Source organism: Gavia stellata, chromosome 3, assembly GCF_030936135.1.
Source record: "Gavia stellata isolate bGavSte3 chromosome 3, bGavSte3.hap2, whole genome shotgun sequence".
In the NCBI taxonomy this organism is placed as follows: Eukaryota; Metazoa; Chordata; class Aves; order Gaviiformes; family Gaviidae; genus Gavia; species Gavia stellata.
In genome coordinates, this window is record NC_082596.1 from 63,782,284 (window position 1) to 63,926,462 (window position 144,179).

The 144,179-nt window shown below is 37.7% G+C and overlaps 1 protein-coding gene across 1 annotated transcript; it reads right to left on the minus strand.

The window, feature by feature from the left end:
* Positions 1 to 20,566: 20,566 nt before the first annotated feature.
* On the minus strand, positions 20,567 to 83,172 carry NETO1 (neuropilin and tolloid like 1). Its single transcript, XM_059815491.1, has 10 exons — positions 83,145 to 83,172; positions 79,501 to 79,554; positions 77,745 to 77,882; positions 68,975 to 69,223; positions 48,818 to 48,859; positions 48,578 to 48,705; positions 36,991 to 37,219; positions 24,648 to 24,761; positions 21,791 to 22,349; positions 20,567 to 20,627 (listed from the first exon to the last, which is right to left on the minus strand). The coding sequence occupies exons 1-10, from the start codon at positions 83,170 to 83,172 to the stop codon at positions 20,567 to 20,569; spliced, it is 1,602 nt and encodes a 533-aa protein (XP_059671474.1).
* Between the last annotated feature and the right edge of the window lie 61,007 nt (positions 83,173 to 144,179).

Consider the following 144,179-nt stretch of genomic DNA (forward strand, 5'->3'; position numbering starts at 1 on the left):
TGTGGAAACTGCGATTGGCAGTGTCCAAGTCCTCTCACTATTACAATAAGGATTGCTGGAAGTCCAAACGCTTTCTCAGACACTTCACTCTTGAACCTCTAGCCTTGATTACAAGCTTTTTGTTGGTCCTGATCCCAAGGTTTTAAGGTTCTCAGTTTGTGTCAACTGAGGAGGGAGGCAAAAACAAATCATGTGTTCAAATATATACATGTATTTTTGAGTTGTCATATTTATTAAATTCATAATCAGTGGAGAGATAGAGGTAGTTTTGTGGCATAGTTCATCAGATCGACTTTAAACAACTGCATGAGCCTGATAAGATTTCTGCTAGAAGAGTGCTATCTGTAAAAGAAATCTTGACCAACTAGCTCAGACATAGAGACAGTCCTGCAGATGTCTAAGTCAGATATCACATAACTAATTGAGACTATGAAGCCAAAAGCCTTGAAGCCATTGCTCAGTCTGTGCTCTCAGGAATTCTGGATTTCAAACATTTACATGACTTGAAACAGAACTTTTTCTTTGGAAAGTACATCAAGAGGTAGGGGAGGATTTAAATTTTTTCTATTTGCTCTTCAATTTAGGAAAATTCTTTAAACTTATTCAGGAAAAACAACAACAACAACAAAACAGGAACTTTGTAACCCCCTACTATTCGTTCTTTTTAAATAAATCCTTTTGTTTCCTTCAATTTTGCAGCATATTTAGATCCCTTTTACAGAAATAAAAATTTTGAAAATGGTCACTCCCCATAGAAAAATTGATGATTTTTTGTTGTTACTATTAGTTTTCATTACAGTCATTATGACAGAAGGTGAAGTTTTTGGTGATATCATTGCTTTTTGTTTCTGAGTGTTAAGGATTCACATACTAGAGTTCTGGGGGTTTTAAAATTAATTTCTCCCCTTTCCCTTGGCAATTAAGAAATGCTCAGAAATTTATCTTCATTGTTTCTCATAATTTAGCAATTTATTATATGAACATAAATCCCTGCTTTCTAGGTCATGTATTCTGAATGTGACCAGCAACGCTTAGATTTTAAGGGTTTTCTTTACTTTTAAGGTACACTGGGTGGTCCCCATGAGTAGTGAGACATATATATTGCCATACTCATGAGGGAAGTATGAGTATACTATTGTCTTCAGCATCTTCTATGATCTCAGGAAAGGATGCCACTTGCTTACAGCAGACTTTCTCTGGGAGTCTATTCATTTTAGGAAGTAAAGGCCTGATCCAAACCCCGCTGAAGTCAATGGAAAAAGACTCCCATTGACTACAATGGGCTCTGGATCATGCCCTAAAGCCAGTCTCTTCAGGATTAATAACAAGATGTCTTTCCAGTAGCCTGGAGTACCTAAGGTCCCAGCAGTATCAGCTGAATGATTTCACTTTAGATCGACGTCCACTGGAATTTGAAAGGTGAAGCCGAGGTCTTTTTCAGTGACAAGAAAACCTTAACTGGGGGCATTTTCAGTTCCTAATTATGTTCAATCCCACCAGTTCAGCCAAAATCCTTAGGCATCCTAATGAGAAAACAGCAGGAACAATTGAAGCCAAAGAAATATATGTTGTTCGGCACACGCTTCAGAAATACAGTGTAGACTCTGATTTGGTCAATGAACAGATGCATGTTGATGCTTTTGGAGAGATCAGCATAGAGCCTGACTACACAGGACAAATTAAAAGATTATAGCACAGTTAACCATGTAAGGTTTTGGTTGTATTTCTTTTTAAACTAACAGACAAGGTGAGATACAAGGTTTCTCCAAGTGTTTTCTTGGTTTGCACAACAAAGCACAATCAGTTCATAAATAATGAAAACTGGCAGAAAGATACTAACATTACAAATAGTAATAACACCCTTAAGTTCTTGAAACTTGTAGATGTGAAGTGTGAATGTTATATTAGTACAAACTTTGACAGACAGACAGCGAATTAATAGAATTACTATAGTGTTATTAAATCAGATATAAAAATATATCTGTATTATGATCAGTTTTACATAAAATAAAAATCTGAAACAAACATAGTTTGTGCTTTTAATGTTTAAAATTTGTATTTCTGATAAACCACTGAACAGATTAGCCATTCCAAAAGATCTCTAGCATTATCCATTGCTCACATTTCATTAAATTGCCATTAGCAGTACTTGTTATTTTACCTTGGTTATTCATACTGACAAGAATGGCTCAAAAGTTGAAGCATTTTTGTTTTGTAATCAAGTACTAATTGTTCCACTAAAAATATCATCCAGGCTGCCACGAACTTTTTAATAAAGATCTTTCTAAAGTTATATTCTAGTGCATTAAAAAAAAATCAATGTAAGTTTACCATAATTTCAGTAGGGTTTACTATGAACAGATCAGTACATTCATTGATCTATAAATGCTTGCAGACATGTCACCATCCTCCCACTAAGCCAGTGAAATAGATAAATTTAAGCTAAGTTTTGAGCTGGAGCACAACTGGTTTTGCCTTCAACTTTACTTCAGGTATTTTACCAAAGCCATTTCTGCAATACTGTTTGACCACTCAGATTTAGCTTTAAGCAACTCAAAAACCTGTTGATAACTGATTAATCTTAGAGATAAAGGAAGCAGATCTTAAATATCTACATCAAAACATTCCAGTTTTCCAGAGGAATAGATTTATTTTGCGTATGCATAAGTACAAACTTGCTCATCCAAGGACTCTCCCAAAATACGGAAAAAACTCAGGTTTGGATCCATGGTATGAATCACATCAAACTCATGTATTTCTCTCCAAAACACCTGAATATTATAATAAAATGATGTGTTTTGGATTGCCTTCTTTTTCTTGTTGAATTAAAAAAAAAAAAGATCATGTGATAATTTTGCTGTAAAATAAACGAGTCATTTTACAAACCTTACCAATTTCTGGCAAAGGAAAATCTGCCTTGCTCTACAGCATAACTTCAATCACATCTAAAACTCACACAGTCATAAGTGACATTAAGGAACACCTGATCTGTGATAAATGTCTGTGACGTTTATTTCTCTTTCTTCTTCATCTAACAAGTTCTGGCCAGATACACTACTTCAGCTTAGAATCTAGTGTTTAGTAACATAAAAGTTAATCCAATTGCAAGCTTGTTGAACAAAAAGTTGCCAAGGGAGGGGAACCTCAATCCATCCTGCTGCTACCAGTTTGATCCCTGTGCCAGCAACAGATTCCCAAAGCCTGGAGAAGGATCACAGGTCAACAGGAGAGCACCTGAAGGGCAGCACAAAGGAATTCCAGCCACTCCAGCCAGTAAGTCAGCTTCCTCAGGAGCCCAACTTAAATGCCTCTGTGCAAATGCATGTAGCATAGGGAATAAACAACAGGAGTTAGAGATGTGTGCATGCCTGCAGGGCTATGATCTTATTGGCGTCATGGAGATGTGGTGGGATGGCTCCTATGACTGGAGTGTTGGAATGGAAAGATACAGGCTTTTTAGAAAGGACAGGCAGGGGAGAGGAGGAGGAGGTGTTGCCCTCTATGTCAATGACCAGCTGGAGTGCATGGAGCTCCGCCTGGGGATGAATGAGGAGCCAACTGAGAGCTTATATGTCAAGATTAAAGAGAGGGCAGGGACAGGTGACATTATAGTAGGGGTCTGCTACAGGCCACCTGAGCAGGAAGACTGAGCAGATGAGGCCCTCTACAGACAGATAGGAGCAGCCTCATGTGCAGAAGCCCTGCTCCTCATGGGGGATTTCAATCTCCTCGATACTTGTTGGAGGGACAACACAGCAGGGCATAAGCAATCTGGGAGGTTCCTGGAATACGTTGATGATAACTTCCTTCTCCAAGTGATAGAGGAGCCAACGAGGAGAGGTGCTATGCTGGACCTTGTTCTCACCAACAAGGATGGGCTGGTGAAATGAACGTGAAGCTCAAGGGCAGCCTTGGCTGCAATGACCATGAAATGGTGGAATTCAAGATCCTTAGGGCAGCGAGGAGGGCACATAGCAAGCTCACTGCCCTGGACTTCAGGAGAGCAGACTTTGGCCTCTTCAGGGATCTGCTTGGTAGAGTACCATGGGATAAAGCCCTGGAGGGAAGAGGGACCCAAGAAAGCTCAGCAGCTATGCATCCCAACAAAGAGGAAGTCAAACAAAAATGCCAAGAGGCCTGCATGGATGGACAAGGACTTCCTGGACAAACTCAAACACAAAAAGGAAGCCTACAGAGGGTGGAAGCAAGGACAGGTAGCCTGGGAGGAATACAGAGAAATTGTCCGTGGAGCCACGGAGCAGGTTAGGAAAGCTAAAGCCCTGATAGAATTGAATCTGGCCAGGGACATCAAGGACAACAAGAAAAGCTTCTATAGGTACATCAGTGATAAAAGAAAGACTAGGGAAAATGTGGACCCTCTCCAGAAGGAAACAGGAGACCTGGTTACCTGGGATATGGAGAAGGCTGAGGTACTCAACAACTTTTTTGCCTCAGTCTTCACTGGCAAGTGCTCAAGCCACACTGCCCAAGTCACAGAAGGCAAAGACAGGGACTGGGAGAATGAATAACCACCCACTGTAGGAGAAGATGAGGTTCGAGACCATCTAAGGAACCTGAAGTTGTACAAGTCCATGGGACCTGATGGATCCGCAGGTCCTGAGGGAACTGGCAGATGAAGTTGCTAAGCCACTATCCATCATATCTGAGAAGTCATGGCAGTCCAGTGAAGTTCCCACTGACTGGAAAAGGGGAAATATAACCCTCATTTTTAAAAAGGGAGAAAAGGAAGACCTGGGGAGCTACAAGCCACTCAGTCTCACTTCTTTGCCCGGCAAGATCATGGAGCAGATCCTCTTGGAAACTATGCTAAGGCACATGGAAAACAAGGAGGTGATTGGTGACAGCCAACATGGCTTCACTAAGGGCAAATCATGCCTGACAAATTTGATGGCCTTCTACAATGGGGTTGCAGCATTGGTGGATATGGGAAGAGCAACTGACATCATCTACCTGGACTTGTGCAAATCATTTGACACTGTCCCGCACAACAGCCTTGTCTCTAAATTGGAGAGACATGGATTTGATGGATGGACCACTCAGTAGATAAAGAATTGGCTGGATGGTTGCACTCAAAGAGTTGTGGTCAGTGGTTCAATGTCCAAGTGGCAACCAGTGATGAGTGGCGTTCCTCAGGGGTCAGTATTGGGACTGGTGCTGTTTAACATCTTTGTCGGTGACATGAACAGTGGGATTGAGTGCACCCTCAGCAAGTTTGCCAATGACACCAAGCTGTGTGGTGCGATTGACACGTTGGAGGGAAGGGATGCCATCCAGAGGAACCTTGACAGGCTTGAGAGGTGGGCCTGTGTGAACCTCATGAAGTTCAACAAGGCCAAGTGCAAGGTCCTGCAGATGGGTCGGGGCAATCCCAAGCACAAATACAGGCTGGGTGGAGAATGGATTGAGAGAAGCCCTGAGAAGAAGGACTTGGGGGTGTTGGTTGATGAGAAGCTCAACATGAGCCAGCAGTGTGTGGTCGCAGCCCAAAAAGCCAACCATATCCTGGGCTGCATCTAAGGAAGCATGACCAGCAGGTCGAGAGAGGTGATTCTCCCCCTCTACTCTGCTCTTGTGAGAACCCACCTGGAGTACTGCATCCAGCTCTGGGATCCCCGACATAAGAAGGACATGGACCTGTTGAAGCGAGTTTGGAGAAGGGCCACGAAGATAATCCAAGGGCTGGAGCACCTCTCCTGAGGACAGGCTGAGAGTTTTGGGGTTGTTCAGCCTGGAGAAGAGAAGGCTTTGGGGAGACCTTACAGCAGCCTTCCACTATCTGAAGGGGGCCTACAAGAAAGCTGGAGAGGGAATGTAGTGATAGGACAAGGGGTAATGGCTTTAAGCTGAAGAGGGTAGATTTAGATTAGATATAAGGAAGAAATTTTTCACCATGAGGGTGGTGAGGCACTGGAACAGGTTGCCTAGAGAAGTTGTGGTTGCCCCATCCCTGGAAGTGTTCAAGGCCAGGTTGGACGGGGCTTTGAGCAACCTGGTCTGTGGAAGGTGACCCTGCCCATGGCAGGGGGATTGGAACTAGATGACCTTTTAAGGTCCCTTCCAACCTAAACCATTCTATGATTCTATGATTCTATGAAATGAAGTACAAGGCCTGTTTTCAGTTAGACTCAATATCATTTTCCATCCCTTCATTCTTGTTTAAATTGATATCTAGTCAGTACTGTTTCATTCAAACCATAGTCTCTTAAACATGATGGAGAAAATGAAAGCCTGCCACCACCTGGATCAGGTGGAAAAAGAAAATTCATGCAGTATATATGCTGTTAGCTGAAGCCAGTATAGACAAAATAAAGTTTCACATCTATTTCTTTAAATAAAAGGCATTAATTTGCTTTGATGTGGTTTTCAATTTATCCAAGGATCTCCACCTATCACTTTCCTGATTAAAGGTATGGTTATAGACCAGATCAATAGACATCAAAGCTCTTTAAGCAAGGTTTAGCAACTGCTTGCTCAAGTTATATATAGGTTGGCTACTAAAATTAGCATGGGTTGTTGGATTATAAATAACATCTTGATCTATGGCTACCATTTCATTCAACTAAACAAATGTTAAATTCCTGCCCCTAGACTCTCACAGTGACACTGGCCAAAATTTAAACCCTGGAAGTTGTCCAGGATGTACAGTGCATAGAAAACATTCCCCATTGATTTTCAGACAGAAGGAAGAAGTATTAGTCAAGACAAAATAATTTTCTGGAGACAATTTCACAGCACAATGCTGTAATGAGAAAAATTCTTTCTTGCCCTTACTACATCTACAGCAAGGAATTTAAAACATCCAGGAGGATGCTCAAACACCCTCATCAGAGGAAAAAGTTAATACCATGATGACATCAATACATTGTTTAAGCTAGTTTTAAAGTCAACAATTAGACAAAGGTGTTTGTATATTAAATAGATGGTTTTCAGCAGTTCTAAGTCTTTCCATATACATCTGAGACAGAAATTTCAGATCAGTCTGTAATGTTCCCTAGAGACCCAGAGAAACTGATAAACAAGGCCATAATGAATTTACAAGACAGTTTTGTCATTAGAAATCCTTGTAAGCGGCCAACAGTTTAATTCTTACAAGGAGCGGGAATCACTATCATGCATCTAACACCCTAGACCGTATAATTCAGGGTTTTAGAGTTAAAAAAGTTAGTAGACTTAATTACATTGCATACCATTAGAAATAACTTCTTACTGACTTGGCACGTCAGTAGATTCTATGAGATTTTATTTTCTCCACTCCTATCCCCTAGCAGATATTAAACCCAAGAAAAATTTGATTTTTCATTAATTTCAGATGTCCTACAAAGGTCTTCAACTATCATCTTGCATATACCAATTTTCAGTGTGTACCTGCACAGAAAAGCGATAACTAATATCTTTTTGGCCTTGCACATAACGCCTAAGTCAGTAACTGTAGTGCAAAATCTTCACTTAGACCAAGGTTATGATTTTCAAAAATATACCTGAAAGGAGGGCAGTATTCATTCATTCAAGTATTAGCCAGGCAGTACTACTGGTACATACACTGCAACCCAACAAGTACACAGTCACTAGAACAAATCTGAACGAAAATCAAGCCAAATCATTCCCTTTCTCTTTCCCTTCTCTCCACCACTCAAGTAAATATCTTACTTCTTCATGGAAGAACATAACAGCATTCAAGTATGTTTTTAGAGGTGTTGCTTTGCCCACATCTCTTCCTTCACGCTCTTATCTGAATCTGTAGTTCCTGGTATCACATTCTTTTCACCTGTATTGTCAGTTATATCAACCAATGCTACAAATTGTATCAAAAGGCATTGCTTTTAGCTGTCACTGATGCAAAATAACAGGCACTGATCTGACAGGTTTAAAAAGAAGAATGGATGGATAAGAATGTAATAAGGCTTCAGAAATGAAACCAACTATCAGTAATATTAATCTTGTTTTCACAATGGACATTCTGTGAAATAGAAAAGAGGTTTATTTTTTCTGGGGAGCCTTGATGAGAACCAAGATCCTTATTAATCAAATGCATTCTTTTTTTTTTAATTAAAAGAGGAGAGAGAGTGCATGCTTATTCTCATATCCCTTATTTGACATCTCGTTTCCCAATTCATCCTCAGGCAAGCACATTTGGTAGATTAGGCCTCCACTAGAAAAAAAAAAAAAAATTCAAATATTTTCTCTCTTTAGAAACCATCAAAACTGAAGCATACCCTGAAAATTTTTAAAATAAACCAGCCCCCCTTTACCTACACACAAAGGAACTGTTAATTAAAACTTAATGAAAGACAGAAGAAAAAGCAGTAACACAGTATCAAGGGACAGGTAGACGAGAAGGAAGCATTCACCCTGAGATATTTAATATTTTAATTGGTTATCTGGAAGAAATAAGAAACTGAGTGTTATGAGTCTGATTCTAACCTTATTAAAGTCAGTGGCAAAAAGCCCGGTGAGTTCAATGGGGCCAAGATGAAGCTCTAATTGAATTAGGAACTGATTTCAGCTAAAATAAGTTACGTTCTTCCCTTCGTCTTCCCATTCTAGCAGACAGAAATAAGAAAGATTTATTGAAATCTGTCACAGAGGCAGGTAATTAAGTTTGTTTTGACCTGGATCAAACAAAATAAGTACTCATGAGGAAAGTAACTTTGACTATGAATTCATTCAAATAACAATGCTGGACACTGAGCTTTGCAATAGAAACTGACTGCCCTGCTGAAGTGTCTAAAACCTGTCCTGCACTAAAACGTGAGGTGTCTAAACACCTTGCTGATAGGGTAGCTCTATTTAAACACAATAAGTATTGAACCTTTCTCTGAAAAAAATATGCAGAATTAGTTGAGGGAAAACGGCACATCTGCTTGTGCTTACAGTCCCCTCTGCCAGTCAGCACTTGCTGTAAGTTCACATAAGGTGTAAGTTCACATAAGGAGGAGCTACCCGAAGAAATCTGCACTCCCTTTTACTGGATGCAAGATGACTTACCGGTTGTTACTGGTGAAAGAACAGTAATAATAAACCAGGAAAATACCTCCATTTCCCTTTGCCAACAACACCACCTCAGAGCCTCATTCGTCCAGCTGTTACTGGTTGCTGTCACCTCTTTGACCTTGTTCGTCTGTGAGAGTGACTGAGCTGGAAGGAAGGGAGACTCAGCTATCTAAGGCATATGTTGAGGAGCAGCCCCTCTTCTGTAGGGATTTTCTTCCAGCCCTCAGAAACAGGAGCTTCCAAATTCTACTGGAATAGCAGAACTGAAACATGGAAAGACAGATGCAGTATCAGAGCCTCTCTTCAACTGGAAGGTTTCAGATAGTGTTACCTAAAGCTGTGAATTTAAGTAACTTAATGGAAATAATTAATTATTCTAAAACTAATTGCCTGCAAGTGCAACACTCTAGCTGTTCTTGCATAGTTCTCTGTTAAATTACTCTCGTAAGAGCTATTCCTTTTCTGTTTAAAGACAGCCATTCATTAGAACAAGAGGGACAGTGAAGGGAGAGGAGTGAGGAAGAGTCCAACTCCTTGGCCCAGTGGTTAGAGGCCATTTTCTTTCATGTGGGAGACTAAGCTTGAAACTTCCCAGATCAGTTTCAGAAGGAGAGACGAGTTCTATTTCATGAAAACTATTACAGATGAACAATCACCTAGTAATAAATTAGAAGAATGTCAGACAGCTTGAATCTACCTCTCATATTCTTTTTGATGACAGCAAAAGAAGTACTTCTACAGAAGAGGGACTTTATTTACAGTGCTTTGGTTTCTGATGTACGATAGGGTTAAGGACTCCAACAAACCTCCAGAAGTTTTTCAGACAAGGCTGTTTCCTTCCCTACTCTCCCTGCAGTGGCACAGGCTTGGGGACATGCCAAGTACCCATTGTTCCCTTTGGCTCCTGATGTATTTATCCCAGTAAGGGTCCAACCCATCCAAAACCTTATTGAAGCAAGATCCAGTTTTGAGACGTTAGGTACCGTTCACTTTTAACAGCTTTTAACATTCATTAAGAGTGATTGAAGGACATAAAAACCAATACCAAAACACAAATAAAGTAAGTGTGGAGTTTCTCTTGTCATAATCTGATAGAACAGATGTTTTCTAAGTATCATGACATTTTAGTTACATCTTTTTTTCCCCCAGAATAAAACACTACCATCATCTTCAGAAAGCAAACTGATAGATCTTTTTAATTTATGTTCATCATCATAGCAATTGAAATACATTTTGTAATGCCAAGCATGAAATGTTCTGAAAATGGATGAAAGCCTTCCTTTGTATTTCTCTGTCCAACTTCTTTGTGCAATATCAGTCCAAATACTTGCAGCATTACCTTGGGCACATTTGCAGTTTTCAGCAATCTGATGACTGCTTATTGCTGTCTGGGGACATATAAGCTCTTGTGTTCATAATGGAGTATTCACGTACCTGGGACGTATGCATATTAAGTGATGGAAAGCATGCCATATTAGAAAATTGATTGCATATGTCAGCATATGCACCACATTTTTACAAATTAGTCTGCGTTAAATTCCACTATATGCGTGACTGGGGGTAGGGGAGGGATTCATGACTTTTGTTCAAACTTGAGCTTCATGCAAATTTTTAATCTAGAATGTATTTCCTGTTGAAAACAGCAAAGGCAAAATGCTGTAATATTCTCATATCATGTTTATTGTATTTATGAATTTTAGGAAACTTCAATAACAAGCTTGGGCGAAGCTTGCATAAGCATCAGCATTACATGTTATGATCAAAAGCCTGTATCAGCACACAATGCTCCCCCAAAAATACATCACTCAAGCAGTAGATGTAAAAATAAGCATTACTTTTATCATGAAAGAAAAAAAATCTGGATTATGCTTTTGTTCTCCCTTTCTCCTTCACAATGCTTGCTATCATTTTAGACGTCAGCATACAAAAAAGGACAAATTCAATATCCTCAGAAATAACTCTGCACTGCCTTTTCACTAAAAGGTCCTTTTCCAGGGTTCTGTGGATTGGGACCTTGAACACAACATCATTGCATTTTTCCCCTTCAAACAATGCATTATGATTACAGTACTGGCTAGATGCCATAGCTATGTAATGTTTTGCTAGGCCCAACAGGACTTCCATAGCATAATTCGTTTCTATATGATCTATAAAATACATAGAGCAGATGAAGGTGTGGGAACTGTCTGGCTAGCAGCTTTCAAAAATATTTAGGAATGTAGAAAGTTCATAATTCTTAGAACTAGATGAAGCAAACATAACTAAAAAGTTAGCAGACAATGCCTGATCCATGTCTAAAAACAAACCCATAAACTCATTAGAGGATTTGCAAGTTGTCTAAAAGGAACAGAAGTGGCTCCACTCCATGGTACGCTGTACATTAATTTTATGCATGAGTGTACAATGATTTATTTACTTACCACTGTTGGGGTTTTGGATGTTTTTTTTCTTAGCAGCCTCCTTTGCTTTCCACTTTCTCTTGTATGTACTTGGAAACTAAGGATAATAAGGACTGTTTTCACATGGTGAAAATACAACTATGGCATAAACCTAGCTAGTTGGAACTTTAGGATTTTTCCTCCCCTAACAGTAGAAGGATTCATGTGGCTATAGTACTCAGGTTGTTCTTCACATTGAGAAAATATGTTAGCAATCTTCAGATGCAAAGTTTTTCTTCTTTCTTCTGCCCCAGCTGGAACTGACAAAAGTCAGCTCCAAACTGGATAACAGTTCCTGAGAGGCTTAGAGAGCTTTAAAATGTTAATAAAGGGCAGGGGAGGTGGGGGGCAGATAAAAAAATTTAGATCTTCAGAGCTTCATGCTCAAGCTAAATGTTGTTTGAGCCATGGTGTTCAACAAGAAATACTTCAGATAGGTGTTTATCAATGAACATGTCTCAAGAATGCTAAAGAAAATCCAGAGTGATAGAATGTATTATAAATTAAATTAACTACCTGGTTATTTCTACTTTGACTGCTAAAATATAGAGACAGATACAGACGATATATAGTTAAGGCTTAACTAGACCAAGTTCTCCATCACCCACTAACTTCTGTTATTACCATCACAGCTGGAGGTGGGATTTGCAGTGCTAACAAAAATGACAACAGTTCTGTCACAAAGAGCACCACCTCTGAATAATGAACTCATTTATTATCATCAGCAACCAAGTGTGGTGAGCCCACCCTCACAGACTGGATGACAAGATCCTGATTCAGGAACTAGACAAGAGCCTCAGTAAGAAAGGAAGTTTCCTAGTGACTTCATTGGATATTATCCCCTTGGTATGTAGCAACTTGAAACTATATGCCTTATCTTAAGGAAACCATATGCCTTATTGTAAGGAAACCCAAGGGAGATGTTAAGTTTTGCAGTATTTCAGATTAGTATTTATTAGGTTCAGACTTGCACACCATAATTCTTTCACTACCATGATCTGCTTCTGTTGCTTCTTAAAGATTGCATTTTATACCTCCTATTTAAATGTTTCATTCATCATGATGCACAGATTCTACAGAAAGGAGCCTGTGCAAAGTCTGTTTAACTAATTCTGAGACAGAAGAATCACTCATTTTCTCAAACCATTAAAAAAGTTCCTAAATGTTTCTTTTCTTTTCTCCATTTACTCCAAACAGATGTGTGTTTAAAACTTTATGCTATATAAATTTTATGTCCCTGTTGAGATTTCCGTAAAAGTTTATGCCTGTTGAGTTTTCTGTCTTTTGATCAAAGCCAGCTGAATAATAAAATCTTAGAGAACTAAAATCATGCAGATCTTCCAGAATATTTTCCTATTTTTATTTTTATGCATCTTGGATCTAATAATTTTCCAGCAGCACAGTAAGTGATTCAGCTAAACTCTAGTGATATCTGACAGTCTTTTCTAAAAAAGCTGTATATTATATGTTATCACAGCAAAAATTTATTGCTTTTGAGTCCCCACCAAGATATGCTACTGAACTGCAAAAGAGATGTTCATCCAATAAACTTAAACAGAGTACAAAGTTTGCATTACTACAGGGGGAGGAGGAGTAAAACTAAGAATTCTAGTGGAATTTAAGGAGAAGAATCACAGACCTGAAAACCCTAGCATATATAATAATAATGACACATTATCTTTGCTCCCTTCTGCTATGAACTGAACGTTTTCCATGTTAATATCACTCTCTTTTCCAATCACCAATGCGATGGCGATATTAACAAATGGAGATGCCATGTTCATATTATTTCTAATAATTTAAGATTTAAGTTATTACTAGCTAACTAACACTCAATATTTGCCTAGATTGGTGTAGACTTTCCACCAACACACTGAAAGTTAACAAGGTCCTTTGTGTCACTAAAGTTACTCTCAAATGACAGCACAAGTCTCTGGGCCTGGATCTTTTCCATGAAACTTAGATAACAGTTAAAGGAATTTATAGATTTATAATTTTAAACTGGTATATAAATATAATATCTCTTGTGTTCCTCAGCTGAACTTCATTTCATGATAATATGAAATTTGTTACAAAAATGGGGGTTAGGATTGGATTTATACAGTAACCAAGTGTTTAGCTGTTAGTCTTGTAACTGTTAAAAATATTATTGCTGCATAGATCATTGAGAAAACATGCTTACTTTAGATTTCTGGCATTCTCTTTCATCGTTTTACTTCCTTTTCTAAGTTACATGGGTCAGTTAAGTATAGAGCATTAAGTTTGCCTTGAATAATTGATTTGTCACGCAAAGGGAAAGAGCAGCTCACCTGTGTTTTCACTGATGTTGAAAACTCCTCTAGCACTAAGCAAGAAATGAGGAACAAAGCTCTCCTTCCCAAATGTAAATTGTATTCTGTGTTTCACTACAGATGGTGAAAGCCATTTGCTTTCAACAAACTGATCTTTCCTAATTAAAATTTTCACTGAACTCAGAAAAAGGCATGATCTAGAGGAATGATGTGACTAGAGCATGAATCAGGCCCTTCAGTTTTCTTAGGAAAACCTCAGATGCAAGGTGCCTTCATTTACTGATGCAATTGATACAGCTGAATGGTTCATTTAACCAGACACATGTAGCTAAGATCTGTGCAAAAAACCCTCAATTTTTTATTTTTTACAATAGCTGCAGCAAGTGCCATGGATGCCTTTCACGTCCAACTAATCTAAATGCCAAGTAATCACTTTCCAATGAAGCCACCGGTTTAGAAATAGTTGAGTGCCTTTACTATGTCACTCACTGGAGCTGAGGAGGACAGACTGAAGAGTGGCAAACTTAAAAGGTCTAAGTAACGAGATATTGCAGAGCTGTCCACTGCATGTGGCAGCACAAGACTGCCCCTACAGGCCCAGTAAGTCCTTGTCTGCCTACATTTATGCAAGCAGATGTTAAGTCCTTCCAGAGCCCTGAACAGAATCAGTACTCACAGTTGTGGTATCTTGCTCCCTGGGGTAAAGAAGGATTGCACTTCAGTCTTCCCTTATCTGAGAATGAAGAGATGCAATGCTGCTGCACGGTGCTGGTCAGGCCTGTTACTTTGGTAATGAAATCTGAGCAATCTTGTTCCTTCTCTTTTTTATCATTGTCTGCTTAGGTTGTCTCTCCTAGTTACAGTTTGTTGCTTGAAGGGGATGGCAGCTTTCCTTTTTTCCTACAGTGACTTTGTTGGGAGATTGCAGATCAGCACGACTCCTTTTCCTGGGAAAGAAAACGGAGGGAAGCAGCAACTCCTGCTTCTCCTGACAGCTGATGATCTTACCTTGCTGATGATAGCTCTGCCACACCACTGGCAGGTGTTTGCCAGGCTATGCAGCTCAAATGTGTTTTAACAGGCGTGTGAAGAAGGCTAGGACAGTGATTTATGTTGTGTGGAGGGACATACTAATACAAGTACAGCATAGGAGGAAACATAGAAGCACTTGAAACAAAATTTTGTTTGACAATGGTGCAGGTATCACTGAGAGAAGAAAAGGGGTGGAGGCGAGTTTCTCTTTGCAGCACATTGAGGTATGATTATGGCAGGAGCACTCATGACAACCCAGACGTAGATGGCCCAGACAACACTGATGCACAGTCATTAAAATACAAATCCAGTATCCCAATACATCTTCGTAGCTTTTGTTGTGTTGCATAAATTAAAGGTAATTAAGATATGCTGCAATCACATGTTTTCATTTTGTTGTTTATAGGCAAGGTAAGGTTAAGATGGCTCTGAGGTGATAGATGGGAAAGAGCCAGCTGGATGCAAGGGTAACACAAGTTCAGTGAGCTGATAGGATTTCAGCATTTTCAATGAATTGGAGGAGAGAAGGGAACAGAACTAAACTCACTGTGGACAGCAATGAAAGGCAGCAGTGATAAAGATGTAAAATGATCATCAAAGAGCAAAGAGACATGATGCTAAGGGAATGATGAGGAAGAGCAGTGGAGCCATGAGTCCAGGACTTCACATCAAATGTTGAGTCAGGAGTGAGGAGATAAGAGATTTCCAGATCAGCTATAGACTTCTGTATTAAAAAGAGTTTTGAATGGTGCAGTTTTCATCCTTTGTATCACTTAGCTCTTCTGCTGTGCTCCCTCAGCTGGAATATCTTTGTGGTAGCAGGGAGATTGCACATAAAGTAGAAGACAAGAAAACACAAAAGGCCAACTTCCTGTTTGCAGGACAGTGTTCTGTAAAGCACAGGCATTACAGCTATCTTTTGGAGTTGGACATGGACAGTACATTTTTCTTTGGTGGCTAAGGAATTTGCTTGTCCTAAATGTGTCTGTAAATTTGTGAATGGGTATGAGTAGCAGTCCTTCATACTCTTCCTCTAATTAGCATACCTTTCTCTGTTTCTTTTCTTTGTCTGCCTTTTTTTTTTTGCTGCTAGCAATTTCTTTTGAGCAGGAAAACTTCCTACTTTCTCTTATTCCCTCCCATTGGTTACATCATTGCTAGGTTCAAGAGAATACCTCCAGCATAAAAATGGAGAAAAATAGAAGGATAAGGTACTAACATTAGCCTTTTTTTTTTTTCCTTCAAGCTGTTTTATAATTGGGAATATAGAAAAGGTTTACATTGGGATGGTTTACAAAACGGACTTCCTGAGATTTTTAAATGATGCTGCAGAGAAGACTTCACAAACTGAAAAGGCCGTATTTCCTGGAGCAGAGAAAAATGGTTGGGAGTAGTTGTTCGCACTATCATCTAAAAACAAAAGTTATATACATAACACTACACCCATGGGAGAAAGAAAAAAAAGCAAAACTATGAACAATATGGCAACGCACTGTGATAACAAAAACTCATCTTTAAAAAATATATAAGAAATAAGCGTACTGTCAACATGGCTATACATCACACACATTGCACCAGTGAAACCAAAATGGTTTAGTAACTACCATTCTTAGTTTTAGCTTAAGGCAAATATGAGGTAAAATGCATGAAGCTAACACTACCAGCTCAGCTAATCCACAGTAATTTAATAAAAAGTTATACAGAATACATGTAGCTGTGTTAATTTAACAAGTCAAACCTTCTTTCTATAAAATGGAAAAGTATAATAGAATACGTTAAATTTCACTTGTAGAATGTGGTCAAATACCAGTTTTGATTATTCCCTTTATACCTAATTGAACTTGTGTGAACTTGAAGTTGCTTGAACTAGCCTGTTTGAACTATCTTGTTTGAACTGCTTTTTGTTTTTAAAAAAGTAGTTTCATAATAATAAAAAATACTCATAGGAAAGGCAAACTGTTTACTTTCAGCAACAATCCCTTTTATTTTAATATTTTGAGTTTTATAGATCACATTAAGGTATCCTACTATTGTGTGATACGGAAAAAAAGTTATCTTTACTGTTTGCAGTATAGTGGACTAGGCTATTATTTACACTGACTATATACAGAATATTATTACTTAAAATTAAATATTTCAATTATAATATTTTATTTGGGTTTGAATTTATTGTTGTTTATTTTTTTAACAGACAATTTTATAATTTGACCCTGTTCCCCTGGTATACACATTTTCTGTTATTTACAATGGTGTTTTGTTTAAGTGTATACCTAGCTATTAGACACATGTTTCTAAAGGACTTTCCAAGATCAAGTAAGTATTACCATTCCCACTTTGCTTGACCTGCTCTATTTACACAGGTTTTTATGTTTCTCACTCATTTTCCCTGATGCAACTAGTTTTTTTTAAGAAATCAAGGATGTGCATGCAACGTAATTATTAATACTGGTGTCTTCTCCAGCTAAATTCTCTCAGTCAACACTTCACTGGAAAAAATCATAAAATGGATTTCATTGTGCATTTGTCTAGGAGGGACTGGACCAACTCTATGCTTCAGTGGGATTTAGGCACTTAAATATATAGCAACTTTGAAATCCAAGGCTTCAGCATTTTTATAGGTGACCAATATCACTCATTCAAAGTTAAATTCACATATTTAGATTTCTCCTTATATATTTATTTATACACTATCTGCATTAGCAAATCTTTATACATAAATGTGTGTGCATGTATATGCATTTCTTTCAGCAAACCTTTCATTTTTCCTTGATTTTATAATGGATGCATGGAAGCATCCATTTTAAGCATGGGTGTGGCAAATATCTTAACATAATATACTTAGAAAGGATCATGAGATAGGACTTGGAAACGTTAAGGAAAAAACCAGTGATAAAGTATATGAACTTGGAAAGAGATACTGATCTGGAAATGAACTATTAGTGCCTGTTAAAAATCCATGTAACTGAGAGATAACTCAATGACTCTCAATGACTGCAGAGGATGGAGGACTGGTTTTTGCAGCTAATATGTGATAACTAACAAATTAATCAAGCTACAATCAAATTATGTAAAATACATTGCAAATACAGTGTACAAAAAAGTGTCAAAATACATGAAAGCCTCCTTTTTCTCATGTCATTCCTAAATCACATTTATAGAAATTGTTTTGTAAAAATCAGTTTTCCTGTATTTTTAATTATGCAATTTATGTGCTATATATTTAAATAGCTGATCTAGATCACCTTATTTTTTATGTCAGTCTTTCAGGTTTTCTCTTTTCCCATCTATTTATGCTTTGGGAAGATCCATGGAATTCTTCCCACTTTGAATAAAACTAGCAAAATTTTTATACAGAAAAACCTAACAACAATGAATGACACAATATATTTGAGAAGGAACTGGGATTTGTTTTGAAACAGGATTTGGAAGATAACACTTTAAATAGATAATGAAACTATGTTTTTATGCATGGTTATTGTGTTCTTAAAAGAGGGGGTTTTCAACTTTACATAATTGTGGCTTTTCAAGCCTACAGTAATTCCTTAATAACTTAACATCTCAGGTTTGATTTCAGTGTTGGTTACTTAAGTTTATAGCTTGAATTATGAATACCATTTTATATTGCATAAGGAAGTGGTTTATATCTGTATCTCTAAAACTGAAGCCTAGTCATAACATTTGTATAACTGATAAAATTCTGCTACTTTGCTACACTGAAACAAACTTCCTAATAATTGCCATGGAAATAAATTAGTTAAGAGTACAGAGTTTAACAAAAAGGTTATCATAACCCTTTTAACTGAAATTAGGTGATCAACTTTACGTATTATGAATTCATTTAAATCTTAAGAAATTAATGTATTTTGCTTTTCAATAAGTGAGGAATGAGACACAGCTGATTATCTGATGTATCTGGGTTTCAAGTTCCTAGCAGCTACATTTTGACCTTAACCTCCTGAATTAGACAAGATTTGTAAATTTGGTAAAAGAAAACATTGCCATTAAACTCAGGGTAAGAAATTATTATACATTGTTTTATGTATCTTTATATAAAAAGTTACAAGTAGCAAGCATATGACACAGAAATGGAACAGTAACAGCAATAATTGTGAATGCATGCTTTTTACAATGTATCTAATAAAGGGATATTTGCCAACTCAAATATTCAGTAACATACATGCAGATTATTTTCTCAATGTCAAATTCAGTCATATTGCTAGATGCTTATCCAACAAACATTTCTATTGAAGTGACTATGAATAGCTAAATACCTGATTTCAATAATTGTTCCTGAAATTGGGAATTTAACTTGCAACAAAAAGAAAAGAGAAAAAGAAAAATAGAAATGACTGATAAGCATAATAACCAAGGTCTAATTGCCTTCTAGCAATTTTACTCAACACTGTTTGCTGAATTTTGTCATGATATGAGAATAGCTGGTCAGAGAGTCCATAAAACCTCTAGCTGGTTTTTCCAAGGACGATAGTTTCACATTTCATTGTAGCATGTTCAAAATCACCCAGGAGCGCACTATTCTCAAGCAGTCTATATAATGAAAACAACGTACATATAACAAAAGTTCAATGTAAATCTTCTTCCACATATCACACAACAAACAAGTAAATAACAGACATAAAGCATATCAACTGAAATTAAGATTTAAAAAAAAAGGGGGACAGTCTCAGTTAGGAGCTAATTTCTTCTTCAAGTTTGCAGCAAATCTCCAAATATATTTAAAAACTAAGGAACACTTGGTGGCCAGCAACAACATTTCAAAAGAAACATATTATTGTGCAATGGGAATATCTTGCCAAGGAAGTAAGAAATGTCTGCTCTTCTTAGGTTTGGATAAAGGCAATGAAATGAAATTAGAAACATGTCCACTCTCTCTTTCAGACAGCTGAATAATTCACTATAGATTTTTCCATTCAGAGTTTGCATAACTGCATGAATAGTTGTCTGAAAGCAAAACAAAGTTAAAATATGTTCTCTCTATGAGGAAAAATACAGACAAATATTTACCTAAACTATCTAGAAGCAATAAAAGCATTAACAGATTCTTTCCCAGTAAAATTGCTGTATACATATATATACATATAAACATGTATATACATATATCTATGTTTATATATATATACACATATGCATATATAAATTGACAGACTAGCAGCTATCTATAATTTCATTATAAACATCTGAGATTATGTTTATTGAGATTAAGTGTTGATAACAAATTATACAAAATGAAAAGCCTAGGAAAAGACTCAAAAGGGAAGTTTAATTTGCAAAAATTAGCATTAGTGCTACAGAATCTCTAAGTTTATCAGTACTACCACATACCCTTCCCCTGATACTTCACAAGGTTGAATGAATAAAATGAACTGAAAACAGATAGTTCCACATCTTCCTAACTTGGGTTAGATTGCCAAGTTTTACATACTGTTTCACATTCTGGGACTCTAAATTTTATTTTCATAAGTAAAAAAATAAATGAAACACCAGACCCATGCAAAACATCCGTTTTTATAATGTGTTTGGAATGAAGATTATTTTTAGCTAGGGGATGATTATAGTGCTGTCAAGACTAAGGAATTAATAGATTTTGCTTAGTTTACAATGCTAAAGTGGTCATCTGTCTTTCAGTTTTCTCAGTATTCAAACCTGGCTCTCTCCATACAAGGTGACATATAACTTGAGAACTAACATGCATTTTAGCAATACAACAAATAAAATGAAAAGCAACAGATGGTTCAATTGTTGTATAGGTATGTTTACTTACCTCAAGTTTGTCTCTTAGACCCTAGTTGTGTTGTACTCAGACTCATGTTTGCTTAGAGACCCAATGAGGCAGAACCTGGAATGTTATGGCTATTTCATTCAAAATAATAATGTTTGCATAGAAAAAAAGAAATATATGCATATAGATACTTAATAAACAGTACACCTTGATAATCTGATCAATATTCATGAAGTAATTTACATTGGCATGCAATTAAATTAAAATAATCAAATAACTTATATTTTTTAAGAGACGGAAATGCCTTAGTGCGCAAAGAAAATATGGAGGGCATGTAAACAGTCACAAGAAGTGCATAAATAATGCATGCAAGAGAAAACACAAATATATATAAAAAGGTTCTGTGTTCTTTTTCAGATAAATGGTTCATAAATGTTTCTGCTTTTCTTTTTCTTTTACTTGTAAACTTTTAATTATTTATATTTACAGTCATTCAAAGTGCAATATACAGTAGAAATAACTATTTTATTAAAACTATCATGCTTGACTACTTTTTTATTGATTAGAAAGACTCCTTTTAACTACATTCTTATATGTAAATATATGAGTATTCTCTATTCACTATGCTGTCCTAAGTTCTAATCAAGTTATATATATATGTTTAAATGACAAACCAACATACTCTGATTAATAATGGAACAGATATAGTAAAGTTTTGCAAATATTGTCATTCATTGTATAAAAGATAATGTTTCATTAGAAAAGGGGTTTCTTTACCCCAGGATTGTGTTTCTCATTATTGTGCCATGCATCAAAATGGATACATGTATTTTTTATTTACTGATGTGTTGATTTAGAGATGTTAGACCAACAGTCGATGATACTTTAGGCCACCTCAATTACAAGGAAACCTTATGTATGTGGATCTTTCAAAAACTAGATTCAGACAAAATCTTCTTTGGTTTTTAAAAATTGCACCTGTTGTCTGTTGACCTGTGTGTGTATGCATGTGGGTATGTTTAAAATAGTAAAAGAAAAAGAAAGATATAAATCAGAAAGATAAAACTGAGATACAGGATTCTTCAGGAAACAGGAGCAGAGATGAGAGAAAGAGAGATAGGAAGAGAGAGAGAATATAATGGTATGTGCTATCAGGAAACAGAAATTTAAACAACAAATAAAGAAGAAAGAAAATATGTCTTTACTGAATGAAGAGTGAATATGTTTGGGCAATCAAGTCCTTACACAATAGTCTTCATCAAAAATCTATTGATACTGACCGCTGAACAGCTTTATCATGTCTGGACAGCCTGTGACTTGTGGTTGGTACCTCTTCAATTTCATCTATCTCACACGCATCTGCAGCATCTTGTGAGTAGCTATGCTTCATGACAAGGATATTTCTCCTGTTCATGGGCTGAATGAGTGCTTTTACAGGCTGGGGTTGTATTTCTGTCAAGACAGAAGCATCTCTTGTGCTGAGGTTACTACGGCTGCCTTTAATGCTAGACACTTGTGATCCACAGTGATGGTCATGAATGCATTTTGAAGATGATCTCCGGAGTTTATGATAATTTTCGAAGTCATCTGCAACATCAGCAAGGTCAGCTGTAGTCCCTGTCCCTCTGAGGGTGCATAACTCATAATGAGGAGGCTCAAACACCTCCTGGAACACTGTTTGATCAAAGTCTGTTTTCCTTTGGACAAATTTTTTACGAGGCTGCTTGATCTGTACTATAACAGAGATAACAATGAGGATGATCACAATGCAAGAAGTCACCCCAATTATAGTCCCACTGGTATTGGTAAGTTGGTCCAATAGGTTAGCTTTTCTTTTTTCTGTGTGACAGGAGAAAAAAAAAGCACAGCATTAATTGCAGTTCAAGAATAAAAAGAGCCATGATGTGTTCACAGATTACTGCAAAGCCGAGCCTAGTCTATGTCTGAGTTCACTTAATCGATTTCACTGACAAAAAGAAAAAAGGAAGAAATCAGGTATTCGTGAAAACCAAATAAACAACACACAGGTCCTCTGTGTGCCTATTCACTTGGAACGTGATTTATTCAGGGTATATTACAAGCTTAATTAGGTGAATGAATTAGTTAAATTTTTTATAAAAAGCAACCACCACAACAAGCAGATGGCTTTAGTGTCACCTCTGAACTCCGTTTGCCTGCTAAAGCCCCCAAGACTGTTACAGATGTTCTCTTCATTATTTTCTGTCTCTTCTGGTAAATATATGCAACTAGGACATTAGGACCACTGAAAGAGCAAGACTTTACGGGATTTAAAAAGAAATTCTTCTTTGGATTGGGAACTTCACTGGAGTCCTAATATTTATGAGCTGACTGGGACTGTTGACAGTATTCAATGAAAAAGCCTAATCAGGAGAAAATAGAAAAGTTATTCAAATTGAGGTTTTGGAAAGGAAAAAAAAAAATGTGTGCAAGTTATTTCTTTTGTTCCTGACCTATTAATTACCACAACTTTTCTAAACACCCATAAAAATCCAAAAGCTGATCCTACCTACTATCCTTTCCTCAGCGGCCTCTAGGAAGTTAGCCAGCAAATTCAGCATTGTGAATGAAGAAAAACAGAAAATATGCAGTAAAATAATAAAAAGAAAACCAGTTTCACCCTACTGTTGTGTATATTTCTCTGTGATTTGCTTTCAAATGGCTGCAGACACATGAGATGGTGACTGAGCCTTGTAGAAATCCAAGCTGAAATCATTCGCATCAGTCTCTCACAGGCATAGCAAGACTCAACAGCTGATTAAGTTTCAGCACCCAGTTTAGTGTAATTTCTCCTGGCAACCTAAAACATATCAAAGGACTTAATAAAAAGCCTTTGAAATTAAAGTTATTGGCACCAAAACAATAACATCCATCTCTTCATAATCTCCTACATACCAAAAAAGAACTTTTCCATACTCCCTGTTGCCTACTCTTGTAGATTCAACTGGGGTTTCTCTAACTGACTGACACAGACTCTGGGGAAGTAGCAGAGTTAGAAAAAGCAACACAGCAGCAAACAACCTTTTTGCTGGAGTCAGCAAACCTCCTTTTTCTAGTCAGAAAACCAAGACAGACTAAACACACAAGACCCAATAAACAGATACTTGGCAAATGAAAGATGAAAATCATTCTGGAAATGAGAGTGGGGAAGATTTTCTGTTTTCCTCTGTGCTGAAGAAGTAGAGAACAGATAATTATTTCCCAATTGTATGTTTAGTTTCTTTGAAGAATATTATGCCATGCCACAGTTTTGCTGTGTTCTTTTGAAGTATGTTTTCATTTGTGTTTTACCCTATTGCACTGCTTGTCAGGATTTTATAGGCTTCAGCAGATTTATGGGCTGACTGCTAATCCACCTTATTCTGAGTTTTTTCTTGATTGGTTCCTAAATTTGGCATATCCCATATTTCCAGGAACAAATCTGCTGCAGCTGGGGATGGGGAGGGAAGCTAACTCTCTCCCTAGCCTGCAAAGTACGTTAGTTAAGATCTTTTCCCTAAAGAAAACACAGATGCTGATTTTTTTCCCAGAAACACAGAGCAATATTTAGAAACGATTGTCAGCACCTGGTTAAGAACACCAGCCTATGAAACAGACATTATGCCTGATTTCCTGTGCTTGTTCCTTGCTCTTCAATTTCACTTGACTATAGGTAGATTTGGTTGCTTTCTTACAGTGTTAATTCCACTTCACTTTGGCTTTTTAGCCCACGTGGGTTATTATGGGCATAGCATGCAGCTAAAAGACACCTGCTACCCATATGTTACTCCACTACAAAGGTAACTATGACAAAGGAAACAAAATATGACTTTCAATTACATTTTAGATTGTACAGGAATCAGAGACCAAGTGATCAGAAAGCCTGCCAGAAGGACATAACCAGCCAGAAGGACATAACCAACACAAATCAACACCAAGCAAAACAAATGCAAGCACTGAAAGTAAAATCTATTGGTATTTTTACCTCTCTTCATTTTCTCTATTGCTTGATGTATGCCCTCCCTGAACTACTCTTCCTGAGCTTTGACCCATCTGGCACATGCTTAACAAGTATCTAAGCATAATACGCTGTATCCCACGCAGTCTAAATGACTTGACATTTCCAATTCTACACATTACCTTTGCAGTGGTTTTCATCCCAAGGATATACACAATTCTGGAGTCCATTGCAGACCAATGTATTATTAATACACATATTACTGTGGCAAAAGAATGTGTTGGCTTCACAAGGGGCTAAAAACAAGAGAGAAAAAGCTGATATTAAGTAGTAAAACATTCATCTCTCCGCAACAAACACATCTAGGAGTGATCATGTAGTCTGTAACAGGAAAGAGCTATACAACACAGGTTCCTTGAGCATATTTAATATTCAACATGCAGCATTGAGAACACTCAAGTCACACACTGTTTATTATTTTGTGGCAAGAGATTTTCAGTTCTAAGATGGATGGACTTTCCCATAGTGTGACTGTCATGGCTGTAGTGGGTTGGCCTCCCATACATTGTTGGGGGGTCATTGATGTGTTATAAACAGTTTTAGCCACAGTTTCAAAACACAGCACCCTATGGACTGCTATGAAAAAAGTTAACTGTATCCCAGCCAGATCCGGTGTGGGGGAAATAACTTGTTTTAAAGTTTGTTGCTGAAACTCCAGTTTTATAAGACAACTTGTGTGACTCAAAAAAGATATGTACTTTAGTGCCCATATCAACATGCCTGAAAGTTTATACACAGAAAATAAAATTATTTTAAAAAACAGAGAAGAAAATTATTTTAGAAACCTTTTGGTCATAAGAAAGGCTACAGTAAAAAAATACCCCTTTGATCACAAGTGTGAAGATTAAAAAAAGCAACAGTCTTCAGTGTCCCTGAAGCCCATAGTCTAGGAGAATCATGCAAATTAAAGCTGCAGGATGAAGGCTTTACTGAAGGCCATGTACTATTACTGTGAAGAAGCAGCTTGGAAACCATCAGAAGGAATTGCACACGCTGCTAAACTGTGCTACCTACTCAAGTGTTGGGAGATGGGGTTCTAAAGATGCTTACATGCTGGGGTTCTAAAGATGCTATTCCAAAATTATGTAACATGGTAAAGATAAATTACTCCTCATTTTTCTTTTATTAAAACCAAACCAAAGCTACAAATTTTATCAGTGTTAAATCAGTAAATATGAACTGTTTATGTATTTTTTAGCTCAAACAACCCAAAAGCATTATTCTAATTATTTTTAAGGGAAAGTTAAAAAATAACCTAATACCCTTAACTAATCAGAAAGGAGTTATGATGCTCATATTATTGATACTTAGAATTTGATGCTTCATGGCAATTTTTCTCCTCTGCAACTTTAAAAGCGGTTCTTATGACAACATATATGCATAGCACAGAGACTGTCTCAGAGCAGATGACTGCTTCAGCTGTTTGCCAACTAAGGACAGTACAAAGGATTTATATTGTAGAACTTAATGACTCCATATACCATGTCAAGAAATCCACTTTTCAATAAGTGCTGAAGTTCAGATATCCATAACTGACTATAATGGCTTCCTCAGAGCAGTTATGGTCTGTCAAACAAATAGTAAATGCCATCAAACTTGTACACACCACAAATACACAACCATCCACTCAGATATAACACTATACGTATACTGTATCTCTTAGCCAATGCAGAAGACTGATCAGCCAGACTGGTTCTGCCCACTGTTCAATTTTTGGAAAAATCTGGTATACCATCTCCTAAGCTGCAGTGACCTTGGTCAGGTGTTAAGTTTGTTACTGGAAGGATTTTACTTTAAACTGGACAGAAAGAGCAGAAGAGCACACGTGCATATTAGAAAGGGACAGTCCTTATCTATCTGTTGCTGTCATTTGGGGACAGTGAGGGCTGAGCCTGGAGGATACTGCATCACATCGTGATGTGACACATCATATAGGGAACCCACAAGAGGCACTATCATCCTTTACACTCTAGCTGCAATCCCTGTTTCTGGGCTAGGTGAGGACCTTTTGGGACTGGTTCTTTCCAACACACAGAAAGAGTCTCACTGCCTGCTCTAAGCAAAAAAGTGAAACAGAGAGGGAGAGAATTTATGAAAGGGAAACCGAAGAAGGCCTAAGTAGCCACCCATTCAAAATACACGGTAATAAGTAGGAAGTGCACAAGAAAAGATGACCCAAATGACAAATAGAGAAAGCACAAGGAGAGACAGGGGAACAAGAAAAAAAAAAGAAGTGCAGGATTAGGAAAGTTTATGTTAATAAAGCCAGAAAGAAGAAAAAAAACCCACCAAACCACCAAAAAAAAATGCAGAGTGGCATGAAAGGCTTTAGAAGTGAAATGGTGAGAACAGAGTGCTGTGTCTGAGCAGGCAGAAACTCCTAGATGTCTATGACTTTCTCTTGCTACTTTAAAATCAGTGTGATTTAATCCTGAATGCAACAGCAAAGAAAGGATTACTATCATACAAACAACCCCCAAAAGAATAGGGAACAATTTAAGGGAAAAAAGGACAACTATGTGAGGCAGAAATAAAGGAATTTAGAAGTATGGTGGTGGTAAGTAGAAAAGGAGAACTAGAGGAAGGTAGGAAAGGAAGTGAAAGGAAGAGGAAGAAAGAGAGAACTGCACAGCAGAAATAGGTGCCACGTAAGGCATTCTACACTGAAAGGAATGACAAGAGTTTTTATATCAATTGAAAAATATTAGGAAATGTTTCAGAAACAAGAGAGAAAACATAACATCAGTGCAAAAGACATTTTTTGCAGATTTAAGAGGAAAGGATAATTATGCAGAGTGATGGCAGGGAGATCTGGAAATGAAAGGCAAGAGAAAGGAAGAAAAAAGAAAGAAAATTTCAGTTTCTTTAAATTGTGCTGTTGAACTATGGAGGAAAGAGATCGTATGTGAATAAATCTCAAAACTAGGAGAATAGTGAGACAGAGCAATTTCAGAGTAAGTACAGCAAACGTAGCATGAGAGAAACCCAAATGTAAGATACCTAAACCTAATGACAAACAGCCCCCTCTTGTTCGTGTTTATAAAATTAGTATAGTCAAGTCCTCTTTGTGGTCCCTTGAACCTGGAGTGATTAAGCTGGAAAAGAAATCAATATATTTTCCCCACTCTAGTGAAGACTTTTTTTTTTTTGAATGAATGAATGCATCAAGGGAAACTGAAAACTTGTCAGTCCCATTGTACATTGGAGGAATTAGGGTTTTTGCCCTTGAAGAGACACAACAAAGGGGTCTTGGGATGCTGCATCAAGGACATTCTAGTAATAGCAAAAAGATAAATGAACTGGTAGTAAACAGGATTATTTTACGGCAAGATGGATCTGGTCCTGATACTTTCCTGAAGCTGTTACAGAACCCAGGATGGGAGTGGAATCAAGCAGACAAGGTATGTGGCAGCAACATTTGATAGCTTAACCTAAGTCTTGAACATCATCTATGGCAATGCCTCAATATGTAAATGTTTAAACCTGAGGAAAGGTTGTGGATGTTTTCACAAAAGGAAGCTACTGCTATGATTAGCTTCAATTAGATAAAGGAGCACAAACCTCTCCACCCAGCAGAAGCCTTGCTCTATCAGTTTACGGTCTTCCCCATGACTATATAAATGCCCTTTATGAGACAGCAGTGGGAATGCACAGAGCTCTGCCTTGGGTTGGGCGAGAGGCCAAGTGAGAGTTTTTGGGTCAGGATTAGTGGGCAGCCCAGTGTTGGCCCACAGCTACCAATATTGTAGTTGGTGTCTGTCTGCTACAAACTACCTGATCAGGGACAAGAAGTAGATGAAACTTCTTCAGACAGCTGGAAGAAGCCTCACATTCGCAGGCCCTGGTCCTTATGGGGGATTTTAACTACCTGATATCTGTGGAGGGCAACACAGCAAGGCACAAGCAATCCAGGAGGTTTCCAGAGTGCATTGATGATAACTTCCTGATACAGGTAATCAAGGAGCTGATGAGGGGAGCTCTGCTGGGCCTCAAACTTTTATAAACAAGGAAGAACTGCTCAGGGATGTGAATGTCAGGTACAGCCCTGGCTGCAGTGATCATGAGATGGTGGAGTTCAGGATGCTGCAAAGAGGGAATAACGCAAAAAAGCAAAATCAGAACTCTGGGCCTCAGGAGAGCAAAATTTCACTGTTGAGGGGTCTGCTTGGAAGAATGCCATGGGAGGTGGTGCTGGAAAGATAACGGTTCCAGGCGAGTTGGTTGATTCTGTAAGACCACCTCCTCCAAGCTCAATAGTTGTCTATCTGGACAAGCAGAAAATCAAGTGAAGGTTGCAGGTAGCCTGCACAGATGAACAATGAGCTCCTGACTAAACTCAAGCAAATACAAGAGGTGGCAACAGGGTCAGATGACCCCAGCAGAAATACAGAGGCACTGACCAAAGATGCAATAATACAGTTAGGAAAGCTGAAGCCCACCTCGAGTTGAAGCTGGTGAGGGCTGTAAAGGGCAACAAAAAGGACTTCTACAGGTATGTCAGCTGCCAAAGTAAGATGGGGGAAAATGTGAGTGTGATGCAGAATGGGGCAGGGGACTTGGTGACAAAGGATATGGAAGAGGTGGAGGTACTGAATACCACCTTCTCCTCCATCTTTTTTTGGTGGGATTTGCCTTTTGGAGTTCCAAGCATTTGAGATGAGGGAGAAAGCCTGGAGCAAGGAAGACTTACCCTCAGTGGAAGAAGACCAGGTTAGGGAATATTTAAACAAACTGGACAGACACAAGCCCATGGGCCCTGATGCAATGCCCCCAGTATTTGGCTAATGTCATTGCGAGGCCACTCCTGATTATCTCTGAAAGGTCATTGTGATCAGGGGATGTTTCCAAGGACTGCAAGAAAGCAAATGTCCCTCCATCTTTGAGAAAGGCAAGAAGGAGAATCCTGAGAGCTATAGATCAGCCAGCCTCATCTTGATCCCTGGGAAGATGACAGAGCAAATAATCCTGAAAACCATTTCCAAACACTTGAAGGACAAGAAGAGTGTTGTCTGCATGGACTTATGAAAGGGAAATCATGCTTGATCAACATGACAGACTTCTGCGATTGTATGACTGGCTTAGTGAGTGAGGGGAAAGCAGTGGATGTTGTGTTTCTCTACCTAAGAAAAGCTTTTAAACCTGTTTCCCATAACATCCTCATAGACAAACTGATGAATATGGGCTAGATAAATAGAGAGTGAGCTGGACTGAAACTGGCTGAACTGCCAAGCTAAAAAGTTGTGATCAGTAGCATGAAGTCCAGCTGGAGGCCAGTCACTAGTGATATACCCTAGGGGTCAGTGCTGAGGCCAATATTATTTAATTAATATCCTGGATGATGAGACAGAGTGTATCCTCAGCAAGCTCACAGGCAGTGCAAAACTGGGAGGACTGTTTGATAGACCAAGTGGTTGGGTGGCTGTACAGATGAGCCTTAATAGGCTGGAGAAACAGGAACTTCAAGCAGATCAACAAAAGGAAATGCAAAGTCCTGTGCCTGGGGAGGAATAACTTCATGCACCAGTACATGCTGGGGACTGACTGTCTGGAGAGCAAGTTTGCAGAAAAGGTGCTGGTGTGTAATAAGCTGATCATGAGCCAGCAATGTGCCCTTGAGGCAAAAAAGGCCACCAGTATCCTGGGCTGCATTAGAAAGAACATTGTCAATGGGTTGAGAGACATGATCCTTCCGCTCTGCTCAGCACTGGTGAGGCCACATCTGCAGTGCTGTGTCCAGTTCTGCGCTCCTCAGCACAAGAGAGAGAGACATGGATGTACTGGAGTGAGTCCAGCAAAGGGCCACAAAGACCAGTAAAATCTTGGATCATCTGATATATGAGGAGAGGCTGAGAGAGCTGGGACTGTTCAGCCTGGAGAAGAGAAGGCTCAGGGGGATCTTATCAATGTGTACAACTACCCGATGGGAGGCAGCAAAGAAGACAGAGCCAGGGTTTTCTCAGCGGTGCCCAGTGACATGACAAGAAGCAATGAGCACCAAATGAAATACAGAAAATTCCCCTTAAATGCAAGAACAAACTTTTACTTTGAGGCTGGTCAAACACTGCACGAGCTGGTTTCCCAGAGAGGTTGTGGAGTCTCCATCATTGAAGGTATTCAAACTGCAGCTGGACACAGCCCTGAGCAACATGCTGTAGCTGACCCTGCCTTGAGAAGGAGGATTGGACTAGACCATATCCCGGAGTCCCTTCAACCTCAACCATTCTGTGACTCTCTGAAAAGATGGCTTCATAATTAGATTAAAAGTAACAGCTGGAAACACACAATTATGTTATTTCTCCTGTGTCCCAAAGCTGCCTTGAGTCAAGCTGTGCCAAGGTACTGGCCTAGAAATAACTGAGATAGCATATTCAGCACAATGAACAATTCATAATGATTATAACACAAGTGAGCAAATTATAACTATACATATAATTCAACCTGATGTATTTTAATAACTTTAAGTCTTTGATAAATTGTTCAATTTTTACAGCATGAAATCACTATAATTTAAATTAAATCACTAATTAAAGAAAAAAATATTTTTGAAGGTTCTTTTTCCAGTTTGGACTTGAACCAATAATTATTTTTATGTAAATTTATAGTTTATATGAAATAATATATGCAAAATTAAAAACTTGAAACTTTCATTCTACATTATTTTTAATGATAATATTTTCAATTTAAAATTTTGTGTGGTATGTGTAAGGATACCTTGTATCTTAATATACAAGCAGATTTTATAGTTATTGAATTAGTTATAAGGTAATGTCTTCTGCTTTGCAACAAGAATTTATACTGAACACAAGATGGTGCACTTATCCTAGAAGATATGTAAGCAAGTGAGTTAACAGGAACAGACATGATAACCCAGAGTCTTTTTCAGGTTTAGGAAACCTATACTTTAAAAAATCCTATAATAATAATCCTATTTCTGTTATTTGGCATGCAAATATATTTTGTTTCTAGTAGAAGTTAGGATATTGTTATAATGATCATGTTTCCAGAAGGTTACCATCACAGTATTCAAAAAAGCCTGAGTTTAGTATTTGAAGGTTACTGCTTTCAAAATTTATAAAAATTGAGCCAATGGAGTTATCTATATTTTCTTACTATTGGAAGGTTTTGGGAATGCACATGGAGCCCATAATCTATACTTTTTGATTTATTAATGCAAAATTATCATAAATTCTTTTAATACTGAATAGCCCCAGGACAGAGAAACATAAAGAGCACTAATAGTTCTTCCATATGCCATGTTTACAAAGTAACATGCAGTAAAAGCAGTCATATTTTACGTTTTAAAAAATACTGCTTTCACTGAGACAATAATCATAAATAATCATAAATGATCATAATATCATAAATGATAAATAATCACAAGTAATACATGCACATTTATACTATAAAATAACAACATTTATAAAGCACTATAGCAGTTAAATATTCTGTGTTATTAATAATTATTATACTCTTGTGATGTTATGACATTAATAATAAAATACACTATCTGTTTGTGTTGAGCATCATTTTATTGGGCATTACAGGATACTTTAGGTATAAAATGCAAACACTGCCAGGTCAAAACTTTTTTACAGGATGAAGTCAAAAGCTGACTTGTTACAGACCTGGCATGAAGCCTGGCTGTTTCACTTCAGTGAGGTGCTTTCCCTGGTGTATTTACACTGTTTCTCAGCACCATGCAGAGTTAGTGAAACTCCTTTGCTTCTAGGGTGTGAACTATCTCTGAGCAAGCTAGCTTGGGTATCTAAGTCATACTTCATTGAACCGTGTGGATTTACCCTTTGACCTTTCTTCAAGACAGGGATTTCAGTCCAAGACTCACTAATCTTAGATGAATGCCTTACACTACTTGCTATTTTTAGGCTTCTCTCTCTTTCCCCCTTCCCTTCTTGTCATAACGTTTTTGAAAGGTCTTGCTTTCTCCTGAGGGTGAATGAGAAAATTCTGAAATTGTAACAATGGTTAGATGTAGGAAATATTTTACACAGAACTCGTTAGACATTTCACACCTACTCCTCACGTACTCAAGATAGCTCACTGCATCATGCTCTGCACATGAACTCTTTAAGTATAGATCACTTGGATTTCCCCACTGTTCCTTACTGAAAAAGAGAGCTTTCTTTCCTTCACAAGAGAAAGAAAAATGAAATTCTTCAGATGTTCCTTGAATCATCTTTGAAACAGAGGAAGACATTTTCTCTCCGCCTATCGAAGGAACAGTTCATCAGTCATGCTGAGAGACTGTTTCACTTTATTAAAATTATAAAATTATTAAGATGGTTTTAGTACTGTACACTACAAGTATATTACCTAAAGTAAAATTACTTATCTTTTCATTTGCCACTAATGAAAAAAAACCTTATTAAAACACAGCTATTAGAAACTTGAAAATGAAATGTGCTTAATACCTTCAGACAGCTCTGTTCAAGATAAATGTAACTTTTACAGATAGTTAATACCAGCTACACATTGATAATTTAGTTTTTAAAAAACACTTATATGTGGTTTCATGGGGTTGATATACGAACTCACCAGAGAATGGCAGCTCAGGAGCATGTGCTCAGAGCTGCAGTCTGTGTTCAGTTTATACACTCTAGGCACCACAAACAGTTATTTTGTTCAGGGTCAGAGAGTCATTGGGATGCTTAGCCAGTGAGGGTTTTTCACTGGAGATAACTGCAAATAGCACAGAGGGGAAGAAAATCACAGATGAGTGCTCACCAATAAGGAGGCAATCCCTATGTTTTCTTTTTTTATATTAGTGTGGAAGCAGGGAGCAAAACCAGCAAAGCTGCAGTCTATTTACACTCCTAAGTCCTTGCAAAGGGAAACCATCTCTTCACATGTGTTGCACTTACCGCTTTGTTGTTCCCTTTCTCAATAGTTTCCTTTGTGTTACCACAATAAACACAACCATTAATACTGCATACCTGCAGTGCCTTTTCCCCATTAGAGAATTGCCCATGTTGGGGTCATCATCATCAGGGATTCTGGCTGTAAACGAGGACTTGAGTGCTGTTAATCGATAAAGCTGTGCACTACTCCTCTAAACATGGCCCTAGATTTCTATCCAAATACGGGTTTTGTTAATAAAAAGAAAATGAGAATGACAGGATTTGTGCTCCTTTAGGAAAGCCACATGTGACAGAGCTTTAAAAACAGGTTTAGAGCTCAAAGAGGCAACAAAATAAAAGAAGGAATGATATTTTTCTGGTCAGGGGTTTGTGATGCAGGGTTATGGACGGAGAAGGAAGCAGTGCTACCAAATAGCCAGCCAGAGGTGCTAACGAACATCTTGCCTGCTATGCGTGCAGAGGGATTTTCTCTTATCCCATATGCCCTGGTTCTGCGAATGTGCTTTTAGGTTAAAGCATAGGTGTGTCTGCTCAGGAACAGCTCTTTGAAGAAGCTGTAGGTGTAGCATGTCTGTCATTAATCAGGCTGGAGATCACTCTCACAGTCACGGAAAATGAAATGAACAGTTAGTCAGCAGGTGAAAAAACAAAGACGCATTTTTCAAGTCTTCTTACCAGATGAACAGACACCTTTTGATGATACCAGCTTACTTGTTTTCCTTTTTTTCATTCTTAAATTAACTTATTGGATATTTGAAATCTATTGTAGACAGTGGCTACCATACACAAAAACATGATTAGATACGTATGCTTAGAAGATATATTAAGGATTTAAAAGGTAAGGACATAAGCAGACAAAACCCATAATGATAGTTGGAATAGCTAATAATGCTGATCACGAAATATCAGATCATCATTCTAAATTATCAGCTATTAAGAATTAATTGGTTATTAAGTGTTACTTAGAGCTCTACTACTATTTTGATGATGTGAGAATCATTACTGATTTTCTGGAGTAGGAAATTTAACAATTTCTTGCATTGCATGCCTTTCCTTCAGACATATTTATAGCTCTGCTGCCTGCAGAGCATCACTGCTAGAGATTTGGAAACTTGTAAGACCACTTTTTAGATGCCAGCAAAAAAGATGTGTATTTCAAATGTAATTGGAACACACTGATCAAACCATATGAAAATAATCACATAAGAAATCTCTTTTAAGATTTCTCTGTTCTACACAAATGTCAAGTCCCCAGGAAATGGCTCTATAACAAGAACTGACACTGAACAGACTTACGTAGAAAAAAAACATTCCTCAGGCTAAGTAGCCTGTTTCCACAAAAAACTACTTCCAGTTCACAGAGCCTTGTGTAAAGGAAGACTCACAGTCTTGACAACTTAACTCCACACTAAGGAGAGGAACTTAGGGAGCTACAGATCACAACACCTCCTGGTCATTCCCACAGCAACAGTAAATACAGGAATTTTACTTTGTCACTCTTTCCCATGCACATAACCACAACATAAATGTCATTTTCTATTTTGTTTCTTTCTCAGCTCTAGGTGAACAAAATAACTTTTTTTTCTCTTTCTTTGTCCCCGAGTAGAGACACAGGTGTCTGTTCCCTGATGCACATCTCCCTGAATGAGGTCCGACATTCCTTCTCTTCCATTCAGATGATATAATTATTCCCACACACTGCTTAAAGACGTTGCAGTTTACATGCTATAAGCTGTCTCGCAGTGCACACACCAGACATCTGCTCTAGCTGACTCCTGACAGCCAGCACCAGGCTGCGGCATAGGGCAGCATTTATGGACAACTGACATGGCACAGAAAGTACAATCTGCATCACTTTTAAATCGTTGAAGTCAATTTCCAGCATTAAAACCACTGATGCAATTTCTTCTGCTATTTATGAGCAGGCTGTGTATACATATCTCAAAGTACAATCTTGTCCTTAATAAATTTTCAGCTTTTAGAACGCAATGACTGTTCAGAATAAATATACAGAAAACACATCATGTTAATATTTCCAACTTCCCAGCCAGAATACCATGCAGTATAAACTACCATCTGTTTACAAGAACATAGTAGCTCATAAGATATAACATGTCAGGTAAACATATTAGGAATACCGTAAGAGAAAAAACCACATTTTTCCTTAGTGTCCTTTAAAACATGAAAGCCTTGCAAACACACACTTATTCAAACCTTCATTTCAAGTTAGTCATCATAGTGCATCACTCTCCAGTTCTTTATATGCTGTGAACCTCCAGTGCCTATGCAGTTGTTTCTAAGGTAACAGATCAGGATGCCTTGTGAAAAAAATGAATCAGATCTTGAATATTCAAGACATCTCCAGTTGCAGAAATAAGAAAAGGGCAGTATCATCTCAACTGAGGGTTCTCAGTACCTTTTAGACCCTGGCCTGATTTACAGACAAGAAAAACATAATCCACCCTAAGGCTGCAGTGTAAGAGTACAGTGGCGTATGCAGTTTCAGGCATGTAGACTGTCAGAAATTTTTAATCAGGGCCATAATTAAAGAATTACAGAGGCTGTTCTCAACAGCCTCGTTGCATCATTGCAGGGTATGCACACACAGAATACAGATGAAGAATGGGTTTGGTAGGATTGCGCCTTCATTTCAACCACTGACAGCTGCACAGAAATCTTCCTGCCAGACATGTGATGCAGAAACCAAAAAATACATTAAAAATGACCATGAAACAGTATGTGAAAATAAACACGTATACTCCTTCCTCAAGGGGCAAAATATGCATTATTTCCATCAAAGAAAACACATCGATATCTTTCACAGGTGATTACTTGAGCCAATCATTTTCAGTGAATGGGATTATTGGGGTTTGTTGAGGGTTTTTTGTTGGTTGGTTGGTTGGTTGGTTGGTTTTTTAAACTGGCTAGAACTACCTTTTGTTTCTTTCAAAGGCTGCTTTGTTTATTATCTGAATCCAGAAATCATATAAACATATGAATGCAGGCAAGGCGCATAGAGGGAATATTAACCAAAATATCATGTAAGGCCTTTAGAAAACTTCTCTTACTCCAAAAAGTTAACTAAATTCTTTGCTTAATAATATCTGACATACATGTTTATTGATATATGCATTCTAGAATAGGCACAAACACACCCACCATCTGTGATAAAATAATCATAAGGTATTTTTCAAATGCCCATCATAATGAGATCTAAAAAATCAAATTCTTGGAAAGGGATGAGGCTTGATAGAATCCTTCATAGCTGTATTATCTTCCACATTGTGTAAGGGAAAACTGAGACATAGGGGCCCAGTAGCTTGGGGATCAAATAAAAGTCACAGTCATACAACTGGGCAGGTCATGACTACTTGTACCTGTCTTCCTGTCTCTGAATCCTGTGCTTCATCTACTGCATTACAAATTATTGCATGCTATAAATGCTTGGAATAAAAACTGTTCTGAATATTTACACAGCTTGTTTGGGAACGTTCTTCAGTGACTACTCTGCATGAAGAAAACATTAACAGTTTTTGGGACCTGTATCATTTAACCAACTGAAAGGCAGATGCATTGATTAGGGTCTTACGTTCTTGGAAAGATGTGAAGAGCATCTGGAATCGGCTGCTTCGACTGCCTTCATCTGCCCACATGCGGATTACACCAAGACCCGTCCGCAGCATTACATCATTAGCAACAGTGCTGCAAAACTTTGCTTTCAAATCCTCCACGGAGCTGCTTCCATCATAGACAGCTACAAAATTCCTTTTGCATTCATTAGAATTCTGCATCTCGTAGTCCAAGAATCGCAAATAGATCTATGAAACACACAAACAACAAAGGCAACATGTACAGACATTTGAGAATGACTGAACAAACATTAAACACCTTTGCTCTGCCTTGTGGGAGAAAGACTACACAACACCACCATCAAAATAATTTTTCTGGAGCTGGTGATCCATAGGCCACTTCCCTGGAAGGGCATTAATATGGAAACTGAGCACGGTTTATACTTCCTGGTATTTTGTCTTGCTTCAAAGTAGAATCTAGTGGAAGATCTAGATATTTTTGTTCTTCCTTGCAGTAAGGTCTTAATTTCCAAGTACATACCCATCTTTGAAAAGTATGTACAGCGGTCCTTCAAGCTGAAGGACAGACAAGCTAGAAATTTCTTCTTTTGCTGGCTGGCACAATATTGCTCTATTACTTGCCTGACATGGAAAATAATAAGGCAAATAATTGCTGCTCCCTCCCCAGAGTCAATATGTGTCATCTTTGTGATGTCTCAGCTACACTGATTCAGGAAGTGAGAATCTGAGAGCCAGGCAGAACTCAATCATTAATCTTTTTATGTTTCCTCAAGCAATTTGGCTACCATCTCGGCTTTTCTAAACAAAGCCTTATGGTATATAGTGTCATAATTTAATGGGGTTGTAATCAAGCGTATTTCATGGAAACTGCTAGAAAACTGGAAAGTTTTTTAGGAAATATTTCTTGCATACAAGCTAAGTTCTCTCATAAATATAATAGATGTATTGCCCTTTTGAAAGAACGCTTGAAATCTACCCAAAAAGAAGTGGTGAGGAGAAAATGCCATTATTTGATATTCAACTCTATACGGACTTTAATACAGAAAACCACTCATTTTTAAAGCAATTGATAACACAAGAAAAATCAAATATTCCAGTAACAGAGAAGGCAAGTAATATTTTCAATAGACACATGATACATAATCAAACTGCCAAGCATACCCAGAATACTTCAGGAGAATGATACAGAAAGGTGAAGTAGGGCAGAAATAGCATAAAAAGCCAGTAAATATATCCAGCATCCAGCTATATGCATCTTCACTTGAGAAAGTAACTAAAAAGAAACTCCACTCTATTAGACATCAGATATACTTCTTTACAATCTTGTTAACTTCAGGTAGTTTTTTTACATGCACAGAACAATTGCTTAAAAAGCTCCGGATTTGCATAAAGTACACAAACATAGCATATCCTAGTAGCAACAGGACTCACCACTTCACCTCATTAATACATTAAATCTCTTATGGTTTGAGAATTAGGTGCTATAAAGCAGTCTGCCCCTCTTTAATAATAGCTCAGGTTTTTAAATGAGCCTTTTCAGGTAATGTATTATGGCACATTTTCATTCCTTGTTATGCTTTACAGCTGATCTCTCTGAAAATAATATTTGTAAAACAGTTTTTACTAGCATATAAAATTTGGTATACTAAGTTTCATTTTGCTTGCCTCACCTTTTTCTAGTATGTTATTTCTTACAGTAATCCTTACTTATGTTCCAACATTCCCATCCTCCTGAATAACTCGGAAGAATATGTTTCAATTAAATTGCACTTAAGTGAATTCTACTTTCACCATGTATCCTGGTTTTTAAATACTACAAATTAAGGAAGCTGCTTGTATTGATCTCTACAAAATGGAACAGTTAACAGCAATAGACAAAGTAATATTCAGATGGCAATATCTTATATCAAGGAATACTTTTTATAGTGTTTTTCATTTCATTTGCTGGTTGCTCCACCCCTGCAGTGGAATGAAAAATTACTAGAGTTCAGTCACCTGTCATTGCTGAAATTTTCTCACAGTATCCATCACTTTCTATAAATGTATTGTCTTGAAATGTCTTGCCATTTCCTCTCCTACTGGGGGACATGCAGTTTCCATTCCTGTTAAAACAGGTCACCTACTTCCTTGGCGAAGTCTTACTTAAAGGCTTGTTTTGAATTCTGAAGATTTGTTGAGTGCAGAAAATGCATTTTTGAAGTCCCTCTGCACTGGCTACATCCCTTTACAAGTCTCTCATTCTCTCCTCTCTTCCTCCCTTCCCCAGGTTCTTATGCACCTGACCCCTTACTCCTTCTCATGCTCCAAATCCTTGTTCTTGTTGTTCTCCAGCTATTTAGAGCATTTCTGTCTTGCTGATACCTGACTACCTTAGCCCCTCAGGTAAACCTCATCTTCAGTGTGGCTCTTGCTCTTTTCTGTTTGTATAGCATCAGCCACTTCCATGGCCACCAGGCAGGTGGCCGACCTTCCCTGCCAGCTACTTCCCAGAAACTGTTACACCTCTGATAAAAGTGTATGAAAACGTGCAGAAATTAACTGTGGACGAAGCAAAAATGAGCAGCAAAAGGCCAGTGAGAGAACGTTGGACCAGTCAGTGACTCGAATGCAGCCATGCAAAACTGGGGTGGACAATGTGAGATGGGTTCTTACTCCCCACTCTAATGGTTTGATAAGACCCTCTTGTATTAGTGGCTCCTGGGATCCAGCTGGCACAGGCATGCTATTGTCCTGCCAAAGCAAGATTACGCCTGAAGGAGGGAGGTATGGGAAGAGGCAGAGCCATGATACCCACAGCCAGCAACTGGCCATAGCTGGGACACACCAGAGAGCTGCTTCTGTGTTCTAGAGACCAGTTGCTCCTGCTCAAACAAAAGCGTAACAGGCACTGTGAAACCCTGGCACCCAGCCTCTCCTTTGAAGCTGCTGAGATAGTCCATAGTCCATCTCTGCATAACATTTCTCTTAGAACGGGGAGTTAAATGTGTACCTAGCTTTTCTTTCCTCTGCTAAAAGAAGCATCCTGCTTCAGATGGGCACTTCAGTGCTTGCCAGCTTTGTCACAGCTAATGTAATAAAAACCTTCTGCAGCTGATTATATGCAATATTGTATGCACATGACTGTTTTCCAGAAAGCAAAGCATGTCAGATAAATGTCTCATAGGAAAGCACAGGCTTCCAACATATTATTGTCATGAATCATTAATTTTATGCCATATATGCCTATCATATGTATACCATATGTATGTTACAATATACCATATATAGATAAGATAGGCCATACAGATACAATGCAGTGTACATGTAACACATTTTTATTTTATTCCACTCTTCAGGAAAGCTCTTGTATAGGGTATCCCATTTCAGTATTGAGATGTAATTTACATCAGTATTCATTCTTACAAGAAATGTGTGCTAATCCTCACTGTGGTTATAAAATACCAGTTCTCACAGCAATTTGCAGCATTCATTAATTATTCCTGATCCATTCAAACAGATTATTTATATAAAAGTACAGCCAAAGTCGGATTTCTATGGGCTTATCGTTTGACATTGTCTAGTTTCTGGTGGCATGCTAGCCTTATAAAATAGTAAAATATTTCTTAAAGTAGCAGTTATAAATGCTGAGAAGGAATCAAGAGAACAATAACCTAGCATTTCTCTTTGAGTCTTTCAGTGAAGAAGCCAACATTTTCAGTTCTTCCCAAGACTGAATTCTGCAGTCGGTCATACCAGTTCATTCCTGTGTGTGATAAATTCAGCTAAGATCATAACATATATAGACTTGATAGGTACTGGAACCACTGGAAAGGACTATTTGGCTTAAAAATCTATGTCCATCCTTCAGAAGAAAGATGGCACCTTCTGCAACAGCATGAAGTTTTCGTAAATTAGAGAAAATAAACTCTTAATATTCTGATGTGAGTTGGAGTTTCATTCTCATAGTCTCCTTTGGAGATGACTATTCCCAGAACTTTATATAAAGTAATGAGGACTTGATACAAAGCTCACTGAAATCAGTGGGTATCTTTCCATTTACTTATTCAGATCAGATCTATGGATTAAGACAGCAGTGCATTTTTAAAAACTGGAAACTGATTACACAAACTGACAACCTGATATTGGATCAGATTTTATTTTAAAGAGCTGGAATGATTTAATTGCATCTGCACACTTCCGCCAATTTTTATGGTTTTATTACTATATATTTGCCATTGTTCCTGTGACTGGCTGTAAGACCCACACTGGCAGAAGAAAATTATTAATAAATTGAGTTCCCCAGGGAAAGAATAAAACTGATTATATGAAAAACTGTTATCTAATGCAAAATGTTCCTGATACATAGTTTTCTGAAATCAGTGGCAATATTCTCATTACTTTCACTGGTATGTGGATCTCACTAAAAGAAATTAAGCAGAAAGTGAGAGAAAAATTATCAGTATTTCTGGTTCTTTCATTTACTGAGGCCTTAGTCATTACTTCTACCAGCAGTGGATAAGAAACTGCTCTCCCAAAGGAAAACAAATGAACAAAAAAGAGGTCACAAACTCAAATGCCACCATCTGCCTTCATTAAGCATTTTTTTCATTGATGCCAATGGGAGCTTTTGGAACGATAACATTTCTGTAGATACTGACACATTATCTTAGCATAATCGGGACATTCTTGTTGAAGAGAACATCTTATTTGAAGAAGCAGTATAACTATCATTTCGACTTCTTTCACATTTTTGTTGCAAAGTTTTAATAAGACACTTTCCTCAAATTGTCAGTTCCACATTACTTAGAAGAACAGGCTGCTAGTGCACAAGCATTAGCTTTTACTGAGTTTTAAGATGTCACTGCAAATGTCAATGCCATTAGCAACAAAACTGATAAAGCCTCACTGCAGTTGTGGCATATACAATTTATGCTCGGTCACATTATATTTTAAATAATTGTCTTGTCACCTTTAAGGTTTGCTTTGTCACCATAATAATGAAAAAGGAAATGCTGGATAAGTGTTACTATTTTTTTATTTAAATTTGAAAACAACAGAAATGTCTGACTGCATATATTAGGAAAAAAAAGAATTATTGTAAACTATGAATAATATACCACCTCAGTAAAATGGTCAGATTATAATCTCTTCATAGTGAATCACTTTTGATGAGTTCAGCTTTTTAATCAATCACTGAAGGTTAGGGCTGACAACATGATTGATCAGGCCAATCATGAAAAGCTTCAAACCATATCCCAGCATATCAGACTTAATATATGTGCACAGACATTCAGTCCGTTAAAACCAAACCAAACAAACAAAAAGCCATCATTCAACTGCCAAAAGTAATTTAGATGTAAGACAAAAACCTCCTCTTCACCAGGGCCTAAAGTCCAGATTTTGCATATTCAGCTTCTAGGTTCAGTCAATCCTCTTGTAAGCACAGGACTGGGTTAAATGGTCCTATGTCTTTCCCCATTGCTCAGTGATGAGTTACAATGCCTGCTTTATTCTGCATCTTGTTCAGCTCTATGTGATTAACAAAGGACTTTCAAGATGGTACCTCCAGTATTTAGGCCTGGGAAGCCCAGCTTTTTAAAGCAGATTTTGCAACACTAACTAATCTCCTTCAAGGCAAGAAGATGACAAGTATACCAGCCTAAAAAGCATATTACTAATGATGCTTGAATTTGTCTTCTAAAGTAGCCCATCCTGTTGCTTGGATTCTAAACTTTTTTTTTTTTTAATCAACATTATTTCAGCCCAAAAGTGTTAACAGTACATGTTCTGTTTGGTTTTTTGTTTGCTTGGGGTTTTTTGACATTTTTGGGCCTGCTGTTACTAGTCTGGGGCCATGCTGTGCAAACAGAGAACTCTATACCTCGTATTTTCCTCTCGGCTGGGACCTGGAGAATACTGTCTGTCGAAGGTGACAACCTCATATGGTACTTCTTCTAACACCCTGTGATTCACAGCCAAGCTCAGATATCAAAATACCATTTTCCTGGACAAGGGAAGCTCTTTGGATTTCTTTGCTTTGTTCTATTTGTTCCTTCAGACTTCTGTGAGTCCCCAATAACTGACATTTATTCTAACTGTCAAGCTATCCTCATTTTTCTCTCGTACAGCGGGAAATTGCTTGCAAGTGACAACCTTTACAGCTCCTTGGTACTGTTCTGCTTTTTAACACTGAAAACTGTAGATCACATGCTGATTCTGCTGTTCTCTTTGGCAGATGTTTTATTACTTTCATCAGTACCTTTTTTTAATCACATTTCCTAACAATTATTTGGTTTGAGGATGCTGAGGTTGGTTATATTTCCATACCTGAATGGAATAGATTCATGCTAACTTAAAAGTGGGGTTTTGTCACTGCTACTCTGGCCTGTGTATTACCAGACCTGCTAGAAGAGATTCTACATACATAATTCTACACACACTCTTCTCTTGCATCTTCATCTAACAAAACTGTTTCAAAGAAGTGACTTTTATAGTTTAACAGAGGTAAACAATATTTTCTACTTGTTTAAATATAATTTGTTCACCTTGCTCCAGGGTTGCCATATAAATGTGTTGGAGTTTTTTCATGCATAATATTATTTGCATTATCTGTATGTTAGAAAGCTTCAGAGCTTCTTCAGAGATGGAGCTCATTTGAAGCCTGTAAAAGTGTCTCTGGCTATTAGGTTTTTCAGTTTTTAAATTTAATTTTTCTGTAACATTTTGGGAATCACCACTCAAATGGCTCCTATTAAATTTTAGTGTACTACTTAAAGCTTCTCTTCTACACCTGATTAAGAAGCCTCCAAAAATTAGGGATATGCTAGTCTGCCAGTGTTGACAGTTTAAACTGTTTTTCTTGAAGGTCTCAAGAGCACAAGTTTCCACTTCACATGTGCGAACAGAAAATATTTTGGTTTAGTCAGATTGGTTTATACAGACTTGTAGCTCTGCAGTTTGCTTCACTGTGTGTTTCCTCCTATCTGTCCAGGAAATGTGTGTGCAACAACCCAGTCTCTCTCCAGATTACATTCAATCTGAAGTCAGGCACCTGGAACCAAAAGCATCATCTCTCTATTTGGTCAGGTACGTGGGTACAAGGTCTACCATTAAAACAGTGACAAGTGTTTTAGAGCCTTTACCAGGTAGTAATAGCTATCCTCTGTAAATATGCAAGTGTCTTGGTCCCAGTTGGGCTTTTGGCCCACACCCGACCTCGGACCTCACTGCCCCAGCCTCGTGCATCGCTGAGCTGCTGCCTGGCTTGAGCTGGGGCTGGCCCCATTGCCACAGGCGAGCCCAGCCACCACAGCACCCCGGCCGCCATGGCTGGGCCTGCCGGGCTCTCCTTGTCGTCCGTGTCCTGGCCCTGTGGCCACCCTCACCCTGGCCCCCTCCTGTGTGCTGTGCACCCCCCTCCCACTGCTCCCCAACAGCTCTGCTTGAAACAAATGTCACCACTCACAGGCAGCTCAGGTTTGAGGATACTGCAATAATACGTCAAAACTAGATACTCGTTAATCAATCCTTTCAGTTTTTTAAGCTTTTTGTTAAGTCTTGCATCCTATAAACTGTAAAGATATCTTCTTGGCCCAGTAGCATGCTCAGGTGGGGCGGGAGAACTAGGCATCACTTTCCTAACTAGCTTACAACTTCATTTTCTTTCGCATGGTGTACATATGGAGGATAGCCTCACTATTTGCTCAGTCTAAATGTACCTCTTGCTTGTTCCTCCTGAATAGATGAGTTCCACTGGACTGGATTCAAATTAATGCTTGTCTATCTGTAGTTTGGATGCTCTTTCCTGGGCTGCCCAGAGCTTCTGATTATAAGCACTGCTTACTGTTTTTTCCCAGCATCAGAACGTCATCTTTGTAAAAGTTTTATTACTTTTACTGCCAAATTCTGCTGTTTCGCTTTTTTTTCCCTACAAAACCTCTCAAAGAACAAGCATGACACGATGGTACCTTGCTGGAAAGTTACCCACCAAAGGGAGCACTACCTGAGCACAAACATGCATTCTGTCTTCCTGGGGACCCTTGTCAAACTCTGCTGACACATCCAATACAGAAAAACACTTGTCATCGATATGATCCTCCAACATTTCACCCTTAACAGAAAGTGAGAAAATACTATTGATCTTTTCATTTTCTTGTTTTCTATTCATAGAGATTCTTTGCTTATCCACTGCTGTAGCCAGTGACACCTCTGAAGGTTTTCAAATCCCAGTGCAGTAAGCTTATCCACTTCCTCCTTTGGGCTTTGTTCTACGGCAAAGGATTTTGGGATGGGGAGGTTCCTCCAGCTCTTTACTGTTCTGGGTGGGTTGGCACATTCGGTCAGCAGCTCTCTTCTTGATTTTCCATTCTTGCTCTGATTACTGGTTGAAGTCAGCTTCTACAGGAAGTGCAAAACCCCCAGTATTTCTGAACTCCAGATTCACAGCTATCTGACTCAGCAGGAACTGACTTCGATGATTACAAGCAACACACACTTTGCAACCAGTCACTGTCAAATCTAAGGCTCCAGGTCTGCGTATAGATTGAAGTCGTGTTTAAACTGCCTTCTGCTGTCTTCTGCACTTCCAGAAAGTTTCAGTTCTGCATGCATTTTCAGCATTTTATTTTTTGTGCTATAAGGTAATCAGTGATGTGTGTGCAAGAAATTTGCTGCTCTCTGTCCCATTCCAGCTCTCTGAGGATAGCAGCAATGTTACACCCAGACTGCTGGTATGAAGCTCAGGCTTAGAGATCTCAAGTTCATACTCACCAACTGATGTCATTGTTCATACATTGAGCTCAGACTTGCCTTGAATCTGGAATTGCAAACCAAGGAAAGGACTTGCATCTTGCTTCTGCAGACAGTTTAGACTGGATGAGCTTAAGCCAAATGAAATTGCAAGCAGCCCACATTCTGGCACTGTTTAATTAAGAAACTAAAGATGTAAAGATCCAACCCAAAATCTGCCTGAGAAACTCTGGCCTTTTAGGCATAGTTCCCAGTAACAAACTGTGCAGCCCAGAGTACAGGAACATGTGGATTTAAAGCTGCTGAATTCTTACCGTCATTAACAGGAGAGCCTGTTTTCATAGGTGCAAGGTGCCATAAATTAGAATGATGTCACTGAATTATTGTACTGAATATGTCACTAGTTCAAGGTTAGATAAGGACAAAGGAAGCTGACTGTAAAATATGGACAATAGAATCCAGTTCAATTGAATCAGGTCCATAAACAATCTTACCATAAATCTTACTTCATACAAGGTTTTATAAAATTTTATCCATTAATTCCTTCCTTAATAACTGAAAGTTTTTCAACCTGTCCCATTATGGCGATACCATAACCATATGTGTGTGCATGTGTGTATACATACACATACATATTTGTGTGTGTATATATATGTATGTGAAAACCACACTAAGAACGTTCAAGGGCTAAATTGGACTTACCCCTTGAAGATAAATCTAGGCTTGAAATCTAGGCTTGAAAACTGTTTTTTTTTTTTTCCCAGCTTGCTGAAAAAACTTTCAACTCCACATTTTAGGAAACACTGATTTATATGTTTGATATTGCCCTGTCTCTCTACCCAGAGAATTCTGTGAGGTGGGACCAGCAAGATTCGTCAAGAGATGACCCAGCCCACCCTCTGCTTAAAGGTAGAGTTAGTAATGTTTCTCTCATTTTTCATAGTTTATTACCTAACCTGCACTTTAAGACCACTAGCAATGCCGGCCGAAAAAATGTCCTTAAACAATCATTCGTAATCCCCACCCTGCTGTTTGAAATTTCTTTCCCTGGTATCTAACCTGAATCTTTCTTTCGGAGTGCAGGACTGTGACTTACAGACATGGACGTCAGAGCGTTCAGTCCTCATTGTAAAAGCCTTTTTATTATCTGGTATCATGCTCCTTCACAAAATCTTCTAGATTACATTACATAACTTTCAGTGTTTCCTCAGGTTTTCTAGAACTCTGTCATCATTCTCCCTCCAGATTTTCTTCTGATGGTATACACTTTTTGAAATGCAACACAACTAAATGCAGGTGTGGAAGTTTGTGAAGAACTAAACAATCCTTAATCCTATCCTCTATTAACAGTGGTAGTGTGGTATTCTTTTGTTACACACTGTGTTTATGGTTATGTAGCTACACAATTTGTGTTTTTACATCAGGACTGAAGTGTGGGTAAATCCTACAGGTAGAGTAAATACGGTATTTCTAGCAGGACTTTGAATCATACAGAACTTTAGAGTTAGATCAAGTAAGAATACCACAATGACTTTATCTGACCAACCAAGCATAAACTGAAATTAAGACTGTAGGACAATTTTACTGGCTTAGTTAGTTGTGCTGATTCTAATAAGCATAATTCTAATTTTGTGCTTACCTGTTTTCTTTCTACTAATACTTAAGTATATAACATATGCAAAAACAATTCATCAGTCCAGTCATTTCATGTCTATAGCTACTTACTCTAGCAAAGTGGGAAGCTCATCTACTTAATTGAAAACCTCTATGAGTATTGAATTTATCCAAAAGTAAAAAAAAAAAAAAAAAAAAAAAAGATGTTAGAGTATATTCTGGAAATAATTTATCTGTAGTCTTTATGAGCCAACTATTCAACTCCTGTCCTAAACTTTCACGATAGAAAAATGCTGATACTAATGACTTTTTCTCTTCTGGAAACCCTTCCTCCTGCTTATTCAATACCAAATACTGGAACACTTAGATATATTCAGTACAGTCTGCTCTGAGATTATACAAAAAAACCCTTATCTGTTTAAAGACGGCACAGATTAGTGGATATATAAATTCCACCTTGTAAAACCTTTCCTGCCCAATAAAAGACAGCTAGAAAAAATATAATGTGGAGTTGTCTTTAACACAGTGAATGAAAGTAGGTGGGAGACACAAAGCTGTTCCAATTGCAAAGAGAGGAGAAATGGTAGTGTAGCCAGCAACATTTAATCCATATAATAACTGATAAGCCATGGATAAGAGAGGAACTCAAACAGAATCCAAGAAAGGAATTGTTAAATTCATTGCAGCCCTCTCCTGTTTGTTACAAAGGCATGGCTGGCTGACTGTGGTGGGAGAGAAATGAGAACACTAGCACTTTTTGTCTGTAGCTCTAAACCAAAGCAACTAAAAGTCTCATACAGAGAAACGTGAATTTACCTTGGCTCTATTTTCACAGTTCCCAGATGAGAAACGACAATGACCTTAGGGAGCCAGCAGTGGTCCCTTATTAGTCTCTATATTAGGTATTTGAAATATATTGAAAATTAAAGTAATAAGATTACCTCCTGCTTAAGAAAACAAACTGATTCTTTAAAAATATGAGCAAAATTAAAGATGAATTTAAGAAAATTACTTATGGCACAAAAAGCACATTAAAGCTGCTCACATGATTATTTATAGAGAAAGAAGGTTATTTTGGCTGAGGTGACAAATTACTCTTCCACGGCAGAAGGAAAAAGAAAAGTTTACCAGTTCAAGCTGCAAAGTTATTAAACAAGATCTGACAGTACTAAGAAACGCACAACATATTAGAAAAGCCAATTTCTTAAATTAAATGGCAAATCAGCAAGAGGATGAAGGACTGACCTTGGATCGGGGTGGTGCTCGGATGTACCATTTACAGTCTACTGCTTCAGTTTCAGAAGCTTTTCCTTCTTTGACGATTTGTACAGATTCCACAATTCCTTCAGGTCCTCCCATCTCAAACTCACAAACTGAATAACAAAATACCAGAAAAAATGAAACCTGAACAGCAAACAAAAATATTTTCTACAGCAGAGTGCAAAGGCCTCCAAGTTAAAAAAAAAAAAAGAACAACATACCAACCTGGCAATGGTTTCAAAACGCCAAGGTCCTTAAAATCTGGATCTTAAAAATTGAGAAAGAGAAAATTAGTTTTGTTCAATATCTTGGCTATAATGTCAATGTGCTGAAATTTGACAATGCACTTCAGTGATATAATTATATGTATATATCTTGGAAATGAGAAACGTTTCAAAACTATGGCAACATGCTAATTATTAATGCAGAAATTATTGATACTATCATACCAAGTTCTTTTTTTTCTGTTATGAAATCCTGCTTTTGACTGTCTCTCCCTTTCAGAAGAGTGAGTTCAAAAATATTTCTGCATACACTAGCAAGCAAGAACATCACAGAGCTAACCACATGATATTTTAATACATCAGTCTAATGAAAGAGAATATATTTGCAGATCCATTCAGAATCTTTTTGCCTATTTTGCATTTTGCAGTATAACACTCAGACTAGTCTAGAGAAATCTAAACTTCATTCTGTGTTTATGAATACTCTGCCACCCCTACTGACAAAGAGGAGACACTTTCTTTGTCAGAAGCATCCATTTGGCCTTCCTGGAATAAATACCATAAGAATTTACCATGGAATTCATTGTGCTAACAATAAGTCTAATACATGTGCTATTTTTGATCAGATAAACATTATTATATTTACTGTCTGAGATATTTTGTATCATGCTTTTATAAGCAGGTATAACACATAGATGAAATTAGTTTGGTCTTAGACCTATGCTTCAATAGACAGCTATCCATAGACAAATCATCATTTCACAAAATTTGGCCCAGTTTCAAGATACTGTCCAAAACCAGAAATGTGAAAGAGGCTAAAGTGTTTCAAAATTATTTCTTCAGAATAGGCTGGTCTTGTCTGGGAGATTTTTATCACTTGCACTGCTTTTCTACTTAAAATGAATGTTCTGCACTGTTTTTCTCCTTTTCAGGAGAAAAAAAAAAAAAACAAGAAAGAAATCCACTGGCCTTTACTTTTATTCTGGAAAGCTGATAGATAGGATCTGGTCTTCTGAAATCAATGATAAACACTTATATACAAACACTCTGCATTAAGCTTCTCCTGAGCCACAAACATAGTGCCCAGGACTCAAAAGGATTGCACAAGAGGACAACCAAGGTAGAGTTTGAGCCTTGTAGTCTACTCATGAAACTGATCTTGCTGTTTCAGGATTGGGGCAGTGTAGAAAAAGCTATAAATAAAACAATGAAGAGAAAGTTTGTAAGTAGGAAATGTATCAAATGAAAAAAACCACTTTTCTTCACCATGAGGGTGGTGAGGCACTGGAACAGGTTGCCCAGAGAACTTGCGGATGCCTCATCCCTGGAAGTGTTCAAGGCCAGGTTGGACGGGGCTTTGAGCAACCTGGTCTAGAAGGTGTCCCTGCCCAACAGCATTGGAACTAGAGGATCTTTAAGGTCCCTTCCAACCCAAACCATTCTATGATTCTATGAAAACTGCTGATCCCCTCTAGCCTTAGTCGAGTTAGGACAGTAAAAATCATGACCAAATAATACCCTGAAAAAAGCCTAGTGCTCTGTAAGCAAAATCAGCCATTTTAACCTGAACAGTCAGAATGTGTTGACTTCAAAAATTGGAGTTGTAAAATCGCTTTTTTAAACTGTCCCTCCATAACCAGGCTGCTGTTGTTCTTCCCAGTTATCTTTTACAGTTGCACAATATAAATCATGAGTAAATACTCATGAACTTAAGGGACTGCAAATATAACTGAGTAGGCAATTAGCATTAATTGTTAAGCAGTTTTATAGATCAGTAGATAGATATGATAACCAACAACACTAAATGTAATTAAATATTTCGGTTAATGTACTCAGATGTTCATATCTAGTGCTGAAAGCAAGATACTCAAAGGGCCTACTTTGACAACTAGTTCAAATTAACATTCGAACCATGTCTAGTGTAACCATTACATTTCTTCCTTTTGCCGAGTTTGCAAGGATCACTCTGATTTACTGAAAACACTCCACCACACTAGCAAACTACGAAGGGGGAAAGAAGGAGAAAAAGGTCCTGACAGGATTTCTCCCATATGAAGGAGTTTTCATATAAAGGAGGGCTGGTAGCAAGAATCCAGGCTGAAGTGCAATCTAGACCATGCAAATTGACCCACAAAACAATTCTGAAAGTATGTTCTCATTTGTTAACAATACAGTAACATTGGTAACAAAGCACATAGCAGCGCATAGTCTGTTAAAATTCTAGAAATATGGTAGATCTCTCTCAGTTTTGAAAAATAATATTTTTGCAACATTTCAACAACTCAAGAGTAATAGTGAAATAAAATCTGTGACACCTGAGATGATGCACTTAATTAAATATTAATAGTATACTGATATTATTACAATAAAACCAACAATCTGTAAATAAGGTATTATCAGAGATGCTGAAAATTCAACCACGTTTAAGCATCTTTACCCAGCAAATGTTTGCTTTTTAAATAGTTTACGATTAAACAGATTATACTTTAGCAACTCTTCTGTATGTAATTTAATCAAATTGTTATTATCAGTCTGGCTGAATCAGAACCCTTTTAATGATACCTAAACACTGACTGGCTAGATCTTCTGATAGACAGATAGTCCTGATGAAAATCATGTTCCCATTAGGAATACCTCCCAAGACTGGAAAATTTTGCTGTGAAAAATAAGATTGATCACCTATAATGAGAGCGAATAATAGGAGGCGATAGGCCTTGAGGAGAATGCAATACATGTAAATCTTTAAATGGGGATCTGCTTAATGGGGAAATGAAGCATGTAAAGAGAAAAACCAGGGATTTTCATAAGAAATGTGAAAATGTGTAAAGGTTATATAAATGGAAGACCTTGCATCCAAAAGAAGTTCTGTGGCTCTTTCCTGAAGCATTGAATGTCTCTTTTAAAACCAACCAAACCAACAAAATAAAGGTTATCCAGAAATTTCCTTTGGTGATATATTACAACCTATTCCACAAATAATAGATTCCTGCATTGTTTAGTTATTATAAGCTTTTTGTAAAGTCTCTGTGAAGCACAGAATTACATTTGAAACTTCTAACGAGATGCAAAAATCTGTGCCAGGTTATTTAGAGTTACTGACAAACAAGCAGAATGACAAACTTCAGAGTGGCCCAAGGAGAAAATGGTGATAATCTGTAATTTCCTTAAGTGGTAAAAAAATGCATTAGATGAGCAGACAGGGAGGTGGACTGGAAACCGACTGAACAACCAGGCCAGTGACAGTGGTGATCAGCAGCACAAAGTCTAGTTGGAGGCCAGTAATGAGTGGTGTACCCCAGGGGTCAATACTGGGTCTAATCCTGTTTAACATCTTCATTAATTATCTGGGTGATGAGGCAGAGTGTACCCTCAGCAAGTTTGCTGATGACACAAAACTGGGAGGAGTGGCTGATAGACCAGAGGGTCATGCTACCACCCAGAGGGGCCTGAACAGGCTGAAGAAATGGGCTGACAGGAACCTTATGAAGTTCAATAAGGGGAAGTGCAAAGTCCTTCACCTGGGGAGGAACAGCCCCATGCACCAATATATGCTGGGGACCACCCAGCTGGAAAGCAGCTTTGCAGAAAAGCACCTGGGGGTCCTGGTGACAATGCTTGTCAGATTTTTCACTCCTTAGCACAGTCATGAAAGAACTCAAAGGGGGTAACTGCAAATGTAGAAGTGACTATGACTCTTGCTATCTCACCTTGAAGTTCTACCTACTATTAGATCAGCAAGAAGTCATATGAAGACAAATAAGCCAAAAAAGATTTGTACTCTGGAGAAGTTTGAGAAACTTTTTGAGGATGTAGCTTCATAAGGAGACACTGTGATCTGACTCACAGTAAAGTACACTAAAGCTACTATTTGTCTTAGGAAGAAATTTTATAAATAAATGCTGCAAGCAGTAGGTGAAGTAAAATCATATTTGGAAAAATACAGTCAACCTACTCTAGTTACTTTAACCCAATTCCTTATATTGTTGAAATAACACAAACTGCCACCCAGAAGTTTGATTTCTAAAATAGCAATTTTTTTTCATTTTTTTCTTTTGTCACATTTACTAATCTCAGCTCATACTCACAATCAAAGTATCACATGATTACAGAAGTTGCACCTAGATTTCTCTTTTCATGCACACAATGGGAGGCTTTGAGATCTTAGCCTGCTTGCTCCCTTGTCTACTCTGTAAGCTGTTTAGAGTAGGTTCTTTCTCCAGTGTAAATTTTGTATGGGTGGGAACCATGTTAGAAGGTAAGAGGACTCATGAGAGCCTGGGTCTCATCCTCAAACAGTGTTTGGACTATTTGATATGCACACCTAAATCCCAGAAGTGAGAAGTGCTTCTTGGAACTGACCTAGTGAGAAAGGAGAGCAAGAATGGGCAAAAATGTCATACTCGGGCTGCTGAGTGGAAAAAGACAGTCTGGGAGCCTTGATATGTGTGGGATTATTTGGCAGATCATTTTTATTATGTGAAATATTTACATCAGCAGCTGAGTGCTCCAATTAGGCATCATATTCCCCTTATGCAGCACACTGTGTGGAAGCACAGGGAAAAATGATCCTATGACGAATATTTCAGGGGCTGCACATACCTTTAACTGCCATTTGCCCGGAAATGTGTGAAACAAGACTGAGTGAGCTCAGGAGCCCACTTTATCTGAGCAATGCAGCCTTGCTGCGACAGTGCAGCTGATTTGATCGCCAGGACTGGCTATCAGTCAAGGGCAGGACCTTCTATGCGTCTCCCCAAGATAATACCACAGTGGCTTCCTGTGATTGACTAATGGTCTCTGAACTTGACTAGGAAGAAAGATGCGCAACATAAAAGTGCTATGGAGCTTTTCCTGAATGATGTTGAATACTAAATACGGCCTAGTCATGCGATTTCAGCGCAATACTACTAAGGCTTGGGATTTTTCTCATTGGTTTGTTATAGATGACTCCTAGCCCAGCCCAAGGAAATAACACTTTAAGTTGATGGCAGAAGCATAGGGAAAAATGATCCAGAGGGTTTAGCCACAACAGGTTGCTAGGCATTACTTCTTCAGACTGAATCAATTTACACATGGCTATTGCTTGCTATTCTTGAGTGCTAAAGTTGCATATCCTTTTCAGAGAGGCCGTTCATGCTGTATCGGTCCATAGAGTGGATTTCCCAGGACAGAGGGAACTTATGGGAATAGCTTGGTGATATAAAGTAACCTTTGTTATTTTATCATAGGAGAAATGCTCCCAGTTTTACCTCAGAACATTCAACAGAATGAACACATTCACTGCAATGTTCCTAATTCTCTTGAAGAGCTATGTCTTTTTCAGCTATTAAAGTCAACAAAATATATTACTTGTGCTACTTCAAATAGTACTGAATAATGTGTAGTTGACCGCATATTAAGACACATTTCCAACACAAACAGAAAGGTCAGCATACTGTTTACACCTCCTAACATTCCCTGCTGTAGCTGGCCACACCAGCTATGGCATGTATGCTATTGGCATCTTTTTGAAGATAACTGCATCTCACAGGAGAAACTCAAATATCTCCTCTAGTTTCCACATGTGAATAGTTCACTATCCACTTTAACAAGAGATTTCTTGCACTGTCTCCAAATATTTTTCTTTTACAGCCTAGCAAAGCACCAGGTGGACTTTGCTAAAGTGAATAACCATGTCAGAGAGCACTGAAATGGAACTGAGTTGTGTTTGTAAAAAGAACTGATTGCTCAATCATCTGGCTGTATAAGACACCAGAAAGAGATAAACCAGATACAATAATCCAGAAAACATAATTCTTAGAGTGGAAACAAGTGAAACAACCATAGACAAAAAGCCGTTCATTAGTTTACTGTGCAACTGCTAGTTTTTTGAAAGTTATTGGATGAATTATGTTGTAGTGCTCTCCTATAACCAAGTCTTTGTACGATTCCAAAAGCCAATGTCACAGGATGTTTTTAAAATGTATTCTATATCCAGAGCAGAAATCTGTTGGTGTTTAGGATCAAAGGGAGAATTCTGGGTTTTCATCCCCACTGGAGCCTGAATGCTCTCTTTCTAAAGGAAAAATAAAAAAACTAGAACATATCAAAGGAAGAGTGAAATTCATTCGTTAAACCGAATTGTCATCTCTAATTGTAATTATATGTGCCCACCACAGACACTTTCAGTGAGCAAGAAGAGGAACTCTAAAAGCCACATAGCTCAATGAATTGCTGAGGAAGGTGTATCAACACCAAGTCCCAGAAACAACTAAGGGAAAAATAAGTCTTCTGTCCTGTCCTTTTAGCATCCATAGCAGTATAGTTTTCAGTGACACCAGAGCTTTCCTTCTCATTCTGCTACTTTTCGGTTTCCTGCCTAGAAATTATCCTTTCAGGGAGCACTGAGCTGTTGACCCCAGCAGTTTTCCCAAAAGTACAGAGCCCTCTTTACAGAATGAGAACATGGGTTTTCATCAGCTTTAGCTACAAAGTATATTGTGGAGCTTCCTTGGAAATATTCTTGTACTTTCTTTTGTTTCTTCATCTTTTTAACAGCATAGGGTAGCAATTTTCTCTGAGGAGGAGTTTCAGTATAGTCCAGTTGTCAGAAAGAAGATAACTCTGTGTGTTAAACTGTGAATTCCTATTTAATTACCCACAAACTTATGAATTTTAATTTTTATTATACAAGATAACATTCAGATATTAAAAGAATGTAAATAATATATGGGAAGGGAGCACTAACTCTTCCAGCCTTTCCAGTATTATGAAATTCAACTTCTCCTGAGATTATGGGAGGAAAACATTTTGATAAATTTTTGGTTAAGTAAGGCTTTACAGCTAGGTTTTTGGCCTCTGCTTACTGTTGGTTACAACTTCATGAGACTGACATTCCCTTCTGTTCAAACAGATCGTTTTTCTCCAACTTCATGCAATTAAAAGTGCCAGAGAACAGTCCAAACCACAATTATTTGCTAATACTGACCTGGTGTAAACATAATCTGTTAGAAACAAGAAACTTAGGTCAGCTGGGATCTATTTTGATGAGGAAAGCCCTACGGTATGGGCTACTATGTATTTGACTAAAATAAACATAATTCATACCAACCCTAGGCCCAAATGGTTTCCACTTAAATTAATGAGTAAAGATTGTTGCTCATCAGTAACAGTAAGACATGTTTTGCTATATGCTCACATGAAAAAATCAACAGAATGATAAATTCTAAATCAAAGTGTATTGTCTTCAGCCTTTTTAACTTTAAACAACAAGATCCTTCTAATAGATCCTCAGTCCTCTTTGAGTATCATTTACGCCACATGCTCTGTGTTCACTTCACTAAACAATTCTCAAACTGGTTTGTCATGAACATCAGTAAACAAATGGGTCTGTGGATAACTGGAGAGCTGTAATCTGGAGTTTGAATAGAGTTAGATTCATGTCTACAAAAACTCTGTTACCACTGACTTTCCCTCACCCCAGAAACTCCAGATCCAACTATCCCTAAACAGTGATTGTATTCAGTATAGATTAGTAAATTTTTAATTCTATTATCATAACCTGAGAGTTTAGATTAAAAAATTATAGTTTCCATGGAATTTAACAGATTTGCAGTTTTATTCTTCTATTTAAAAGCTGCCAGGCTGAAGTAACAATATGATTTCCACTGGATTTACTTACAGTTTTAATATTGATTCTAACAGAAGCAGGTTTAGGCCCACAATCTGAGCTGAATTTAGCAATTGATTTATTGAGTGCTGCACTGATTGACTCACTCAGCCTCATACAGAGAATGAAAACTGGTCTTTTGCATCACATTCACCATGAAAAATCCATTGTGATTCATTGAATCACATTTTGGAAAGGCAGTGTTCATAAGTCCTTATGTCTACTTTATACAATATCCAATATTGCCATTAACTGGCTGAAGAGACTGGGAAAAGAACAGCAAAGTGGATACTGATTAGAGACTGTCCAGTGCTTCCATTGATGTGGTAATATTTAGAAGAAATGAGGTTTCAGGACAGTTTTCACTTTCAGCAGCAGCAGGTTAAACATGATGGTTAGTCACAGCACTCAGGATTTTTAAGTAAGGGTCAGCCGCTTATCCAACAAGCAGGCAATAATTAAATTTCATTTGACCAGATCAAGTTTTTGACTGCCAAACAGCAGGATTTTTCCTAGCTTGATTTGAAAGAGTCATTTAAAGCTCTAGTGATAAAAAAAAACAAATATAAATAAAACATTTCATTTAAAAGTACTTGGTAAATGATTGACCTATATGTATATTGGAATATCACTGATACACAATATTCTGGAATACAAACAACTATATTAATGCTACAAATGATTCCTGAGCACATACAATTACAGAGATTCAAATTACCCAAATCGGATTTTTAAACTAATAAACCAGTATGCATTTTACTGAAAAAACCCAACCAATAAGCTTATTTTATATAATTTCAGTATGGACTTTGTAGTTGGTAGCAGTTAACAACTGTCTAATCCACATAATGGAAATCAATATTAAAGAACAAAATATTTTTAATAATAATTTTCTGCATTCTCTTTTAATTTTCACATAGAGTTGAGAAAAGAACTACAGGAAAGAAAAGAAAGGAAAAAAATCAAGAGAAAACAAGAAGTGGTATCATACAATCTTTTATTAACCCACATACTGCAACTAGCAGATTTGATAACATTGTCTCTTGAGCTTCAACTATCAGATAACATCTGGCAAATGATGTTTGCAAGTCCTGTTACGCAACATCTTCTGGCTTCTCAGTGTCATCCAGGGGACTGATATGTGACTAGAATAACACATTTCATGCTGCCTGCTTCTGTCATGCTAGTACAAGTTTTTAATAATGGATGTGTCGCAGACATTGGTTTATTTGAATCTGAATTCTCAGAAAATATTTTGCAATTCTGTTCTCTTCATCTTACTCATGACTCAAGTAATCTTTCTTAACACAAATTGCTGCATATTAGATATAGTCTTTTGACATCAAAGTATTTAAATAAACTTTCTGCATCTTTAATGTGTCATGATCTTTGAAGCAGTGTTTTTTAAATGTTGGTCAAAAGCATTTGCTTACTTATTTTCACAATTTTGCAATGAATTTATTCCTTTCGATGGCATTCTCAATTGTTTGCTAGATCTCATCACCCTAAACATTTTAAAAAATTTTAATGGAAAGTCCATTTTAGGCTGTGTAGCACAGACCAAAATATTTTGTCTCACTGAAGTTAAATTCTCCTCTACAAATCTATTTGAGGAAACACTGATGTCAGACACTCATTTACCTAGTGAATTGCAGACTATGCTGTGATCATGTAAACAATGTGCATTTGACATAATAGAGAAGAGTCTTCAGAGAAAGAATAATTTGAGGGCACTGGATCTATCAATTTCAAAAGATATTTTTGTACTTGAATATTTGTGGTATTTATTATGTCATGTATTTTTAATAAGAAACAGAAAATGTCTGTCTTGAGAATTGCTCTCTAAGGGCAGAAGTAATTTTGCTAACAGTAATGTTACCTGATTTGATTATGAATGACTAGCATCTTTTTAATGAAAGGCTCTCAATTAGACTTTATGTCCATACAATAGCAAAGCACTCTTAAATCAGATTGGATATATCATGACAGTCCAGAATACAAGACTAAACCCAACCTGCCTGACGGTGCATCCAACTTCACTGGTATGAACAGAAGCCTTATTCTTAAACCAGAGAAGAATTTGGTCTGTTTAGTTGAAATCTTTTCTGTATTGAATGAAGTTGCAGATAATGCTTTTATGCATCAGATTATAGTAGTTAAATAAACACTGGACTGCAGCGAGACCACTTTGGGAAAAAAATTTAAAACTTTAGGAAGACAAGAGGGGTTAGGGAATCCTGTAGTCTTCATTCAGTAATTACAAATGCAAGTTTTGAAAGTAGTTTTAAATATTTTCTTAAAGTAATAAAATAAAAATATCACATTTTTATTAATAGAATGTAATTTCTAGCAAACAATCAAGACTTGGTGTTCTGGGTTTTTTTAGCTAAAGGGGAAAGAAAAAGTAGACAAATATGAAAAATGTAATTGAAAGATAATGAAGTGCCAGGTCCACAAAGAAAATAAACTTCTTAAATTTTAATCTTCTTAAATCCAGTTCTTTTGCTTAAACAATTGTTTATTTCAACAGATATCTCACCACCTAAATGTCTTTATGCTTGGTCCTAAATGAATTGAGAAAATAGATTAACAGAGAATGTATGCACTTTTAAATATCTGCAGATTGCTGAATAAATGAATGAGTAAAGAGCAAATAAACTAGTGATAAATAGTCATAGCTGCCAACAGCATACAGCGTGGAAGACAGACACCATTCTTTGGAAGATCTGCAGCTGAGCTAACTCAGGCTCCAGAGATCTGAGTTTCTTCATTGTTGGAAAGGCGTGTGATAAAGGCAACTACTCCTCAGTCCTTACTTTTACTGAGTTCCAAAATCAACTAAAGTGAGGAGATGAGATTTTGTAGACTGAGCAAGATACTAAAGATCATCTTGGCTTTCCCTTGGTACCTCTTGTTTGTGGAGATTTTGTCTGGGAGCTTAACTTTCAATTTTAGAGAAAAGAACACATGATAACACAAAAAATCAGAGGCCTCTTTTCCTATGAATAAATAATTGTCCCTTTCAAAAAATTATCTGTAAGTACTGCTCCATTTTTATTTTAAAAAGCCCATTTAGCAGTGGATGCACTACCACAAGTTTAAGTAGTGGGAATGTAGTAAAAATCTGCTGGAAACTTTATTTTATGTTTAAAATTTAAAATCCAAGGAGTGGAACCAGTACTCATTGCAAATGGTTGCAGAACTAGTATCACTTCATTTTAGAACTTGTAAACCCGATTAACAAACTGAGTTGGACTAAAAAACTTATTTGAATTAATTCAGTTCTAAGCACGGTTGAAGAAAATTATACATTTTTGCATACAGAAAATAATTTCATTTCAGACAATTCCGAGGTGATTTGTTAGGGACAAGGATATCTAGAGGAAGAATAACACAGGAAGACAGAGAAATCACTTATCATGATGTTCTAACTCCAACAAAAACTCAACCTACTGTAACAGAATATGAAAAGAAATGAAAGCTGGGAGTTAGTGAATAAGTTGAGCCTACTTAAAGATATATTAGTGTGATATTGATCAAATAAACAAACACTGAATTGATATATATCTACCATATAATTTGTGTAAAGGTAGAAAACTAGTTTTTAATTCATTAAAAGAGTTGAAGAAATAGTAGTTCAGTTCTCCAAAATAAACAAATATTTCATTTTGACTTAGTTCAATAGATTAAAAGGTAGAGGACAGTATTTAAATGTACTTACCTTTAAGTAAGTACCCAAGCCCAGACATTGCCCAGATTTAGGCACATGCTTAAATGTAGGCTTCCTGAAGTTCTTTGCTAAATTGGGACTAGATTTAGTGGCTTGTCAGTGCAGAATTTGAGTATAGTAAGCTTAAGCAACTGTTCTTTGGAATTATCCTTGGGCATATCAGAAAGTAATTTCAGAGATTTTTGATGGATTACAGTGTTAAATTATAGTAGCTGTTATTCTTATTTGACCTGAGGGCCTTAGTGAAATAAACAGGTTTTGCAGAGCAAAAAATAGACACCTAGCATTTGGACTTGCCACAATAAAAAATGTGAAAATTGAAAATATCTACACATTGAACATAAATTGAACAAAAATGACTTATTGGTTTTCCCAAAAAGAAAAGAAAACATTAGCTGTGCTAGTGGCAGTCTGCATGTAAAGATGATTTCAAAGATTGGCAGGAATGAAAATTATGTGACAATTTTTTTTATTTTATTTCAAAGCTAACTAATAAAACACCAACAAGATACCGTGTAAATTACATTATTTGACATTATAGAAACAGACCACAGGAGGCTAGCAAATTCTGAAACTTTAAATAGGGATGTCAGACACTTGTGGTATCCTGTATTTGGTGGCTGAACTTTTTTGTCAACCTTACCCCATTGACAAGAAGAACATGCTACTTATGAGATTTTAAAGGAATCTACATGATGTGAATTAATATTATAAGGAAAAAAACCCTTTAATCTACTCAGCATTCACAAACATTAAAGAACACTCACAATAAGCAGGTGACTCTTGCATGACACATTATTACCATTATATACCTCTTCGTTAAAGATTTTTGTATTTTAAAGTTTGGATTCTTTTAAGATTGGACTTAAAAAATTCAACTTCTCACTTCCTCAATTTGTCATGATCATTTTTAGAATAACATACTTGCATTTATTGTATACATACATCAGTTAACATTACTGAGATGAGGTTTGTTCATAACTCCTTAGTGTGTGTGTAAGGTAAAAATATATATGGTAAAAAGAGCTTGTCTGCAGCTTGAGGTAGGTTGTAATTGTACAGAAAGAGAGTGAAAGAGAGAAAGGGAAAGAAGAGGTAGGAGTAAGTCCAGGTCTTTAGAGACTTGATTCAGTCTCTTCATTTTTTACCAGGTTCATGTCTAGCAATACATATATTGGCTAGAATTAGCCATACAGATGACATCTACCACTCACAGAAATCTTTGTATTTCTGTTCCTCGCATGGAAAAGACTATGCACAAGAGTATTTCTCTATCCCCACATGGAAAAGACTATGCATGATAGTATTTCTCTACCCCATGAGAGCAGCATGATATTAAAGGTTTCAGGCTCTTTGATATCACAAAGAGAAAGAGAAGACAGATCAAAGGCATTGATACTCTAATGGGCCAGCCAAAAGTTTATTTACAAAACAGTTAGGACAAAATTTCTATCGAAGTTGAAAAAAGCACGATCTCACTTTTGGACCTGAACACCAAAGAAGCTCAGATGGGATATCTGAGATGAGAGAATTACATAGCCTGCATTTTTCAACAGACAATAAACAAATCAACATTGGTCATAGCGATCAATATCACAGAAGTTATCTTAAGGTGACAAAATACATGTATTAGAACTACAAATATACAAAACAAAACTCAATAATGTTCACCTCAGTACTGGTAAGAAAAAGAGACTCTCTGGACTGACCTCTTTACAGAAAATATGAACACTACCCTCAGAAAATGAACCAATGCTAAAGAGTTGATGAGTATATGCAACAAAGGCTGAGAGAGGATATATTTCGAATCTGGCACATTTACTGATTTACTAACTATTGCATAATGCAAAAATACACAATTCTAGAAACAGAAACATGACTGACTTTTCCAAAGCTACAGTGTGCAGAATCAGAGCTATTAATTACTGGGCAAGAACCCTTTTTATTCGTTACAGAGGACTGGAAGCTTTCTAACAAGGGTTTGTGTGCATTTCTTATAGGAGAATTAGCTAGAAGCGCTATTCAAAGAGTAAAAAATCTGTTATGGAAAGCTAAATCTGTCAATAAAGTTCTTTACTTATTGCTGTTAGAATTGAGAAATACTTCATTAAACGAACAGACAATAACAAAAAAATCAACCATCACAGTTACATGAACCTATGCAAATATCAAATTAACAAATATGGATGACTGAAAACAAATTATATAAATATAGTTTTGTATCTAACATAAAAGAGAGCTATATGGAGACCTAAAGATTCAGACCACTGGCAACTCTGTGACTAGAACAAAAAAGAGTTTCTCTCCCTAACAGAAGGGTCACAGTCATGCTGATTAGACAAAAACACTGAGGTGATTGTCAAGATTTATTGGCTATACCCGTAACACCTCAGAAACGGGTAGATACAATACATAAAGATGAAAATTCAATGGCTTAAGGAATGGATAAGTAAAGAAAAAGAATTGCTTCAATGTCAGCAGAATCTCTGCAGACATCCACATCGCCAAGGTCACTCAGAGAAACTATTACAGACAACAGTGTGGCCAGGATTAGGCCACAACACAATCAGCCAGAAGTGCATCCCTATTAGAAAATTTGCCAGATAAGGAAGTAAGACGATCTGGAACAACTTTGAAGAGTATTCAGAACCTCCTTGCTCATTGCATTTGAGGCATGAAGTTTCTCATTTTTTTCCTGAAGTAATAGGTGTTAAAAATGTTTTAATGAGAACTACCAAGTAAGATACTTAACAACAGGTTTTGGAGGTGCTATTCTGAATATACATATTAGTAGTGAAAAATCTCATTGTAAACAAGTTGTTTCCGAACACTTGTGGAAGACGACTACCCAGGTTTTCTGTTCAATACAAATTCCATATTATCTTCCCTGCTCTACCATTTCCAAGTTCTTCACAAACATTACAGAGAAATCAAGAATTAATAGGGAAACCAAATGTCCAGGGCTCACTGGTTATTTCCACAATTTGCAAGTCTTTCAAGCAAAGGGTAATAACTCTATATCAGACCTAAGGTTAAGCTAACTCAGTATAGTATTTGCATAAAGCCAAAAGTGTATCCTTAGGGGAAAGAACATAAGAAAAGGAGCATATTTAAGGAAAATCCTTTCCTGCCTCTAAGATTAGCTTCAATTGTTTTTAACAAGTAATAATATAAACTGTTTTGAGAATGGTGACAACAGTGTTGTAAAAATGCAGCTTAGTATAAAATGTTGGTTTTCTAGTATTACTTTTGAATGCACATCTAAGCTTGCTAAAGGTTCCTCCCAGGTGTTTCTGAAAAGACAGACTTTTTGTCAGAGAAATGTGGTTCCTCTGTAAATAATATTTAGCAATGCAACACCATAATCACCTTTGTTGGTGAGATCACCTACACATCAAGAAAGGTATTTCCTGTGGAGGTAGAAAAGAATTATTTGTACCTGTACAGCAGTATAATATCCTAGTAAACCTCTTCTAGAAGTCTGTGTTCAACTTGTTGTGGAACAGATACAAAGAAGAGATTCTTGGAGAGAGGAGGAGTGGCAGGGGGAACAAAGAGCCTATGGCATAAAAAGACAGTACAAGGATTTGGCTTGTGTAGACAAGCAAACTGACATCTTAAAAAAGAGATGACTGCCATGTCTAAGCTCATGACTCAGTGGCATATAGTCCTGGTGAGAAAAGAGGTTTCAAACCTAACAAGTAATGTTGGTATACGAAGGCAAAGACATAAGCTGTCTATGAACAGTTTTAGGTAAGAAAGCCCCTTCACTCTGATATTCATACACAGTCAATACAAATGCAACTCTAATGTCCCTAGTTAATGCAGCTCGTGGTTTTTTTTCTTTCTTCCAATGTTAGAATACTTAAAACTATATCTTATATTTCTATTGCCCTTATTTTTACAGCAAAGCACAACAGTGTAGGAACTTAAGTGTTCAACTTCTTTCTGTTGGTAGTATGATACTCCCTGCATGCACAGATGTCTAAATCAGAAAGTTCTGTAGTTGCCTTTTGGGTATTGTAGAAAGAAAAATATAAGTATATGATAACAAGAGGTAATATGAGACCTGAGAATCCGTGAGATCTTTTAGATACTCATTTGCTCCACATAAGAAATTATTTTTCACTTGAATGTACACTCCACTTTTTGGGAAATAAGAATATAAAGCTTCTTTTCTTTTTCTGTTGTCAGGCAGTTGAACAGAAAACATTACTAACTGACCTTTATATTAATGAGGCTAAATAAAAACACAGATGGCTTCTACTAAGTGAAGGAACTGAAAGTAATGATGTGCTATCTTAAGCCACTGTCCTGCAAAATCAGGGACCAGGATAAACAGAAATCTGATTATTCTAGCTGAATAAGAAAGCTCAAATAAACACACCCTCTCTCTGAATCCTTGTCTACACTAAAAAAGTGACTCATTTTAAAGAAAGGTTGTCAGGAATAAGTCGCCTTGAAGTAATACTTGATTTTTTCTACACAAAACAGTGATTCAACACCATTTCGGAAAATGCTCTTGAGACATAAGTTTTCAGGGAAAAATGAGGGTAACAGATTGAGTCCAAGGACCCAGACATGTGAAATGAAATTTCAGGTGTAGGCCTTTCAGTGGCCCAAAGAATGACAAAACAAGAGCAAGAAAGAGTTATCATATGACTTGTCTCATGTGTCTTTCCCTAGCCAATCATATCTGCATCCAAAACGAACCAGAGCTACTTGAAAATATTGTAGCTTGATATGTGATTTCTTTTATACATGAGATTTGCAAAAACCCAACAAAATGTTTGTATACATTTATGAAGGTTTCATAGGTTCAGATAATTCCGTTTAGAAATTATCACAGTTAATCACGATTTAACAATAAAAAATAAAACTAAAATAGTACATAAAGACTAAATAAGTTTTGTTTCGCTTATAAACTCTCATGTATACAAAATGGTGGAAAAGTTACTTTACATCCAAATTGCATCTGTTTATTACTGGTATTCAGTAATAGTATAAAAGAAAAAGACAACTTCTTCCCTTAACCCAGAGTTTTGACATTTAAAACAGTCCATCCTTATACCATACATACAGCTTCATTCAACCACATCTTGCTTAACCATATAATTTATAAAGTCACAAAAATGAAAACCTAAATTATGCTCTTAATAAGGAACTTCTTTTCAAAATTTTCAGTAGTTTTACCACTTACAGGGTGTGTTTGTGTTGGTTTTGTGTGTAGTCCTGGATTTGTCATTAAAGTTGTTTCTTCTGCTAGATCTCACCTTTTAGAGCGCTGAAAAGTGCTCCGAAAAAAAATCTATTTACATGGAACAGAATTTATGGCAAGAGAATTATGTTTGTTTCAAGATTCCTGAAACCCCAGTCTGTTGAGAGACTTTTGAAATTCCACTGGACTTTTGCATCAGTGCATGGAGTTCCAACCATTTCCATACCAAAGAATCAAAGAAATTATTAAACAGAAAATTTCTAGTAATTGCAAGATATTAGTCTATTCCTTAGGATTGTTCTAGATAATTTTTTTTTTAGGACTTAGTTTTAGTTTTTTTAGGACTTAGTTTAGGACTAGTTTTAAAATGCCTTAGGCTACAGGGCTCTTTCCATTTGCACAGACTAATAGATCTTCATTGGAACATTTTTTCTGATACCCTAATTGATCTTTTTTCAGCTTCATCCAGTTAGCTGGTTTTGTACACCTTGAAGAGAGAGTAAATAATTTCTTTCCCTGCTTCTCCAGGTACCATTCAAATATTAATAAATGGTTGCAGCTTCAATTTAGTCAAATTTACTTATTTAATTTTTTTAAATCTTGGCACACACCCACTCATTCAACATCACATTTCTTGTCTTTTATCAACAAACCAGAGCCTCCATCAAGATATTGAATGCAAAGAGGCAGCTGAGGAACATTTCGGGAGTGGGTGGGGACCACACAGGTAGGGAGCATCAAAGATTGCTGGTACTAAAGAAATAGCTCTGTTGTGCTTGTCTTGTCACTGGGATGAGAAAGACTCCTAACTGCAGACTGCAGTTGGGCAGCGTGCTGCTTGCACCCAGTGAGATGGATGCAACAAACTGCATCTCCCCTGAGTGTTCAGTTGCTCTAGACATGTGCTGGTTTTGGCTGGAATGGGGTTAACTTTCTTCATAGCAGCTAGTATGGGGCTGTGTTTTGGATTGTATGGGGCTGTGTTTTGGATTTGGGCTGGAAACAATGTTGATAAAGCAGGAATGTTTTAGTTACTGCTGAGCAGGGCTCACACAGCACCAAGGCCTTTTCTGCTCCTCACCCCACCCCACCAGCGAGTGGGCTGGGGGTGCACGGGAAGTTGGGAGGGGACACAGCCGGGACAGCTGACCCCAACTGACCAAAGGGGTATTCCATACCATATGACATCATGCTCAGTATATAAAGCTGGGGGAGGAGGAAGGAAGGGGGGACATTCGGAGTAATGGCGTTTGTCTTCCCGAGCAACCGCTACGCGTGATAGAGCCCTGCTTCCCTGCAGATAGCTGAACACCTGCCTGCCGATGGGAAGTGGTGAATGAATTCCTTCTTTTGCTTTGCTTCTCTACGCGGTGTTTTTTGCTCTACCTATTAAACTGTTTTTATCTCAGCCCACGAGTTTTCTCACTTTTACTCTTCTGGTTCTCTCCCCCACCCCACCTGGGGGGAGTGAGTGAGCGGCTGTGTGGTGCTTAGTTGCCATCTGGGCTTAAACCACGACAAGACATCAATAGTTTCCAAATGAGTCTTTGCTTTGGATGATTTTCTTCACGTTCTTTAAAGAGAGGTTAGCTGAAAATTTTCTTCTGCTCTCTCCTTTGTTCATAACTTAATTTCCTAAGTTGTCATTACCCAAGATGGATCTAGATGGTTTAGATAATAATTTCTGGAGGCAATTCCTCTCTATGCTACTCTTTTATACACTCTTGAAAGCAATCACTCTTTTTGATAATTTGACAGTGATCCCTCCCACTGCACACATTTGGACAACAGATCTCAAAATGTCAAGCCTTATCCATGCCTACGTAATAAAGGACTGGTCAAGTAATCATGCGGAATGAGAACTGCTTCCTGTTACTGGTGATCAAGGAGGCAGCAGTGCTGTTTTGTACTTGTCACATTAGTCATATTCTCATTTTGGCCAATATTCCTAGAAACCTTCTATCATTTGCACAGCATCCTATTGAAATCCATGGAGGAAAAAAAAAAAAAGACATAGCTATTCCATCTGAAGTCTGGAATAATATACGCTGCTGTAGCAATTTACTAGCATTGATCTCTGTGTAGAAATCCACCTTACATCAGTAGAAAAGGAACAAAGATAAAACATGGTCCATGAAATTGTTTTTCACTTGAGAGTTTTTTAGACAGAATAAGCTGCAGATTGTGCTATGAACATCTTTTCAACCATAATACATAACCCTTTGAAATAAGAAGGACATGAAACCTAAAGCAAAGAACTTTTGCAGAGCTGGGGAGGAAAACAGCAAAAGCCCACAGAGCCACAGTAAATGAGAGATAAAAATTTAACTCACTTTTCAGAGACAAGTATGTATGGATATAGTAAAATATCTTCCATTGCCTTTGCATTTACAAAGATATCTGGCTATCAGGTTATTGCTACAGAAATTCTGTGTTCTGTTGCTGTTTGAACCTTCTAAACATGTTTACCCTCTGGAAGACAGTATCTTTGACTTAAAAGAAAACTGAACTATGCTGGGTAATTTTATAACTATTTTCCTTGTCTTAGGGAAAGAAAACCACACAGAAGAGCATTCAAGTAGTCCTGCTACCTTCTATGATGCTACCGAAATAATTAAGCAAGCAGAATTTGGGGCCTGTTAATTTTAGCAGATATTCTAAAGAATATTGTTCCACCTAATACAGCAATTTAGCTGAAACAATAGTGACATAATCGACAAAATTACATAATAATTACAGTGCTTTAGAGCGAGCTATATTAAGGTATGACTCATCACTCAATATATAAGAAGGTACAGAATTACGTCAAATCCAGCAGTGCAGTGCAGTATAGTGTTCCTGCAGCCAAAAATGAAATTTAAAATCAGCAATCTTTTGTTAATAAGCTGGGAGGAGAGGAATTAATGGAAAGTATGACTATGAACTTTGTTTTACTTTAATGAATTAAATTTAAAAAGTGACAAGGAATAATTGTACAATTACAATTAAAATTTACATATTTTTTAGAAAAATATTTAATACATTTTACTATTTGAACCTCACACTTCATCTGGCAATACTTGTAATAGTTTGCTTTATTGAAAAGGGAGAACTATTCCACTCCTCAGTTGGGGAAATGATTGGTGAAGTGGAAAAGCAATGATGGAATTTTCTAGGATAATTACTTTTTTTTATTAGAATGCTTTATCAATGATCATTATGAAAGAAAAGCTGCAAAGTGTAACAATCAAGCATAAAACATATAACTTCCCATGAAACAATTTGCATGATTTTCTATAATAGAATTCAGTTGAAAATAATTATTTTTAAAACTGCAGATGCTGAATATATGCATCTTGGACAAAACTGTATTGAAAATTTCTTCCCTGAAGGCTTGAATAAGCCTTACTTGTTATGCAAAAGATATATATACCTTCTATCATTTTCCTATCTGTTAATACTTTCCTTGATAATAAACGTAGTCCCAGTTAAAGTTATTATTCAACAGCACAATTATACATCATTAGCAAGGTTACTACACTAAGCTTTTTCTATCAAAAAAATTATGATGGTTTGTACTCACCAGGTGTAAAATTATACCGAGCAGAAAACCCGATAGATTCCAGCTCACCATCAGCAAAAAATTTAATCCATAGGAATCTGCCACTGGATTTTATCATAGGTGGATTTTGCTGTCCACAGAAACGTCCAATGATTGGGGAAAAGCCAAAAGGTCCATCTCGTACTTCAATATGGTCAAATTTACACTCCCAAGAAGGCTCTATGGAATATTTTTCATCAAAGTGTAGTTCAATGCATTGTCTAGGGGCAGCTAGAGATGGAAAGAAAATTATCTTATTATTTTCTAAACCAAGACCTTCAAACCTAAAGCAGATTAAAGAAAATCAAATATACCAATTTTGTATCCATCTTAAGGTTTTGCTTAAAAACTTGTTTGAAAATTAGTACATCTATATTTTTATAGATTTTTACATCATCAGCTTACTTGTCTATTCTTATTCTTTTCCTTTAAAAAAGTGCTCATGACAGCAGTTCTTAGTAAAACTAAGAGAGATATATATGAAGTAAAGCAAAGTACAGTTTAGGAACAATTGGTTCAAACACAAAATCTTTCTAAGAAATTTAGACATATAGAAAACCAGTGTTTTCTTATATTTGGGGGGGCGTTAATCAGAATGCTTTTTTACCTAATGCTCGCAAAGATGAAGTAAAATTTGATCAGAACTGTGCTATAGTAAGAAGGACAAATTCTGTTCCTATATGTATTGCAGTCAATGACAAGCTTGAGTGTAATTGTTTACACTCAGAATTACTTACCTCATTTGAAATATAAGGACAAGTGTAGTGAATTCTCACTTAAGAAGCTAGGTAAGGATGAAGCAAAATTAATGTCTAACTAAAGACCAACCAATATTCTACCAAAAACCTTGAAGAAACTTTATAGTGGTCACTTAATTAGACGTAAAAACCATCCTTGTTCATAGATACTAAGGCTAGTGGCAGTCAGAATCATCTCTAAAACAAACATTCCCTGGCATCTCCTGTATAAAGCAAAATAGTTACTGGTTGAACTATAGTATTTTCTTAAAAGAAGAAAAAAAAATCCTGGTTTTGTCTACAAATGTTACCAGATGCAGCATCCCTGAGATGCGCTGTTCCTATGCTTAACCTTGTCCATAGCAAAAAATATCTGTCTTCAGGGTCTAGATCACGGTGCGATATAGCCTTTTGCTGACAAAGCCTTCTGTTAAGACAAGGGTTTGTTGTGTCATTGCCCGCTGTGCCTCTCATGGGATCACATCCTACACTTTACACATATTAGGAGAGGTTGAAATTGCTATGAGCTTTGCCTGAGTTACCATTCTTTTCACATGAAAACACGCAAGATCAAACTCCAAACTGAGTGCATCAGCTTAACATGGAAACTGTTGCCACTCCAGCAGTCAGTATCCTTCCATTTCTTTCCTCAGGAATAACAGGAAAACTATCAGTGTGACCATAACCTAGATCTTGTATGTAATTTGAAATGTTTTAAATTGAAGCTTTTGAGATGAGCTCATTACTCACAAAGGAAGTGAGACTATTTAAAATGAACTAAATAAGAACACATTAGGTAAATCTTATAATCTTTACATAAGAGCACACAGCTCCCATTTACAACTATTTCATGTCAATAAATACAGCCTCATTTTATAAGAAGCATTGAAGAAATAAGTTAATAAAACACGTTATTTGCGAAGAAAGATTATTTTAATAACTTTACTTTCAATGTTAATATAATTGAATGATTGATATTTATTGAAATATTTAATTTAACGTAAGAAAGAAACCTTAACTACTGCTCTCAGTTTGAAGAAATTTAAGGAAGTCCTTACTATTGGCTTGTTGTAATTTATACCAGTACAGGAAATTTGTGACCTTTGTACCCATACAAATTCAATAGCAAAATCAAAGCTTGAAATTTTACATATAATTGCACCAAATTCATAGTGCATGGAAGTGACACTACTTTGAAAGTATGAAAAAACCTTACAAAATTAAAATCAGATAATAAAGCTTGTGAAGAGGATCTTATTAATGCTACCCTTGGTGAGGTTTGAAGACCAAAGTAGATCTTTTAGATTGTAGTAAAAGACTGAATAACTGGAAGACATCATTGATTAATTTTGTTCAGATGTTTCTACCCTTGATTTCACATATTTATAACAAATATTGATTGAAACTTAACTAAGAAATAATAGGGCAGAAAAGAGCCATCAGCACCTTTCAATCTGGAATCCTATTTTGCATGCTCTTACTCCATTTAAGGAGATTTGTTGAGAACTACTCATCATTCACCTAGGGACTGTAGAGTCAGGTATCAGAAACTCCATCCTGACAATGCTTTAGGTAATCTTAAGAATGCTCATTTAGTCTTGAAAATCTTATATACTCACTAGTCAAATATTATGCTATTAACCTACCTAAAGCTTTATTGTAATGTTTCAATGTTGCAAACTAGATATGAAGATGAATTCTGCTAGTATCATTAGTGTCAGCATCATGCCACAGTGTATGACTGCTCTGCTTTCCACAGCAACAGAGAGATACCTGCTTCAAAAATGGCTTATGCCATTAATGTAACACATTTGTCCTTTATGAACTTCCTGTGTTAGGCCTTCACTACTCTATTTCATACCAAGAGAAGGCTTACAAGTGCTGGCCCATAGTTAAACCCTTAACAGGTTTTCTCTGAATCCAAGACTCATGTAACATATGCTAAAAATGGGCATGAGGCCCCCTCTAAGTTATAGCTCAGTCATTTGGTATGATTTTTGGTGCTGAACAGAAGCCCTGAAGCCAATTATAGCCTCAGTATAATATAAAAGGAGTCTTTGTGGGTAAAAGAGAATCAGGCCTACAGAGATACGCATGAGATCAATTGATTCGGTAAAAGCCCGGCCTGAGAAAAAACTGCACAATTTCCACAACCTCCATGCAGGTCTCTGAATCTCACATTGCAAACTAGTTTTACGATCAGAATATTGCTATAGTTTACTCTTCTTTGCTTTTATTTATTTTTCAACAAAGTCAGTATGAGGCTTTTCCTAGTGAAGCTCAGTTCTTGCTAGAGGATCAGAGAGAATCACATCATCTCATGGAGTACTCAAGAAAGAGTTTCTACTTTCCCTCACATCTCCCATGTGTAGAGGCTGCTCCACTTTATGAATGGAGCATTGACTATTCATTAGCACTGTTTCTCCACTGCTAAATAAAACAGGGCTGGGGGATGAGTTTGGGGCCTGGGCCGCTGACCGTTCACACTCCTTAAATGTTAAAATCACCTCCTGGCATCATTTTGGCCATGCTGGTCAGAACTGCCAAAACTTGTTCTTAGGCATGATGTCGTGGTTCGCATCAGTCAAGGACCATTCACAGCAAGCAGTTTGTACCTGTACTCTTGACTGGGAAGGTGAAAGGAGATAATCTGTACAGGTGTGATTGTGCCTATCAGCCTTAAGGCCAGTGAACATTTCCTGACCTGTTTTAGGTATTAGTATAGGTACTGCCTGTGTCCCAGCCTGTTCGGCAAGCTAGTCCAAATAGGACGAGGTCCTTTCTCCTAACTCTCCTGTGGAATGCAACACTTTGTGTTTCTGCAACTGTGAGGACTGTGGTGATCACAAAAGATGGGGCAAAGGGAGGAAGGGGTGCTATACACACATCCATGCACCTTTTCATCATGTGCTTTTAAATGCACCTCTGTGCTTCATCTTGTACGATGTTTAGAGTTAAAAGTTAAATGTTGACCATCAGGGATGAAAACACACAATTCAAGCTCCCAACTTTAACTTCCTTTTAGCGAAAAAGGTATTGTTTTGGACTTATACTCTGGCTTTAGCAAAGGGTTCTTTGCCAAACACAAACTAAACCAAGCAAGTATTGTATAAATACACATCTTGTGCCACAACTTTTGCAACAAAGTGCATGCAAATGTAGTCACAGTAAAACTTACAGAAATACAGCGAGAACAAGTCCAGAACAATGACTAATAACAATGTCTGTATACAGAAAAACAGAACAAAACAAACAAAACAAAAAGCCCAGAATACGCAGTTCTTCAGACTGGATTGGAATCTGGCCATCTAATCAGAAAAGGAGAAATGGAGTGGTCATTTCTGGTATCCTTATTCATAGGTAAAGCCCATTCACATGTTCAGAACCTCTTCTGTGGCTACAGTGTCAGGAAAAGTCATTGTCAAGTCCAGATTAAATATATTGAAGCAGTCTCATAAAATGATTTTACTTCACATCTTAAAAATCTTCCACATTTAGCTTCCAATTATGTTTCTTCAAAAATGTTTGATATCATAGAAAGACTACTTAATGCTTGCACGTCTTATCACATTTTTCATCTAATTAGCTCACACAAGTGCTGTCTCGAGATTTTACATTCAGTGAAAAAAAAGGCATTGGGTTCCAACTTGCAGTAGAAGAACAGTTGCAGCAAAACCACACAATTAAGGTTTTAATTCTGATCAGCCTCTAAATCTGTGTAACTTACAGCTGAAGTTAAGTGAAAAATCTGTTTCAATTTACCAGTCTGCACGGAAATGAGAAATTGAACTCAACACCTAGCCCCATCTATCTGAGCTAGTACAGTACTAGTAGTTTTCAATAATCCTTGGTCTTTCTGGTTGTCCAGCTATTATTGATAAGAAAGCCACTTATATCCTCATTTTAAAAGAGGATTCTTCCCTTGTTTTCATGAAAACTTTTTGAACACAAAAATCACTGTGAAATACAAAAGGACTTTGAGCAGAGATTTTTCATACAGTGATACGTGACCATTTTCTAACACCTGTGAAATACCTAGGATTAAAGATTTTAATGGTCTTTACTGAAAACATGGAAGACCTTCAAGAGAGCTAACTCTAAATGTCCACAAATATATGAAGTGGAAGATTTATTTAATATCTCCATAAGGAATTCTAGTCCATACCTATATTTATAAATAAGCATTTAATAATTAAAAACTGAAGAATGGATAAAATCTTGCAAGTATTTCACTTACAGGATTTCCAAACCAATTCTTAAGAGGTATTGTGTAAAGTATGACTGCCACAAATATTTTTAACACAAACAAAAGCCTTTGCTCCTACAAAATCTCCTGTGCAAATTTCCCTTTGGAGCACACATGCCAAATTATCTGCAGTCTGGCAAAGGCTAACGCTGCCACTGCTGCGGTTGTTCTGGGCAGCTGTGAATTTTGCCAGGTTAGAGTCATGAATATGCAAAACAAGGGTGAAATTGGGCCCAACAGGGAATATAATGTGTACACTCAGCTACTTCCTACATTTTCTATATGGCCAATAAGACTGAAAGAAAAAAAAAGAGCAAATTCTCAATGCATTTTGAAAGGCAGATGGGATTCACCAGAAGCTCCTCTATAGCATAATAATTTTTGTACTGAGTCCATGACTTCTGGATGACCTAAAGGATTTCTTTTAGAAAGACATCCAATCTGGACTTTAAAATTCTTAGTTGTTCCAATAGTTAATCATCATTACTACTAAAATAGAAGAAAAGAGGAAAAAAAAGGAAGAGGAAAAGAAAATTCTAGCTGTTTGATCTGCTTACGCCTTTGACTGCTAGGATAGAAGCCTCTGCAGTCAGAAATCCTCTTCCCTTTTAGAAACTCAGTCTATGATCACGGCAATTTTTGCGAGCTCCTTTACTTCACCGAAGTAATTTGAAATGATAAAAGGCTTGCATACGTTTAAGATGAGTTACAATGTGGGGGAAAAAATTGTAACATGAGATGAAATTCAATTTTATTAAAACACAATACATGCTGGAGTCCTCACTCAAGTCTACTAGAGTCAGTAGGAATTGTGTTTGAGGGAAGCCATCAGAATTTGCCCTAGATTGTGTCTGATAGCAAAAAATGAAGGAACGAAAGCAAGCAGGCAGGAAGGAACCTGATGATTCACATATGTATTTAAATTCACATCACACAGCTGTCAGTATGGTATATACAGTCCTGGTGTGCTGAACTCTCTAAAACATGTAAAGGGGAAATAGCAATGTGGGAATGCTAATACGGATCCTATCTACAGTCCCCCTGGTTTGGTACTTGGTATTCAACAGCAGCCAGAAGCTATTTGAAGTGTCTTGGAATCTCAATAATAAATATAAGATGCATATGGAGATGTTCCTGTTTTACTCTAAAATTGAATGAATGTTTATGTCCTGGATTAGCAAGGATTATCCACTCCATAGATTGTTATCTGACCTCGAAGATACTGCTATTAGTGAAATAATATAATCCTTTTTTTTGCAGTCCTTTAACTTCAATGTTTTATGCCAATGAGTTCCACAGAATGGAAAAGATATGGGGAAAAGTTTTCACTTGCTAGCCTACTTTATAATTTTCTGCCACTTTTATATGTTGCAAAAAGAATAAATATGGACAAATAATTGACTGTAATTGCAAAATAATTTTTGTCATCCTTCGGTGTTTCTCCTATAGCCTTTTTTGAAAACTGCCACTTTTTAAAATAACATTACTCAGACATCTTACTACATCTCTCTTTATTTTTGTGACATTTTTCAGAAACGACTATTCCTGATCTTTTTGGAAGATAGAAATAGACATGGGGAAATTAGAGCTGAGAATGTCGTGCAATACGTATGGTACTCATCAAATTATATATTGATAGAGCTGCTATCATCATGGGTTTTTAAATACCCAGTTGCAGTCCAAACTGTTGATTATGGCTGGACAGGAAGCAGAGAATATCAGTGTTGTAAGAAATCATGTGCAACTGTTTTTTGCCAGATTGATTTTTTCCATAAAATATAACAAGATGTCTGTTGAGTTTAGATTATTCTTTTTACTATACATTGCTCCAAACTTGTCAACGTGGAATTTCATCTTCATCATAGAATTTGGTTGATTAAATCTTTCCTTCCTAAATTGTTCTTAGGCATTTCCAGTTCGAGCTATTGTAAATCAGGTTATTTCAACACCATATTTTGCCACCTTTCGGCTTATTAACTACGTTTTTACTTAACTACTTAATTACCATAATAAAGACAAAGATCTGTATAATAAAGGGCTTTCAGGCACCTTCTTACTAAGATGGGAAACACCTTATGGCCTGAGATACTGGGCTAGGGTTTACAAAAACAGTCATACTTTTTTTTTTTACCACGCCCTTTCTCTTTAGTGACAAAACACATCTCTGTGTTTCAGATCCTTGAAGATAAACTAGGGTTACTTCTTCCCAGACTCACAGTAATGTTAGAAAGATAATTTGATCAATATATGCAAAAATACCTGGATCTAGCAACATAAGTATAACAAAAAATATAACGCTAAGTAGTACATATTGAACCTATACATTTATGTCTTTTTAAAATTTTATTTGTATTTAAAATCAATTACTAAACTATGAAAGAGGTTAAATGTTTACTATACATCTGCTTAAATTTTGGACTCAAGTGGGAAGACTGGACAAGCATAAATTTTCTTTAAAAGGCTTGTTTGACTCCATGATTTATAATCACCTGTTTACTTCTGACTTCAGTCAGGTCACCTAGCACTAAAGTGGAATTCAGAGATCTCAGTCTGTGATTTTTGCTGTGATTTTTTTTTCCTAAACAATACATACAACATTTACCATCCATCATTTCCCTGGAAGGTTTTTATGAAATATATTTCTTTTAGTAACTCAGCACTAGATTTGGAAAGACAGACTGGTTTCTGAAAGGGCCTAGTGGGGGGTTCTAAAGCAGCTAATTCAATTTGAATCAGCTATACACCTTTGGGAATCTCTCTTGGTAAAACCTGCATCTTTAGTAAAATAAATATTTCTGTAATTCCTGGCTCCATCATTTGTAGTTAATAATTCTGTCCAACCAAGCATGGATAGAACAAGCATCAGTGTTGTTTTCTGCATGTATTCACAACTTGTGAATGAATATTCTTGGTTCCAATGACTTACCATTCTGTACCTGATTCATCTTTTCTGCTACTAAGCTCTGACAGTATCTAATCTCTATTACTTTCCACAGAATCATTTTTACAACAATCCCTTCAACATCCGTTGAGCTAAGACTGATGAAAAGAAGCAGTGTAACTTGCTTGTAATATACCTCTAGCCTTTCTTACATCGCCTCCACACATGCAACTGTCTACTCTTTAAAAACTGTGTCTTACTGTTTGGTGTTAATGTTTATTCTTTTCTCATCTTGTTTTGGTTTTAGGTTTTTTTCATTTATTTTCATTTCTCATAAACAATTTAATGGAAAATAAGTTTTACACTCACTATATGGATATTTTCTATATTACTTTCTTTACTGTACTTTGCCTAGCTATGTTTGTCATTCCTGATTCAGTTATGATAAGTTTAAAATATCTGTATGAAAGTCAAAAACATTTTCATTTCCTGTGTTCACATTTTTATTAATTTTAAAATATTTTTTCTTCTGTCATATTACAGCATTTTAGCTTCTATTCATTCTCTGAATATCCTGAAATAAATTATACTGTGTTTATTACTAAGTGACCCATGCATACGTGCCACCTGAACTAATTGATGGGTGATGTCAGGAAATAAATCAAGCATTTCCCAGTATTTCTTGGTATGCTCTACAAAATTTTTAAATTTTTTACAAAAAAAAAAAAAAAGAAAAATTGCAGACATAGAGCTTCTCTAAATCTTGTCTCTTGAAAAGATTTATCATGACCATATAGGCTTTAGCTACTCTTCACATATAATAAAATAAAACACTTTTTTTTATATATACAGCTGATGATAGAATATAAAGACTCGTTGGCTGGTCACCTTCTATGATGTAGACGCACTCTCTGTCAGGAGGATACTTGTTGGGGTAATTGGGAGAAGTGAAGATGCCTCCTTCTGCATATTTTGTCCAAGTTCCACACTGCACTGGTTTCTGTCCTTCGGATGTAGTTTGCTTTTCTGTGAAACGATCACATTAAACATTATATAATTAGCTCACAAATTATGATGTCCCTATGACACTTAGAACTCTCTTACAGAATAAAACAGTCCCTTCTGTCAGTGGCTTCAGCTTTTTTCTGTTGAGACTAAGAGTATGATCATTGCCCTGGAGGAAAACGAGGCTGTTCTTTAGGGGTACAAACATATAATTCTTAAAACATTTTTTCAAAGCGGAGGAGAGGTTTGGATGTCTAGAGGAACACATATTTACGTTGCTTTTTAAACAATAACATTGTAGGAAAAGCACTTGCTCAAGAAATGGGAGACATGAGTGTCCCACTCACATATCTCAAAAGGCTCAAGCATGTGCTGTATCGGCAAGATAGGTGCCATAATACAGGAATACAACAGAGTCGCAAAATCAAGAAAAACCCCACAGAATTATGACAGAATATACAAATTGTTTTAAATTCACAGCAGTTTGACTCTATATTCACTGGACAGAGATAGACGGGGGAATTCCTGGATTCTGGTTCATAGATTATTTTTATCTTGCTGTTCGCTGTAAAATTAATAAATAGCTCTGAGGCCAGGAATCTCAGCCCAGAACTGTCTGCCTCCTAGGTGAATCGTCAGAGAGCAGAGTTAGACCTTCTTGTTTGCTTTCTTCCTAGCCCTGAAACTCTTGCACTCCTCTCTGCACATTGGCAGAGAGCCTGGAGACAAAGGTTTGAGTCTGTTCAGGCTGAAGAAGATGAAGGAACACTTCCTGGGTATCATGCTTTAATAAGTAGGCTAAAATAAGGTGGATTCTTCAGAGGGAAAAATGCCTAGGCTGGTATTAAAAGGCAGGATAGTAGGTTCTAGACCTCACACAGGTGTCCGAAGAGGACTCCTGTGTTTTGCTCCAAATGAGGTATTTATATCCAAGGAGTGTCCCATCTAACTTAAGCCTCTGATGTGTGGAGTCGAGCTGTTTGAGGGTCCTTCTTATGGTCAATGAGGGGAGACAGGCACCTTCCAAGGATGACTTTAACCACCTGAGATCTGCCTTACGGTCTACAAGCGTTTCTTTTTCTTCGTGGGCTGCATCCAAGCTGAGTACAACACGGTTCCTAATTTCCTGAAACGCATTCAGGCCTGTGGGGACCGAGCGTTCAGACACAAGTTCAGACACACACTGTGCTTAGCAATTCTCCCTGCTTGGCTTTCATCACATTTATCATCCAGAGCTTTTAAGATCCTCCTTCTATCCCCACCCTGCACAAATGCACCCATGATACCCAGTTTCAGATTTTGAATTCTACTTCAACAAGCAAAAAGATCTTAAGTGTAGATAGTTCAGTGCCCAAACTGGACCTCCCAATTTGAAAGTGGGGGCACTTTACAGTCTTTAGTTAGAGTCAGGCTGAGTTTTTAGTTAGATCTACCAGTGGATCAGGTCACTACCTTGTTAAAAAAAGTACCACTGGATTTTTGTGTGTGTACAGGCATACTAATACTCAAAACGAATGAACAAAGGACAGGCACTGGAAGTAGGTGAACTACTAAAAATTTAAAGAACTAAACTAATAACTCAAATTCATGCTTTGGACTCTAAGATAATGTCTGAAAAGAATGTCTGAAGTTTACATACCTGTTCCTTTTTTGGTTGCCCCAGACAAATGTAGGATGATTAGACTTGCTACAACTGAAAGAGAAATATGTGTCAGATATCACAGTGTGATAGCGCCTGCAATCAAATCAATTGTAAACATCTATCTTAGAAGAATACAAATTAAATAGAATTACTGTAAAAAAATGTTTCATGTTTACTTGCATCTTTAAATTGCACATTCTGTATAAACAAGTTTCTTTTGTGATCTGTCCTTGTAAGTATTTCTCTTTGTAAATGTATCCAAATAAAGAGGAGATCTTTTGGGTTTAAAACAAAATCCCCAGGCACTGATGTTTCCCTCCTATTTTTTTTTCTTTTTTTTAATATTAGAGAAAAACATTTTACCAATATTATTTATATAATTATAGCTTGGGCCAGTAATAGAAAAGTGGCTGATTTTAACAGAAGAAGACAAAGGCCTGCTAAGTTTCAGTGCCACCAGACTCACTAATGTCTGTCTCCATGGCACAATAAAATTTGAAAATGAGTGCTGGGAGTATGAAAGAAGTAAGGGGTTGGGTTCTTCACATCCATCAAAGCATTTGCAAATCCCCAGTGAAGTAAATTATTGTGTGTGCTTAACAGTCTCATTAATCTAGTTTTTTTGACTTGTCGAGAGGGTGTTGCTTTGTGTTGCAGTGAATCTGCAGCCCATTTTACAAATAGAAATCTCTTATCTCCAACCATGATAGGACGGCTATGCCTCTTGGGAACAAATGTGACCTTTCGGAGATGCACTTCAACCTGGAGATAATTCCTGAGTTTCTGGGAGTTTCCGAATATAACATTTTAACTAGAAAAGGCTAAGAGGCAAACACTTAGGCCGGTCATAATGAGACTGCTTTGGAAGATCAAAGTGACTAGCTAGCTACCTGATGAAGAAATCAGGCACTGATGATAGCATTTTCTTGTCATCACCCATATCTTCTTTGGCTATCGGAAAAAGTTGGATAGCAAGAGCATAAGAGAACAAATCCATCAGTTCTTGGAGTGCTCGGGGTTTTGACCCTAGCTAGTTTGGCATTAAGCCCAGACATAGTGCCCAAACTGCACTGAAGTTAAAGTGGAGATGAAGTTGTGTGTTTATTCTCAGTATTTTGGATCTATCAGCTGCCATTTGTATTGTTGACTATGATGAGGAATTGATGGACCTGTGGTCTTTAACAAATGTAGTTGAATGTCATACTTTCCTCTTCTTATCCCCAAGAGACAACAAAAGTCATCATGGGCTAGTAACTAGCTACCTAAATGATCCTTTCAAAGATTGTGCTTTCATCATTTTCAGCTTTCATACTGCAAATTGTGTGCAGTTTTTACCCCGAAGGAAGCCAGTCTCCATATTTCTAGTATTCTGAAGGCATTGAGATCTCTATTTTTATGCCTTTGACCCTTCCCGTGTGACAGAGGGTTTGAGGCGTAGATGATTGGTACCTTATTAAGCAGGGAAAGGCTGAGGTTCTGGGAAAATGAAGGCTTGGCAGCATATTCACTATTTCTTGGTCAGGCTCACAGCCCCTGTGTCTTTTTGAATCCCTCAGCTAACAGAGACGGATGTTGGCAGATCTGGTAGTTAAAAACTCTTCTGTGTCATGGGCATTCAGTGAGAACATTACATTTTCTGCTCAGATCTGAATGCTACCCAACCATTCATGTCCTTACTCTCCTCAGGGATGGATTCTGGAAATTCGTGCTAGCTGGGACTCTGCCTGCTGGCTGTGTCAGAGTCTGAAGGCAATGCAGGGTTTGCCCATTTACCAAGTTGCTCATTTACTTTAGCTGTGTTTCATGCAGTGAACTTACTGCATGTATGCCTGTAATCCTCACCAGTCAAAACCTAATTTCTCAATAGTGTAAGGTGGATTGGTATTAGAATATGGAACCAGCTGCCGGTGTTCTTTCTGCCCACAAATTTATGGAAGCTAGAATAGGATGCACAACAGCCAAACAAACCCCATGTGAGAAATGTTTCTTCTTAGGCAATTAACAACAATTCATATCTGATTCTTACAGGTTTGTTTCAAGCACCTTCATCTATTAGCGCTCCCTATTTTTTTCTATATGGAAGAAATTGAAGTTCAGAGAAGTAAAGAGAGTTGATCCAAGTCACAGAGGTATTATTACCACGCTGACAGAAAAAACACAGATCTTTTCAATTCCAGCTGTAACCACTAGAAAGGGTGCTTCCAAGTTGCAGACCTATGTTATTTCAAAACAGGGAGTTATACTTACATATCATCATGTCAGTATTGATTATGAATAAGGAATCAAAATAATCTTGATAATAAAATGCAATAGACAAGAAGAGACTAAGTTTTTTTCTGGGCATATCATATCTAACATTTGGATAGATGACGTGAAATACTTCTCCCGTATTTCAAAAAAAGAGAAAGCCTCTTGGTTTAGTGGCATTAACACCACCATCACCAAAATCTGTATATTACCAGAAAGTAATTAAAATTATGGGCTTTATGGGAAAAGATAACAGCATTTTTCACTTAAGCAGTCAAGGCAGTCCATTTTATTCTATGACCTCTTGCATTTTTCTTTCTCAAGCCACAGGGAAAGAACAAGGCTTCTCACAGAGGGGGAAAAAAAAAAAAAAGACCACCCAGAGACCAATCATGCAATCTTCACTCATTGAAAACTGTCACTTGGGAAGCTTTGATAGTAAGGCAACAATACTGTGATTATTTGGGTTTGGGAATTATTTTCAGGAAGTTTCCACCAAATTTCTTATTGCATCCCTCTGTCTCCCTCCTCCCCCTTTCCCTCCTAATCACGAGTGTAATTATTATCATGCTTTCTAGTGCCACTCTGATTACGCATCTTTGCATCTTTCTGGATCTATGCATTTTTCCATTACAAGCTGTATATTACGAGATTTATCTCTTGGCCAGGCAGCTTTTTGGAGGCTGTGATTTAGCATAGACATGGCTTAGCCTAGCGAAGAGTTGTTGGGCAAGCAATACCTGGCCATAGCGCTGCTATTTTACAGGTGTGGGCATAGAGAGAGGTGCCGGAAGGAACTGTGGCCAGTCAGGCCCCTTCAGTAGAGTGGACCCTCTGCAAAACTGAGGCGGGAGAGGGGGTCCCGTCCACGCAGCCTGAGGCCCCTGGGGGTCTTTGACAAATAATTGTTACGTTTCGGTGCCTCCCTGCTGCTCCTGGAGGATTTCGCCCGAGGGGGCCGCCCCCGCCCCCCAGCCCTCCGGGATCCGCGTCCGCCGTGGCCACCCCGGCCGCGGCGCTGGGCGCTGCCCCGCGCCCCCCCCCCGCCCCTCGGCCGCCGGCTCGAGCCCCGGCTGGGGCTGCACCGCACCGCCGCGGCCGGCGGGGCCGTTGCCCCCTCTCTCCGCCGTCACGCCGAAAGCCATCAGACGCGTCGCGCCCAGGTGGAAACCGCCGGCCCGCAGGAGCGTGGCCCCCCGCCCCACAGCGCTGACAGACACCGGCCCCCTCCGCGGCACCGCAGGGTGGTGGGGAAGGGGGTGTTGTGTGTGCGTGGGGGGAGTTTACCCCCCGCCGCGGAGGTCTGGGCGTCCCGTTACGCTAGTTGTGGAGGCAGCGGAGGGCAGAAGCCCGTGCGCGGCGGCGGAGCTCAGCCGGGGTGGGGAGATACTCACTGTGAAAGAAGCTGCGCCCATGGGTCATGTCTGTTCCTTACACAAGGGGCTTCGGTCTCCACTAATTCCATTTAGATACGGGAGGACTTCCAGTGGCGGGGAGAGGATGGAAGTAGGAAAAGAAGAAGAAAAAAAAATCCCGAAGCCCACACACAGCAGAGCGGAGCAGCCCTTCCTCTCGCTCGCTCTCCCTCACCGCCTTCAAATAATCACCGCCGGCTCAATCCCATCACACCCGAGCTACCAGCAGCACCACCATAAGCGTTGCATCGCGGCGGCGGGCAAGGCGGCGGCGGCGGCGGCGGCCCGCGCATCCAGGTGCCGGCGGGCGGCGGCGGCGGGGCGAGCCGAGCCCCTAGTCACCAGTTTCATACAAAACCAAAAGCAGATCGAAGCATTTCCTGCAGGACTCCGAGCCCAGCGACTTCCAGCCCTTCGGCTTCTTTTGATGCATTGAAGAAGGGATTAATGGGTCCGTCATCAGCTCCCTCTGCTTGCTCCTCCGAAGGGGTGGGGGCGGGCGGGAGGGAACCCAAAGAGGAGGGGTGGGGGGAAGAAAGATTTACCAAATACGGGATTTAGCCATATTTGTGTGCAATGCGATCCTTATTAGAGAAGAAATCCTTTAAAATCGAACAAATCCATTTTTGCAAAACCCTCTCCCTGCGCGTAGCATAGTATCAAGTGGTAGCAGCGGCAAGAGGCAGAACACACGTTGCACCGTCTGAAATCCTCTCGGGAATGGATGGAGCGAGATCGAGATGGATGAGGATAGAGTGATGTCCCTTCACTTCTCCAGTCCAGGGCGAGAAGCAGAAGAAAACCCTGGAGACTCTTCCGTTCATTCAGTGCGGGGGAAGGGGAAGGGGAGGGAAAGGGCGGGAGGGTGGCGGCGGTGGGGAAAGAATGATTTCAAAACTGGGAAAGGAAGAGTAAGAGAGGGATCGTTTCCCCTCCCCTAATCAGTTCATGGATTAGACAAAACGATCATGAGTTCCTCCTTGAACTGCACCTGCCAAAGGGAAATTGAAAAGATTTTCCCTCTGGAGAGGCGACTTCTCCATTTACACACCCCCACACACGCACGCACCAGCACACACACGCGCAAAAGGGAGCAATAAAAGTTTAGCTGCTAATCCTCCGGCCGCAGATGCAATGATTGCCTCTTCCCGTCAGCCCAGAGACGACAGCAAAATCTCTCCCTTTCGCTCCCCTCTCCCTTTCTCCCCAGCTAGATCCCACCCTAAACACCCATCCCTTTGGCGAGGTTGCGGAGGGCTAGTGGCCGGGGCGGGGAGGGAGGGGGGAGAGTGGAGTAGGGAAAACATATTAATAATAAGAGTCCTGAGAGAAGCTGAAGTGATCTCAGCGAAAGAACAAGCGAGGAGAAGGACTGGATGGCCAGAAAGGGCAGCGTCCCCTCTTGGCCCGGGGAGCCGGCCCTGCAGGGTCGCGGCAGCCGGCAGCTGCCTCCCGCAGCGCCGCCGCCCCGGCACCCCCCGCTCGGGCATGGGGAGGGCGGCGCGGATAGACAGGGGGCGAAGCGCACCGCCGGGGCGGCGGGAAGGGCCGGGGAGAGGGGAACATTTGTGCCACAGAAGTGCGAGGGGAGCAGAATGGGATCCCCCGGCCCCTCTGCACCGATGCTGCGGCGGCGAGGCCGGGGAAGAGCCGGCGCGGGAGAGCCGCCGCCGCCTCCCGCGGGGACGGGGGGCAGAGCCGGGGGCCCCGGGCCCCGGGCGAACCCCGCCCCAGGCCGCAGCCAGCACCTCGGAGGCAGGGGCGCCCCGCTCCTCCTTGCCCGCACCTGATGCGCACCCCGTTTGCGACGAGAAAAGTGTGTCTGGAAGCGCGCAGCCGGGGCGGGGCGGGGTCGGGAGGGTGTTGGGGAGGGAGCTGTAAATCAATTAAAAATGAAATACAGTCCGGGATCCACCTTTGCGCGGATGAGGAAGGGCAAAGGGGAGGCGAGCGCAGGTCGGACGGCGCCGACCGCTCTTTGCAGGCGGTCCCCGCGGCCGGGCGCGGAGGGGCGGTGCGCACCCGCGGAGCCGGGCTGCCCGCCGGGATCCGGTCGCCCAGCCCGGGGTCCGCCGGCTACCTGGTGGGCAGTAATAACGCAGTCGGGCGACCTGTTGTCTTTACGGCAGCTTTTTAAGGAGGCGGGCACCTTTACTCCCTTTGGGACAGCACTGGTCAGCACAACCGCTATTCCAGAAGGCGAATGGTGAGGAAGCCTCGATTTTTTTTCAGTAAGTCGACGTGTTTTAAAAAAGAACCTCAGGGCTTTTTTCAGCCTATGGATTGTCTGCTCTGTACTCTGAAATCAAGAATGTATCTGCCATCGGTGGTTACGAATGCAGTCAGCAATAGCGGCATGCACGCCAGGGTAAGTCTGAGGTGATCTCGGCTAGCAGAATTCATCCATTCAACCAGCCAGCCAGCCGTCACCCCAGCCAGCCTGACTTTGAGCAGCTAAAAATCCTGCTGGGTGAGAAGGGCACAGGATTCATCTACAGGGCTCTGCAGTAAGCTCGTTATAATAAGTAATATAGAAGATATAAGACTTCATGAAAGGATTCGCCTATGTTTTGTGTAATCTGTCTTGCCATTAGCAACATCAAGTCTGCAGCTGTTAATCTTAATAAACTGTCCTACTCTGCTTTCTAACCCTCTCAGCACTTTCTCTGACCTTCCCTATTCTCTCCCACCTCAAGTTAAAGAACTTCATTCCTGCAGTAGTTGAAAGTCACCTGATTTATCTATAGGGTAAACTTCTATAACACAGATGTGCAGTCTGCCTTAGTGAAGCAACAGTAGAGTAACCGAAAAAGGATAATGTTGAAGACAGTCATAGGAGTGTTTATAGACAGTCAGATGTTTCTTCTGCAGGATGATGCAGACATCCATATGGCTAAGTTTCAAGTTATAGTTACTTAAAAAAAAAAAAAGGTTATAGAAAAAGTAGGCACAAACCAGCTGATTTTGCTGTTCTGGGAAAATGTGCTGTGTCACATCATATAACAGTGAGCTTCAACATTTTTCCTTTTCTGAAACAGGGTGTTTTCATCTTTAAAGATCTTAGATCTCTTTTGGTTGGCACTCTTAATTTTAAGGACACCATTGCAATAGTATTGACAAATAGCATGTGGTACATAGCAGGTATGTTTAAAACATGACAAAATGTAATCAGTCACCATCATTATGGAGTGGGACATCCACAAAATAGCTGACGAAAGCCCACAGTGGCCATTGCATGTTCTGCTAATGAGACCTTAAGGGGATATCTCAGGATCTACGTAGCTGGATGCTAAAAGCTTGTTCAAATGTGTTTATAAGCAAGCATACAGGGTTTGTACATTAGAGACTGGTCAAAATCACTTTCTACCTCAATAGATCTCCCTCCTGTAGAGAGTTTGAAATTTTGAACTTCATACAACTGTGAAAGTCTTCACCACCACCTTTTTTTTCTTTATGTCTCATTTTGTTGCAAAATCTGTTTACGTGAGTTTTGGTAAATACTCTTTCTAAAAAGGTAGTAGCTCACCAGCCAGCATGCACCTTTCACTACCCCAGTTTTGTATGGGTAAATATTTGTATACTTAGTGTGCATTTTTTACACCCTTAACTAGCCAATAACCACACCCTTACATTTCTACTCAGCAGTAAACTAAAAAAGGCAGAAAGGGATTCACATTTAATAAAATATGAAATGTTAAAAAAAAATTAATGGAAAATAATAGTGACCATAAAAAATTGTCTCAAATGACATCTTAGTACTGTTTGTAATCCTTGGGATTTTACTTGGTAAGAGTCCTATTGATTTTTAAATGGGTTTAAGTTTTTTTGAAGTTTTAAGTTTTGCATTTTCCTTAGGGTAAGAACAATGCCTTGTTCTATCACATGGAATGACAGCTACACTTTTAGATTAGAAATGTACTTTTATTAGTTCTTTATTGGATGTCAGCTGAAATCTTATTTTTAAAAATAAGGAAGACAACCAAACACAATTATGTTCCTTGATTCAGTACATACAATGTTATTCTTTGTAGTTTTAAACCATCCATTACATGGTAATCTCTTCATATAGCGCATTCTGTCAGCCTCTCTCTTTCACTTTCATGGCTGAGTTTTTCTATTGATTTTTATGGGAGTTTGTCTGAACCCAGAATATTTTATTCATCAAGATATGCAGCACTTCCTCCCTATGGTCTAACATCTTTAGGCTAACCTAAGACACTGATCAGCCTGAGGATGGTTAGCATGGCAGAAAGGAGATCAACCATTTGGAGACCAATTCAAGCACTATGGAACATTTTCAAATTGAGATCACAAAATGAAAAAGACCAAACAAGTACGAAAATATTTCTAACAGTTTTGTCAGAAACAGTAGTGTTCAGTCTCAAGAGCTAAGTGTAGGACGGGACACTTTCTTTAATGGACAGAAGAAAAGCTTTTGCCTCTGAACCGTGTTATGCTGGTGTTTCAATGACAAGAAAAGAAAAAATAATTCTGCCTTTCCCCCCCTTCTGTGGTTAATCTATGTGTTTATATGACAAATAGTAGAAGTAAGTCCTGGGCAACAGGCTGTAGGTGGCCCTGCTTGAGCAGGGTGTTGGACCAGACGACCTCCAGAGGTCCTTTCCCACCTCAACCATTCCGTGATTCTGTGATTCAGTAAGCAATGGGGGACAATGGAGCATAGAGGGGAACAGTTTCATTTTTACGGTTAGCGAGAAAAAGAAACTCCTTAATATACAGGATTGAATTAGCTTGCTTTCATTTGTAACATACAGTAGAATTAGACAATATATCTGGATTATTTTCTCCTTGAACCAGAGATTATTCAGTCTCAGTTAAAATGAAAAATTATTCAGTCTTAGTTAAAAATTCCCCAGCATGGAGGCATCCTAGGTAAATTGCCCCTGTACATTTCTCCATTAAAATCTTTCTTGTGAAAACAGAATCTGTCCAGCGTTTATACCTTTTGTTGGCCATTTCGGATAGTCTTGTTCTATCCCTGCTCTGTCATTGACTACCGTTCTAACTACACCCCTTAAAAACTAAGTGAATTATTTCCTCTTTGTGTAGATAAAAGACTCAAAGGGTTCAAAGTAGCCATGCGTTACTCTCACATTCCTACCGAAAGACTCCTTGAACTGCAAGAAACAGCGAAGTTATGAAATGGAGGAGACATTTTCTTCCTCATTTATGGAGAGCAATCTACCCAAGTGAGGATGGGAAAGAAGAAATAAGAGTGATATTTCACTTCCCTACGCTTTCTTTAAAAACAGTGTGGATTCTGTGTTGACGTATGTAATCACAGCTGCACTTTTTGTCACGATCTCTTTGTGAATGGTTTTTGTTGCTAGAATGTAGCAAATCCAAACTACAGGCTCAGAATAATACAGCTATACACAGTGTGACATTTGGAAATGCTGAAATGAATCACTAAGCCAATCAGCACATCTACGTTCATGTTTTAGTTCAGATTAGGAGTGTGGTTTTGAAGTGAATCTTCCAATTGCCCCCACTTACTGCATTTTGGATTGCAAATTGGAGCAGTCTTGGAGTGTGTGAACTGTTTTACTTATGGATGAAACTAAGCTGAGAGATGTGTTCCAGGAGCAGAGACTGTTTTCCAACTTCTAAAGGGCATGCAGTCCACAGGAACAGAGTAAAACTGATGCTAAATAAATACCCTTTAAAACAGATACAGAGAAGGCGTGGAGATCTCGGTACCAACCATTTCACCTTTCAGATAAGCTCCTTTTGCACTAAGTTACTTATTAATATGGACTTACCTAATATTTCTTTCAACTGGGATAGAAGCCGACACAAGAAAAACTGAAATATATTCCATTCTTTTTGTGATGAAACACCTACCGAGAGCGATAATATATATATTCCTGTTTGATATCAGCATAATGGCATCTTTTGGTCCCCTAAAATAAAATCTGTTCTCTCATTATCCATTTTCTGGTCATTCACAGACCTCTCTCCTCTAAGTGCAGGAGGACTCTGGGTCTGCACCCTTCCAAGAAAGGCTTTCCTGAACACAACAGTGTTAGAACACCTCTTCTCACAATTTTTTCTTGGAAATTGAAGTGTGTTTCCCTTCTACAAACCAGTCTGGGTGATAATACTTAAATATGAGAAGAAAGCACTTTAAACAAGGAAACAGGAACAATCTGATACTTTTTATCTGCAGAGTTACTCATAATTAGCCTAGGATTTACTAAGTGCAATTTGGGTTTACATGATACCCCACAATTTCAATGAGATAATAGACTGCTCTTCTACAGGATGCTTACTTTTTTTTTCTTTTCTTTTTTTCCTTCCTGTTTGATTAGTCTCACTCTGAAATGAAATTAATTAAAAAGTGTTTGTTGCACAATACAGGAATTGGCAAGGTTGCCTACTGTACTCAGGTCTTTTTGCTTTATCTAGAACAGTGGTCTCCAAAATGAGGGGAGAATGTGCACTCGCGGGGTGCACAATAAAACCTATTGGGGTGCGGGAAGAAAATATTGTTTTCACTATTAATAAACAAAATAAACATATCTTTTAAAATAGTGTTTATTTAATCTTTATATCATCCTTTTTAATTTCTATTTTTGTATATGTTTTATAATGTACAAAATACATTAGTACAGTAGTGTGTATATATACTTTATAAATAAATAAATATACAAATATTGGGGGTGCATGCTCAAGAATCTTTTACTGACAGGGGTTCACGATCAAAAAAGTTTGTAGATTACTGACCTAGAAAACCACTGCTAACTGTCCTTTCTGGAGCAAATGATACTTGCAAAAGCGCTAGCCAGGATTCACATTTTTAGGCTGAGATATGTTTGGCATTTAAATTAAGGGTTTCAAGAACCCTTGATTTTACCATTTCAAGAATAAGGGTTGTTCCTAATGGAATTTCTTAGTACAGAATACGGGATTTTTTTTGTAATTCACATGGTGTGTTGGTTTATGAATTAAACATAGACATATTGCTCTCTGAAAGAGCTCAAGAAATTCCATGCTTCTTATTGGCAAGATCTGGAAAAAAGTTGTTAAACAGGAATATTTGAAAATATATATAATATTGACTGGCCCATGTTTGAGATGGAAGACTCAGATCTTTATATCACAGTTAAGGTGACCCTTTAAACCCGATAACCACCATATAATCAATAATTGGTATAATGAATTAAGATCTATTGCAAAATCAAATGCAACACTGTTTTCAGCAGAATGTTTTGTTGGGCAAATGCATTAAAGAATTAAAACTATCTGATATATTTATTATCAAATAATAAATTATAAAAATATAATTATATATTAATGGTAAATATTTTAACAGTCTTTCTGTAATTACTTTATTATTAAATCTGCTGTTTAATACTAAGAAAGAATATGTTAGATTCAAGAACAATATGATATTAAAGGATTCACAGAATTATTAAGAAAGGTTCAAAATGCTGATATACCTACCTATTTTTAAATCCTCAGAGTAATCCCTTGGATGGGAAAATATGCCTCTCTGTCATTCATATTTACACAAAAAAAAAGTTTGTGAATTTTTCAAAGGTGTAAAATATCTAGGCTATCTTTCACTTTTATATCCTAAACTATATTTCACATTTTTAAATCTTCCTAAAATCAAATGCTACATATATACATAAACATACATATGCAGAATTTTGTAATTAGGTATTCATAACAGCACACTGCTTTGTCTTGTGTAATGAAGACTAGAAATCAGCCAACTTTGAGGTTTCTAACTTCATCTTTTTTCAACTATGCCAATTCAAGTATGAACACTCATACAAGTCAGAGCATTCATTTCCATATTTACTGAAATTAAAAGGAGTCCTTGCAGTGATTTTGCTCAATCCTAAAACAAGGGTGGAAAAAGAATCTTCCCCATATGATGCCAGCTGTAGAAAATGTTAATCCAAAAATGAAAGCATCTGATAAAACTGTAAGGCTCCAAAGTGGAGGAATGAAATATAAATTGTAGGATGGATTTCTCAATAAAATCAAGTGACTGCATACTCCATAGGAGGACTTCAGTGCCTGTAGATAGCAAGCAGAAGCTGCTGATGAACTGCAGGAACCTTCTGCTCTTGCAAGTAAGACAGTTCTGGGCCTCGCTCCTGTTGCCCTTCTGAAGGAGAACTTTCCCTTTTGAGTTACGGGGGAATAGAAAATTCCTCCTGATACATCTTTAACTAGTTACATGCAAATACGATAAAAGAGCATTAATTTGCCTTTGGTCTGCCATGTGTGAATAGAAAATGTTTGGAAATAAGGCATATAACTATTGTGGTAATAAATTACAGTCTAATGATTGATGCCATTGGGACCTCAGCACAAAATGCAGATAAAATAGACTGTGTAGCCATGTTCTGGTGACATTAACTATTAGCTGATTCATCTGCACTTACCTCTGAGCCACCCCATTGCAGCTCTCCCTGCCCTGTTTTCCCTTAACTGTATTTAGAGTAAATATATCCAAATACCAAATGTGGGTCCCACTTGAAAATTGTATTTAAAAATAATGTGACATATGTGGGGACTGTATGTACTTGTTCATTGCATCTTAAGGCAAAGTTTAATTTAGTTATAAAGATACTTGCATGTTTTCCTGAAGCTCACTAAATATTCTCTTCGGCATTGACAAAAGAAATTACCTCCTTATTAAGACAAAACAGCACCATTTCTCCTGCCTAATAGTATGGAATCTTAAAAGGATTAATTGGAAAGTTCAACTAATTTTTATTTCATTAATGTTTCAGCGAACATTGTGATTAAATGCATTTTTCCAGGGGATTGTTAATAGGACTCAATTTACATTTTAAGAAAAATACTCTTTTTTACACTAGGGAGGCAGGGTAGGTAGCCTTTATTATTTAAATGGAATGTTTGTAATATCATGCTGTGGAAAGAAGAGCATGAATCATGCTGTCTTACCAAACTTTTCATCCTTGTGAGAGAGTAAGAGAAGCAGTAGCAGGTCACATATTTTGGACTCAAATTAATTACTGTTAGATACCATGAAAATATTCATTATTGTAGACCTGGTTCAAAAAGGGCACTTATTTATAATCTCTTAGAGAAAAGGAATTTGAATGCTGCATGCAATTTGCTAACTGCCAAGTCAGCATCTTTGTTATATCTAGCAGAAGAGTTATATATGTAGCATATACAGCAAAGCTACAAGTAAGTAAATGATGTACTGAAAACTAGGTTGAGATGACAGAAAATGAGGAAGAGTTATACTGGAACACTGAGTTAGAAGCAGAAGCCTAGTTTGGTCAGCAGATGTAAATCAAGAAAATTTCACTGAAGATGTTGGTTACGTATTTCACAGTCCAAATGAAGTCCTATTTTAATTACTAGCTTCTAGATTAACACATAGTTTAGACTTTCATTGTATTGTTCTGTTCTTAATCTTGCAGTGGGGAGAAAAGGTTGGCAGGGGATGGAAAGAGTACATATATGAAGGCAAGTGTGACATACTCCTAATGGAGATATTTGGATATTAATGGGTAACATTGCAGACTTAACTCTTCTCGAGTAAAACTGGTTCATTACAAAGATTTAAAAATCCAGGAAGCTCCACTATTAAATATCAGATCAACATCTCGCAGTAGAAATCTAAATACTTCCAAGCACCGGAATTCACGTGACAGAGGTACTCGGAGACAACCTCCACCAGGGTAGGATTCATTCAGGATCATACCACCCAGCTTACAGCCTCCAGGAGGTGTTTGAGTTTTAAACACAGCGACCATCAATGAAAAGAGAATCACGCTGAGGTTCTCAACAACACAAGAAAATTCAAGTGGTAGCGTCCCCCAAAATGGGGACATTTGACCTGGGCGGAACATGAAAAGCACTCCAAAGAGTCACTGCCCCAACAGCACCTACATACGTGGGGCTGGCAACTGCTGCTGCAGGGAGTGTTCGTTATCACCCCAAATGTCTGGAAGAGACTGTTGCCTGTGTATCTATATTGGTTTTGGGTGGGATAGAGTTAATTTTCTTCATAATCGCTTGTATGGTGCTGTGTTTTGGATTTGTGACTAAAACAGTGTTGATAACACGGAGATGTTTTCGTCATTGCTGAGCAGTGCTTACACAGTGTCTTGGCCTCTTCTGCATCTCACATCATCCTGACAGCGAGTAGGCTCGGGGCGGGGGGGGGGGGGGGGGGGGGGGGGGGGGGTGGGGTGGGGGTGGGGTGGGGAGGGGGCTGAACGAGAAGTTGGGAGGGGAAACAGCCGGGACAGCTGACCCCAACTGACCAAAGGGATGTCCCATACCGTATGACATCATGCTCTGTGGGGAAGAAGAAAGAGGAAGGGAGGGATGTTCAGAGTTCTGGAATTCATCTTCCCACATAACCATTACAAGTGATGGAGCCCTGCTTTCCTGGAGATGGCTGAACACTTACCTGCCAATGGGAAGTAGTGAATTAATTCCTTATTTTGCTTTGCTTGCATGAGCAGCTTTTGCTTTACCTATTACACTGTCTTTATCTCAACCCACAGGTTTTCTGACTTTTACCTTTCCGATTCTCTCTCCCATCCCGCTGCAGGGGGAGCGAGTGAGCGGCTGTGTGGGGCTGAGCTGTCTACTGGGGTCAAACCCCCACAGTATCACATGTGGTTCACACAGCCAGTCCCTCTCTGTAATGGCACAGGACATACTGATGCCACGTCTGTCCTTACTTGGGTCTTTTTACTGCTTCCATAAGTCAGTTGCTTTATGCAGGAGCCTACTTTATTAATGCCTAAAGTTATCTGGGGTGACTTTCTTGTTCTGCATACATGGGGGTTTTGCTTTTAGAAGACTGGCATCAAAATATTCTAAATGAGGCAAAATGATTGTATTATGCTTTGGGACTAAGTGTTGGTAGGTATTAAGGTTGTAATTTCTCCAAGAAGATAACTATAAATACAGAGTCCTTCCTTGACTATTATTTACATCAGTAAGTTGTTACCAGGTGAAAACTTTTCTCAATTTCAAGTTTAAAATGCATGTCCTATCATTTAAGTCCTATGACGCTTCTTCATAGTTAAGAAAAATATGTTAAACCCCAGCATTTTTAGTACGTATTTCCTGTAAAATGCAAACTATTCCTTTCCAAGGGCTGGGGTCATGGAAAAATAATCAGCTGTCTTTAAAGTCATAACTAGAGCAAAATATAGTATCATTAGGTCAATAATGTTAAAACTAGCTTTGATTTCTATCTTTTGAATGGCCTTTCATTCACAGTGCGCATATGCAAATTTTCACAGAGGTCCTCATGGTTAAATGAATAGTATGCCCTTGCACATGACAGTTTTTTAAATTACAGTTCAGCTTACTCAGTGTATTCTGCATCAGCTTTCTAAAATGAATAGCCTCAAGTTTAGTTATTCTATTTTAAAACTGTCAAACATTATTAGTAAAGCAGAGAAGCAGTTCAAAAAGTAATTAATTCCAGGGCTTAGAGTAAATTGCTATTTTAATCAAAAGAACACTAAATACTAATGTCCTGCTTCTTTGTACTTAGAACATGAAATAAAAAAGTCTAGATCAGTTACATTTCACACATTTAAAATGTAAGTTGAAATGTATTAAAGGCATATGTCCTGTTCCTGCTATTTATAAACTGACTCAAAACAAAAAAATCAAAAGCTAGAGAGATCATATACCATATTTCTTGGTTATACTGTGCCATTTTTCTTATTGATTCTCTTCCAACTTATGCTGAGTAGGACAACCAATTGGTACATAATAGGTCTTTTCACCATATTCATATTGCATAAGATGCCTGACCTTAGTTGTGCAGTTATGAGAATTGCCACCTATAGGTCCATAGAAGATGTAAGGTCCAAAACACTTCTCATCTGAAGCTGTGGAGTAGTGCTTTCTATGTTTTGCAAATTTACAACTTCTCCAGGTTGTCCAAAATTTAGGTTATACGCAAAGAAAGCACTCTACATGTGAAGAAACATGATTTTTAGGCAGTTTGGTTTCTATGACAATTTTATAGTCTCCAGTTTGGCGATTCTGTCTCCTCATGGATCAGTGAAAATCTCAGCAGGTGTGTCTGCAGCGTGCCATGGAGCATAGCATGGCTGCTCCCAAACTAACACTGATCCCACTCACTGACAAACAGGAATCTCCAACAGGATAATCACCATGGCCTGAAGAAGCTTGAGCTACAAGGCACCCATGGGAAACATGGTTCATTTTCTAGAACAGGACGCCGTGTGTGCCACATGATTGTATCAGCACTGCTTGGGGCTAGCTCAGGTATCTATATACGAAGCTCCTTTGCACAACATATGCTTTATTACTTATGCCTGTCATGCTTATCTCACCTTGTAGTTGAACTGCAGTAATGCAATAAGCATTACCACAAAACTTCCTATGTGGAGAAAATTCCAGCTTCTGCAAGAAGATTTAAAAGGCACGTATTTTTGACAAGAACATAAGACTAGGCTTGTCCTTCACTCTCCATGATACTTGACTTCCCCTATAATTTCTAATTCAATTGCTGCTTTATGGCCATGGCCCAGGGAAAATAAAAGTTCAATTCAAATTTTGGGGTGGAAGACACAGACAACAGGCTTACTCCCCTAGTAAAAAAAATATCAAAAGTTTGTTGTAGATTATAGGTCTAACCTGTAAGAGCATCAGATAAAGTTTAAGAAGCTGATGCAAGGTTTTATCATCACTGTGAAGCGAAGGACAGAAAAATACTCCCCTTTCTTCCCAGTTACAAGGTTTATCTCTTTGACCTTGTCTTCTCTAACACACTTTTGAAGAGCTGGACAGGAAACCTGCATCTGGAATCTGAGATATCTTCATTCAAGTATTTTTTTTCCTGATTCAGGCTACAGATTTGATCTAGGCATGCTGCATCCTAAGTATTTATCAAGATGTTGACCATGGCCTTTTGTTTTATTTATTTATTTTTCCTGTAAAATCTAGTGCTGGACAGAAGAAACTTTTCTGAAAAGATACTTTCTTGAAACTAGTTCATTGCCACAATAAGTTTCATTTCAACAAATCATTATGTTTTAATTAAAAAAAAACAAAACAAAACAAACAACCCTCTTCTATCAAACTGCTGCACGGAAAAAATCCTAGCCCTTCCAAAATATAAGATAATATGTTTGGAAGTTAGAAAAACAAAAGCAAAGCATTCCACTGCATACTCAAGACAATGAGATATCAAATACTCAAATGGTGTTAGTCACACTGATTGGTGCAACACAAAAACTGTGTTGAAGAGTCCATGAGGCTTTTTCAGCTCAGGTGTCAGGTAGGATCAGCTGCAGAATTAGGGACTGAAACTCCAAATGTAAAGTATAAATATCCATACCAAGAGCATTATAAAATTTGGCTCCTGAATTTACATTAGCAGCAGAGATACCCAGAGAGGGATGTTCAATCATTCGTTCTCTGCTCAGAGAATGAGATTAGCCACTCAATGAGTTAGCCATTCACTGATCCAGGATCAGTGAAACTTGCTTTTGATGTACTGCACACTTGGGTAACTAATCATTTTTATGGGAGAAAATTTTATCAGGATTATCATGGTATTATATGAGAAAGAATTTTTTGCAAGCTACACTATCGTCATGTGAGATGTTAATATTGGCCCAGTGTTACTGATATGAGCACATATCCTGGATGGTGGATCAAGGATTATCTCAAGTTTTTCAGCATTTTCAATTTTAAGGTCCATTCTCAGTTTCTTATACTTTTCTAAACTTTATCCATTTGTGTAGGCTTTTTCTGCCTAGTATCTGATTCTATCTTCATACTTTGGAAAAAAGTCAAGAATGGTTCAGCCATTTCTCAGTCTGATGTAAAGGAAAAAAATTCTGCTAATTAATTCTTTATCTTTATGACAATTATTTTACTGAAAAAATTATAGAGATCTTATTTTAAGTAGAGGTATATGAGTTTAAGTTAAATTTCTAATGCCTTATAAAAATAATAAAAGTAATAAAAAGTTTACCCAAATTTGACCAAATTAGGAGACTAAGAAGCACATTCGGGGCATCTTTCACCCAGTAGGAAGGAAAGAGGAAAAAGGTAGATATGAAAAGACTAACACATAAATGAAAGTATACTTCTAGATGGTGCTATTGCTTTGCTCTTGTGGAAAAAAGAATCTTTTCAGAAAAAAATGTAGATTGTGATAAATTAATTAGGGTCTATACTATTGTTATACAAACAAGGGATATTATTAGGTTATCAAATAATCTCACATATAGCATACCTAACTTCTGAATGTATATTATCTTTATGTTTTCAGGTACTTTTTAAAGTAATTTTCAATTTTATGCATATTGCTATAACTAAATTACATTGAGGTAATTAACGCATCTTCAAAATTCATACCAAAATTAGCATTTGACCACAGAAAACTTGCCTTTTTCTATTGATGATATTAAAAGGCTTGAAAGCCAGAAAAGGCTCTTACAGCCCTCTGAGATCTGCATGTACATGTTACTAATCAGATGGCCTGCACAGCGATCAGAATTGAAAGAGGTCTCCAAAGGTCAAAAAGGAAATGGACTAAATCAGAGAAATGTTCTTTATAGAGATATTTACATTTACTAGCATTTATAGCATACTAATCAATTCCTAACAATCAGAATGTGTTCCCTTCTGATCAGATGCCTAATTTATATACATTTAAGAATAAAGGGTTCACTGGAAATAAATTGAGGGATTCAGTAGTATAAGTGTTTACAAAAGCTGTAGTTCAAAATCACTTACCTGGCAAAAGTCCCAGGAAGACAGCATTGGTGTCATCTATTCAAAACATTATATGGCTCCAATACTGCAGTCTGTGAGCATCTCAAAGCTTTTAGTATATTTATTTTCAAATCTTCATAGAATCATAGGAAAATAAAGCTGAGAGGGACTTTAAGAGGTCATTGAGTTCTCTGGCACAAGACAAGATGAACTATATCTTTGTCATTCCTGATACATATTTGTGTAGCCAGTCCTTAAAAATCTCTAGCAAATGAGATAACAAAGTCCCGATGGGCAATTTCTTTCTACGCTTCAGTAGCCCTGTTATTACAAAAAGTTATGCTAATATCCAACCTGAATCTTTCTGGATGCAAGTCTGCCATATACTGACAAAATGCCACTGGCCAGGTGAGTGTGTTTAAGCACCATGAGACTCTGGGCTTACACTGCTCTGGGTGCAGTGGTGCTGCTTATTTGAAGCTTACTCCCCCATTAAGGGAACTAGATTTTGCTCTTAAACATTATGATCAATCTAGTCTTTTGATCAAACAGACATCACAAAAGAGTACAAAAAAGATATCCCTAAAACATAAACTGCGGGATTAACACTCATAGTCCCTCCCTCCAAACCACCTGCAGAGGAACTCTTTGCCAAATTACTGCCCCTGCAAGCTTATATATGGGATACTTTAAGTGATTTCTCAGTGGTTTATGGAAAGCATTGCAGTTTTAGTTCAGCTACACCATTTATGTTGTTTGTGGTATAGGATATAATATAACACCACATACCTGAGATATTTGGGGTGCCAAATATTCCTTCCTCATTTCCCTTCTGGCTGCCTAGTACAGCACATGAGGCAATGCCCCTCACTATTGCTCACCTTTCCCATTTTGGTTGCTCCTTCTAATCAGAGTTTTGTTGTCATAGCCCACTTCTACATAAAGCTTTAATAAGCAAGAAAAAAGATAAATTATGAAGTAAGCACAAAGGCCCTTATGCTTTATACACAGCATATAATATTAAGGTACAGTCTAGCACAAGGACCTGTGATCAGAACATGTTTGTTGGAATCTAAATAATTCCCAGATAATCCCTAAATTTTCTAATAAATCTCAGGAACAGTCAGATGATGGCTTTTGTGAAAATAATAAAGCAATAATCCTTATAAATCGTACCAGTTTCACTTTTAGAAATTCACCTGGCATACAGAAATGGAGAAGTTGCAGGCGATAACATTTCTGAGATCATTCAAAAGTTAATTCAAGAATGCTCTGAGAGTTATAGTCTGCTCACCCTTTTGTATGATGACTATTCTGTTACAAAATTTATACTGTCCTTAACTTTTCTTTGAAATGCACTTTAAAAATGGATCCAAAATCATCACTAAGTTATCTCTACCCTTGTGAAATAAATTATTTCAATTAAAAAAATCCTATTGATCAGGTTTAATTTCCACAGTAGATCTGAACCAAATAAACACATCATTCATTTAATTTAATGAAATGTGTTTGCCAAAAATGTCCACCACAAACCACATTCACATTCTGAGTTATAAGATGAAAATTTTATTAGGATTAACATTGGATTTCATACTACTTTCAGAATCAGAAATATGTGACGTAGTGGAAAAGGGAATGTGTTCATTTAGTTTCCATTGCTTCATAGTTTAATGAAAACCTAACAGGGCAGATATGTAAGGCATATATATAAGGCACATATAGACAATATATAGCGAATATGCAAGAAAACTGAAGTTTTATCAGAAAAAGAAGTAGATAAATTCTATGTATTGGTTTTCATCACAGAGGAGGTGAAGATGTTCCCGCTCTGGAACTATTCTTTATGGGTGAGTTTAAAGTACTGTTTAAACTGGAATTAGTGCTAGAGAAATAAAAGGTGACAGTAGCAATGCCAGCTTGTGAAAGAAAGCTGGATAATGATCTGGATAACTAGAGCTCAGCCTGAGATCCATAGTGGGCAAAATGGTAGAAACAAGAGGAAAAGGTGAACTGAGAATGAATACTGCATGCTATGAAGAATCCACACAGTTTTGGAGAAGAAAGCCATGTCCGATATATCCACCAGAGTTCTCCAAGACAGCAATAAGCTTGTGAGAAAAGAAAAGGCAATTTGGTTAACAGATGATTCCTGGCTTTTCAGTATATTCTATGCAAAAGTTCCTAAATAAACTAAGATGTCAGAGATACCAGGTAAGATTTTCCCATAGTAAGAAATAAAACACGGGAATAAATGGTCAGTTTTCACAATCACAAGGTATTCTCAAAGGAACTTTTTTGGGTCTCTGTTGTTAAATATGTTCACAAATCTGAAAATCCTGTGAGCAACAATGTGCTATAGCTTGCTGAGAATAAAAAATCATGCAGAAGAGTCAAAGTTGAATGTAAAGAATTACAAAAGAACCTTATAATATTCGGATGAAGCCTCAAGAAACTGGAAGATAAAGTGGTAGATTAACTCAAATGAGATAATACAAGGTAATTAATTTAAAAAAAAATCACCCAGTGACATATTCACAATAACAGACTCTACTTCATTATGATGAACGGAAGAGCTCTTGAAGTTTTTGTGGGTAGCTCTTTGAAAATATTAGATAGAATTTTCAGCAGGTAAAAAGGCAAAATGAGTGTTAGCCATGATCAGGAATAGAAAAAAGAACAAAATAGGCAACTTGGTTAGAACGAACATTCTCACATGCTGCCTGCAGTCCTGTGCATCCCATCTCAAAAAACTTACATTAAAATGAAAAAATATGGATCAAAAGGTAGGAAGTGTGTTGAGAGAAATGGAGTAGTTTCTATAGGTTCGGAGAGAGACTACTGACAACAGATATGATGGGGGTCCCACAGAATTATTAGCAACATGAAGTGGGTGAATTGGGAAGGATAAATACCTTATTTCTTTTTTTTTCCTTCAAGAATCTGCTTATATTGATTATGAGGGACGGGACATAGAACAAGATTTTGGTTTGATGCAACACATAATTTTAAAAAATACTCTTATTCACATGATTTTCAGGTTCTGTTTCAAAAAAATGCATGTCGAAGTATTATTTGCATGCAATCTGTATGATAAGTCTAAAAAGGAAATTTTTACCTGGACTTGGTCATATGCCATGAATTGTTGGCCAAGTACTAGTATGTGCTGGTACAGACTTCCATTGGGTGATGTTGGTTCTTTCAAAGCTATCTGCTTCTGCATCAGGCATCTAGTTAAACCAACTGCTTCACAAGATCTGAAAGATTCTTCCTTTTTTTCTCCTGTGCATTCTCAAGTAGGTCACAAGGACTTGAAGATATCCAGATTCTCAAGCTCCAAGGGCATCCTGCCAAGCAATCTTCCTCTGCCATGGTGACCACAGAGTCCTTACAATATTTGAGGCTCCCTGAGGTGCTTGGAAGTCCCAAGGATTCTTAGCCTTCCTAAGTGTCCTTGAATGAGATTGAGTCTGGAGTTTGCAGGTTCTTTGCACTCCAGGGGTGAGCAAGAATATCCTCCCTTGGCCAAACATCTTTCCTGGGTTTTCTGGAGTCCCTGATTTAACACTGAGCAGCTCCAGAGTCCTGAAATCCTGGCTTCCAGACTCACTGTCAGCACACCAGTAATGTCTCACAGCCTGTGCTTATTCTGCAATTTCGGTAAAAACCTGTAGCTGATTACACAGCTTTAGCGCTTGAAATACACACTCTATTATTTGATCTGATTCATTTACATTCCCAGAGGCAAAATCGCAGTTTTAAATTTAATCAATATGAGGATTGAACTGTTAATTCTACAACTCAGGTCTGCTACTGACTCCTATGAAGACTGCAGAGAAATCTTACCCAACCTAACAAAACCCCCCAAAGCCAACAGATCAACACTCATTTTACAGAACTTTACAAAAAAGTTAGAGGTTTGGCTATAGTAAAATCTGCATTTTGAGTCAAATCTTTTCTGTTTCACAATCCTGAGTAAAATAAAGCTTGTTTATTTTTTCTCTCTTTTCATAATGCCACATTAAAAGCCATATTTAAAGAAGAAAGAATGAAATTCTCCTTCATTGTATTTCAAACTAATTTAAGTTTGGACACTGCAATTTGGATGGGAGCAAATGTTCTATTTGCATGACTGACTAAATGAAGAGAGAACAGAATAAAAACAAAAATAAAAGCATGACAAAAATGCCAGCTAGTAGATTTGTTTTGTTATGTGCCTTACAGATATCACAGATGAAAGGGAGTGTTTGCTCCATTGTGAATCTGACATTTTTCAGAACTGCATTAGTAAGGTTTGGCCATATTCCAGAATATGGAGCGTCTGTCACAATGTTGCTTTCATTCTTGCACAGCACAAGAGGAAGCCCCTTCTCTCTTGAAAATCTAACATACCATTCCATCTACCCTTCTTAAAGTACAATATGGTTGTGGATCATCTGATTTGAATCCCATGGCCAAGCCTGAAGGGTTGTTGTACTTTCACAGGTAAAGTAAACCCATTTAAAAAAGAATATGTGCCCTCTGAATTGTAGTTGTGTGTCATCAATTACAGGAGTACATTGAGATTTTTTTAATTATTAAATTGTGAAATTTTTACTTGAGCAGTAGTTGTGGCTAGATAAATACTGAATGGTTCAAAATGTGGCTGTTATAGGATGCTTTAAAGGAAAAAATTTTGACTGGGAAAAAGTTTACACTGTGTGAAATTTTAAACAGCTGTGAATGAACCTGAAAGGGGGTTGCAGAGAGGTGGGTGTTGGTCTCTTCTCCCAAGTGACTAGTGACAGGACTAGAGGAAACGGCCTCAAGTTGCGCCAGGGGAGGTTCAGGCTAGATACTAGGAAAAAGTTCTTTACTGAGAGAGTAGTGAAACATTGGAATAGGCTGCCCAGGGAGGTGGTAGAGTCACCCTCCCTGGAGGTATTCAAGGAGCGTGTGGATGTGGCATTGTGGGATGTGGCTTGATGGGCATGGTGCTGTGTGGTGTTGGGTGGGTTGGTTTTTGGTGTGTTCTGGTTTGGTGTTTTTTTTTTTTTTTTTTTTTTTTTTTTAGGTTGGACTTGATGATCTTACAGGTCTTTTCCAACCTTAGTGATTCTGTGATTCTGTGATTCTGTGAACAGACATCACACAGTGCATTAGAAATGATGAAGAACTTATTTTCAGCATTAATGTAGCATTAAGCTATTTTAAAGACATCATAAAAGGAAAGCTTGAATGAGGATGGACAATCATTTACCAGAGATGCACATTAAACACATAGAAGTACAAGATGTCTTTAGCCTTCAAAGATGCAGAATCCTGACATGCATCAAAAAAATCCAAAACACATGACAATGCAAGTGAAGATAAACAGGCTTCAATAGCAGACTACCCACTTACCAAAATACAGCCAAAGTGACTGTATGATCAATTGATTCCATGAAGAAAATAAACTATTATACAAAAAATTGATGATGACCAAAGCACTTTGCAAAAATAGGACTGTGGTATTGCAGTCTTTTCCTCATGGCTGCCCATACTCATGGTACAGGTGGGAAAAAATGGAGAGGGATATTCTGACCATAAGAGAGTGTAGATGATCACTTTATGCAAGCTACAAAAAACCTGTTCCTCTCACCCTGAGGTGGTGAAAGGTGATTAATTAGTCTTCTCTGTTTTGACACCTACAGTTCACTGTCCTTGGGGCAAGCAATATGTGGCAACTTAACTCTGCACTCTTTAGTTACTTGAAAAATGAGATATTAAGACACATCTAGGTTTGCGAGTAATGTTCATGTGGTCACAAGAGTGTCTTGCATTGTCAGATATATTAACATAACATTAGAGTTTCAAAATCATCAGGGTGTTCCATAACGTAAAAACACTCTGTGCAGAAAATGCCTTTCTGTCTGCAAAATACCCTTGAGCAGTATATTCTACTATTTCTACAGGATAACCATTGCAAAAAGAGAATGTAGCTCTTCCAGGAGGTAATGAAAAGTCAGACAAGATTACATTTAGCAATTACACCTGCAGACACTCATTTTGAAATCTTTCACATGGTGTCAAATGCTGGTGGTGTCAAGAATAATAAGGCAGTTCTGAATATACTGAAAAAGGTCATGCAGGAAAACAGACATTGCTAATGGTATAGTCACGTGTCTGGGGATATAAAAGTTTTGATAGTGATTTATTTTTTAGGGAGGCACATATTATACAAGCTGTTCAAGTACCAGTTCATGGGTAAATACCACTTAGAATGTTGTTAAAGGCAGCCTGATAATGGTGATAAGAATTATAAAGTGATATTAACAGCTGGTCCTTGGGCCTTTTTTTGTTACAAGTTGAAAATATGCAACCACTTGAATTTCTGGTGTCTTATGAACTACCAAGTGACTGCTGTAATCCTCTGTAAAGCTGATGTAAATCATTGCCTTAAGCTGCAAGATCTGTGAATAGAACACAGCAGAAGATAATAGTTGTATTCTTCTTATGATTTATTTTCATTTTTTGATTCAAAATAAAATAGAAGCCTTTGAATGCTTTAAGTGTGTGCCTTTTAAGTGTAAAAGTTAGGGTATTAACTTGGATGATAAGATTCAAAACAGTTTTTGGTCTACACTGAAAAATCTCACTCAAAATATCTCACATCTGCAGGTCAGGACCTTGAGCAATCAGCCTGAGATAACATTTTCACCAACATAGGGAAAAAATGCAATACAACAAAAAGTGTTCTGAGATAAGATGAGGTCACAATTACTTCTTTCTGAGCACATTTTTGTCTCAGAATCTCCACTCTGATCTGTTTTTATCAAAACAGTTTCATAAGACCTCTAAAAGTTACAGCCAGTATATGTTTCCTGGCAAGAACTTTTTTTCTTTCAAATGTAGTAAAGCAAGAGTTCTCTATCATATGGTTTAATAGTCCAGAGAGGAACAAGTCTGATCACATTTACCATCAGTAGGGGGTTATACTTCCATTCATTTCAATTTAAATTAATCAAGACACAGAATTGTAATAGAACATAAATGAGATTTGTTAGGACCCAAGAAACAGCTACATAATCTGCTTCTATTCATGTTCTCAAAATACTTTCTGAAACATTTATGATTGTATGTTCTTATGACTAGGAAAGTGTCCTGCATGTGCAGATGACGGCACAGAAAATTTGATCTTAAAAGTTCTCCTCAGGAGCTCAAGCTACCAAGCAATACCAACACACTCAGCTTGCATTACTCCATGCACCATAACTTGCATTTCACTCATGTGTGAATTATTATCCACGCATGCAGTTCTATTTTGAAACACATTGAGAAATGACAGGTGGAAGTATTAAGAGCTATCTTCTCCTTGATCTTCCAAAGCAGCTTCACATTTCAGTTCCTAGACTCAGCTTGAATGAATCTCTATAAATTTAAGCTGAAGAAAAACTGTGTTTACCAGCTGGATAATTGCAGTCTTAAGGAAAAATCAACATTAAATCAAGGCAAATGAAGATGTTTATCCTATTAAAGAAACACATCCATAGAAATTGTTTAAAACTTTATGGCAGTTTTGCTAGTTTCAGAAGGGTACAAGGTTGTGCAGGTACTTTTCTTTAGGCACTAATATAAACTATTGAGCCATCTTACTTTCTCTGTCCAATGACAGTCAGGAAGTATGAATGGGGATTATGGCCAAGACAATGTCCAGTAATTTTTCAGTGACAATTAAAGCAGGTTTCTGAACTTACCAACAGGTCTTAACAGCACAAATAAAAAGATATGAAAGAATGAACTGCTTACACAAACAAAAAATATACACTAACAAAAAGTCTTTTCTTCACCTCATTATCCTAATTTTTTCAGTTTTTGTATTGTAAGCATCCTAACATTTTCTTCAAAATTACAAATATTTTGTGACCTTATTGTCTCCCAGTTAGGGATGACCAACTTAACCCTGAATGGTTTTAGAAAAGCAGAAGTAGCATCTTCCCATTAACAAATCCCTGTAGATTAGCCACCTGAAAAATGAGTCACAAATCATCAAATATTATCAAACATTATAGAAAGAATAAACCATATGTTAAGGTTTTCCAGAAAGCATGCTTAAATAGACAAATCAGATAAGTCAATTCCTTAAATTGTAGGCAAACAGAAACTTCTTGACTGGAAAGAAGAATGAGAAAACTTGGCTCGGTGATATGTGACTCAGGTTTCTAATATCTAGAGAAATCATCTGCCATGCACATTCAAAGTTTAATTACCCAAATATACATTGAATTTATTGCTTAGTTTCTCTGCATTTTCAATGCATTTGGTTTCAGTAGATTTTTCAGTCAGTAAAAATCCAGTACCCTATTTCCAGCATTGCAGTAATTGCAAAAATAATTTCATTATATTGTACAGGGTGAGGTGAAATACACCAGAACTCCTTTAACTTCTGCTGTTCATAAACTACTGTATAGTCATTTTGCCATCTAAATGTCCTCCTCTTTCCATGACTAACATAGTGGCTCCGTTCATATTGACAGTGAGGGTTCTGTCTCAAGGATTCTACATCTTTTGTGTTTTAGATTGTTAGGCTTATTTCAGTGCAAAGTGGTAGCCTTTCGCTGCAAAGATCTCACCACATCTAGCCATAATCTGATTTCAGGAAAGGGATTTACCAATTAAATATAAATCTAACAAAGAGACATACTGGCGGACAATGTTTCAGCTGTTGTTGATCTTATTTCTCTTCATGCCTTTGGCAACGAGTGTAAACTTAAGAGTGGCATTTCTGTGCCTTGATTATTACAGGCAAATCAAACTAAAATTTAAATATGTCTGGTTTGTATTTACAAAAAATATTTGCTTATATTTATTTTTTCCCAATAATATCTTCATAATTATCTTGTCAGATTGTTGCACATGTCAAAGAAACATTTTTTGGTAGTATAATCACATGATACGCAGCATAAGTTCTCCACAATATCAGGCAGTAAAATGCTCTTTTTTAATACATACTTTCTCCTCTTTCATATTTTTCTGCTCTTAGATGAGCTGCAACAGCACTTTGCTAGAGCTACAGCAGATATATAGGATATGAGAGATTTGCCTTTTTTCAATCAGATACAAAAGAAACATGGAAGCTTTAGAAAAAGGAAAAATAAACATAAAAAGTGTGTGGAAAAGTGTACTTTAAACATAATAATTTTCTTTTTTAAGATTGCTAAGATATAAATAATTAATGGATTCTTCCTGATTTGTTTCCTCAAGTTGCTATTACTACTTATTAATTATCTGGAATCCTAAAATTCTTCAGCCTTTTCAATCTTTCCTATCACCTTGGTCATTTGATCAAGAGATTTCTTAACCTCAGTCAATTACTGTTATGTTAACACAGTAGATCCCTGGAAGCTCCTCTGTCTACAGTGAGGACTGTAGTAGACATACTGTGACAAATGAAATGACAAAACTGCATGGCTTGATTAAAATCTTGATTATACTGGAATAGTAAGAAAAACATGATTTTGCTGTTTACCTTTCTTTCCAATCAACTATCGTATAATGTATTTTAAAGTTAAATTGTTTAACTTGTCATACAAATCATGTTCTTTTATAGTTGATGACAAATTCATAATTATTCTTTCAATCTAAGATTTCTGTTTACTGTCCATTTATATAAAAATATATATGTGTGTGTGTGTGTGTGTGTTCATAAATACACAGAGTTTGTCATTGACATCAGAAAGTCTGGTTTCCTTTTGCACAGGGAAACTGCTTTTAGACACAGGTAGACACAGACCACTGCCAAGAGGAAAAATTACCTAACTGTAAGTGATTTTCTTTGCCTAGCATTGTCTCTCCATATGCAAAATCTATGGCCAACTTCTTCTGAATTGCTGTACTTGCAACGGTAGGGTAGTAAGGAAAAAAAGCATGTGGAATAGAAAAAAGATGCTCTGAATTGACACAGGAACTCTTGGTTCAGTGAGAGTTGAAAAGAGTATGACAAGATGGGTTTAAGGATACTCTTTGCTCCTGTTAGCTGGACACGTTCCAGATAAGACTGAAATTATAGAGAGGATGACAGGAGATGTTAGTCAGTTACATTTCAAAAGATTTTCACAACGGCTAAATTGTCTCTTCCGACTGTTAGTGTCACACATAAGGATTACACATGATTTATTGTGCCTTTTGTGAAATACATATAAAAGCTGGTCCTTGCTTTCTTCTCAGGGGCACTCTGGTAGGACCTGGGGATTAGGCAGTGAAGAGAGGGAAGGAGACTGGACTCCTTATTTGTTTGACAAAATATAGAGTGGCCTTGAGGCTTTAAAGAATGTAAGAGCTGGTGTTCACACCATAAATGGCATAATTTCTAATTCAAATGTAAACTAGTAAAAAAAAAAGTTATAATTCAGCAAGAGCAGGTAACAAGATAGCTACCTGCAATAAATGTCCTTGCAATACTATTCAAGAATAACAAGAGTTCTCAGTGAAAATCTCAGTGAAAATACTAAGATTCACATTTTTTTGGTTATGTAAAGAGTTAGTTAATTATGAGCAACCATCCCATTCATTAAAATAGTTAATGGCCATTCAGACTCAATGAAAATAGGAAGAGGATTTTGAAAAATTATTTACTTTGTCATTCATTCTGTAAGAATTAATATCCTAAATGCAACTTCTATGATTTCATCAAAACTATAAGCTTTTCACCTCTTTCTATGATCAGCTTGAACCTTCAAAGCCCTTAATGTGATATAACAGATGTGGTTTCACAGTAGTGAAGTAGGGCAAGTGCAAGTCTGAAACAGGACTTAGGTTTATGTTGTCTGCTAAAGCCGCACAGAGAGGTAATTCAATATTTAAAGGAATTACCTACTGCCCTAAATAAGACTCCAGCCTTGCTGTACTTGGCAATAACAAATGTGATTTTTAGCGTATCCTATGATAAGCTGATTCTATGGTAGTTGCATGCAACTACCATAAGTGTTCTTAACAGGGCCAAGGTCTTGCTTTGCTCCAAAATGACTTAAAATCTATCATCATAAGAAAAATGCAGTTTTATAATTTCAGTCAGTCCTAAATGGCCTACAACGGATTTTAAAATCAGAATTTAGAAAACAGAAGGACATAGAAGATGATGACAGGGAGGAAAGGTAGGGAAGGGAAGCGAAGTGCAGGAGAGGACAAGACAAGTCTTGGGTCTCATGTTCCAGGTGAGCTCTCCAGGTGGATTGTAGATGGGTTGTAGTTTGTAAGAAAAGCATGCATCCTCTTAAATTTTGGCTAGAGAGGTAAAGAGGTAACGCTGGTCATGCCTTTTGAACCAGGAAACACATCTAAATTGTCAACCTTTGAATGTCACTGGACCCTCAATGTAAACTATACATCAAAGAGTGGTCAAATTTAGTCAGATAGAAATATGCTCGATTTCAGAAATGTTTGCTTATAAGGGTCCTTTTGGCATTAAAATTTGGCATTTTGGAAATTCTGGAACTTCTGCAGCTATGAAGAGATTTTAAGGATCTAAACTTTGAATTTAGACATCTAAAATGGCAATTATCAGTGAAAAATCTTTGTCTCAGTAATTTTACCTCTGTCTTATTTTAAGACATCAAAAACTGTTTAAGATAAATTCTAGCACTCTCCTTTAGGGTGCTGTGATCTTTGAAAATATGTTCACATATTCATTTGAATTGATTTCACCATCTGTTCAGATATGAGTGGCTGCTAAATGATGATCTGCATAATGATACTTAAAGTTTCCTTCACACATTGGAAACTTTCATTACAAAACCATCTTTGGCTGCTGCCCTATGAGCCCGTAGAGTCACTTGCTGAGAAGGGCAGGAAAACTTTTTAAAAAGGGTTTTATACAGGTCTTTAAAAGCTGTGAAAAACCTGAATACATAATGCAGTTAGTCTAGCTCTTATTATATTGGATGCATCTGCATGTTGTGAAGTAAAAAACATACTTAAGAATACATGTTCCTTAATTTGAAATAAAATCTTCATGTTTACAAAGCTATGTGAACTATTATAGTAAACATCAAAAAGGTGTTTATATATAGATTATATAAGTGCAGAAAGGATATATGGAGATCCTGGAATTGTTTCACTTGAAAAAAATAGTGACCTAGGATGTCCTGCATGGTTTTTATCAACCAATAGCCACAGTAAGTTACTGACCTGTTATATTTTAGAATGTTTGTCAAGTAGTGACATGAAAGATTGAGGCATGTTGCCCTGGCATTTCACTCAGATATTCTGTGGCTGGTGGGTTAAAATTTAGTTTTATAATCCTCCACCTTTTAATATGAAAATGCTAATTTCAGATGATTTAACTTAAGGATGAGATGCAAAAGCTAATTCTGGATCCAAGCACCACTAGACAGTTTTAAGGGGTTCAGCTTTGGCTGCATAGTCCTAATCACAGAATCACAGAATCACAGAATCACTAAGGTTGGAAAAGACCTGTAAGTTCATCAAGTCCAACCATCAACCAACACCACCATGCCCACTAAACCATGTCCCACAATGCCTTGTCCACACATTCCTTGAACACCTCCAGTGATGGTGACTCCACCACTTCCCTGGGCAGCCTGTTCCAGTGCTTCACCACTCTCTCAGTAAAGAAATTTTTCCTAATATCTAGCCTGAAACCTCTGAGTTTCATTCTTCCCAGTGCATCTTTTATCTCCTTTTACTTTACCTATGACTTGCTCTGTATCCATGATCAGATTTTGCTAGCAGTGGTATTGTTTCTGAATTCTTAAGCTGTGAGAAAATATTCTGGTCTTTGGTGATGAATAGACAGGGCAGGCATACATTTCCCACTGAAAATATTGAGCTAAATACGGCCCTGCTGTAGTAAGTGGACTGTTTTGAAAAGCCTTACAGAGTTTGAAGCGATTGTCAGGAATGAAAAAAAAACAAACAAACAAACAAAAAAAAAAAACAAAAAAACCCCAACACAAACAAAAAAAAAGAAAAAAGTGCCAGGGAGAAGTAATAGAAAGATTTAGCCCAAAATTTCATGAAAACATTAAACAGCATGAGGTATCACTGTCTCCATGAGAAGAAGACTTGCCTTTTCTTCAGCCTAGCAACTAATTTCTGCCTTTGTGTGACACTGAACTAGATGTAGGAACTGATCTGGCTTTATTTTTTATTTTTCTTCTTGATTTAGTTCACCAGTTAACTATCAACCCATGGTGAAAGTCTGATGTGGTCAATGCCCATCCTCTCAGGAAATGTCTGTTGGTTTTGTTTAGGAAGGCACTGCCAAGGTCTAAGTGAAAGTCAAAACTGAAAAAAAAATCTAAATTGGTTTCTGTATTGAAATTGATGAACGTCTCACTCTTAACAGATAGGGTTTTCCCAGCAGATACCATTTTTGCAAGCAAATGTCTCAAACATGGTGAGGCCTTTATTATTTGTTTATAAGGAGATATTTCTGTGTCACTTTGGAAACATCAGCATGCTAGCGGCCAAGAGAGTTTTGTCTGGATAAAGACTGTAAAAAATGGTCAATGGGTTGTTAAACTGGTCACTGACAGGAGCAGAATAGTGTCGGGCATACAAGGGTGCAGAATAATAACAGGAAATCTGTTATTTACAATGTACACCCTTTGGCTCTCTAGAGGTCTTCCACAGGAAAAATCTTGACAAGTTTATTGTCTGAGTCTAACCAAACAAGAAATTTAGGAGCCCATTACTGTATTGGACATAACTGTCAGGATTTTGATGGTGAAGGTGGACAGGGGGAACCTGTGTAAGAGGGGGCCAGCTGCTGCCCTGTGCCCCACACAGCTGCTTCCAGCCATCTCCACAACAGAGAGCATAGATGCACTGCATGCCAAAACCTTAGCAATGATGTGACAAGTTTATGGTGCATCTGTGAAGACAAATGTAATGATGGTAAACGCCAAGAAAACAATGCCAAAGGAGGGACACTGGACAATGGAAGAGATGCAAGAGACAACATCAGGGCAGGGGCAGGAGAGAAGCAAGAAATATGCCTGGGCAGGAGGGATGGTAGATCAGGAAAAATGTCAAAGCAAAGCGAACCGCCCCGAGCAGGGCAGGAGCAAAAGAGACATCCGAGAGAGGATAGAGAGGAGACTCAGGTAGAGGCATGACCAAAAAGGCACTGCAGCTGGTGGAGGAACCTACACTGGAGCAGCTGAGTAGGAACCACACTGCACTGACTCCCATCTCCTGTGTCACCCATCACCTCCCTGAGTGTAACCCGAAGCGGGGGGACTGGAGACTGGGAAAGGGGAAGGAGATGTGTCCAGACGGAAGCTGAGATGTTTTCCCTAAGTGTTTATTTGTTTGTTTTTATTTTTCAACACAAGAATGAGTAATGAAAAGTTTGCTAATTGGCAATAAATTAAATTGATTTAATTTCCCTGGCTCAAAACTGGGTTTTGGCTAACAAAGAATTACTAAGAGAGAAGATTCTACACTTAATTTTTCCGCAAAGAGAACAGAAATTGTTAAGAAGGGTTTTTTTTCCCTGAGTATCAACTTTGGTGAATGATGCTTACCTAAGTAAGAAGTATATTTCTTCAGTGTTTTTAAGATCAAGCACCTAAGATGCCATTACTGCAATCCTTAATTTGTGAAATATGTTCAATAACTCTTTGATCTGATTTAATCAAGCAGTCAGAAGGAGAAAGCATTTTCAGAAAAAAAGTTATTCTACATTATCTCTAGTTATTCTAAAATATTGTCCTGAAAAAAGGTAAAAGAATGGGGGCTAAATTTCCTTGTGCATGTATAAATACTGAAATTGACTGAGGTTACATGGGCAAGGTCAAAAAGCTAATTGTTAACTGAAGGTGTGAGTTTAAAGTAGATTACTTAACCCCATCTACTACTCATATGAACATGTTCATTCAAAATTTAAATAGAATAATTGATTTGGTGCAATTCACTTCAAAATACATTAGACTAAACCAAACTGAACTGAAATCCTGTGATTCTGATTAAGCATCACAACACAGAAGTTTAATGTAATTTAATTAGTCCACTTGAAAGGCTAATCCACAGTAACTTTGGAATATCTTTGGATACACTTTGTGAAGAGACTGGATGGCTCACAAAGTAACAACTGTGTGTTATCTTTTTCAAGAACTGGGTTCAAAGTTTATCCAGACTGATTATAAATAGAAGCTGTTCAGTGAAAATATGTTCAGCAATGTGAGTGTTTCACTGATCTACCTAGAAGGTAAATCAAGGCTGAAAAAATTACCATGGTTGATATTAAGTATCTTGGGAGCTCACTTATCAAAGGTCAACAACGTAGCTAACAGGAAAATAAATAGTTCTTTCACTATTTCCAGGACAGAATTAAGGGAAGCTGACAAGGCAAGACTCAGAATTGGTATATTGCTGATTCATTAAACTGAATACATTTGACTGGAAGACGTGACTCTTGCCCATTTGTTAGGATTAATTATTTACACATATTCATGCAGAACAGCCCCAAAACATAGAAGTCAGCGTACTTGTTGGAATTTGGGAGAGCATATTTGAAGTTCTGTGTGTGGCCCAGATAGAATGGAAATTTGAGCCTTGGAACACCACAGTGAATCTCTGTAGCCTTCTTTGTGGGGGGAAAAAAAAAAAATTTTTTTTTTTTAAAGAACTTCTTGAAATCTCAGGCAAAACCAACACCCTCTTAGTCATCCCTGTGTGTGTACGTTTGTCTGTTGTAACTAATGAGATCTCTTTTTTCATTATATTTGATCAGATCCCCTGATAACCAGTGGGTTAAACAATTTGACAAGTAGATAAACCACCTTCTTGTGTGTATGCATGCATGTGTGTTGCACTTCCAGAAATCTTACTGAATCAGTGAAAATGAATCAGTGGTAGTGATTCTTCAGATCAATCACTATAACTTGACAGACAGCTGTGATCCACACTTCTTTGTTTTGTTTTTCTCTAATTGCATATTAGTTTGCTGAAAAGCACTCATGTTAAACTCTGGAAATCAAGATCATTTATCTGCAGTTGTATTTGTCATACAGAACAGACATCAACCGACTAATTTCTGCTTGTGTTCAAAGCACAAGTTAAATACTTTGTACTTCTCTGATCTAATCGCAAAGGTAATTTCTCTTAATGATCAAATTCAATTCTTTACGAAGATTTCAGTTGTGACAACACAGCAAGACACATCAGCTTTTCTCTTGCTCCCTAAACAACAAGCACTGAGTATTGTTCCTTTATTAGAGTATTGCTATGTTAATTCTGAGTCTCATGAGGAAATAAAATACTTTTTCTCCTGTGGAACTTACTGGAGATCAGTAGCGAGTATCAATCACATCATGAAGCAGACTACATGCTCATAAAATTGTAAATAGTTTTACCGTATTTCTTCCTATTTGTAATGTAATATTTCACTGCAGTGCCCAATTCACATAGATTTCTGTTTTGGATCTTGATCATTCCTCATCTAAAAGTTTAAACTGCAAAACCCCACCAAAACCAGATACTGACATGTGTATTGTCTTATTTTTATACATTTTCTTCTTTCTATTTCCACTGGGAGAGGTGGATGAAAAAGAGAGAAAGTGGAAAGAAAATGCAAGAGAAAAAGAAGTTAAATACTTCTATTAGTTCACAAATTCCAATGCCATAGAAATCAGCCCAAGCAGTTACACTCATATCCAGAGATATAAGTAGGCAAAAGATTGAAATTCAGAAAGGTCTGGATATAGGCTTTTAGTTCAGCACACCATAAATATAAAGTTGCCTATATTTGTACTCAGTTACATTTTAGGCCATTAAAGAAAAAACAAACAACAACAAAAAAAAAAGCCCCCAAACCACAAAAAACACCCAGAACCACACCAAACCAAACACCACAAAAAAAATCCCCAACAAACCCACGCAAAACCTCAGCTACAGTAAATTATAGGCAGGATGTTGTAGCAATGATTTTATTCAGGTTATTTCTTAAAATTTATTATTAATAATCAGAGAGTACAATAGTAAAGGTTTACACAGTGCTGTCAGTGACCATGAACCTTTGAATTAGCTTGTGTGTATTCAAGAACCAGAATCCTCTTTTAAATTTACATTAACATAGGCTTTTGTTTTTAATTCTGTATAACTTCCTCAGTGATTTCTGTTGCTAACTGAAACCTGAAGGCAGATGTGTGATTTCAGAAGCTGGCAGTATACACCCTATGGATTTCCTACATAAATTTTTTACAGAAATCGACTGTATGAACCAGTAAGAAAAGATGTAAGGTGCTACTAGATTAACATTTTGGAAATCGAGCATTCAAAGAACATCAAAGAAAATGACAAGAATGAGGGTTTATTTCTTGGGATTGGAAGAGAAAATAAATCTCTTGGTAACCAGGTTGATGGGATCATGAATGAACTAAGAATTAGGAACATAATTCCTGAAAAATCTAAAATAAGTGTTTTGGCCAATTCTCTTTGTTCAGATTGCTTGCCTGAAATTATCAGGCCAGAAGCAAAATGAGGATGACACTTTAAATCAAAATTTGCACTTCTATACCTAATGAGGTTTGACCTTTATTCAAGAAAGCCCTTCAAACATGGTCTTAAACAATATGAAGAGCACTCCCTTCTATTCCATAACACTCCTCATTTATTATCAGGAATCCCTTCATTTTTGGTGACCTGTATCTGCTCTGCTTGCTCTCTCCAGAAGTCTTTTTAGCACTGGGAGTTCTTTTCTTATATACAAATTATTTGGGGATATTATCCCTGTCTTGTAATGTGGACAGATGGGAAAGAATGAGGTACATCAACTTAAGCCTAACAGCTCCTTCAGGTAATAACACTGACAAACCAGTAAGGAAATTACTTTGTAAAATCTCTCCAAATGTAACAGCACATGACTAGCTCTAGGAAACAGAGCATTTCCTTTCAATGCTCCCTTTAAAGCCTGTATAAAAATTCAGAAACATTGATCTACAGTTAAGGACTCTACAGAGACCATTTGAGAGAAAGAGCATCCTGGGTATCTGCGCAGGCTCAAAGTGATTCTGATTTCAGCAGCAAATGAATCTCATGACAGACAGCTGTGTTTAAAAGGTTTAAGGAAGGACAGCTTTTTTTTTTTTTTAATACAATAATTTGGACTTTGTACTGAACAAAATTTTGAGAGAAAATGACTTGGCACCTTTTCACAGCAAGACATCAAGCCTCCAATTTTTATGGCCCTTTAGGATACACTTCTGTCTAAAGGATTCACTCTAAGTTACTACTTTCCCCACCAACAGGTAACTAAGCCTTTTGGTAACTGAAAAATGAAAAAGAAAATTATTCAATTTTATACCACACTGGCTAGAAAAGGGTATGAAAAATTGCTGTCCAAAAATCTGAGTTCTATTTGGCACCATTAAATTACAAGAGAAGGAAAAGAAGTGAGAAACTTCAGTTAGTTCTGCCCATCCCATATGCACAATGGTATATATATTGCAGTGCTTTGAACAAGGTTGTGCTCCATATAAGGTGAATATGGGGGGACCTACACAATACAGATATGAACACTTTGTTAATTTTTTTAGATTTTTTTTCCTTGACTGAGAAGACTGGTAAGTAAAGGAATCAGAAAAATAGGAAGACACAGGCTGCTGTGAAGCAAAAGAGTAGACCTCTTACCAAAAATTCACAAGGAACAAGAGGGTTTTTACCATCACTTATCATGCTTTGTACTTTGAAAGGACTTAGGCACATGACCAAATTTGACCAGGAGTAACAAACAATGTACATCAGCTGATCTCTGCTGAAATTAGGATCCTTCACACCATCATGCTCAGCAAAGCTAGCAAAGCTGAACAAAATATATCTAAATGTTTCCACAATTCATGTGATTTTGATAAAGATATTAAATAGGAAATAAACAAGTTATATACACATAGTATACAAAATTCAGACTCAGAAAGGAATAGCCATGCTAACTGGCAGAGGATTTTTTTCAGAACACAAGAAATGAAAGCTATTTCCATTTTGACAGCTGCTGTCCATTATCTTGTAAAAATCATGCTTCTCCGTAGAGATTATTGCAATATTATCACAGTTAAAAGTAGGACAGATATGATAAGGTAAATACTAAGGAAAAAACAAATCAGAGACTGACAAAAGAAATTAAGTAGCTCAAGAAATACATGTGCTACCCATTGCAAATACACAGTGATGCACTCTCACACTTGTGCTCATTCCTCTAACTCTAGTACGCACTAGTTACTCATTCCAGGGATGAGAAGTGGGAAGGAAAACAGTCAACTATTTGTACAACTTGTTTAAAGCATGCACTCCTACAAACTCATGTCTTTGGTTTACAAGTTAAGTAGGTGAGCTCAGTGCCAGCCTGTCAATGAATGGAGTTCTAGCCTAGAGGGGCTTCACCCCAAGGTGAAGGAGGAATATTTGTGTTCTTTGCCCACTGGCTGTGTTTCCCCTAATAAGGGCATTTTCAAAGGAGGGCCAAACTACAGTGAGGGATCACACAGCCCAGATGGCAGCTCCTCGTCTTTATCTCTGGTTAACATTGGAAGAGAAATGTGCTAAACATAGCCTACGTGGAAACACAGGAAGGATCTGAGTTTTGTTTTGTCTCTGACCTGAAACCTTCCTATAACCAAGACACTAAGCTGTAAGTTAATGTGTAAAAAAACATATGAGGAGATGACAGGTTCCTCACAAACTCACAAGCCCCGATAACAGAAATTGCTGCGGTATTGTTGCTCTGGTCTTGTGCTTTCAAATCTTTTCCCAAGTGAGCTGGCAAGGAGGGGCTGGCAAAGGACTGCTTAATGTGCCTGACAGCAGCTGCTGTGTCTGGACTAGGAGTCTGGGCTCCTAAGGCCAGCCATGTCTCAGACCCTTAGAAAAGAGCTTCTCACTTTATAGGAAATGCAATCCAGTTGTATAGTGAAGGTTTGATGAGAGAAGCAGATGTCATCATTGCTATATCTTGCTTATAAAAATACACAAAATTGAAAGACAAGTACACGCTGTATAGACAAGACTAATTTGATTGAAAATAGATACCTGTAATAGCTACTAGTGCAGTCTCCTTACCTTCTGCTGTGGTCCTTGTGGTGTGGCTGTGTTATTCATTCAGCAATGATTGAGATGACACATTAATTCAGTTTTTTAAAAAGCCTGCAAAAGAAAAATATTTAAAGAAGGCAAGACAAAAGCTAAAACTCAACAGGAGTTGGCAAGTCTGACAGGAAATTATACAGGTCCAGCTGCACACTGGAAATACTTAAAGAATAAGGTGCACAGGCCATTTTTCTGAAAGAACTGAATATTTCTGCTGCGTTTCTATAATCAAAGCCAGCCTGACAGGCCAAAAAAACAATTGCTTTGCCTATGCAGTATTAATACTCATTAGCAGCTGCTGCATCCCAGATTGCATCATATCTGTCATTACTTGAAGGCTGTGGTTTAGCACTAAAGCACCTGCAACATACTAAATGCATCCCAGATAGGAACTGTGTCTTGTACAGTATAGTTGAATACTGTATGAGTAAATTGTGTCAAACAGTTGGAATTATCTAGTCCTCTGTCTGTAGCTTGTCTTACATAACCTGCATTAGGCTTGTGAGTTTGGAAAGTCACATTGGCAGCTTGCCAAGCCTCAAGAATTCATTGGGATTTTAAAGCTTCTAATGATCTTAGCTGATATCACTGCCAAATATTTGTACAAGTGACTTTGGTTTGTTGCTCTTCAAATGAAAAGATAATCAGATGAGAGATTTTCCTAGGCTTTTAAAAGTGCTTTTTCCTAAAATTAACTAGCATGTACAACTATCTTACTCTTTTAAACCATTATTTCTCAAGGACAACATATTGAAGTCATAAAAAAAAAATTCTGCTTCAATACCTGTAAATTTGTGGAAATGGAGGAAATTCTTATCCTTGTTAAACCCTCATATCCTCAGTGCTACACTGGAGAACAATAGTTCTCCACATACCTGAATGCAGCACTAGAGTCAGCAACTCTAAACCACTGTTTCGTATTAGCACAAATGGCATTTCCTACTAAATAGTCTGGTTTACCCCCAGCATTACTGTGGTACGTAATGACAAAAATTCAAGTGGCAAATGGAAGACTTCAGTCTGCCATTGTCTAATCTGAAGATTAGATTCCAAAATATCGACACTTTTTTTTACACTTTTTAAATAGAAATTAGATAAAAACTTAACTGGTACTCCAATAAAATTACAGTTCAGTTTGGTAATTCTTGCTTATTATATAAAATTAAAAGAGTCTGATATATGTAAAACAAGACTGGAATAGTATAGCTGAAATAATTCAGACCCCTGCATATTTGTAGTCACTGGCTTATTTCACTTCAGGGAGATGGGTCATCCTTAAGGAGGTTAAGCTACTCCGTAAGGCTCCAAGATCTTGCAAAGATTTTCTCTTAAATTGACTCCTCTACCTCTGTGTAAGTGTGTTTTACATATTTAAATGGTCACATTTAAATATTTCTGTGCCTTTTCAGCTCAGTTTGAGCAACTGCTTCTCAATGAGATATTTAAATCTTTGTGCATTCTATTCACAGAAATAATTGTTCCTCATCTGTTTGACATCCACTGCAAAGGATGGGGCTAGCCACGATTACAAAGGATGTTTGTCTGAGCTGGGATTGCAGCATCAGGCTCTCAAAGAGGTGGAGTGAGATGAGGTGCTAACAACAGTATGATCTTACTTGTATTGTAGTTGTGTATTAGCTACTTTGTATTCACAATAAATAAAAACTTGTGACGCTTGGCAAACTAGCTCAACTTTAGGATACAAACACAGTTTTCTGATAGCAACCTCACAGCTTTATATCTTAATGTTCATTGTGGAGGCTCTACTTGACTTTTCCTGCTCTTATTAAAGTCAGATTGTGATTTCCTGGAGTGAATTTTATTGAGTATTCACACCCTGAAATTGTACCTCTTTTTCCGTAAGTAACGGAAGGGGAATAGTTTGGTTCCTAAGTAGCTCTTTTCACACTCATGGCACTCAGATGTATTTTACCAAATATGGGTTAAATACTGAAGGGGTACCAACTGTATGGAAAAATAAAGCAGTCACTATGCTTTCAGCAAAGGCTGGACAACATCCAAAGACATAGGCTTATTTTAACGAAAGGGGATGTTGGCTAGAATCCTGCAGTTACTTGGTGGCCTGATAAGGAAAAAGAACAAACCCAGAAATCAAATCAGATTCTCTCAGGCAGACAAAGAGTATTACTCACAGCACTTCATTGGCATTGACTTCCTATTGTTTTGCCATTTATTATATTTCAGGTCCTCAGTTCACTGGAAGGTTTTTTATTTTTTTATCAGTCCTTCAGCACTTCCACTGATACGCGTGAATTAATTCTTATTTACCTCTACAAGAATGTTCCCTACTTGTTCTTTTAATTCTTATCATAGAATCATAGAACAATTTAGGTTGCAAGGGATCTTTAAAGGTCATCTAGTCCAACCCCCCCTGCAATGAGCAGGGACATCTTCAAGTAGATCAAGTTGCTCAGAGCCCTGTCCAACCTGACCTTGAATGTTTCCAGGGATGGGGAATCTACCACCTCTCTGGGCAACCTGTTCCAGTGTTTCACCACCCTCATCGTAAAAACTTTCTTCCTTATACTAGTCTGAATCTACCCTCTTTTAGTTTAAAACCATTACCCCTTGTCCTATTGCAACAGGCCCTACTAAAAAGTTTGTCCCCATCTTTCTTATAAGCCCCCTTTAAGTATTGAAAGGGCACAATAAGGTCTCCCCAGAGCCTTCTCTTCTCCAGGCTGAACAACCCCAACTGTCTCAGCCTTTCTTCATAGGAGAGGTGTCCATCCCCCTGATCATTTTTGTGGCCCTCCTCTGGTCCCGCTCCAACAGGTCCATGTCTTTCCTGTGCTGAGGACTCCAGAGCTGGATGCAATACTCCAGGTGGGGTCTCACTAGAGCAGAACAGAGGGGCAGAATCACCTCCCTTGACCTGTTGGCCGAGCTTCTTTTGATGCAGCCCAGGATATGGTTGGCTTTCTGGGCTGCAAGCGAACATTGCCCGCTCATGCCCAGCTTTTCATCCACCAGTACCCCCAAGTCCTTCTAAGCAGGGCTGCTCTCAGTCCCTTCATCCTCCAGCCTGTACTGACACCAGGGGCTGCTCCCAGCCCAGGTGCAAGACCTTGTGCTTGGCCTTGTTGAACTTCATGATGTTCACATGGGCCCACTTCTTGAGCTTCTCCAGGTCCCTCTGGATGGCATCCTGTCCCTCAGGAGAGTCAACCGCACCACTCAGCTTGGAGTCATCTGCAAACTTGCTGAGGGTGCATTCGATCCCGTTGTCTATGTCATTGATAAAGATATTAAACAGTACTGGTCCCAATATGGGCTCCTGAGGGACACCACTCATTACTGATCTCCATCTGGACATTGAGCCGTTGAGCACTACCTTCTGGATGTGACCATCCAACCAATTCCTCATCCATATGGTTGTTCCCTCTACAAAAAAAAAAAACCTTTTAATTTTCCAAATTTGTTACCTGTCACTCTGAATGGACAGTCCTTCATTTACATTTTTTTTTTTCAGATTTCTTTAACTGTTTGTTATCCTATACTTTTCTTAAGGATTGTGTTAATTTGGGGCAAAGGGTGGTTTATGGTTCATGAGTAGAATTAGCTAAATGTGTTTAACATTCTGTATGCTTTTCCATTAATAAATAATTATTCCTTTTAGTTCAATACACTAGAAAGTTATACTGAAAGAGCATAAAGCATGAGCATTCAGGAACAATGCTAGGTTTACAGAGTAAGATTTATTTAAAATATTAATTAGTTTTGAATTTTTAATTTTAGCTACAATAGAGTTCATATTTCATTGCACTCATTCAAACATAATAAAGCAATGTCAAGCAGTACTGAATGGTACAAAAGGTTTCTGGCATGACCAAGACACACCGTGTGAGTGCTATTGTCTATTGCAGTTTAATGAGCCTCAATAACTGTAGCTAATAGGTCAAATTGTGCAAAGAAAAAAAGCATAATTAAATGCTATTTCTATGTAATTACACCATCCATTATTCATTATAAAATTAAGACAATTTTAAAAGCCTTCTAACACAATAAATTATTAGAGAAAAATAAAGATCATTTGAGATGAAACCTTGTTTTTATGCTTTGTTATATTACGTATCTAAGTGAGTGTCTGCAGTCTATCCTAGAGAAGGAACTCATTAACTTCCTGAGAGGAGAAAGTCCCAAGAGCACACCAAACCATTGTTATCCAACACTATCACTTACACATGGAAAAGGATACAAAAGAGACATAAATGACCCCCACATTAGAAAAACACGAAATGTCATGCACACATTTTGTAGTATATAATAGCCATACAGGAAGAGGGTTGTATATGTAAGAAGAGGTGTTGAAAGCTAGGTGCATGCTTGATATGTTACGAGATAAAATTCATTTAGTTTTTGCTAAAGCTAAGCAGCAAACTCAGTCAGTGGAAGAATTTTCCAGGTGGTCTGCAAAAATCCTTGAAGTGTCATCTCAGTACTGCTATTTCATTCTTCCTTTCCTTTCCCATGGGAGTCTGGGAATCAGAATCATAGAAACTGAACTTAATCAAAATTGTGGTATCAATCAAAATATGGAACATATACCATCAGTAACAAAATTTCCTATGAAACTCAGTAGCATACAAGACCAATCATGCAAGTGTGTTAAAAGCATTTTTCAACAACAAAAATAAACAAATACTCTTTCATTTTTCCCCCTATACACCCCACTGAAAAAAACCCAGAATACTGTTGAAGTGCCACAAAAATGCCAGAGAAATACTCTTAAACATCAAGCTTAGGGACATCATACTTGTCTGTTACTACATTGTTTAAATGCTGTAGCTCAAAATGCAGCAGTGATACGATCATTTTGAACACTAAGATCTAGTGAGATAAACTTAAAACATTCGCACTGGAAACTTTCAAAGAGGTTTGGTTCCACCTCAGCAATTAGGCATATACCTTCAGTGAGAAGTGAATACCAGAAAATGGGTGGTAGTGAGATCCAAGTTCCTTTAATATTTTATGTTTCAACCACCTAATTATTCAGATGGTGAAGACAGCAGCAATGATGCAGGAGGAATGATGCCCTCTACCATCCTGGACATTGGCTGCCAGCGAAGGATAAGTGAATCAAGCTGTGGAAGATATTCTCAGGAAAAAATTGTACTGTCCTATTTATTGATCTATTGTAGTGCAGCGCTCTACAAAAATCTCAGCACTTGAAAGACAGACGCCAGAAAAGGAACCAAGAAGAGACTCTCAAGACGGTGCAGACAGCACACGGGCAGTGCAAAGATGGTGGCACATTTCTTTCCACAGTGTTACTGAGAAGATGATTTTGACTCTTAGAATAACTTGAATATAAAACATAACGGAATTAGAATACCAAACCATTTTTTAGCAAGTGCCAGGAAAGAGACAATGAACCCAATTGTACACTTGATACTAGAAGAAGAACTTGGTATTTATAGCAACACATGGTGTGGAACAGATAAATTAGAGAATCATAACAAGTCAGTTACAAATGGGAAGATGGATTACATCCAGAGAGAAATTAAATGAGCTACAGTCATAAACTGAAGAGGATACAATGGCATGTACAAATCCTGTGGTCAGACTTGTAGATATTAGATTTGTTAGAAAATAGGTAAACTCCTGCCAAAATAAGCTGGACAAGTATTCAATGAAAGTGATGTTTTCCAGGCTGATAAACAAAAAATTCCCCCAAAATTAAAGTGAATGTAAGAGACTAATAATTTCTGCAAAGGGAGAAGTAGTAATAAACCATGTAATATTTTAGGAGGCATTAAAAATAGAAGACATTCTAAAGACAGGAGAGGCAACTGTTAGCAACTGAGAATTTGAATAACAGTGAATGTGTGAAACATATTTCAATCTGTTGTTGAGGTATCTTCTACTGAATTGTCTTTTTTTATTGCACATAGATTGCCAACAAATTACAATATTTGAACTCAGAAAAAAATTTCCGCAGTCAGTGTCGCTATATCAAAATATCCCATTTTACTGGCTAATATAAAGAAATGCTACCATAGGAAAAAGAAATGGCACAGAAAGTTACACAGAATGGCACCTTTGGAATATATTGCATTAAAGGTCCAGAAAATTACGCAAAAAAACCAGGAAAATAAAAAATAAACTTTAGTTAACCTCTACAGTACAGTTCACAAGTAAAGATAAAATCAAAGGAGAATATTAGCTGCAGTCATGGTCAGGCATGCTCTGTGCCTTCTGACTGGAATCAAAACAAAGCATGGGACGTTACAATAAGGGAAAGAGATCTTGCCCTCTCACCTTACATACTGTTATCTATCATCGCCTAGGAACAAAAACATGCCAGCCTCTGGCCTTAAATGAGACTTTTACTACAAAAGTAGATTAATTGCCAGTGGAAGTCAAGATATAATATCAATCCTATGTGGAAAATGACCCTTATGCACTCGTCAAAATACCATCTTTCCCACCAAACACCAAACAAGCGTTCTCATTATCTACTTTAGAGTTCCTGCAAACTAACCCTTTTGCTGTGCAATTTCGTAAATGCTTCCAAAACGTGAGGCTCACAAGTGCTCTGAGTAAACTCTTTCAAAGCTGCAAAGCACTGCAAGGGCTGACAGAGAGCAAAAAGCACCCAAATAGTAACTACAGAGATTTTAAAGGTCCATTGCTTTAGACAAAAAGTTGCTGTTGCTGCTACATGACTGTAGACCTGAAGAGCTTGATAATCAAAATGATAAGTCATTCTCTGGGTAATCTCAATTAAGTGGCTTCCAGTGTTCAGCAAATTCTTCTTAAATGTATTTTCCTTCACAGAAATAGATAAACAGCAATGTAACATTGTTTTAACCTTGTAGGAAAATGTCAGGTTTCATTAGTAGTTTTATGAAGATTTAAGTCTTTAGTTAGTGACACCATCTGCTTAAGTGTATTTTTCCCAAATCATCATTAAAAAAGCACTGGTTAAAAGGTTAGGTAGTTAAGGGTGGCTTAAACTATTTTCATTCTATCAGCTCATGTCTGTCTTTTATTGCTTTCACTTTTTGTATAAATGTTTTCTAGGTTTCTCTATTTGACTCAAATGTCAACCTCCTAGAGGAGTATCAGGAAACTTGTCAGATGTATTTATAGAGTAAAAGCGAACTGTCTTCTCAATATTTTTTGCCGTGTGCTAGAAATATTGCAGTCCATTGTAAAACTTCCATTTTAAAGCAGTATTTTCAATTCTTGATTTGGGCTTGGAAATTTAGCTAGACTCTATAAAATTGTTATGTTAGATGAGACTGAAAACAAATTATGTAAGTCCAAACAAAATTATCCAAATTATATGTAATTGCAGGTAACTTAAAGTATTACTGAAGTTTGACTGGCTTAGGGTTTAATGTCTTGTTTAATTTCACGCTCTGACTGGCTGGTTCTCAGATAATAAAACCATGACTGATGCAGAGAAGGGAGAAGGAAATATTTTTCACTGCTTTTTCTAGTCTAAGAGCAAGAGGGCATCAAATAAACTAGCAGATACAAAAGAAACTGAAGAAAATATGTCCAAAAATCATGCATAGAGGACTTCTGGAACTCCTTGCCACAAAATTTTTCTAGTGCTAAAGGATTCAAAAAGAGGTTGAACGGTTTCACAGAAGAGGGTCCATGGCCTTTTATGTACACCATGGAATATCCTGCTTCTGTCACTGGGACTCCCTGGGTTTCAGCTCACTGGTTATTGGGAACGGATTCTTGGAGTGTGATATGGCCCATGCACAGAACATTGCTACACATAAAGAGTGAATCCGATACATCCCAAACATACTGAATTATTTCAGGACATGATACAAAGTAAATGTGTGATAGATCTAACATAGCTGGAATTTGCTATGCCATCTGATATGAGGGGTACACTGGAGATGCTGACCAAGCTGTACAATCAAAACTGTACTTAAAACCAACTCACCTTACACCAAAACTGTAATTTAATAACCTCCTGTACATATGAATATAGACTGGATGAAGTGCCTTGGGATCAAAAGTTCCTCTGTGACTAGATTGAAATATTTCTACCATATCTGTTAATATCCTGAAAAAGCTGAGCTGTGAGGTTATCTCCAAAAAAAAAATGTTAAGTATTACAATACTAAGTGGTAGTGAGTGCCTTGAATTTGGACATCATTAACATAAACTCAAGTTGTGCAGTAGCTAAATGTCAAGAAAGTGTGAAATGTTTAGAGAGGCCTCAATTAAGACTGGAGACTGTATCCAAAGTACTGGAAACTTTGGAAAGTATCTAGTTCAAGACAGCTTGATATCACAAAAACTGCAATTGCTTAATGCTTCTTAGAAACAAAAGAATTAGACACACTGAAACATTTGTTTCTGTTGATGTCTCCCCTTTTTCTTTTTAGTGATATGAAACAGGTAGCTAGTTCTCCAAAAGACAAAATTTCATTGAGTTTCTGAACCTTAATGAAAGACAACCTTAACTCAATGCCTTCTGCTTTCACTGCATGTGTCAAAAGTATACAAAACTTAAAATAATTTCTATGAAAATACTATATATGTCATTCCTTTTCAAGAAAAAATTAAAAAGAAACTTCCTTGCTTGATTTTTTTAATGGGAGCTAGCTTTCCTTGGAAAGGACCGTTTCTATAAAGCAGTTGGAAGTAGAACATAAGGAAACATTAGTTGTTCAGAGAAGTCATTGGAAGATCAAAATTTGACTTATGTGATTGAATACACATAAGGAAATACCTGCTATGTACAATTTTATGCTATTTTCCTCCATGCTATTCTAATCAGTATGTCACTTCTACAGCATATATATGGAGACAGTTTGTGAAAAGCATGCACATGAAAAAGATACTGGAAATGGAAAATATACTATGAGAAAATGGTCTTGTGAGCTATTTTCTTTGTTCTCAATAGATAATCAGATACTTCGAACACAGGAACTTAAGAAGTGCTGAAGAATATGAGTCAGACTAGTACAATCAGTATGCATTTTTTTAAAAACTTACAGCAGGTTGGTGACCCACGCATATTATCTATCAATCAATCAGTGACACTGAAGTGATAACATAGTCAGCTCAATAAAAGGCCAGCAGCACACAGGAATTTTTTTAAAGAAGTGTGCTGTCACAGACTTTCAGAATGCAAAGGCAATGCAATTTGAGCATTTTTACAACAAGCAACAAACAGTCCTTAAGGAAAATGGTGATTATTTCTGAAGTCAACAGCTACTGTATTTTTTTAAAAATACAACCAATATCTGTAGAACATTTCCATGAGAATGCAATCATTATGCTTCCTATTTAGTGATCAGGCAAACTTCTCATCCATGATTTTTCATTAATTCCAATAAATTCTGAGCATCTACTGTCTGCTCCAAGTAGACCTTGGGGATCCAGATCCAAAAAACTAATTCTGAGCTTTTATTATATGGTTCTTAGTACTTGGATCTCAGACTTTGGATATGAAACTAAAAAAGATGGAAAATTATCAGACAAAAACATCTAAGAAATATATCCAATTTCTACAACATAACAAAATTAAACCATAAAGTGTTTGTTTATAGTATAAGAGATAATTTTATTGTTGTTCTACAGAATGCTGTAGGAAATTAAAGCAAGTAAACCGCACCAACTTCCACAGTACAGGTACTTGCAGGAGCTAGATATTTTTACTATTCCTGACTATTAATTATTAGATGCTTAGAAGAGCTTAGAGGTGTTGAACACATAGTAGGTTTCATCACTTGTGAAAGAGAAAGAGGATAAGGAGAGTAGTGAGAAAGGAATTGGACAAATTTTGTAAAGTCTGGATAGTCCAGAATAGGTACGTTTCTCATGCAGTATTTTTATTTTTAAGGAAATTAATCAATTTATTCAAAGAATTTAGTGTCAATCTGATGTGGTAAACAATGCTAACAACAAGCAGCATTTTCTTATGTTATATGCTTATCAGTTGTGTGTGTCTCATCATGATGACTGCTATCCCATAGGCAAACAGGGGCAATAAAAAATAGGCAGAAGGAACTGGAATGGATAGTACTTGTGAAAAAAGCAGAAGTGGAGAGAGGGGGCCAAAGCAAGAGTGAGAGGAGCAAGGAAACAAACACAATGACAACAAAGGAGAAAAGAACATGCAAATTGTAAGTAAGGAATGAAGGTGGAAAGCTAGTGCAAGTCCATGTATGACGGTTAGTCTTCAAATTAACATGTCAATAATGGATTTGCTTTATTCTTGCCACAATTAATAATACTTGAAGTATGTTATTTATACCAATAATGACCAGTATAAATTTTGTGCTCTTAAAAGTAGCATTATCTCCTCTTCTTAAAAACCTGATGTGCAAGATGATGGCGAATATGCAAAAAAACCAGGAGCACAACTTACTATTCATCCAAGAACTGTAAATTACTGTGGGAGTCATTCCTTTATAGTGCCAATAACTCTCTACAAGCACGGTATAGGAATCTTTATTTTCACTGGATGGAAAAAAATCAATAATAGGTTTACAGTATAGTGGAAAATCAGAAACCAAACCATAAAAATGAAGAAATACAACCTGGAATAGCATAAGGAAAGAAAAAATGCAAATTCCACAGAAAATGCATTCAATTTCTTACTAAGTTCAGAAGAGATGCTGACTTTGCAAAAGCAAGTGGACAAGTTTGATTACATATGTTTAACTATATATGACATGTTAACTATATATGGAAGAAAACGCACATCATGTGTTCATTTATTCTGTTAAAAGACATGAACACTTCTCTTCATTCTTTCCAAACTATTCTGAGAAAGAGTATTCATTTGTTCAGAGGAAGTAAAAGAGGTAAGATGCACAGCATTATTCTTAATTCATGACTTGTGATTCCTTTGTAAATTCCAGCCTGGAATCTATTAACAGAATCATAAGCATTAAAGCCAGACTGAGTCATCAGTTTTATGGGAAAAAGTGTAAATGCTTGGAAGATGGCCAGAGGACAGCCAATGCAAAACTAGAATTTTCTTTTCATTTGTGAAATAAAGAATTTCCTTTCCAGAATTTTGTTGAAGAAATAATGGTCATTTTTACCCATTTATGCTGGTTAGAAAAAAAGCTATACCATAGCTGCAGTACAATGCTGCTTTCATGCCAGATCCTTTCAGAATATATTTCTCGATTTGTTTTTGCTTTCATCTCATGGAGAAAGTTGTGATATATTTCATTTGGACTTGAGTAGTTCTCTTTACTAGTATTACAGAAATACAAAAAATGCATCCAGACATTGGTCTGGACACAACATGGTGTCATCTTATTTTTAGTAATACTTTTACAGGTACTATGATAGGTTTCTCAGTACTGAGCTACGCCACACTTTACAGAGATAACCAGCCTGTTTGAAGAATTAGAAGCAGTATAGCCATTTAAATGTAATATAGTCCTTAATTTATTAGCATATGGTATAGGGACACCTCTGCCCAGTCTTCCATTCCCCTTCCCCTCCCCTGCCCCATCCCCTTTCCCATCTGATTTTCCTTTTTCCTTTCCATCTTTTCTTTTCTGAATCCCTTGTCTTCATATTTCATCTTTAAAATATGTTTTACGAAGAGATGTCAGTCCATAACTCGGAACAGTCCACTCAGGATGTTGGAATCTGGTTCTGTTCTCTCCTATACCCCTGGAGAATGATTTGATCACATGGCATAGGACATCACTGTCTATTTCTACTTTTGAAGACGTACACTTTGCAAATGAGAACTACAAGTTCATTGGACTGAAAATTTTGAGAAAAAGAGAAAGACCCTGTTTTACTATGTATGTTTCACTATGTACTCACCTGAGAGGAAGGAAACCTGGTTTCCAATCCCTGCTCCAATTGCTTAGCATTTTCATTCCAGTTATTTATTAAACCATCTTAACACTCATTAATTTAGCTGTAATATCTTCCTTCTCTCCAAGAAATTCATTTGAGAGGATAATACAGTTTAAGTGTCACCAGGGTTAGACTGTACACGAAGGAAGAGTTGAGGACTTATGTTTTGGATTCAGGCTCCCTAAAATTCCATTTAACTGTTACACCAGACATTGAAGGCCTCTTATGGATTAAGGCTTTAAACTTTTATACCTCAAGTCATAAAACAGGGGTACAAAACTTTCAATATCTCACAACATTTCTGAAAGGTGTAATTCACTGACAATGACTGGAAACTGCTTGAAAAAACCTTGAATGAAAGGTGTAGAAGTACAAATGTAGTTTTCTTTGCAGGGAAACTGTGGACAGGATTTCTCTCAAGCAGACTTGTCAAGTTTGACCAAATAATACCCATTGCTTGCTAGGGATGTCTACTTAATAGCTGAATGAAAAGAAGACCTACTTTTCACCTCATTTTTTCTCTTTTTTTAATGAACAACTTAAGTGGACACTCTCATTTCACAAAGATAGCAGATAGATAGCTTCTATTTTCTTTAACAAAGTGAATTCCCTTTATATCGTTCATTTTGTTTTTCCCTCATCAAGACAATAACTTTTCTCTGGAGGAAGGAATAGTGAAGTTTAGTCATCCCTTTGCACTTACATTTACAAAAAAACCCACCCAAACCAGAAGCTATGTTCTTCTGAGCATTAACATCCATGCGAAAAGGAAATGGTCCCCTATCACACTTGATAGCATATCTTATATGTACATAGGATGAAATCTCATGCAATCTTTGTTGAAAAAAATTTATATTTAAAAAAGTAATGAAATTAGCAAAGTGAACTGAGGAGATTTATAATTAGCTCCTCTTATTCCATACAACAAATAAAGCCACTTTTATCACATCTACCTTACTTGGAGAATGACATTTTAAAATAATAAAAATATTTTAAAATCTATAACAGACAGTATCTATAATACACTGTGACTTATTCAATGTAGTTGTACCTTTAGCTTCCTTAACATATGTTCTCTAGTGTATCTTACTGCCTTTGAGAAAATTAATAACAAAAGAATCTTCCAGGTTTTACTAGCCACAAATCTGTTCATTTACTTCTCTTTCAACATGTTAAGTTTATTTTTTTATATTTCTACATGATGTTATTGTGAAATATTGAGAATAGCCAAAACTCTGGATAGATACGTTATGACCAGGAATGATAAGAGTTTAAACTAAAAATCCTAAAAAAGTGTATGGTGCAGATACAGTAGCTTGAAGAAATGTCAGATTTCAGGGGATGATAATTATGTTGACTGCAAGTGATCACAAATTCTAAGAGAGCAATCAGACTGTTGGCTGAAATTAATTACCAGGGATTGAATAGAAAAGCAAACAAAGATTTCCTCCAACAAGAGCTTGAGAAAAGCATTTTTTCCGTAATCTACTCCACTCTCCATTTTCTAAGAGGTGCAGATTTTTTTTGAACAAAAGCAGCAGGAGTTGTTTATTTTCAAAACACAAGTCTTTTTCATCTTAAACATCAATATTTTATTTGTAAATTGAATTTACTGGATGAATAACTCATACATTGCACAGAGTGATGACAGCAAACGAAAAATTACCCCTTTGGGTTTGGGAGGGGGCGGATGTTCTGCAAATGTAAGTTGAAGCTAAAGGATAAGCATGGGATGGGGTATTTAAAATGTCGGGTTGCCCTTACTGAATTAGAATTTTAGTATGCCTTACAAAAATCAATCCAATATTTCTAATACTTTCTGTATTATTGTACAACTGCTGTCTTTTATGTTGTCTGAATGTACATGTTAGAGTTTAGCAGTGCAAACTACAGTCTGAGCACACTTGCTTTTTTTTTAGATTTTCTTTTCTTTATTTGCTTTTGACTATCTCAACACTTTTAATGCATTTGTTTGAATTGCACTGTGCATATTTGAGCAGAAATTTACTGCTTCTACAGTTATGTGCAATAAGGTGGTCTCTGACCAGACTGCTTTCAAAAAATGGAGTTGTTCTTCAACTGTGGAAAGAAGCAGAGTTTAGGAACAATGCAGGATGTAATATGTAAACCAGCAAAACCACTTCAATGGACTTCCAGAGGGCAGACTTCGGCCTGTTCAGGACACTGGTTGGGAGGGTCCCTTGGGAGACGGTCCTGAAGGGCAAAGGGGCCCAGGAAGGTTGGGCCTTCTTCAAGAAGGAAATCTGTAAGGTGCAGGAGCAGGCAGTCCCCATGTGCCATAAGAAGAGCTGGCGGGGAAGACGGCCGGCCTGGCTGAACAGGGAGCTTTTGCTGGGACTCAGGGAAAAAAGGAGAGTTTATCACCTTTGGAAAAAGGGGCAGGCAAGTGAAGAAGAGTACAAGGATCTCGTTAGGTCATGCAGAGAGGGAATTAGAAAGGCAAAAGCCCAGCTAGAGTTCAACTTGGCCACAGTTGTAAGGGATAACGAAAAATGTTTATATAAATAGATTAACAACAGAAAAAGAGCCAAGGAGAATCTCCATCCTTTACTGGATGCGGCAGGGAACATTGTCACGAAGGATGAGGAAAAGGCTGAGGTACTTCATGCCTTCTTTGCCTCAGTCTTTAATAGCCACACCAGGTATCCTCAGGGTATTCAGCTCCCTGAGCTGGAAGACAAGGATGGAGAGCAAAATAAACTCCCCATGATCCAGGAGGAAGCAGTTAACGACCTGCTATGCCACCTGGACACCAACAAGTCTATGGGGCCTGATGGCATCCACCCAAGGGTGCTGAGGGAGCTGGCGGAGGAGCTTGCCAAGCCGCTCTCCATCATTTGTTAACAGTCCTGGTTAACGGGAGAGGTCCCAGACGACTGGAGGCTTGCCAACGTGACGCCCATCTACAAGAAGGGCTGGAAGGAGGATCCGGGGAACTACAGGCCTGTCAGCCTGACTTCGGTGCCTGGGAAGGTTATGGAGAGGTTCATCTTGAGGGCACTCATGGGGCACGTGCAGGACAACCAAGGGATCAGGCCCAGCCAGCACGGGTTCATGAAGGGCAGGTCCTGTTTGACCAGCCTGATCTCCTTCTATGACCAGGTGACCCACCCAGTGGATGAGGGAAAGGCTGTGGCTGTTGTCTACCTAAACTTTAGTAAAGCCTTTGACAATGTCCCCACAGTATTCTCCTGGAGAAGCTGATGACTCGTGGCTTAGACAGGTGCATTCTTTGCTGGGCAAAAAACTGGCTGGACAGCCGAGCCCAGGGAGTCATGGTGAATGGAATCAAATCCAGCTGGCGGCCGGTCACAAGCGGAGTCCCCCAGGGCTCAGTTTTGGGACCGGTCTTGTTTAATATACTTATCAATGATCTGGATGAGGGGATTGAGTGCACCCTCAGTAAGTCTGCAGATGACATCAAGTTGGGAGGGAGTGTTGATCTGCTTGAGGGTAGGAAGGCTCTGCAGAGGGATCCGGACAGGGTGAATGGATGGGCCCAGGTCAATTGTATGAGGTTCAACAAGGCCAAGTGCTGGGTCCTGCACTTTGGCCACAACAACCCCAGACAACGCTACAGGCTTGGGGACGAGTGGCTGGAAAGCTGCCCTGCAGAAAAGGACCTGGGGGTGTTGATTGACAGCCGGCTGAATATGAGCCAGCAGTGTGCCCAGGTGGCCAAGAAGGCCAACGGCATCCTGGCCTGTATCAGAAATGGTGTGGCCAGCAGGAGCAGGGAGGTGATCGTGCCTCTGTACTTGGCACTGGTGAGGCCGCACCTCGAATACTGTGTTCAGTTTTGGGCCCCTCACTACAAGAAAGACATTGAGGTGCTGGAGCATGTCCAGAGAAGGGCGACGAAGCTGGTGAGGGGTCTGGAACACAAGTCTTATGAGGAGCGGCTGAGGGAGCTGGGGTTGTTTAGCCTGGAGAAGAGGACACTGAGGGGAGACCTTATCGCTCTCTACCCTTACCTGAAAGGGGGTTGCAGAGAGGTGGGTGTTGGCCTCTTCTCCCAAGTGACTAGTGACAGGACAAGAGGAAATGGCCTCAAGTTGTGCCAGGGGAGGTTTAGATTGGATAGTAGGAAAAATCTCTTTACTGAGAGAGTGGTGAGACACTGGAATAAGCTGCCCAGGGAAGTGGTGGAGTCACCATCACTGGAGGTGTTCAAGGAACGCGTGGACGTGGCATTGTGGGACATGGTTTAACGGGCATGGTGGTGTTGGTTGATGGTTGGACTTGATGATCTTACAGGTCTTTTCCAACCTTAGTGATTTTGTGATTCTGTGATATAAAAAAGTGCACTGAAAGAATCTTTAGTTGTTATTGTCCCCATAACATTATACATCTAAACTTACCTGCATTACTGACTAATCAGTCATAAAAGATAAATATCTTCATAGACAAATCTTGCTGTCTATCTTCATATTGGTATGAGACAGAATGGCTGGCTGTTTTTAGATGACTCGCAGCCTTCATATGCATAATATCAGCAAGAAACCTACATGATAACAAATAATATTTGAGATAAATCTGCAGTGGGACAATTAATCTTCACAGCATCTTTATGATTATTAAATCATTGAATTTCTGGTTTAAAATATCACTACATAGTAAAAGAAAAAAAGGCTGAACAAAAAAGGCAGAGAAATTATGTAGCCAGTGTATAGAACTGGATCAAAAATGTTGGTATACTAATTCTTTATTTACCAAGTATATGCAATGGAAAATGAGGTTACGTATAACATACACATAGACAATTTCATACATAGTCTTTGAAAGTGAAATAGGGGTGATAAAACACCAGAACATATTCATTTATGAACATTCAGGGAACATTTAAAACGGTCTGCTGAGACATAGAAGTTTTTTAAATGCCAAATCTCCTTTAAAAAAAAATAGATCTTAAAAGGATTACCTTTGAAGAAATAATAAGTTATTAAGCATAAGTATATCTGTCTCCACTTTGGTTATTTCAAGATCATTTACCAGTTTTAAATACCATGTGTCATTTACAGTAGATCTTCAAGAAAACTAATCTGCTTATTTTTTTTAAGTAAAATCAAAATAGGAAAATTACGGAAATTGACACACTTTATCACAGAAATCTGAGAGAAGTACCAAACAAATTCTTTAAAATGGTTGTTCCTCAGTTATACAGAAGCTGAAAGATGAACTATTCTAACCTTAATGAGAAGAAAGCAATAAATTGTACCCTGAACGTTTTCAAAGTTCTGTAATTGAACGGACATAATAAGAACAGCCTAATACCAAAAGGATGTATTTACTTTGGAATAAAGTCAGGTCTCTGTGCCCTGCCCTTAAAAAGGACAGTACAAGAATAAAAGTTACAGTTAAAATTAACCTTGACTATGGACCAAATGTGACCTGCTGATATGTGCATTAAAAACAACAACAGTGGTCCAAACACATCTAAGAGAAGTTGTTACTAAATGTATTCAAGCCTGAAATCCCTCCTTACATAAGTTTAATAGGCTATGCACATGAGTTCAGAATCATATCTTGTAATCCAAGGAAATTTTAATTTTCTTGAGTATTCAAAAGCAAGATAGTTTGAAAAGATGAGGAGCATTACTCTCTTTTATGGGAAAACATGAAAACCATAGAAATGGAGCAAGTTTTGCAGTTGTATCAGCCCCATATGGCCTGGGTTCCTGAAGTCAGAAAACACAATTTTCAATGGAAAGTCCATTCCCCACATTTGGACTGTGATGCTTTTCTGACAATCATCTCCCAGCTGTAATGATGCATTGTTTTTTCTTTTCTAGAGCATGGTTTCATAGTTGTTGCTTATTTGGAGCTCTTTTCTTCAAAGTGGTGATAAAAACGCCCCATAGTCTATGCTGCCAATTATAAGTAAGAATGAGCATTACATTCTAATCCCATTACAATGGCTACATTAAACAAAGGGCACTCATTTAAAAATTTATATATAGTATATTAATAAGATATCTGAACAAGGGTCATCATAAAATACTGTAAACTCAGCTTTTCAAAGCCAGAATTCGCATCACTCACAAGCATTCTCTGTTCTTTATTTGCACTCATTCCAGAACTTCACTGAAGCTGGAGGTTAGGGAAAGAGAAGACATGTGAGTGGGAAGTTTACCAAAGGATTTCATAATGACCTTGAAAACTGGTCCTGTTTGTGTGTTTGACATGTATGCATGTAAATCAACAACAATCAGAAGGGGCTGCCAAGGACCCGCCTACACTGAAAACATTTAACTCCTTCCTCCTCAGACTTTCCCCCTGCTCCAGCGTGGGTCTTTTCCATGGGCTCCAGTGTGGATTCTCCATGGGCTGCAATTTCTTTCAGGGAATGTCCACATAGCCCAGCATGGGGTCCTCTATGGGCTGCAGGGGCACAAGCTGCTTCACCATGGTCTTCACCATTCTCCAGGGGCTGCAGGAGAACTTCTGCTCTGGCACCTGGAGCACCTCCTCCCCTTCCTTGTTCTCTGGCCTTGGTGTCTGCAGGGCTGTTTCTCACGCTGTTGGTTTGGCTTTGTTGTGGTGACGGTGTGGGATTTTTTTGTTTGGTTTTTTTCCCCCCCTCAATCCTCTCTCTTCACCCTCTGCCCTTTCTTACACATGTTTACCCATAGGGGTCCCACCAGTGGCTGAGGAGCTCTGCTTTGCCCTGCAGTGGTTCCTTTGGAACAGCTGGAACTGGCTGTGACTGGTGCAAAGCAGCCTCCTTGCAGAGGCCACCTCTGCAGCCCCCCCACTGACAACACCCTGCCACCTACAGCTAATAAACACAGTTTTAACTGTTATTAATGAATGAGTCTTTTCTGTGTTAATTCGATAATTTGAACTATGACTACAATGACCCTTTGATGTATTTTGATTAGGCTGTTAAATTATGGAATAGGCTAACAATACATTTTTAGCTCCAACTATAATGTGGGTTTCTTTGTGTCCATGACAGGATTTTGAGTTTAGCACAACTATGGGGAAGAAAAAAGAAATGTTTTTGCCTCGTGTTATGTCAAAAGAGCTCAAATTATGAGGATCGTAACACGTAACCAGTATTAGGCGGAACACACGAGTTAAATTTATCAACTGATTATATTAATAATAGCTTAAAATTAGTTTGCTTTTGAGGTATTGAGTATCAATGTTCTACTAAGGGTGTGATGCCCCAGCATGAAATGTACTTTTGCATAGGCAAATAGTCCTAGCTAGGTCCACAAGTACTTTACAAGTTGGTCATCTTGTTTAAGGAAGCACATTATCTTTGATTAAATACATCTAAGTCAATGAGGGTATGATCCCAGGTAAGGCTGCTGACACTTGCAAAACTATATGACATTCTTTATCAAGGATTCTTGATCTTACTTTTGAACTGTCTAACATAAAATGCCAGATGAAAGCCTGAAGAAGTTCCCAATTCCCAAACCTCCATTCTGGCCTTTTCTCCATGAACTTCAGTAGGGTGCTTTTATGTGTAAAACCTGTGCTTTATCTGTCAGAAACAATTCAGCAGTTACTTATGTTCTATATTGGTAACAAAAGAGGAAGTTTATCTAAGAGAGTTGTTGCACAATATTTCAAAGGTATATAATTTATATTAGGAGTAAGTTATTCACTTGAAAATAGCTCATTTTTTAACGGTACTTCAACTTCTGCACTGTTTCAAGAGACAGTTATATTTATGAACTTTCAATGATGTGCAAGACCTCCTATTTGAAAGAGCCTCTCTGCCCAGAATGACCATCACAACTGCCTTCCCTCTTCACCAGAGAGAGTGGTGGGGAAGAGAGAGAAACTGAGTAAAAACTTTACTACTAGAATCTTTTTTGCAGGACTAGTAACCTTTTTTGTGGGGAAGATGCTACAATAGCAATGAAGATAGTTGCTACTATTAATACCCAAACTATAAAATTCAAGAATTAGGAATGAGCATTGTAACATGTGCTTGGTCACCTATAGTTTGATTTAAATGATGTTGTTCTTGTTGTGGATCTTAAGGATTGTTAAACAGTCCTAGTTTTATACAGGGCTGATCTTTCCTCATCAGATCAGTTCCACACCACTAAAGATACAAAAACCATCATAGAATCATAGAATACCAGGTTGTAAGGGACCTCAAGGATGATCTGGTCCAACCTTTCTTGGCAAAAACGCGATCTAGACAAGATGGCCCAGCACCCTGTCCAGCTGAATCTTAAAAGTGTCCAGTGTTGGGAAATCCACCACTTCCCTGGGGAGATTATTCCAATGGTTGATTTTTCTCATTGTGAAAAATTTTCCTGTTGTGTCCAATCAGAATATCCCCAGAAGTAACTTGTACCCATTACCCCTCATCTTGTCCATGTGACTTCTTGTAAAAAAGGAGTATCCATCTTCTTTGTAGCCACCCTTAAATACTGGAACATGTTTTCTTTTCAAGAAAATACCGGTATGAAAAGCAAGTTGTCAATCCTTTGCAGAATCCAAAGTAATTAACTAAGGGCAAGGAGTTTAATCCATCATTAAAATTACAAAACCAATACACCATAACCTTATTGTGAATTAACACATAAAAGTCTTACCAGAAAGGTGTGATGTTAATACATTATAGTTAGTGTATTACCTCTAAAAGATTCCAGCAGAGTGGAGACAATATGCAATAAAAGACATGGGGGCCTACAAGTTAGTGCTGCTCCACCAGCACTTTGTTTGCCAGATCCTTGGACTGAAATACAAAGTTTAAAATGGCTTCCTGACTAGGGACTTCAGAAGAATAAGCCAAAAAAAAGCAATATTGAGCACTGGTCTGCATAATGTTACGAGTTAAGTCTGAATTCCTAACTCTCCCTTCAGCTTGGGCACCTAAGTTAGAGATCCAGAAGGACCTCTAAGTTATTTATTATGGAAAGTTAGTGATCCTTTCTTCAGAGTAGATGATTAAAACATTCCTTTTAGAGAACTAACATGAGCCTACTGTTTCCTTTCAATGCAAGATTACAGAAGGAGGCTAACTGTGGTACAACCACCTGCCCTGTGCAGAAGAACCTCATGGGCACAGCACTTGTATGGGAAATGGAGTCTGGAGCTAGTTCCACGTTCACCTGAATGAGTTCAAATCCCTGCTTCCCACCCCAGAGTGCCGGAGCACTATGTGTATTGTTATCCTTTTGCCTGAAGCTGTGAAACTGTACCCAGGAGGCATCTGGTCTCTGCTTCTAGAACTTCCTAAGTATTTGCTCTTCTGTAGGACTACTTCTAGATTCAACCCAGAGGACAGCTGCACAACTGCAACAGGAGAGGCTTTCTCTTCTCTCCTGCACTTGAGACTACCTATTATCTTAATTAACAATTTGGGTACTCACTCAGGAGGGGTGTGTGAGACCCCTCAGACTGCAAAGGAAACTAATCTCTCGCTTCCCTCTCAAAGCTTCCATCATTATTTTATAAAAAATATGCCGGCACCTCATCCCTTGGCCTCATTTTTTAAAAGGAATCAAGTGCAAATGCACCAGTGAAGGGACCTGACCATTTTGAGAGGGCCTACAAATCGCTCCAGGGTACCTCTGCTGCAGATAAGCAGTGAGCAGGGTGATTCCGCCCTCCTCAGGGGCTTTCCTAAGGGCAACTTAGAAACTGCTGCCAAGGATCAGCAAAGGCTGGCAAGGATTTTTTGGATCACAGTTTCAGAGCTGGGTGCACCTTCTCTATGTGTTCTGCATCTCATTCTTTGGAACCAGCCCTACAATTTGAGGGTCATAACTCCATAATATGCTTTCCCTTACTTCTCCGGCTATACTCCCATACCCTAAGGAAGACTCCCTCTGAGGTTCTGCAAGGAGAGTGAGCCCTGTGGACTTCTGTGCCAGTCAGTCATCTATGGGTTGCTTTTAACTAAACACCAGGGGAAGAATTGATCAGATATTGATCAACACAGCTGCAAACACTGTTCAGTTACTTGAAGTTTTCCATGAACTTGCAAGGAGATCAATCGGTAGAGAAGGTATGCTATAGATCAGCTAAGTAGGATGCACTTCAATTGAGGAAATTTTGGAGAAAGTTAAAGCTTGCGAAATAGCCTATAGCAAAGTTCATTCTCTCTTTTTCTGCTTCATTTGGAGACAAAGGATATCAGCCAGGTCTCAGTACACCAGTATCAATATTTTTTGTCAGTAGTTTTTTCATAGTTATTCAGTAAGGAATGTATCTTAACATAGCCTGAAGACAATCACCACTGAGTACTATCACAACTCTTCTGAAAACTAGATTGGCTGCTATTCTGGGCTTTGCTTATGTCCAAAAGTTTAAATTGGCTGTCTGTGCTGAATATAATGACTGCACAGAGAAAAGGGATTACCAATGCATCCCTTCATGTATATTGAAGGATTTTACTGAAAATGTAAGTATTTTATGAATTCCCTCTACTTAAGCAATGATATTAAACACTTAAATCGGATTATGCAGTAATTGCAGGCAATAACTCTGAAAAAGTAGGTGCAATTATCTTCATTATATGAGAAGAAAAAGATAAACATTAAGTCAGTTCCACTAGTTTGGCAATATACAAGCTTTTGTTGTTAATTTCAATATTGAGATGTTACAAGACACACAGGAGTTAAGATCAAGTGTTTCAATTTTCCAATAATTCACCTGTGTGATTACAGTTTAGCCTTTTTTGTTATTTTGCTTTCTTGTAGACATGAATATGAGGATTAATTTGTCAATGCATGTATTGTAATATTATGTCTCTTAAATTAAGGAATATGCATGTTAATTCTAATTTTTTATAACTTGGCATTCAGAAGCAGGTTTTCTCTCTGATTCATGAAAAATGATTTTGCCTCAGTGCTAAATATCAGACTAGTTCTGGTTTGGGGTAGTAGGAATGTTTAGCTACTGAATGGACATGCTGAGAGTTCCTGTGTCAATACCTAGAACTAGCTGCAAATATGTTCAATAGAAAGAAATCCTAGTATTCTATACATCTTTAATCCAAAGAGTTTTCATGCCCCCCGATTATTTTTAATGAAATGATTCTCAGAATGCAGTGATACTGATGTAAAAGGAATCATTTGACGTTCTTGTTTTGTGTTTGAACTTGTGTTTTTAAAGGTTTTGGATATAAACAAGGCAATTTGACTAACACCTTGTGACAAATAAGTCAGTGCATCGAAGAGGTTAAATAGTAATAAAATATTCTAATAGCTACAGTGAAACAAAGAAGCATATCCTGTAGGGGTTTTGAGCTCCATTTGTCATTAATTTATTGGCACAACTCTGTAAATTTTCCATTATAGAAACAACCTAACCAGCTACCTGCGAAATCCTATATGTCTGCCAATTGGTGATTTTCTTTTGGAACTATCAGCACTTTTCACTGTACATGAGGCAACTTACTGTGAGGGATGAAAGAATAAACAAAATCAATAACTCAACTTATTTTGGTATTGAAATGCAGGTGGAGCAAATAATCTATTGAAGCCAAGAGCACCAGTTAATTGAATCACTCGAAGACATTGTCATATGTTATTATGGAAACTCAGTAGAGTATGGTATAATACTACTCTCTTTATTTTTAAAGCAACAGTCATATTGCTGTTCCTATGCATTTCCTTTTGCTGTACATGGAAAAAGTCAAATTACTGACCTATCATAAGAACAAGTCAATAAAACTCCATTTAACATTTTTGTTCACTATGAAGCTGTAGTGCACACCTTTCCTTAGATACTTTAATGACGTTTGTTTCTAATATACAGTGTTCACAAACACAACCAGAACATGTGGAACAGTTTGACTATTTGACAATATCAAGTCGTTCTCCAGCCTGCCTCCTCTACTGCAATGAATTGGAAGTCTGTGTTGATTTCCAGACCTAGACTCTACCTTCATTGCTTACAGCAGTAGAGCTGTCTCTATGAAAACTCCTAAACCTCCTTATTGTTGAATAATATATATTAAAAAAATTAAAAAAATAATAATAATAAAAAGTCTTGCTAACATGACAGGGCTCCTTTTTTAGAAGAAATGGCTCAATAGCTCATGTCTTGAAACACAGCCCAGGTCTTCAACTGCAGTCCTTTCATCCCTCAGTTTTTCAGCCAGCTTCCCATAACTTTGGTCTTCTGCTTAAAACTACTAGCAACAGGGGTTTGGGCATTTCAGACTTGATTTTTATCCTTCTTAGCCCACACAAACTGGTGACTGTCTTTCAGTAAGGTTGAGGAAGGAAAAAGGGACAAACAACAGGGTAATAATATATAGAAGTTGTTTGTTACATTATATGAAGAAAGGCTAAAACAATTGAGTTACAATCTCAGAACTAGTCTGGCATCTTGGTTTGCTCCAAAATACAAAAGGAGAAGGAAACATGAAACCCTACTAGCAAAAAAGGCATCTAGCTTGGAAAGACATATTAGCCACTGTAGTCTAGACAGCTGCTCAGGCCCACACTAGCTCTGGCAAAGGGCAACAGGAGAGGATGTAGCCAGAATGCAGTCATCGTCACTTGGCATGTGGCCCTGCATAACTAGCTGACATGGTTTCAAGCAAGCATCTACACTGTGGCAATGTTTTCAGTCAAGACAATTCAAGTAATTTATCTGGGTTTTTAATGTAAAGGTGAACTTTTGATTTTACAACAAAGTGAAAATTTATTTAAATATTCAGTGTACTATGAATATTGTTATTTTTTGCGGTTTGTAGCATATCACAAAACTTCAATCTACATATTCTCTCTCCAGAACAAAACAATGACTTTGGCTTTTCTGAGTCCACTACTCCATCATGGATATTTAAAAAAATATATACAGAGTAGCCTCAGTTCTGTGGGTTGTCTGAGTTGTCAGCTTTATCCGTCACAAACATTATTCACAGCTCTTACAGTGATTGAATCAGATTTAATATGTATATATCACACAAAGACATACATGAGTCTATATTTATATATGTAAATAAGTATAGAAAGAAATGCATATTTCACACACAGAGTTATCAAAGCCTTGCATTTGTATCTGAAAGGAGCATTTGAGCTTTCAGATTTTCAGAAAACTGAAAATTTCAGTTTTCAGCAACACAATGGCCAGCTGAACATGTCAGTCTCTTGAGTTTCAAACTGAACAAGCTTTTTCTGGCTGTACCAATAAATCTAGTTTCCACATAATTTTTTCTTTCTCACATCTCATGCTCATCCTGTATCAAGTTCCAACTTTTCCCCTTGCTTCTTTTTTAGTATTTTTTACATTCTATATTTCTCTTCTTTGCAACTCAAAATCCTCCAGTAGGGCACACTGAATTTTTTTCAGCAAAGCAGGTGTCAATTATAAAAGTAGCTTTGTCAAAAACAAAACATGCTTTTTAGAAATAGCAACAAATGATCAACGGGCGAAGTCAAAATGTATCTTTTTTTTACTTCATCAAGCATTTGTTTGACTTTAATAATTAAAAATGGTATCAACGTTTTCAGGTTTATACTTTTTTTCTTTTTTGACATAATGCATATTTAAAACAGGAAAAAATCCACCAAAAATCTATTAAAAATTCTTGGATAATTTAGGACAAAGATTTTTAAATATTGGAACTTCCTGGCTAAAGGCAACAAGTGCTATTCATATTTCATTTTACCATCATTCCATCTTTTTCTCTCCTATTATGTCTATAAGACATATTCTTACAGAAAGACCCATATTGTCTACTCCAAATGTCCCCTTTTACTTCCTTTAAAGTGCCCAGTACGGGTCACCTTATTTATCCATAGCATCTGATTCTACAAAACAATTCACCTACTGGTGTTAAATCCTGTGGGTGGGTGAAGGAGAGAGGTTGTGAACTTTGCTATATTTGGTAGACCAAATATATTACTGTCTTTGAAGCAAAGGTAGACATCAGGGGTGTCACATCAGTTTTATTGTTACATGAGCTCTGATCTATCTTGTTTTATGATCACAAATATGTCCTTTACATAAGTATAATGCAGACATGCCCATCGCACCTGATGGGTGCAGATCCACTTGTATGGGGGAATGTGAAAGCTGCAACTTTCTCTTGCTTCCATGTTCCTGTGCATCCCATGCAGTGCCAACGCTCCCACTCCTGCTCGGGTACTGGGGTCACACAACCACACAAAGGTATGGTGTTACTTGATCTTGTGTGATAGCATAGCAGCAAAAGCTTGCAGGGTCCTCCGAAAAGATGATGGCATGGGATGGGGTACCAGAAAATTTAATACTTTCTGGCCTCAGGAAGTAAGACAGAGTGGAATATGCCATCAAAAAACTGAGCACCTCTGATGTTACAGATGGAAGACACAAATGGGAATCAAGTTGCCTCAGTTCTGTCCTTCTCTAAAAGTGATTTTCCATGACTCCAAGTCTAAC

Excerpts from the sequence above, each read along its gene's own strand:
- NETO1 (XM_059815491.1), bottom strand. The coding sequence starts at position 83,172 with ATGACCCATGGGCGCAGCTTCTTTCACA. Across the intron at positions 77,883-79,500 it reads GGCAACCAAAAAAGGAACAG|AAAAGCAAACTACATCCGAA; the intron begins GTATGTAAACTT and ends ATCGTTTCACAG. Across the intron at positions 48,706-48,817 it reads CGTTTTGAAACCATTGCCAG|TTTGTGAGTTTGAGATGGGA; the intron begins GTTGGTATGTTG and ends TTTGTTATTCAG.